Genomic DNA, 144,179 nt, shown 5'->3' with positions numbered 1-144,179 from the left:
TCTTCCCCAAATCATAGGTAAATGAATCTTAACTCTTTTTCTTCAATCTATTTCATCTTTTTACATGATTTCACTTCAAAATCTAGGGGTTTTCATGGAAAATTTAGTGTTCTTGGGTAGAAACTAGGATTTTCAAATTTTGGGGATTTGGACCTCAATTTGAGGTAAGATTTCAAAATCAATTGTGTATTTGAGTTCGTGGGTGAATGGGTAATCGGGTTTTAGTTCGAACTTCGACTTTTGAGTAAGCGGGTCTGAGGTTAATTTTTGACTTTTTGGGGAAAACATTGAGAAATCTATATCCATACATTAGAATTGGTTTATTTAGCATTTACTGATGTTACTAAGTAAATTATGACTAGATTCAAGCAGATTGGAAGTGGAACCGAGAGGTAAAATGGTAATTGAGGCTTGATTTTGTCCGTAGAATTGAGGTAAGTGTGTGGTCTAACCTTAGCTTGAGGGAATAGGTGTTGTGATCTTATTTGCTACGTGTTAGTGTTTAGTACGACGTATAGGTATGGTGATGAGTATCTATATGTTAGTGTCGAGCATGCCCGTGAGTCTTATACTGTGATTGTTGTGACTCTTACTGTGTACCGTTCATGCCTAAATTGATGATTTTCAATGTTAAATTGAACAAGACTTATGATAATTTCTTGGTAATTGACCATTGTTGTGTATTGGATCAAGTTGAGATTTATTTTGTGAAGTAACTGTTGGAACAAGATTGGTTATAGCTGAATCCCTTGCCAGGAATCGGGATGTATTTGTTTCTATTGTTGATTCCCTTGCCGGGATGTATTGTTTCTATTGTTAGGGTGAGGAAGAGTGTAAAGCACGAATGGTGATGTTGTGCATGATATTGCGAGTGAGTGTTAATGCACGAAGGGTGATGTCATGCTTATATTGTGAGTGGTAATGTACGAAGGGTTATGACGTGCCTTCATTTGAGAGTTAATGCACGAAGGGTGATGTCGTGCCACGATTATGAGAGTTAATGCACGGAGGGTGATGCCATGCCATTTCTGTTGTTTCTTATGGTGAGAACGAGAGTAAAAGCATGAAGGGTGATGTCGTGCACGTGTTACTGTTTCATTATTCTTGTTGACACAAATACAATGTTCATTATGCTTCTCTACTGAATTACTATTAGAATTTGATATTCCCCACAACATGTTCCTCTTCTCACCTTTATCTGTTATTTTATGTTATTATTGTTATGTTTGTATATGATTTAAATGCACAGGTTTATATGGTTGTCGTGTCCTAGCCTCGTCACTACTTTGCCGAGGTTAGGCTCGACATTTACCAGTACATGGGGTCGGTTGTACTGATACTGCACTCTGCATTTTATGTGCAGATTTTAGTGCAGGACCTTGTGAATAGCTTGAGGTTGCTGCCTTCAGTCCAAGGAGACCTGGGTAGATCTGTTGGCGTTCGCAGAGCCTGAAGTTTCCTTCCCCGCTTTAGTTTCTTCTGTCTCTTCTATTTCGAGAACAGTTGTACTTCTTTCAGACTTATATTTGTAGTGAATCTTAGTTGTTCGTGGATTGTGACACCAGATCTATGGGGTAGTTATGTACTTGAGTTGTGACACTATTATATCATTTCCGCATTTCATAATTATCTTGTTTTACTTAATACCTGTTCCTTTTTGAAGTAATAGTAATGATTGTAAAACTGTAACTATCGGCTAGCCTAGCTTTCAAGGGTAAGCGCCATCATGATTCCTGAAGGTGGGAAATCCGGGTCGTGACATGCATAGTAGTTGTGTCTGTGGAAGGGTGTAGAAAGATATCAGTTTGAGGCTAAGCATGTGGGTTATCTCCTGCGGGGTGTCCTGAGGTTGTGTGATCCCTGTGTTGTTTTTGTAGAGAGTTCACCTTTACCTGCAAATTGTATGTGTCACAATTTGAGTTTGGATCATTTATGAGAATTGGCTTGACTGTTATAAGGGTGAATGCATGATTTGCAGATGATTTGAGATATTAGATGGTTTGTGTTACATGAGCTTATGAAGGATTTAGTTGAATTTCATTGCAGGATTTTGGCAGCAACAGAATATGGGTATTGTAATTTATCAGATGCTTTATTCCTTGGCTTTACGCCAACTGGGGGAGTCTGCTATTGCTAAGTTGATTGCACGGCTAGGTGTTGTATTGGTTTCGGTTTGAGCTATACTTGTGAATCAATTATGGCTTACAGAGGTTAAGATTGAGGATGACTCGAGTGAAGGAATTTCTGGATTTGGGTTGTATTACACTTTATGGGTATATGGAAATCATGGAATGATTGATTGGTTATTCACGAAGGATATAGTGTGCATGGAGTAGGAATTTGTTTGATTGCGTTAAAGTGGGTCACTTCCTTGGGTGTTGGTGTGCTACTGGGGCACAGGCCGTTCGGTCAGTTTGGTCGGTATAATTGAGATTTGAGTAGGGTGGAAGACTCTTGAGAATGGTCCTAATGGATCCAAGATTTAAATGTAACAATTGGAAATTTTTGGGATCTGTATATGGCTAGGGTCGGGGATTCTTCATTGGATGGTGCCAAGACTGGTGGCATTTCTGTATCATTATGGATTCTACATATCAGTATCAGGAAGGTGAAGGTAATGGCTTTCGATTCGCAAGAAGTCTCTTCAGAGTAAGTATTTTGGTTGTGGTAATTTTGGGATACTTAAGAGGAAATTTAGTGACTTATGAGACTTAGGGTGGTGTGGTTCTATGCTAAAGTCCGTGGGGCAAGTTTTGGTTAAAGTTAGTAGTGTTCTAGCCAGAAAAAGTATCAATTTGAGGGAAATTCGGAAGGAACTCGGAGGATTAGGACAAGTTGGTAGTAGGTTGGACCTGCACATTAATGGATATGATCAGTTCTTTAGGTGATTTGATGAGGCTAGTCTCTATAGGTGTCTCGTGGTGATGCTCTTGGGTTTTTGGTGACCTGCGTGGCTTGGTTGAGTTAGAGAGAATTAGATCCGATGGCTTGATTATGTGCAAATGAGTTTAAGATATTTCTCAATGGTTTTACCACGGTTTGAGAGGTATATTCCCTACTGGCGTGAGGAGCACGTGATGTATAGAAATTTTCTCCTGGGTGAAATCAAATGGAAGGCCCTTGGCTAATTGAGCATGTAGTTGCTTGTGATTCAGAGTGGATTATGAAGTTCTCGTATTTTTCATATGATGGCATGGTATATGTGGTGTATTGTGTGGGATGGAGATTTGCATGAGCAAGGTCACAATTCAGTTTTGAAGGGAAGATCATAAAATTCTTAGGCATGCATGGACGGTTTCAGATGATTAGGTAAATGATACTACTGTTTGGTATGGTTTGATGATAGTGCACATTTCAAAAAGGGCAATGTGTTTTGATTTATGGATACTCTATTGGTACTGTGGCACTCTCCTAGTTAATCGACTATTGATATTTAATTTTGCCATGTGGCCGGAAGAACTATAAAAGTATTCCGCATGGGATGATCGCGTGTATGAGATGTATTAAACATTCAGGCAGTGGGGTTGAGATCAGATATGGTTATTCGTATGTTCTATGGATTTGGAGACTGGGAGTTTTCATAAACAAGTTATTTTGTGGCTGTGGACTATGAAAATGTGGTCAAAGCTAGCCAGATGATAGTATGTGTTATGATTCAGTTATTGTGAACTTTCGAAGGGTTATTCATCTATCTGTGGGTGACTAGAGCTGATTTGGGGGTCTATTAGTAGGCCCAATTTGGATGTGTATTCTACACCGAGCTGGGTTGGTTGGCTCCATATTGCTATTGTTGAGGGATGTACCACTCGGTTAGAGTTAATTTTATTCGTATCGGATATGTTCTATGTGTTACTCTTCCATGCTATGAGGGGAGTTGTGATTCGTTGATTATATGCACACACGAGATGGTTCTAATTGGGTTTTATAGCGGAATTTGAGCGAGATGAGTATTTGGGTATTGCATGATTGATTGCGCATTGGTTATGTTCTTTCGGTCTTGTGTGATATTGCGTCATTTTCTTCTCCGTGGTTATGGTGATTCACTTTGGGAACTTGATGTCGAATCGCGCGTGGTTGTTGATTTTGAGCAAGGTGGATTTTGATGCATATGCCCTGGACCAGTGTCTGGAGGGGGTCACGCATTGTAGCGGAGTTATATTGAGGTATGATCCTTTCTGTTAGATTCGTGTATTTTGGTTTTGCAGCGTGTGATGGGTTCTTAGAATTGCTTTGTGGTGGTACCCGTTGAGCTTGTGGGATGATTCTCTTGTTTGAGTCATTTTCCAGGTTTGAGTACATTTGGAATGTTGCTTATTGGTGCACGGATTGCACGGGTGTGGCTTTAGATTGTATTGATGTGTCATGTCACTAGAGTGGTCATGTTGGATGAGATGAGGTCATTGGACCTTGATAACCAAGGGTTTTGACGTGTTTCATGCTCCTTCTTGCTTACGCTTTGATTATAAATTCTTACAAAATAGTCCCAAAAGGCTCATACGTTGTGCTTGATTGCAGGTTTGATCAACAAAGTGACGAGACATCAAAGATCGGCTCAAAAGGAGTGAAACCTGCACAAGTACCAAAGACAAAACAACTCAGGACAAATAGGCCTAGTGCGGCCGCACTACACTTTGTACGATCTGCACTAGGGAGATTCAGAGAGTTGGATTTGAAAGCATCAAAGCAGTGTGGCCGCAGTACATATTGTGCGATCCGCACTGAAGACACCGCGATCGCACTACTATTTTATGCGGTCCGCGGAAGCAAACTTCAGAGAGATGTCAAGTGCCAAGGTTCAAGCCTATGCGGTCCGCGGTTGTGTTTGTGCGGACTGCGCTAAACTCCTTCACGGCCGCATTCCATTCTGTGCGGTTCGCGGAGCCTGGGTTCAGAGAGTTGATTTTTCAAAGTCAAGAGTCTAGTGCGGCCGCACACCATTTTGTGCGGTCCGCATTGACCCCGCAGGGGCATTTTTGTCCAGTTTTTTTAGCTTAGTATAAATAGAACCTTTTTCCATTTTTAGGGCATCAGATATTATCAGACGTTAGTTGCGCTCGTGAGAAGACTTTTCTTAGCCATTTTGGGCATTTTTACTTAGTTTTTATCATTAAATCTTTGTATTTACCTTAACAATTAATTAATATATCTTTATCTTCATCTATTTCTCTGTTTTTCTCATCAAGCATGAGTAGCTAGACCCATTAGCTAGGGTTGTGGCTCAATCCTAGTGTGGGTAATTGATGGGTATTGTGATTTAGGGCTAGATTGACTATGACTGTTTGTTATTTGGGTCAATTTTATGGTTTAATTTATGAATTGGTGGTTGCAAACACTGGTTTATGCTAAGTTGACTTGGGCTCTTCTTGAGAAAGAGAGCCTAGGTCTCCGAAATGGACCCAACAAGGAATTGGGATGGACTCAAGAGAATTGATAGTCCCAATTAAAGGGTTAAACCTCGAGAGAGTAATACCCGACTTGAACCCCAGTTGCTTGAGCAAATTTGCCTACCCTATTGGTCTTGAGAAAGTCAATTGGGCAAAATCACTCTCTCTACCGAGAGGTGTGAGAGTGGGTAAAATTGTGCAACGGTTATAGCATATTCCCCAATCATGTCAATCGTGCCTTAGGTTCAATTACCCGTCAATTGGCCACCTAGGAGGATGCCACTACCCTAGTGCCTTTTTATTCATTAGATACAACTTGTAGCAATTCTCGCTTAGCATAATCTAGTTGCAATTATAATTAGTAGTTGATAATAGTAGATTATTAAAGAAAAACACAAAAATGATTGTAAGTGATATTTGGAACAATTACACAATCCCAATCTAAATAGATACTCGACTCCATTCCTAGCTCCCTGTGGAAATCGATCCCGACCCACAAATCAGGTAAAAGCTATTGCGACCCTCTCTTCCTACTTTTTAGCAGTGCGGAGTAGGATCTGATCAGACGTAGAATAGATACTATCAAATTTGATTACCGCATGATTGGAAGAATAATGTCGAATGTCGACTTAGGAATCAACTATAGTTCTTGACGAGAGAGAGGGAGCTCTATGACTTATTGATCTGATGAATGGTTATAAGTTTCTGCGTGTTTCTTTCATCATTAGTAGTATATGAATGTGTTGGAATGAGGCTTTGTTTGATAAAAGGTTTATTACCGGCATTGAGTTGTTTTGAGCAACTACTGTGACTGGAAATTATCGCTATGAGTATTTGAGTTTTGCGGTATATCATGTGATTACATCTTGGGTTATGGATATGGCTTGATATAGCTTGTTCAGACTTATACAGCGTGTAGATGCAAGATTCTGACCTTATAAAAAATTTTGGATGTTGGAAATTTAATTCTAAGGTTTATGGGCTAGGTTGGAATATGAAAGTTCAGTTATGTTGTGTTATCAGACCTATATGGGATAGGGTAATGTGGAATCACCCCCGGGTATGTGCATGGTGAGGTTACATTGCGGTTTTATGGCTTTGAGAACAACTCTAGGCATGTTCGAGGATGAATGTATGTTTAAGTGAGGGAGGATGTAACGACCTGATCGGTTGTTTTGAGCATTATCACTTTGCTCGGTTTTTTAAGGGTATGATTAGATTCGTATGATGTATTATGACTTATGTGAATCGTCATTTTTTGTTTTCAGGCTATTCGAAATTTGATTTGGAAGAATGATTCTTAGTTAGAAGCTTTATATTTGAAAGGTTTGACCAAGTTTGACTTTTTAGTATTTGATATCGAATTTGATTTTTGATGGTTTTGTTAGCTCCGTTGGGTGATTTTATACTTAGGAGCGCGTCCGGATTGCGATTTGGAGGTCCGTAGTAGAACTTGGCTTGAAATGGCGAGTGGAATTTTGGAAAAGTTTGACCGGAAGTGGACTTTTTGATATCGGGGTCGGATTTTGATTCCGAAAGTTGGAGCAAGTCCATAATATCAAATGTGACTTGTGTGCAAAATTTGAGGTCAATCGGATGTGATTTGATAGGTTTCAGCATCGATTGTGGAAGTTTGAAGTTTTAAAGTTCATTGATTTCGAATAGAGGTGTGATTCATCTTTTTGATGTTGTTACGTGTGTTTGGAGGCCTCGAGTAGGTCCATGTGATTTTATGGGAGTTGTTGGTATGTTTAGGCGGGGTCCCAAGGGACTCGGGCGTGTTTCGAATTGATTTCGGGCTATTTTCCTTCATTTTTTGCATTGCTGGTTCTGCAGAATTTTTAGCTTCTAGTTTGCTTAATTGCGATCGCAGAGTATAATCAAGATCATGCAGGATTGTTGGATGGCAGAGTCGGATTTTTCCATCGCGTTCGCGAGTCTAGAGCTATGTTCACGAAGGTTGAGGCATTGGTTCAGTGCGTTCGCGTAGTAGGAAGGAAGGCCTGAGGATGTAAGATGTTTGTTCTTCGCGATCGTGAAATGTGGTGTGCGATCGCTTAGCTCCAGGGGTTTTGTTCATCGTGTTCGCGTCTGTGGTGCTGCGTTCGCGTAAGAGGAATTTCAGCAGGTGAGCATTTGTTCTATGCGAACGCGTGGAATTGTCCGCGTTTGCAAAGTGTAATAGCTGGGCAGATTCTATTAAATCTCAATTCGAGGGTTTCGGCCATTTTATCATTTTTGGAGATATGGAGCTCGGATTGAGGCGATTCTTGAAGCAATTTTCACCATATGAATTGGGGTAAGTGTTCTCTACTCGGTTTTGGTTATATTTCGTGAATCTATCTTCGATTTTAGCAATTGGTTGATGAATTTAAAGAGGGGCCTAAAGTTTCATAATATGAATTTTTGAATTTTGAACACCGATTTGGAGTCAGATTTGAGTGAAACTAGTATGGTTGGACTCGTAATTGAATGAGTTGTCGGATTTTATGAGTTTTATCGGGTTCCGAGGTGCGAGATCGGGTGTGATTTTTGGCCGGATTTGGGATTTAATTTAGGATTCGGTCTTTATCATTTGTAATTGTTTCCTTGGGCTTTATCTGATGTATTTGAGTTGTTATTAACTAGTTTTGAGTCGTTCGGAGGTCGCTACGCATGAGATGGAATTCTTAGAGCATCAATGGGCATGCTCGACGTCTGGAATTTGCTTGTTTGAGATAAGTAACTCTTCTAAACTTAATGATGAGGGTATAAAACCCCGAATTACGTGTTATGTGATAGGTATTAAGGTGACACACATGCTAAGTGACGGACGTGTGGGCGTTCATCCTGTGAATTGTGACTCTGTTGTTCCATGGCACTGTTTAATGGTCCTATTTTGTTGATATCTGTGCTTCCACCATGTGATTAAGCAACTGAGTTGTCAAATCGTGCTAGATATCCTGTATAGGCTTTATGATGATATTGTTAGGACCCATAGAGGTCGTTTCTTGCTATCATCTCACTAATTTGATTGATATTTTGTACTCAATCATATTCATGCATTCATATCATATCTCAGTCTAAGTTGTTGTTTATTGATACATCATATCATTGTTGTCGGGCTAGTTTCATGACATTATGAGCCCGTGAGTGATATTGGAGAAATTGATGACTGGGTGAGGCCGAGGGCCTGATTGTGAGATATTGAGACTATGGCACGTGAATTATCCGTGCAGACTCTGATCTTGATACTATAGCACGTGAGTTGTCCATATAACACGTGAGTTGTCCGTGCATCACGTGAGTTATCCGTGCGGATCTAGATATTGATACTATAGCACGTGAGTTGTCCGTGCAGCACGTGAGTTGTCCGTGCGGATTATAGCGCTTGGGCTATAGGAGCCCCTCCGAAGTCTGTACACACCCCCAGTGAGCACAATCAACTATGTACATGTTTATGGATTGGGTTGCACACTGCAACGAGTACTGTTCAGTGCTGAGTGATTGAGTGTGCTGAGTATTGAGCACGGTAAGAGATAATTCTAGACAAGGAGGTTGAGCACCCTGAGAGTGTGAGTACCTGAGTTTATCGCTGAGAGGCATTGCGTTTGACATACGTACTTGGGATACATACATAGAGATGCATTTTCCTTTTGTTGCCCGGTTTTGGTAACATTCATGATTTTTATGTGTATATTGACATGTAGGCATAAAGATGTACTTTCCTCATTGCAATCTGAAAATGAAACATTTACCTAATGAAAAGTGTAGGGAAAAAGTTACAGTTTTCAAACTTACTCATATTTTTGACGATTTCGGTAAAGAATTTGAATTTTTCACTGATATACGTAAAAAGCGGAACTGTTTTCGGAAAACCGTGAAAAGGCTGAACATTTTATCTCTGAGCTTCTTCTTTATTTACTTGCTTACATTGTTATGAATTGCTATTGATTATTGGTGTTGGACCCGACTTATGTTCCAGCTCATCACTATTTTCAATCTAAGTTTAGGTTTGTTACTTATTGAGTACATGGGATCAGTTGTACTCATACTACACTTCTGCATATTGCATGCAGATTTCGGATGCCGACGTTGCTGTGTTCGATGGGAGTTGAATTGGAAGATGTACCTGTGTCCCTGTTGTAGCTGCCTCTTGTTCATGGTAGCCTTAGAATTATAAAACTCTGATTATGTACTTTTCAAACAGATGATGTATTTACTTCATATCATCTTTGTAATCTCTATTCTTAGAAACTCATGATTTGTACTACCAGTTATTGGGAAATGTATAAGATTCAGATAATTCCTTTGTTTAATTGTCTTATTAATATTATTGAAATTGGATAGTTATTAGTTGGCTTACCTAGCTGGTTGGATTAGGTGCCATCACGACTAGTGGATTTTGGGTCGTGACAGAAGATTAGTACTTTATTTATTCCCCTTCCCTTTGTTCCCCTTTTGTTGGAGCTATTACTCCTTTAGTGACTTGAACCCACAACCCTAGGGTGGGGGTGCCGACCATCGGAATAACCCCCACTTGTAAATAGGTAGTTGTAAGTTTCTCCTTTTCATACCAGTAGATTTAGTAGCACTCTTGTATCTTCATATTCTTAAATCTATGTTACGTCATGTTGTTGGGTTCGCTTCAGTTATCGTCTTTCCCTATTGTCACTATTTGGTACTTATTCTTTTCTTTTCATTCGTTTTCTTTCTCCTCCTCCTCCTCCTCCTCCTCCTCCTCCTTCTTCTTCTTCTTCTTCTCACCTTTTCTGAGTCGATGGTTTGTTGGAAATAGTCTCTCTACCTTTACTAGGTAGGGATATGGCACAGGTATGCATTACCCTCTCCACACCCCACTTGTAAAAATATATTAGGTTTATTGTTGTTGTTGTATTGATCAAAAAATTTCCTCTACCAAAAAAGAAAATCAAAATTAGGCTCGCCTGTATGGCCTTTAAAGAATATCCTCGATTTTGATTTTTTTGTTAAAATAGTCCCAACTTATTTATTAGGCGAGTCAAATGACATAAATGCCTTCCGAATATAAACTTATGGCATCGATCAGTAAAGGGTGGAAAGATCAGATCTTGGGTTTGGGGAAGTAAGAATCTTGATTTGTTTTGAGATTTATAAAGGCATTGCAAACGGAAAGCTCATTTCCTGCTTTCTGTCCAAAGAGCAATCGTTGTGCTCTGCTTCTTTGCTTACCAGTGGTAGCGGTGATAGCTCCTTCTGGTTTTTGGGTCGTGGTATTTTCTGTATTTTTCAGGAATTCTCGGAGTATTGGAGACAAGTTGGGCGCACGAGCACTGACAAAGGAGAGCAACCTGGGCGAGTGTCAGCAAGGGTGGTAGGAAGTGGGCGGGAGCGTACAAATACATCGAGCACAGCAAATCAGCCACAAGTTTTGTTATCGGGAGTTGGTACCTCCTGTTTTACTGTTTCCCTTTTGGTGTTAGCTAAATTACTGTTACTTTACTTCGCAATAGTTAAACCTTTAAACTGGGATACTAGTACCACGTGTTTCCTTCTAGTTTGATTTGTGTACGTTGTGCACTAGCGAGTCTTCTCTAGATTGTTGTAGGTGTAGTGGCTACAGTCTGGGATGATAGAATAAGGGCATGTCCTCGGGTGGGGCAGAAGTGTGGGGTGGGGTTCAGGGGGTGGGTCGGGTTGCAGGGGAGGTAGAGGGGGAAAGGGAGCCTATAGGTTGAGAATCGGGTCATGGAACATAGGTTCACTAACGAGTAAATCCATAGAGTTGGTGAAAATCCTGCAGAAGAGGAAGATTAATATAGCGTGTGTCCAGGAGATTAGGTGGGTCGGATCGAGGGCGAAAAACGTGGATGGGTATAAGTTGTGGTACTCTGGTGTCCTGAGAGGTAAGAATGGAGTGGGTATCCTGGTAGATAGCCATCTTAGGGAGTCCGTGGTAGAGGTCAGGCGGGTGAATGATAGGCTAATGACTATTAAGTTGGTGGTGGGTGAGGGTACTTTAAATGTCATTAGCGCGTACGCACCACAAGCAGGCTTAGATGAGGATATTAAAAGGAAATTTTGGGAGGGGTTGGATGAGATTATTCGTAGTATACCGCCTTCTGAGAGGGTATTCATAGGAGGAGATTTCAATGGTCATATTGGGTTATCTGCAGGTGGGTACACTGAGGTGCATGGCGGATTTGGTTTCGGAGAGCGGAACGTAGGGGGCATTGCGCTGTTGGACTTTGCCAAGGCTTTCGATCTAGTCATTGCAAACTCGAGCTTTACGAAGCGGGATGAACATTTGGTTACTTACCAAAGTTCGGTGGCGAAGACTCAGATTGACTATCTACTCCTCAGGAGATGTGACAGAAGGTTGTGCGAGGACTGCAAGGTTATCCCAGGTGAGACCCTCTCAACGCAGCATAGGCTTTTGGTGATGGACATTTGTATTAGGATAAGGAGGAAGAAGAGGTCAGTACAAGGACGCCCCAGGATTAGGTGGGGCGCCTTAACTAAGGATAAAACTAAAGAGTTGGAAGGAAGGTTATCGGCAATGGGAGCTTGGAGAAGTAGTGGGGACGCAAACACAATGTGGTCTACGACGGCGGACTGTATAAGAAAGGCGGCGAGAGAGGTGTTAGGGATATCTACGGGCCACTATGGTGGACACAAAGGAGATTGGTGGTGGAATGCAGTTGTCCAAGGTAAAGTGGAAGCAAAGAAGGCGGCTTACCTAAGGTTTGTAGGGAGCACTGACGAGGAGGAGAAGAGAGTGAACAGTCAAAGGTATAAGGTAGCTAGGAAGGAGGCGAAGATGGCAGTGACGGAGGCTAAGACGACAGCTTTTGCTCGTCTGTATGAGGAGCTAAGGAACAAAGGTGGGGAGAGGAAGTTATTCCGACTCGCTAAGGCGAGAGAGAGGACAACTCGGGATCTGGACCAAGTGAGGTGCATAAAAGATGATGACGGCAAAGTTTTGATGGGAGATGACCAGATTAAGAGGAGGTGGAAGACCTACTTTCATAAACTTCTAAGTGAAGAAGGGGATCAGGATATTATACTTGGGGAATCGAGGAATGCCGACAGTCACCATGAAGTAAGTAATTGTAGGGACATTGAGATCGATGAAGTCATGAAGGCAATGCGTAAGATGAAAAGGGGTAGAGCTACCGGGCCAGACGAAATTCTGGTTGAACTGTGGAGGTGTGTGGGTAGAGCAGGCTTGGAATGGCTTACTGCATTGTTCAGTGTTATATTCAAGACTAATAGAATGCCTGAAGAGTGGAGGTGGAGTACAATGGTCCCGTTGTATAAAAACCAAGGTGATGTCCAGAGCTGTAACAACTATAGGGGTATCAAATTACTAAGTCATACCATGAAAGTTTGGGAGAGAGTGGTAGAAATGAGAGTGCGAAGGACGGTGTCTATTTCAGACAACCAGTTCGGGTTCATGCCGGGACGATCTACCACAGAAGCTATCCACCTTATTAGGAGGATGGTGGAACAGTACAGAGATAAGAAGAAGGATCTCCACATGGTGTTTATTGATCTGGAGAAAGCGTACGATAAGGTTCCTAGGAAGGTCTTATGGAGCTGCTTAGAGGATAAAGGGGTACCGAGTAACTATATTAGGGTGATTAAAGACATGTATGATGGAGCTAAGACTCGGGTTAGGACAGTAGGAGGCGACTCTGAAAAATTTCCAGTTATTACGGGGTTGCACCAAGGGTCTGCGCTCAGCCCATTCCTATTTGCCCTGGTGATGGATGCACTGACTCATCATATTCAAGGGGAGGTTCCATGGTGCATGCTATTTGCTGATGACATTATTCTAATTGACGAGACAAGAGGCGGCATCAACGAGAGGCTAGAGATTTGGAGACATGCTCTTGAGTCTAAAGGTTTCAAGTTGAGTAGGACGAAGACGGAATACCTCGAGTGCAAATTTGGAGTTGAGCCGACGGAAGCGGGAGTTGAAGTGAGGCTTGACTCTCAAGTCATTCCCAAGAAAGGTAGTTTCAAGTACCTTGGATCGGTTATTCAGGGGATCGGGGAGATTGACGAGGATGTCACACACCATATAGGGGTGGGGTGGATGAAGTGGAGGTTAGCGTCGGGAGTCTTGTGTGACAAGAAAGTGCCACCGTTACTAAAAGGAAAGTTTTATAGAGCAGTGGTTAGGCCTGCCATGTTGTATGGAACTGAATGTTGGCCGGTAAAGAACTCACACACCCAGAAGATGAAAGTAGCAGAGATGAGGATGTTGAGGTGGATGTGCGGGCATACAAGGATGGATAAGATTAGGAATGAAGATATTCGAGAGAAGGTGGGTGTGGCCCCCATGGAGGACAAGATGCGGGAAGTGAGACTCAGATGGTTCGGGCACATTCAGAGGAGGAGCACTGATGCACCGGTGAGGAGGTGTGAGCGACTGGCTGTAGTGGGCACGCGGAGAGGTAGAGGGAGACCTAAGAAGTATTGGGGAGAGGTGATCAGACATGACATGGCACGACTTAGGATTACTGAGGACATGGCCCTTGATAGGGATTTATGGAGGTCGAGCATTAGGGTTGTAGGTTAGGGGAGAGTGTGAATATTTCTACAGCACAATAGAGGGAGACTATCCAGTTAGGAGTTAGACTAGGAATGTCATTAGGCGTCTATTGATGCAGGACTTATATATTGATGCAGGGCTTTACCTTCTAGTTGTACTATACCAGCCATCTATTTCGTATTTTCGTTGTCGTATCCTGTATTTCATATTTCATATCTCTTATATATTGTTGCTGTTTTATTACGCATTTTTACGGTACTAATGTATCATCTCCTATTGCTTCTTTTGAGCCGAGGGTCTCCTGGAAACAGCCTCTCTACCCTTCGGAGTAGGGGTAAGGTCTGCGTACATATTACCCTACCCAGACCTCACTTGTGGGATTATACTGGGTCGTTGTTGTTGTTGTTGTTGTTGTTGCATCGATTAATTAATGTAAATAAGTTGATTATGTGAAAACTATATTATGTCTATATGGTAGGATTCACAAGCAATTTAAATATATTCTACCATATTCATATACTTTAAAGTCTATTGCATTGTCATAGTTTGTGTAAAGTTGAATAAATAAATAGATTGAGCTAAGCTCTGCCAACCTCGTAAAATTCTCTACTAAATGAACTATAGTGAGATGATCAATATAGCTAAAAGTTTTACCTTTTGACAGTTGTAAACAACTAAAAAAAATTATGACAATCATGTAGAGTACGAGGAAGGTGTTAAAGAGGTGCCATTAGTGAAATATAAAAATCAATATCATCTTATTGAATTTGTAAGATAATCTGGTAGATTAAATAAAATAGGTTTATGGGGTACCATTAGTAAAAATAAACAATATGGCAGGGTGTGTAAGACATTCCGGTAGAGTAAATGAAATTAGTTTAATGAGGTAATATAAGTGAAAGCTATAATATGACAACCCAGTAGAATTTGTAGTATTCAACAAGATAGTTAGGTTGAATAACCATGAAACCAATAATAGAAACCTATTTACTATCTTTATTTAAGTTTCTTGTTAATTACTTTATATACCTATACTTACTAGTTTTATACAAAATCATAAAAAAGAGAAAATACAATATACCTTAAATATAGCGTATCAGTTACACATAACCCCCCTACATTTTAAATTTTTTTTCCTTTTTCAAAAGGATTACAAAATATCTTCTAATTTTGTACATCCCCCCCCCCCCTCGTAAGAATTCTCCCTTACCCACTGATGCCCAAAATTTTTATAACCCAAAAATCTCGCTTACTCACTCCTCTTTCAAAGCTTTTGATATCCAATTTCTCTCTTTCAATCATCCACCGTTATCCCCCCAAAATTACATATTCTTTCTTCTTCCAAAGCTTTTGATATTATATTTGTCTCTTTCAATCGTCCAAAATCTCAAGAAGAAATTCGAAATTTTGCTCTACAATCAAGTTGTGGGTAAGTTGTGGATACAATACTAGTACAATTATATTAAATTTTTAGTGTAGAGTTGTGATTGAAACTTGAGGAAAATAAAGATCATAATTGTATCACAATTTTTCATAAATGTATCACGATTGTATTATAATTGTATATGTATCATAATTTTTGCAGGAATAGTATTACAAATGTATGATAATTGTATATTCATTGTATATTGTTACGAGCAATTGTGAATCTGTGACGAATTTCACAATTTGTATCACAAATATGATAATTGTATATTAATTTATTAGTACTGTATTAGGTATTACTTTGGGTATTAATGTACCAGATACAAGTTAGATACAATTGTGATACAAGTATGATACATTTGTTTTAGGCATTGATGTATCTGATACAATTCAACTACAATTATGATACAGTTATCATACAATTTTTGAATTTTTTAATAATATAAAGATGCAGGCAATAGTGAAGAGAGAAGATGGAGATTCTGGACATAGATTTAGGAATTTTGATTTTTAAAAAAGGAGAGAGAAGAGGAGAAGGAAAAAAAAAAGGAAAGGATATAATTTAATCCCTCAATTGAAGGCACTAATAATGGGGTGAGAGCCTTTTAAGAAGCAATGAATACTAGTTATAAGAAAAACCTAGATACTTATTAAAAACTGTAAAACATAAAGAACATAGGTAAATAAGTTTCTAATATAGTATAACTAGGTAAAAATCCGTAACCTATGTACTATCCTTCTAACATGTACTAGTTGCAGGAGGCCCATGCTAAGCCCGGGCCCAAACTCAAGATATTTTTCTTAGAATTAATAATTTTATTTAAATTAAATAAGTTTAATTCGTATCACATTTTCTTACTGCATAAATAATTTAATATAGTGACGCGTCAATCAACTCTTCTTGATAAGTATTCATAATTATTAAAGTTCCTTAGTCATATAATTGAAAATTTTTGTTAAAGAAAGAAATTAATTATGAGGAAGAAAGTTTGGCTGGAGAATTAGCAAATACCAAAGGGACGTACGTGATTCAATATTCTATAAACTTAATATGATTTAAAGTATTCAAAATAATTACAACTCGGTCAAGATCTTAAATTGAAAAATATTTGCATTTTTATGGATTTGTGAGCATATAATTTCTTTAGTTATAGATTTCTTTTTGTATTTTATTACTTGTTCACTCATAATTTCACGTGGCACAGGTTATGTAGTTAAATGTGGGGATTTAAGCTTAGTTTTAGACGAAATCCGAAAAAAAACCTAAATATATCAAAGTGAACCTTAAGGATCAATTTAGTTCTATACTTTACGCTTAAAAAATCAATTCTAAGTTACCAACTAAGAAATTTTAAGGAGATTTGATTTTGGCTGATAACGCTACCTTCATTTTAAATGGTATAACGTGACACTGTCAATAATTTATACTTTTAATATTTGTAATGCATCATAGATATTTCAAAGGTGATGGATATAATTGTTCACAAAACGATTCAATTCAATGAGCTGAGAAAAAAAAATGAGAATCGTACTTGGTTCAACAGGAATAATATATCACCTCTTAAGATCAACAAAAATTAGGATAGTTTACATTTTAACTCCTTCTCCTTTTCCTATTCTTCATCCCCAATGTAATTGACAAATTTAAAAAACAATATAAAGGTTATTACTTTTTTTCTTTCATAAATGCTAATATATTAATTCTTGAAAATGTATTTTATGCACTCTAGGTTAAAAACAGTAAGAAAGGTTATAAAAATGACTTGCGAATGCAAATGAAGAAAGTTCAACCAAAATCAGAATTAACATAAGCTTTTGAAGACAATTCTTATTCATTAAAAGATCTTAAGTGATTTTCAAATGTTTTATACCAATTATATTTCAATTAAACCCATAAAATAGTAGGTTTTGATTTTCTTTGAAGTAAAAAAAAAGGTGCATCGAGAAATTAGTAGTAGATGAGATAAATAATTAAAAGACACGTAAAATGACAATCTCAAATAGTAACTAAAATTTTAAATAAGTATATTTCCAATATAGAAAAGCAAAATTTGTTTTAGTGCTTTAAAATATTAACTTTCAATGTTCATGAAATTATTTACTTCAAACTCAATTTATGCTTATTATGAACTCATTAAGAATTTTAATAATATATTTTAATTCAACCGTACTAACGAAGACCCGTGTTTTTATCTTTTAGAATCCTCTAAATAACACCAGTGAACTTTCTTTAGTTTAGAATCTTTACATAAATTGACCTAATATTAATAATATTAATAAAATCTTATAAGTATATTAATAAAAAATAATTCAAGTACATTAATAAATAAAAGATTTAGAACTACCCAAAATAATTCTGACATGTCTTTATTAGTATATATATGAGCTCTAGAGAGAGAAAAATATGGTTAGGAATATATGACGCGGGACATATTTAAATGTATAGGAAGACCTAACAAATTGTCCGCTTGGAGAAAACAATTGGCATACTTTGCCTAAATTTACTGAAATGTATAAGGTCAAATAATGTAAAAAGTAGCCTAAGGGCAAAAAAAGATCCATAGAAAGTTACATTTAGCAATTTCAAAGGCCCGTGTGGGAGCAGTCTTAAGAAAAAAGCAATTTATGCAAAATATCCATTGAGCTTAAACTAATACCCTCTTTTATCCATTTGAAAATTATTTATAATATATACAACCTAAATGAAACTAATTATCCATACCTACCCACACCCATCCCAACTTTTTTTTACCCATGTGACTTAGCTTAGCTTGATTTCGCTTGGCTTTGTTTGACTTGGTTTGAATTGGTTTGACTTGAATTAACTTGATTAGGTTTAGCTTGGCTTGACTTGGTTTGAATTGGATTGGCTTGAATTAGCTTGGTTCATAGCAGCTTGAACTGACTTCATTTGGCTGGGTATTAAAAAAATGGGGAAGGGGCAAAGTAATGGATAAGAACGGATAAATATTTTTTGCCCCATGGGTATTTGCTAAACTTTTCGAAAATGAGTGATTGACAAAAATGAGATATGCAGGGAAAAGACAACTACATCAGCCACATGTAGCAGTTTCACATCATTAAAAATAAAAAAAATAAGGTATGACAGCTTTTAAGAAGTAAACCATAAAACAAAAAGTAAATGTGACTTTAAAAAATAAGATCATGAACTAAAAGTAATTAATTGAAAAGTTCACATTTTATTGAAAACTTTTATGCGGACTACAAAAGTCCTTGATTCTCCCCTATTATATATAGTAATTTTTCATCTTTTTTGTTTGGAGTTTTAAAATTATAATGACATGGTGGAGTTTGTGTGTCATGCAACAGGATAGCGAATACAATATGAAGTCTTACTAATTTATTATAGCTTGCATGTCACCCTGCTGAAATGTATTTTTTTCCTCTTCTTTATCCGTACCTTTAAAATTGAGACAACCTGGTAGAGTTTGTATGTTATACAACATGATAGCTATGTTGAATACAACATGAAGTCCCATCAATTTGTCATAATTTATGCATGGCATAATTCATCGATTTTAGTTGATTTTGGTGCTCAACCTTAGGGTATTTTAGTTCGAATTTATTGGGGCCATTTCTGTGATGCTATCAATTCCGGAACCAACATTTCAAGACCAATCCCAAATTTATGTTAATCTTTCGAATTATTCTGATGTGATAGAGCCAATTTTTTAAAAGGCATTTTCGGGGCAAGCCCTAAGGCGGGGCGCACAAAAAATACCCCGAGGCGATGGTGGGAGTGAAAGTCTCAAGAGGCGAACGCACATCAATTCGGGGCATGCGCCCTGGGCGTTGAGACACGTTTTTGTAGTGAGGCGTAAGCTAAAGAAAAAATTTCAAATAAAAATAGAATTTACTGAATAAATCCTTAACAGAATACCTAAATTCTCAAAATTCAACTTTTAATTACTCAAAAGTTTTTTTTTAAAAAAATCAAACATTAAATTCAAAAGTCAATGCCCTTTTTTATTGCTAGAACCCCTAATTTAGCATCTTTTTCAATATTTTATCTTGTCCGCTAGTCTGCTCCTATCTCCCAAAAGTAATGAATAATCTTTTTTTGGCAAATACAAAGAAAACTTCATTCTCCTCCATAAAAGCAAGCTCAAAGTTCAAATTGCAGGTTAGTAACCACCTAAAAGATGTCAGAGTCCTACATCTAAGGTTTTGGAGCATGGTCCTCAAGGTCTCACTATTATCTGACCATCTTCCCGAAAAATATTTTATAATATTAATAACTAATAAATAGATATCGTTTTGGACATTCTGTCCATTTTCTACTTTGATAGCTTGTAGAACAGTAGCTCTTGATCTTGAGTTAGATAACTGTCCCACCATACCTTTAATTGACCAATGAATCCTGCTATTATCATATCTGTAACAGCCTTATCGTTATTGTTATTAGCCTTAGCGATTGTACTGTATATTAGTATCCTATGAACTAATGTGTAAATGTGTCTATCAGTAAACCCATCTATGTTCCATTCATAGATTTCTTCGCCATTATAACTATGCGAATAAAAATTTTCTTGCTCCTCTTGTAGTAAATCTTGAGGAGTAGGTCTAGGATAGTAGTACATCCTTTGGACCGGGTTTCAAGCTTATTTCTCTGAGATTCCATTAATCTCATCCAAAAATTTCATTTTTCGATCATCATCATCAAATAAATGATATAAGTTCAAAGGACTAGCATTAAATCCTTTAAACTTTTCATCTAGTAACCTCGCAAGATCTCCAAGACTTTTTAATTTAAAGTCTTTTATCTCAGGAGGATGTTGAATACTTGGGGTATTTATCTGTTCCTTACCCTTGGCTCTGATACCACTTCGTGGCTTCTCCGAAGAGGTAGTTAATCTCGATGATATTGAAAATATGCTGAAAAAATTCAAGGACCGTGTAGAAAAATCTTCTACGCAACAACACGACAAAGGAAAAAATATCATGAAACAATTCAGTGAAGAATAAGGTATTAAAGTGGTCCCAAAGCTTTCAATAATTTAAAGACACATATAATATAACTAAAGGGCCCCTCAATAATAGAGGGAATCAACTTTTTAAAAGTTGTTTGTTTTATTACTTTTATTTGTAGGCCATATGTTATCAATTATATAAAACTTGTCGGCCATTTTACTGTTAAGTTTTTGTTTGTTTTAAGAAGGGATCCTATCACAACTCCGGTTCGCCCTCCATGAACCATCGTGACGGCACCTAGTCTCTACGACTAGGTAAGCCTAATTTGCGGAAGAAAAACCAAATTTGCGGAAGTAAACAATTTAATACAGAAATAAAGTAGTAACAGTGTTTAAATATGCCGCTCGGCTTACACCATGTTTAACTCTCAATACTAATACATAAATTCAAGACCCTAAAACCCACAAATTACAAGCTAAGATTAATACTACATAGCTCTAACTCCGGAATGTCTAATAAGAACAGGAAAGTACAGAATGGCTAAATACTAAAAGCAGGAATAGAAAGGGACTTCTCGATCTGCGGACGCGGCAGATGTACCTCGAAATATCTAGAGCAGTCGCCTCCTCAAGAATGATAGGCCTGAGTAGCGTTACCTGGATCTGCACATGAAAAACATGCGCAAAAGGGGCATGAGTACACCACAGCGGTACTCAGTAAGTGCCAAGTCTAACCTCGGTTGGGTAGTGACGAGGAAGGTCAGGTCCCTACTGAGGTTAAATAAAATATAAAGATGACAGGATAAGATAGCAGTGCAATTGAGAATCTACAGTAAGAATCTATACAGGATAAGAAGAGTACAATACGGAAACGGAGATGAAGGAAAACCACAAGGAAGTACCACTAATAACAAGGATGATAACCGGAGATCTCTTGGTATCCCGAGGATCTCTTGGTATCCTCAATACATGCAATAGATCTCTTGGTATCCCGAGGATCTCTTGGTATCCTCAATATATGCTAGGGATCTCTTAGTATCCTCAATATATTCTAGGGATCTCTCGGTATCCGGAGGATCTCTTGGTATCCTCAATATATGCTAGGGATCTCTTGGTATCCCGAGGATCTCTTGGTATCCTCAATATACGTGCCAGGTATCTCTTGGTATCCCGCACCTCAGTTCATATCATAAATACGTACAGGGGATCTCCCGGGATGCCATCCCGTAGTCCCAAATTAAAAACACAATGAAGCAACACAATAATACTCAACTAAATGCTAATTTCGTACCAAGTAAACAGTTAATTCTAGCCTAACATGCTTCACGTAATGCAATTAAAGCAGTTTAAGCAAATAGGTAATTAAGCCAACTAAACATGTTTTTCTAAACTACAACAGGCTAAATTCTCAAGTAGAATAAAGCAGGAAAAAGGAACTCAATTGAAATACTTAAAGTAAAACCGGATTTTCAACAATTAGCTCAAGTACGCACTCGTCACCTCACGTACAAGGCATTTCAATTATCAAATATATCATATCCTAAGGGGAAGGTCCCCCACACAAGGTTAGACAAGCCACTTACCTCGAACCGGCTCAAAATCAACCTGATACCACGTTTTTGCCACGAGTACTCGACTCCAAATGGCCTAAATCTATTCAATTCAATTGCATAATGTAAATAATACTTCAAGTAACTGATTCTACAATTAAATTCTAAGCTAATACGTAAAATTACGTAAAATGACAAAAATGCCCCTCGGGCCCATGCCACGAAGGCGGGTAAAATTTATATTTTCAGAATCCTCACACTCTCACGAGTTCATGCATACCAAAATTACCAAAATCGGACCTCAAATGGTCCCTCAAATCATTACTCAAAGGTCTCTAATACTAAGCCCTAGTTTCCCCAAATTTTCACCCTTAATTTCCATGATTTCTAGCTCTAATCCGTGAAATAATAGCATAGGAACGAGTTTTAAGTCCAAATTCCTTACCTCAATGAAGTTCCCTTGAAATCCCTCTTTCAAATCTTCCCAAAAGCTCCCAAGTCGTGATAAAAATGGTAAAATAAACCCCAAAGTCGCGGAACCCCTTTTAAAATAATCTGCCCAGTAGTTTACGCATCTGCGGCCTATGGGACTGCTTTTGCGGTCCCGCATCTGCGAAAATCACTAACGTCCCAAGAATCCGCTCCTGCGATACATTTTCTGCACCTGCGATGCCTTCTCGCACCTGCGGCTCCTGCTGGACTTCCCCAATTCTGCTTCTGCGGTTGAAATGTTGCTTCTGCGGCTCCGCACCTGCGGGACCCAAACCACAGGTGCGGTTATGATAGATACCAGCAATGTAAAAATCTTCGTAAGTCCAAATTTAACTTCTGTTAAGCACCCAAAACTCACCCGAGGCCCCCGGGACCTCAACCAAATATGTCAACCAATCCTAAAACATCATTCAAACTTGTTCCAAATTTTGGAACGCTCAAAACAACACCAAAACACCAATTTAACCTCGGATTCAAGCCTAAGAACTCCAAAACTCTAGAAATACGCTTTCGATCAAAAAGTCTATCAAACCTCGTCCGAATGACCTGAAATTTTGCACACACGTCACATTTAATACTACGGAGCTACTCTAACTTTCGGAATTTCATTCCGACCCTCGGATCAAAATCTCACTATCGGACCAGAAACTCTAAAAATTCAACTTTCGGCATTTCAAGCCTAAATTAGCTACGGACCTCCAAAACACAATCCGATCACGCCCCTAAGCCCGAAATCACCTAATGGAGCTAACGGAACCATCAGATTTCCATTCTGAGGTCGTCTTCACATTGTTCCGACTACGGCCAACTTTCCAACACTTAAACTCTCATTTAGGGACTAAGTGTCCTAAAACTCTCCGAAACTCAAAACCGAACATCCCGCCAAAGCAAAATAGCAGAAATAAACTCGGGAAAATAGTTAATAGGGGATCGGGGCATTAATTCTTAAGACGACCAGCCAGGTCATCACATCCTCCTACACTTAAACATTCGTTCGTCCTCGAACGAGCATAGAGACATACCTGAAGTAGTGAAAAGATGAGGGTAATGGTTGCGCATATCCTACTCGGCCTCCCAAGTCACCTCCTCGGCCGTATGACCCCGCCACTGAACCTTTACGGATACAATAATCTTTGACCTCGGCTTTTTAACCTGCCTGTCCAATATTGCCAATGGCTCCTCAACATAGGATAGATCCTTGTCCAACTGGACTGAACTGAAATCCAACACGTGCGACGGATCACCGTGATACCTTTGGAGCATCGAAACATGGAATACCAAATGAAATTCGGCCAAGCTGGGAGGTAAGGCAAGCTCATACGCAACCTCCCCAACACGCCTCAATATCTCAAAAGGGCCAATAAACCTCGGACTAAACTTCCCTTTCTTCTCGAATCTCATAACGCCCTTCATAGGTGAAAACCGAAGTCGAACCAGCTCTCTAACCATATAGGAAACATCACAAACCTTCCGGTCCGCGTAACTCTTTTGTCTGGACTGGGCTGTGCGAAGTCTATCCTGAATTACCTTAACCTTCTCCAAAGCATCCTGAACTAAATCTGTGCCGAATAATCTGGCCTCACCCGGCTCAAACCAACCCACTGGGGATCTACACCGTCTGCCATATAAAGCCTCATACGGTGCCATCTGAATGCTGGACTGATAGTTGTTGTTATAAGCAAACTCCGCCAATGGCAAGAACTGATCCCAAGACCCTCCAAACTCAATCACGCACGCACGGAGCATATCCTCAAGAATCTAAATACTGTGCTCGGACTGTCCATCCATCTGAGAGTGAAATGTTGTACTCAACTCTACTCGAGTACATAACTCATGCTGAACGGCCCTCCAGAACCGTGATGTGAACTGAGTACCTCTATCTAAAATGATGGAAACCTGAATACCATACAAACGAACAATCTCCCAAATATAAATCTCCGCCAACCACTCCGAAGAATACGTAGTACACACAGGAATGAAATGAGCGGACTTGGTCAGCCGATCCACAATCACCCAAATAGCATCAAACTTCTTCAGAGTCCATGGGAACCCAACTACAAAGTCCATGGTGATTCGCTCCCACTTCCACTCCGGAATCTCTATCTGTTGAAGCAACCCACCCGGTCTCTGGTGTTCATACTTCACCTATTGACAGTTGAGGCACCGAGCCACGAATCCAACTATATCTTTCTTTATTTGCCTCCACCAATAGTGCTGTCTCAAATCCTGATACATCTTCGCGGCACCCAGATGAATGGAATACCGCGAGCTATGGGCCTCCTCCAGAATCAACTCCTGAAGCCCATCAACATTGGGTACACAAATCTGACCTTGCATCCTTAATACCCTATCATCACCAGTAGTCACATCTATGGCATCACCGTGTTGAACCTTGTCCTTGAGGACAAGCAAATGAGGGTCATCATATTGTCAGTCCCTGATGCGATCAAATAAGAAAGACCGAGAAACCACGCAAGCTAGAACCCGACTGGGCTCCAAAATATCCAATCTCACAAACTGGCTGGCTAAGGCCTGAACATCCATCGCCATAGGCCTCTCCGATGCTGGTAAATAAGCCAAACTCCCCAAACTCTCTGCCCATCGACTCAAAGCATCGGCTACCATATTGGCCTTGCCCGGGTGATACAGAATAGTGATATCATAGTCCTTTAGCAACTCTAACCACCTCATCTGGCGCAAATTTAGATCATTTTGCTTGAACAGGTGCTGCAAGCTCCGATGGTCGGTATAAATCTCACAGAAAACCCCGTATAAATAATGGCGCCAAAACTTCAGGGCGTGAATAATGGCAGCTAACTCAAAGTCGTGAACAGGGTAGTTATTCTCATGTATCCTCAACTGTCTAGACGCGTAGGCAATCACCCTACCGTCCTGCATCAACACCGCTCCGAGGCCAACCCTCGAGGCATCACAATAGATCGTATAAGACCCTGAACCTGTAGGCAGTATCAAAATTGGGGTTGTGGTCAAATCTATCTTGAGCTTCTGAAAGCTCGCCTCACACTCCTCCATCCACTGGAACGGAGCAGCCTTCTGGGTCAATCTGGTCATAGGGGCTGCAATCGATGAAAATCCCTCCACAAAACGACGGTAGTAGCTCGCCAAACCAAGGAAATTGCGGACCTCAATAGCTGAGGATGGTCTAGGCCAACTCTGCACGGCCTCTATCTTCTTCAGATCCACCTAAATACCCTCACTTGATACCATGTGGCCTAAGAATGCCACTAAATCTAACCAAAACTCACATTTCGAGAACTTAGCATATAACTTCTTCTCTCTCAGAGTCTGAAGCACAGTCTTCAGGTGCTGTTCATGATCTTCCCAACTCCAAAAATACACCAGAATATCATCAATAAAGACAATGATGAACGAGTCAAGATACGGCCGGAACACACTGTGCATCAAATGCATAAAGGCTGCTGGGGCATTGGTTAGCCTAAATAACATAACAAGGAACTTGTAATTACCATACCGAGTCCTGAAAGCAGTCTTCAGGATATCTGGCTCCCGAATCTTCAACTGATGTTAACCTGAGCGCAAATCAATCTTGGAAAACATCTGTGCGCCCTGAAACTGGTCAAACAGATCATCAATACAAGGCAAAGGATAACGGTTCTTAACTGTCACTTTGTTCAACTGGCAATAATAAATACACATACGCATAGAACCATCTTTTTTCTTTACAAACAAGATAGGAGCACCCCCAAGGTGATACACTGTGCTGAATAAACCCTTATCAAGCAATTCCTGTAACGGATCCTTCAACTCAGGAGGAGCCATACGATACGGAGGAATAGAAATAGGTTGAGTGCCCGGTAACAGATCAATGCCACAATCAATATCTCTATCAGGCGGCATGCCCGGAAGGTCAGCTAGAAACACATCGGGAAAATCCAGTACTACTGGGACTGAATTAATTGAAGGGATATCAATACTGACATTTCTCACATAAGTTAAATACGTGTCATACCCCTTCTCAACCATACGCTGAGCTTTAAGAAAAGAAATGACTCTACTGGGAGTGTGATCTAAAGTACCCCTCCACTCAATACGCGGTACACCTGGCATAGCCAGCATCACGGTTTTGGTATCTGACGGCTGCAGTAAGGGGCGCGGGTGCCTGATCATCTCGGGTAGCACGTGTCCTCACCATCTGTGAGAGAATAGAAGATAAAAATTTAGAATTGTGATGTCAAAATATCGCACAACAAGGAAATCAAATAAAGTGGAATTTTCCTAACAGTTACATAGCCTCTCGTAGATAAGTACAGACGTCTCCATACCGATCAGCGAGACTCTAATAAACCGGCTTATGATCCATAACTCCTATGAACCTAGAGCTCTGATACCAACTTGTCACGACCCCGATTCGCCCTCCGTGAACCATCGTGACGGCACCTAGTCTCTACGACTAGGTAAGCCTAATTTGTGGAAGAAAAACCAAAATTTGCAAAAGTAAACAATTTAAAATAGAAATAAAGTAGTAATAGTGTTTAAATGTGCCGCTCGGCTTACACCATGTTTAACTCTCAATACCAATACATAAATACAAGATCCGAAAACCCACGAATCATAAGCTAAAATCAATACTACATAGCTCTAACTCCGGAATGTCTAATAAGAACAGGAAAGTACATAAGGGCTAAATACTAAAAGCAGGAATATAAAGGGATTTCTTGATCTGCGGACATGGCAGATGTACCTTAAAGTCTCTAGAGCAGTCGCCTCCTCAAGAATGATAGGCCTGGGTAGCGGTACCTGGATCTGCACATGAAAAGCAAGCGCAGATGGGCATGAGTACACCACAACGGTACTCAGTAAGTGCCAAGCCTAACCCCGGTTGGGTAGTGACGAGGAAGGTCAGGGCCCTACTGAGGTTAAATAAAATATAAAGATGACAAGATAAGATAGCAGTGCAATTGAGAATCTACAGTAAGAATCTATATAGGATAATAAGAGTACAATACGAAAACAGAGATGAAGGTCAACCACAAGGAAGTACCACTAATAACAAGGATGATAACCGGGGATCTCTTGGTATCACGAGGATCTCTTGGTATCCTCAATACATGCTAGGGATCTCTTGGTATCCCGAGGATCTCTTGGCATCCTCAATATATGTTAGGGATCTCTTGGTATCCTCAATATACGTGTCAGGGATCTCTTGGTATCTTGCACCTCAGTTTAGATCAAAAATACGTACATGGAATCTCCCGGGATGCCATCCCGTAGTCCCAAATTAAAAATACACAGAAGCAACACAAGAATACTCAACTAAATGCTAATTTCATACCAAGTAAACAGTTAATTCTAGCCTAACATGCTTCACATAATGCAATTAAAGCAGTTTAAGCAAATAGGCAATTAAGTTAACTAAACATGTTTTTCTAAACTACAACATGCTAAATTCGCAAGTAGAATAAAGCAGGAAAAAGGAACTCAATTGAAATACTTAAAGTAAAATCGGATTTCCAACAATTAGCTTAAGTACGCACTCGTCACCTCACGTACAAGGCATGTCAATTATCAAATATATCATATCCTAAGGGGAAGGTCCCCTACACAAGGTTAGACAAGCCATTTACCTCAAATTGGCTCAAAATCAACCCGATACCACGTTTTTACTACGAGTACTCAACTCCAAATGGCCCAAATCTATTCAATTCAATTGCATAATGTAAATAACACTTCAAATAACTGATTCTACAATTAAATTCTAAGCTAATACGCGAAATTATGTAAAATTACCAAAACACCCCTTAAGCTCACGCCTCGGAAGCGGTAAAATTTATATTTTCAAAATTCTCACACTCTCATGAGTTCATGCATACCAAAATTACCAAAATTGGACCTCAAATGGTCACTCAAATCATTACTCAAAGGTCTCCAATACTAAGCCCTAGTTTCCCCAAATTTTCACCTTTAATTTCCATGATTTCTAGCTCTAATCAGTGAAATAATAGCATAAAAATGAGTATTAGGTCCAAATTCTTACCTCAATGAAGTTCCCTTGAAATCCCTCTTTCAAATCGTCCCAAAAGCTCCCAAGCCGTGATAAAAATGGTGAAATAAACCCCAAAGTCGTGGAACCCCTTTTAAAATAATTTGCCCGGCAGTTTACGCATCTGCGGCCTTGGGAACGCTTCTGCGGCCTTGAGACCGCTTCTGCGGTCCCGCTTCTACGAAGAATCGACCGTATCTGCGAAAATCACTAAAGTCCCAAGAATCCTCTCCTGTGATACATTTTTTGCACCTGCGGCATCGCAGGTGCGGTATCCTTCTCGCACCTGCGGATCCTGCTGGACTTCTCCAATTCTGCTTCTGCGGTTGAAATGCCGCTTTTACGGCTCCGCACCTGCGAGACCCAAACCGCAGGTGCGGTTATGACAGATACCAGCAATGCAAAAATCTTCCTAAGTCCAAATTTAACTTCTATTAAGCAAACCAAACACCAAAACATGCCAACAAATCCTAAAACATCATCAAACTTGTTCCAACCTTAGCAATGCTCAAAACAACACCAAAACACCAATTTAACCTCGGATTCAAGCCTAAGAACTCCAAAACTCTAGAAATATGCTTTCGATCAAAACGTCTATCAAACCTCATCCGTATGACTTGAATTTGCACACACGTCAAATTCAAACTACGGAGATACTCCAACTTTTGGAATTTCATTCCGATCTCGGATCAAAATCTCACTATCGGACCGGAAACTTCAAAATTCAACTTTCGACATTTCAAGCCTAAATTAGCTATGGACCTCCAAAATACAATCCATCACGCCCCTAAGCCTGAAATCACCCAACGGAGCTAAGTAACCGTCGGATTTCCATTCCGAGGCCATCTTCACACTGTTCTGACTACGGCTAACTTTCCAACACTTAAGCTCTCATTTAGGGAGTAAGTGTCCCAAAACTCTCCGAAACTCAAAAACGAACATCCCGACAAATCTAAATAGCATAAATAAATTCGGGGAAAATAGTTAATAGGGGATCGAGGCGTTAATTCTTAAGACAATCGGCCGGGTCGTCACAGATCCATTATATAAGTGTCACGCCTCTTTTTTTACCCGAAATGGGAATATAAGGGAGTTTTCCCAATTAAAGTGATAATAATCGAAACGGGATTACTTATTTATTCAGAGTTGCCACTTGGGATAATTTATGGTGTCCCAAGTCACCTGTTTATTTTTAATCCCAAGTCGAGGAAATTTGACTTCATTTAAAGTCTGCGAAACCAGAAAAACTAGGTAAGGAATTCTGTTAACCCGGGAGAAGGTGTTAGGCACTCTTGCTGTGGTTTTAGCACGGTCTCTTAGCAATTTATACTTGGGTTAATCAATTGCTTAATTACATGTTTTAGAACCTATGTGCATTTTACCTTTTACCGCTTTTATTTGAAACAAATCATGCGTACGTGTATTTATTCTATTTGGCGTGTCAAGAATCATGTCACGCATATGTGTACATAATTTATTAGATTTTGTTAATTAAGAAAGTTTGGTCAAAGTTGCACGAACGCATACCTCAGTTTTAATATTGGAAATCACAATTATGTCACGCGAACGTATATATAATCGTGATATTAGATTAAAAGTGCACCTAAAAGTCTTTTCCTTACTCTGATTTACCTTTGGTTTCAAGTAGAGAATGTTCATCAAATAGTTTGGTAGAGAATTTAATATTTAGTATGCTTGAAATTTATAAGAGTAATTTGAACTAAACCTGTAACGACCCGGCCGGTCGTTTTAAGAATTTACGTCGCAATCCCATATTAAGTGTTTTTCCCGTGTTTGTTTCTGCTATTTTGATTCGCCAAGATATTTGGTTTTGAGTTTCGGAGTGTTTTGGGACACTTAGTCCCTAAATGAGAGCTTAAGCTTTAGAATTTGGACCGTAGTCGAAGTAGTGTGAAGACAGTATCGAAATGGAATTCTGTCAGTTCTGTTAGCTCTAATGGGTGATTTAGGGCTTGGGGGCATGTTCGGATTGTGTTTTGGAAGTCCGTAGCTTATTTAGGCTTGAAATGCCGAAAGTTGAATTTTTGAAGTTTCCGGCTCGATAGTGAGATTTTGATATCGGGGTTGGAATGAAATTCCGGAAGTTGGAGTAGCTCCGTAGTGTTGAATGTGACTTGCTTGCAAAATTTCAGGTCATTCGGATGGGGTTTGATAGACTTTTTGATCGAAAGCGTAATTTGAGAGTTTTGGAGTTCTTAGGCTTGAATCTGATGTTAAATTGGTGTTTTGATATTGTTTTGAGCGTTCCGAAGATTGGAAATAGTTTGAATGATGTTTTAGGATTGGTTGGCATGTTTGGTTGAGGTCCCGGGGGCCTCGGGTGTGTTTCGGATGCTCAACGGGTCATTTTTGAACTTAGAGAAATTGTAGAAAATTGCAGCAGCCCAGTTCTGGTTTCCTTATTCGCGTTCGCGAGTGGGGTCTCACATTCGCAAAGAGGAGCTGGGGCTGGGTAGTTTAATGCTTCACGTTCGCGAAGGTTCTCCCGCGTTCACGAAGCTGGGAGGTCTTATACCTATGCATTCGCAATGATGGTCCCGCGTTCACGTAGGAAGAAGAGATTGGCCATCGCGTCCGTGACCAGGGCAGCGCGTTCACGATGAAGGGAAGCTGGACCCAAGCGGAATTGTACTTCGCGAATGCGAGGGCCCTCTCGCGTTCACGAACAAGGAAATAGCTGGGCAAAATATAAAATTTCAAAATCGAGGGTTTAGCCATTTTTGAGAAAGCTAGGGCTTGGGAGCTCGGATTTGAGCAAGGTTTTGAGGGATCTTCAGAGATATCGATTGGGTAACGATTCTTAATTCCTTTTTTCTTGTAACCCATTAATCTAAATATGAATTCATCATTTAATTTTAGAATTTTGGATGAAAATTGGGGGAAAGTTCTTAGATCTAAAATTCGAGTTTTGATTGGGGATTTGACATTGGATTTGTATAATTTTGGTATGGGTAGACTCGTGAGAGTATGAGGATCCTAAAAATATAAATTTTACTCAATTCCGAGATGTGGGCTCGGAGGGCATTTTGGTCATTTTTCCTATTTTCGCGTATTAGCTTAGAATTAATTAGTGGAATCAGTTACTTGAAGTGTTATTTACATTATGTAATTGATTGAATGGATTTGGGCCATTTGGAGTCGAGTACTCGTGGCAAGAACGTGGTTTCGGGTTGATTTTGAGCTGGTTCGAGGTAAGTGGCTTGTCTAACCTTGTGTGGGGGAACTCCCCTTAGGATTTGGTATTATTGATATTTGAAATGTCTTATACGTGAGGTAAAAAGTGCGTACTTATGCTAATTGTTGAAAATTCCGGTTTTCTTTAAGTAATTATAATTGTGTTTCTTTTCCTGTTTATACTACTTGCAATTTAAGCTTATTGTTTGCTTAGGGAAGCATATTTAATTGACTTAATTGCTTTACTTGCTCAAACTGTCTTATTTGGATTATGTGCAGCATGCTAGACTAGAAATACCTATTTTACCTTGGTATGGAATTTGAATTGAATTGTGTATTCTTCTTGTTGTTGTGTGTTTACTTTGGGAGTACATGGCGGTATCTCGGGAGCTCCCCCTGTATGTTTACTTTGGGACTACGGATGTGTATTCCGAGAGATCCCCCCTGCACTTTTATATTGGAACTACGAGACTGCACCATGTAGATTTCCCTAGTACTGGGTATTTACATTTGGAACTACGGATCGGGATTCCGATAGATCCCCATGCACTATGAGTTGGACTACGAGACGGTATCCCGGGAGATCCACTGGATATGTATATTGGGACTACAGATGGTATCTTGAGAGATCCCCGTTTGTTATCTCTAAGTTGAGTTGTACTCTTTTTCGTGATTATCTTGTTTTTGTTATAGTTGTTGTTGTTCCTTCTATTATGTGTTATTTCTTACTGTTGCACTTAGTTATAATGTCTCATTCTATACTGTTATACCTTATATTTCATTTAATCTCAGTAGGACCCTGACATTCTTTGTCATTACCCAACCGAGGTTAGGCTTGGCACGCACTGAGTACCATTGTGGTGTATCCATGCCCTTTCTGTGCATGCTTTTCATGTGCATATCCAGGTACTTCGACTCGGTCCTATCACCCTTGAGGCAAGGTGACTTTCCCAGAGACTTCGAGGTATATCTGCCGCGTCTGCAGACCGAGGAGTCCCTTTTCATTCCATCCTATAGTGATAGCCCTTCTGTATTTTCTTTTGTTAGACATTCTAGAGTTAGATACTTGTAGACATTCAAAAGCTTTGTTTCATGAGATTCCGGGCTTTAGGAAATGTTGTTAAGTTTTGAGAGTTTGTATTGTATATGCCGAGCGATGTCACGACCCCAAACCGGACCCGGTCGTGATGACACCTCTCGTGAAGACAAGGCCAGCCGACACAATTCCCAAATTCAGTTTTAACAGTTAAATAAATCAATTTAAGTCATTTATAAGGATAAATCCCCAACAAGTATAGACTTAGCAAAATAAAACAAGTGCGGAAATAAATACAGCCCGACATCGTGGTGTCACAAGTCACGAGCATCTACTAGGGTCTAAAATACAACTAAGTTCTGGAAAATATGCTAAATATGGTTTAAGGACATCAAGAGGGAGAAAAGCAGTGTTGCGGACGTCGGGCAACTACCTCGCTAAACTCGAATGACTCTGCCTGTGCTCAACCAATACCCGTTACCGGGTTCAGAAATACCTGAATCTGCACACAAGGTGCAGGAAGTAAAATGAGTACTCCAACTCAGTGAGTAATAAAAATAAATGAAGATTGAGCGATAAGAAATCACGTAAAACATATCAACATGTTGTATAGAAGCAGTACAAAAACATTTAAGAAAGCAATGAAGCTGCGAGATCTCTTAAAACATCTTAACTCAGTTTAAACTTCGTTAAAATCCTTTTTTAACAGCTAAGCAATTAAATGCAAGCAACTAGAACAGGTAAACATAGAAAGTCCGCCCCTCGGGCACAAATACACAATTAAACAGGTAAATGACACGCAAATAAGAAAGATAAACACATAAAGGTTCGCCCCTCGGGCACAATGTCAACAAATCCGCCCCTCGGGCAATGTCTTAGAACAATACTAGCCCCTTGGGCTATATCTCACATCACAATAGGTACCAGCGCTCACTGGGTGTGTGTAGGCTTCTGGAGGGGCCCCTTACGGCCCAAGCGCAATATCAAGCCATCTTGTGGCATCATCTCTAGGCTCTCGGCCTCATATCAACAAGCCACCTCATGGCGTACATATCTCAGGCCCTCGGCCTCATAATCAAAATCGGTGTATCACCACTGCGACGTGCAGCCCAACCCAAAAGTATCCTCACAATACAGGCCCTCGGCCTTACTTAGTCAAAAATCACATAAGCCACTCAGGCAATAGTAAAACATGATGCTCAGCCCAAAATATTATTTAAAATATCATTTCAAGTGACAAAGCAGAGTAAACATAGCTGAGTTTTGAAAAATGGTAGAATATAGCATGACCGAGTACAAGTTTCAAGTCAAAACAGTGAGGAAATATAAATAAAACCCCCGGAGGGTTCAAATAGTTGGCACGAGGCTCAAATATGGCATTCAGCCCAAAACCCCCAGAGGGATGGACTAAGTCACAATCCCCAACAGTGCACGACCCCACGCTCGTCATCTAGCATGTGCGTCACCTCAATATAGCATAACGATGAGCAATCCGGGATTTCATACCCTCAGAATATCATTTACAATCATTACTCACCTCGATCCGGTCCAAACTCTAGCCTGCGATGCCTCTGCCCTCATGAACTGACCTTCGGATGCTCCAAATCTAGCCACAATCAGTACATAACCATTAAAATATGCTAAGGGAACGAAGTCCACTCAAAAATATCCAATTTACATAAAAAAATCCCGAAATTGGTCAAACCCGACCCCCGGGCCCATGTCTCGAAATTCGACAAAATTTGCAAAACTAGAATCCTTATACTCTCATGAGTCTAACCATACCAAAATTATCCAATTTCGATACCATTTGGTCATTCAAATCATCATTTTACATTTTTGAAAGATTCCACAAATATTTCTTCCCAAATTTCATCCCAAATCATGAATCAAATGATGAATTCAATCATAGATTCATGTACTCTAGCCAAATCCGAGTTAGAATCTCTTACCCTGATGAATTTCTTGAAAAACCTTCGAAAAATCGCCAAAATCCGAGCTCTTTAGGTTAAAATATGAAATAAAACCCTAAACCTCATTTTTATAGAGCACCTCCCGGATTTCCACCATTGCTGACCGCACAAAAACCGTTGTTGTCCGCGGTGGATTTGACTGCACAGGCTTTGGTATTTTGGTCATAACTTTCGCTACAGATATCCAAATGCCTATTATAATATGTTTCGGAAAACTAGATTCAAAGATCTACAACTTTCGTTTTTGATTCATCCCAAAATTCCTTGTAGATAAAAAGTTATAAGCTTCCGAAATCAGACTAGTGAAACCTTCCTCACCGCGGACCGCACAAAATCGAGTGCGGCCTCAAAGCCCCCACCGCGGCCGCACAAAATCCTTTGCGGACCGTACCGGAGTCTGCAACCTCTCTAAACCTGCAACAGCTATGTTTTTTAGGCCTAAAACATCCCGGAACCTACCCGAAACTCACCCGAGCCCCCGAGACTTCAAACCATATGTACCAACACATCCCATGACATCATTGAAACTTGTTCAAATCTTCGGAACGTTCACAACAACATCAAAATGCCAATTTAACATAGGATTCAAGCTTAAGAACTCTAAAATCTCTTAAATTATGCTTTCGATCAAAAAGTCTATCAAACCTCGTCCGAATGACCTAAAATTTTGCAAGCACGTCACATTCAACGCTACGAAGCTACTCCAACTTTCGGAATTCCATTCCGACCCTTAGATCAAAATCTCACTATCGAACCGGAAACTTCAAAAATTCAACTTTCGGCATTTCAAGCCTAAATAAACTACGGACCTCTAAAACAAAATCTGAACACGCTCCTAAGTCCCAAATCACCTAACGGTGCTAACCAAATCATAAAAATTCTGATCCGGGTTCATATACAGACAAGTCAAATCTTGGTTAAACCTTTCAAATTTCAAGCTTCAAACTGAGAACTGTTCTTCTAAATTCATTCTAATTACCCTGAAAACCAAAACCAACGATTTACATAAGTCATAATACATCACGCGGGGCAAGTCATACCCGAGAACTGGCAAGCGAAGTGCAAAAGCTCAAAACGACTGGTCGGGTCGTTACAATCGGCATCTTAAACATTGTTCCATTTTGTTATTTTGGTTTTTAATTAGTTCTTCCGCAAATTTGTTTATTCCCGTATTTGTTAGGCTTACCTAGTCGTAGAGACTAGGTGCCTTCACGATAGTTCACGGATGGCAAACTGGGATCATGACAAGTTGGTATCATAGCTTTAGGTTCATAGGAGTCATGAATCGCAAGCCGTTTATTAGAGTCTCGCGGATCGGTATGGAGACATCTGTACTTATCTGCGAGAGGCTATGTAACTGTTAGGAAAATTCCACTTCATTTGATTTCCTTGTCGTGCGAGATTTTGATATCACTTCTCTAAACTTCTGTCTTCTATTCTCTTATAGATGGTGAGGACACGTGCTACCCGAGATGATCAGGCACCTGCACCCCCTACTGTAGCCGTCAGAGGTCGGGGCCAGGGTAGAGGCCGAGGACGCACACGCGGTGCTGCCAGTGCACCCGCACGAGCTGCCGCCGAGGAGCCACCAGCAGTTCCAGCAAGAGCCCAGGCACTTGATACACCTACTACTACTACTACTACTCCAACACTTCAGGAGACTCTAGCACAATTCATGAGCATGTACACCACTTTGGCTCAGGCAGGGTTGCTTCCCCTTGCTGCAGCTACATCCCAGGCCGGGGGAGGAGCATAGACTCCCGTCGTCCGCACTCCTGAGCAGCGAGTGCATGTTGATCAGGTTCCAGAGATTATTCTTGTACAGCCTGTAGTCCCAGATCAGCCTGAGGACAAGGCAGCGGTTTTTGAGGATGAGCAGCTGAGGCTTGAGAGGTTCAAGAAGTACAAGCCTCCTGTATTTAGTGGACTCGCATCAGATGATGCTCTGGTATTTCTAGATGAGTGCTATCGTATTCTCCGTACCATGGGTATATCAGGATCGAGCTGGGTTTCCTTCACTGCTTTCCAGCTTCGAGGAGCCGCCTATGAGTGGTGGAGCACCTACGAGTTAGACAGTCCGGACGAGGCTGATTCCCTGACTTGGACTCAGTTTTCAGATATGTTCTTGAGAGAGTATGTCCCTTAGAGCCTCAGGGACGCATGGCGCGCGGAGTTTGAACATTTTTGCCAGGGTACTATGACTGTCTCAGAGTATGCTGTCTGTTACACTAGCTTGACTAGACATGCCCCAGCCTTGGTTTCTACTGTTCGCGAGAGGGTTTGCCGGTTTATTGAGGGGCTTATTCCCAGCATTAGGTCTAGCATGGCTCGTGAGTTGGAGATGGATATTTCTTATTAGCAGGTGGTGAGCATTGCTAGGAGGATTGAGGGTATGCATGCTAGGGATAGAGAGAAGAAGGAGGCCAAGAGGTCTCGAGAGTTGGGCCATTATTTTGGTGCCCGTGCCCCAGCTGCAGGTCGTCATGGTAGGGGTTATATGAGTTGCCCTGTTCATTCAGCTCTTCCAGCAGCCAGTGGTATTCCACCTCCTCCTGGGCCTTAGGAGCTTTATGATGCACCTCTAGTATCTAGTGTGCCTCCTGCGCGGGGTGCTTTCAATGGTCAGTCCAGCAGACCTGGCCCAAGCCAATCACAGCTGCCACGTCCTCTTAGAGCTTGTTTCGAGTGTGGTGATACACGCCATATGGTGAGGGATTGCCCCAGACTTAGGAGGGGTGCACCTCCACAGACTTTTCAGCCACAGCGTGCCCCGCAGAGTTCTCAGGCTATGGTTACAACTCCAGTTGCTACCCCACCTGCTCAGCCAGCTAGAGGTAGAGGTCGGGGAGGTAGAGGTCGCCCTAGAGGCGGAGGCCAGGCCAGATACTATGCCCTTCCTGCCCGTACCGAGGTTGTTGCCTCTAATTCTGTCATCACAGGTATTGTCCTGGTTTGTCACAGAGATGTATCAGTTCTATTCGATTTAGGCTCCACTTATTCTTATGTGTCTTCTTATTTTGCTCTGCATTTGGGTGTACCTCGAGATTCTTTGAGTTCCCATGTTTATGTTTCTACTCCTGTGGAAGATTCTCTTGTTGTGGACCGCGTTTATCGGTCGTGTTTGGTTGCTCTTAGTGGTTTTGAGACTAGAGCTGATTTATTGTTGCTCGGTATGGTAGATTTTGATATTATCTTGGGCATGGACTGGTTGTCGCCCAATTATGCTATTCTTGATTGTCACGCCAAAACCCTGACACTGGCTATGCTAGGTGTATCGCGTATTGAGTGGAGGGGTGCTTTAGATCACACTCCCAGTAGAGTTATTTCTTTCCTTAAGGCTCAGCAAATGGTTGAGAAGGGGTGTGACGCGTATCTAGATTATGTGAGAGATGTCAGTATTGATACCCCTTCAATTGATTCAGTCCCAGTAGTACGGGATTTTTCTGATGTGTTTCCAGCTGACCTTCTAGGCATTCCACCCGACAGAGATATTGATTTTGGCATTGATCTATTGTCGGGCACTCAGCCCTTTTCTATTCCTCCATATCGTATGGCTCCTCCTGAGTTGAAGGAGTTGAAGGATCAGTTACAGGAATTACTTGATAAGGGTTTTATTAGGCCCAGGTATCACTTTGGGGGGCTCCTGTCTTGTTTGTGAAGAAGAAGGATGGTTCTATGCGTATGTGCATTGATTATCGCCAGTTAAACAAAGTTATAGTAAAGAACCGTTATCCTTTGCCTCGTATTGATAATTTGTTTGACCAGCTTCAGAGTGCACGAGTGTTTTCTAAGATTGACTTGTGCTCAGGTTACCATCAGTTGAAGATTCGGGAGCTAGATATCCCAAAGACTGCTCTCAGGACTCGGTATGGTCATTACCAGTTCCTTGTTATGTCTTTTGGGTAGACCAACGCCCCAGCAGCCTTTATGCATTTGATGCACAGTATGTTCTGATCATATCTTGTCTCGTTCATCATTGTCTTTACTGATGATATTCTGGTGTATTCCCGATGTTGGGAAGATCATGAGCAGCACCTGAGGACATTGCTCCAGACTTTGAGAGAGAATAAGTTATATGCTAAGTTCTTGAAATGTGAGTTTTGGTTGGATTCCGTGGCATTCTTAGGCCACGTGGTTTCTAGTGAGGGGATAAAGGTAGATCCAAAGAAAGTAGAGGCAGTACAGAGTTGGCCCAAACCATCCTCAGCTACAGAGATCCGTAATTTTCTTGGCTTGGCGGGTTACTACCGTCGTTTTGTTGAGGGGTTTTCATCGATTGCAGCCCCTATGACCAGGTTGGCCCAGAAGGGTGCTCCGTTCCAGTGGACAGAAGAGTGTGAGGCAAGCTTTTAGAAGCTCAAGACAGCTTTGACTACAGTCTCAATTTTGATATTGCCAACAGGTTTGGGGTCTTATACTGTCTATTGTGATGCTTCGAGGATTGGCCTTGGAGCGGTATTGATGCAGGATGGTAGGGTGATTGCCTACGCATCCAGACAGTTGAAGGTACATGAAAAGAATTATCTTATCCATGATATCGAGTAAGCTGCAATTGTTCACACCTTGTAGATCTGGTGTCATTATTTGTACGGTGTGCCTTGTGAGATTTATACTGATCACCGGAGCTTGCAGCATTTGTTTAAGTAGAAGGATCTTAATTTGTGCCAGAGGAGGTGGTTAAATCTACTGAAGGACTATGATATCACTATTTTGTATCACCCAGGCAAGGCCAATGTGGTGGCCGATGCTTTGAGTCGTCGGGCAGAGAGTTTGGGGAGTTTGGCTTATCTACCAGCAGCGGAGAGGCCCATGGCGATGGATGTTCAGGCCTTAGCCAGCCAGTTTGTGAGATTGGATCTTTTGGAGCCCAGTCGGGTCTAGCTTGTGTGGTTTCTCAGTCTTTCTTATTTGATCGTATCAGGGAGCGTCAGTTTGATGACCCTCATTTGCTTGTCCTCAAGGACAAGTTTCAGCACGGTGATGTCAGAGATGTAACTATTGGTGATGATGGGGTATTGATGATGCAGGGTCGGATATGTGTACCCAATGTTGATGGGCTTCGGGAGTTGATTCTAGAGGAGGCTCATAGTTCGCGGTATTTCATTCATCCGGGTGCCGTGAAGATGTACCAGGATTTGAGGCAGCACCATTGGTGGAGGCGGATGAAGAAAGATATAGTTGGGTTTGTAGCTCGGTGCCTCAATTGTCAGCAGGTGAAGTGTGAGCACCAGAGATCGGGTGGGTTGCTTCAGCAGATAGAGATTTCGGAGTGAAAGTGGGAGCAGATCACTATGTACTTCGTAGTTGGACTCCCACAGACATTGAGGAAGTTCGATGCCATTTAGGTGATTGTGGATCGACTGACCAAGTCCGAACACTTCATTCCTATGTGTACTACCTATTCTTCAGAGCGGCTGGCGGAGATTTATATCCGGGAGATTGTTCGTCTGCATGGTATTCCAGTTTCCATCATTTCAGATAGAGGCACTCAGTTCACATCACGATTCTAGAGGGCCGTACACCATGAGTTGGGTACTCGGGTGGAGTTGAGTACAACATTTTACCCTCAGACGGACGGATAGTCCAAGCGCACTATTCGGATTCTTGAGGGTATGCTCCGTGCGTGTGTGATTGAGTTTGGAGGGTCTTGGGATCAGTTCTTGTCATTGGAAGAGTTTGCCTACAACAACAGCTATCAGTCCAGCATTTAGATGGCACCGTATGAGGCTTTATATGGTAGGCGGTGTAGATCCCCGGTGGGTTGGTTTGAGCCGGGTGAGGCTAGATTATTGGGTAAAGACATGGTTCAAGATGCTTTGGAGAAGGTTAAGGTAATTCAGGATAGACTCCATACAGCCCAGTCCAGACAGTGAGTTACGCAGACCGGAAGGTTCGTGATGTTTCCTATATGGTTGGAGAGCGGGTTCTACTTCAAGTTTCGTCTATGAAGGGTGTTATGAGATTTGGGAAGAAAGGGAAGTTGAGTCCGAGGTTTATTGGCCCTTTTGAGATATTGAGGTGTGTTGGGGAGGTTGTTTATGAGCTTGCCTTACCCCCTATCTTGGCAGGAGTTCATTCGATATTTCATGTTTTGATGCTTCAGAGGTATCACGGTGATTCGTCGCACGTGTTGGATTGCAGTTCAGTTCAGTTGGACAAGGATCTATCTTATGTTGAGGAGCCAGTGGCAATATTGGATAGGCAGGTTCGAAAGCTAAGGTCAAAGAACATTGCATCAATGAAGGTTCAGTGGCGGGGTCAGCCGGTCGAGGAGGCGACCTGGGAGACCGAGCAGGATATGCACAGCCGTTACCCTCATCTTTTCACTACTTCAGGTATGTCTCTATGCTCGTTCGAGGACGAATGATTGTTTAGGTGTAGGAGGATGCAACGACCCGGATGGTCGTTTTAAGAACTTAAGCCCTGATCCCCTATTAACTGCATTTCCCATGTTTGTTTGTGCTATTTTGATTCGCCGGGATGTTTGGTTTTGAGTTTCGAAGTGTTTTGGGACACTTAGTCCCTAAATGAGATCTTAAGCTTTAGAATTTGGATCGTAGTCAGAGCAGTGTAAAGATAACCTCGGAATGGAATTTCGTTAGCTCTGTTGGGTGATTTCGGGCTTATGGGCGTGTTCGAATTGTGTTTTGGAGGTCCGTAGCTTATTTAGGCTTGAAATGCCGAAAGTTAAATTTTTGAAGTTTCCGGCTCGATAGTGAGATTTTGATATCGGGGTCGGAATAAAATTCCGGAAGTTGGAGTAGCTCCGTAGTGTTGAATGTGACGTGCTTGCAAAATTTCAGGTCATTCGGACGAGGTTTGATAGACTTTTTGATCAAAAGCGTAATTTGAGAGTTTTGGAGTTCTTAGGCTTGAATCCGATGTTAAATTGATGTTTTGATGTTGTTTTGAGCGTTCCTGTAACGACCCGGCCAGTCGTTTTAAGAATTTACGCCCCGATCTCTTATTAACTGCTTTCCCCGAGTTTATTTTTGCTATTTTGATTTGCCGGATTGTTCGGTTTTGAGTTTCAGAGAGTTTTGGGATACTTAGTCCCTAAATGAGAGATTAAGTATTGGAAAGTTGGTCGTAGTCAGAACAGTGTGAAGACGCTCTCGGAATGGAAATCTGATGGTTCCGTTAGCTCCGTTGGGTGATTTCGAGCTTAGGGGCGTGTTCGGATTGTGTTTTGGAGGTCCGTAGCTAATTTAGGCTTGAAATACCGAAAGTTTAGTTTTTGAAGTTTCCGGTTCGATAGTGAGATTTTGATCTGAGGGCCGGAATGGAATTCCGGACGAGGTTTGATAGACTTTTTTATCGAAAGCGTGTTTTTAGAGATTTTGGAATTCTTAGGCTTGAATCCGATGAAAATATGTGTTTTGATGTTGTTTTTAGCGTTCCGAAAGTTGGAACAAGTTTGAATGATGTTTTAGGATTGGTTGGCAGGTTTGGTTGAGGTCCCGGGGGCCTCGGGTGTTTTTCGGATGCTCAACGGACCATTTTTGAAGTTGGAAAAATTGTAGATTTTCTATTGTTGTGTTGCAGAGAAAACATTCATCGCGTTCGCGTAGAGCATCTGGGTGAAGCAGCTGAAATGTGCTTCGCGTTCGCGAAGGTAAGGACCCGTTGGTCTTCGCGTTTGCGACATGGTCCTCGCATTCAGTAGGGTCTGCCAGTGTAAGCTACGCGTTCGCGAGTGGACCTCGCATTCGCGAAAGAGGAAATTGGCTAGCATGACTTTTGTGCGTCGCGTTCGCGATAGTAGTTTCGCGTTCGCGAAGAAGAATGCGCCTGGGCAAATATAAGATTTCAAAATCAAGGGTTTAGCCATTTTTATCAATACTTAAGCTTGGGAGTTCAGATTTGAGCGAGAATTTGAGGGATTTTCAGAGATATCGGTTGGATAACGATTCTTAACTCTTTTTTGTTTGTAACCCATTAATCTAAACATGAATTCATCCTTAAATTTCGGAATTGGTATGAAAATTGGCGAAAAGTTCTTAGACCAAGAAATTAAGTTTGATTGGGAATTTGATATTAGATTAGGATAATTTTGATATGGTTAGACTCGTGAGAGTGTGAGAATTCTGAAAATGTAAATTTTACCTAATTCCGAGACGTGGTCCCGAGGGGCATTTTGGGTATTTTACCTAATTTTGCGTATTAGCTTAGAATATAATTGTAGAATCAGTTACTTGAAGTGTTATTTATATTATGCAATTGAATTGAATAGATTTGGGTCATTTGGAGTCGAGTACTCGTGGCAAGAGCGTGATTTCGGGTTGATTTGAGCTGGCTCGAGGTAAGTGGCTTGCCTAACCTTGTGTGGGGGACCTTCCCCTTAGGATATGATATATTTGATAATTGAAATACCTTGTGTGTGAGGTGACGAGTGCGTACTTGAGATAATTGTTGAAAATCCGATTTTTCTTTAAGTATTTCAATTGAGTTCCTTTTTCTTGTTTTATCCTACTTGCGAATTTAGCCTATTGTTAGTTTAGAAAAGCATGTTTAGTTGACTTAATTGCCTATTTGCTTAAGGTGCCTTAATTGCATTTCGTGAAGCATGTTAGGCTAGAATTAACTGTTTACTTAGTATGAAATTTAGCATTTATTGGGTATTCTTGTGTTGCTACTGTGTGTTTTTACTTTGGGACTATGGAGCGGCATCCCGGGAGATCCCCTATACGTATTTATGATCTAAACTGAGGTGCGGGATACCAAGAGATCCCTGGAACGTATATTGAGGATACCAAGAGATCCTCAGGATACCAAGAGATCCCTAACATATATTGAGGATACCAAGAGATACCTTGTATACATAGAGGATACCAAGAGATCCCCGGTTATCATCCTTATTATGAGTGGTACTTCCTTGTGTTTTGTCTTTATCTCTATTTTCGTTATTGTACTCCTTATTATCTTGTATAGATTCTTACTGTAGATTCTCAATTGTATTGTTTATCTTATCCTGTCATCTTTATATTTATTTAATCTCACTAGGGCCCTGACCTTCCTCGTCACTACCCGATCGAGGTTAAGCTTGGCACTTACTGAGTACTGTTGTGGTGTACTCATGCCCTTTCTGCGCATGTTTTTCATGTGCAGATCCAGGTACCTCTACTAAGACCTACCATCCTTGAGGAGAGGTGATCTTCTGGAGACTTCGAGGTATATATGCCGCGTCCGCAGATCGAGGAGTCTCTCTCTATTCTGTTATGTAGTTACAGCCCTTCTGTATTTCTGTTGTTTAGACTATTCTGGAGTTAGAGCACTATGTAGTTACAACCCTTCTTCATTTTGTTTTAATTGTTTTATTTCTGCAATTTGGTTTATCTTCCGCAATTTAGGCTTACCTAGTCATAGGGACTAGGTGCCGTCACGATGGCTCATGGAGGAAGAACCGGGGTCATGACAAGTTGCTATCAGAGCTCTAGGTTCATAGAAGTCATGGATCACAAGCCGATTTATTAGAGTCTCGTTGATCGATACGGAGACGTTTGTACTTATCTACGAGAGACTATGTAACTATTAGGAAAATTTCCACTTCATTGGATTTCCTTGTCGTGCGATATTTTGACATCACAATTCTAAACTTCTGTCTTCAATTCTCTCACAGATGGTGAGGACATGTGCTACCTGAGATGATCAGGCACCCGCGCCGCCTACTGTAGCCGTCAAAGGCCGGGGCCGGAGTAGAGGTCGTGGAAGCGCACGTGGTGCAGCCAGATCAACTGCGCGAGCTGCCGCCAAGGTACCACCAGCAGTTCCAGCCGGAGTCCAGGCACCTGACACGCCTACTGCTACTACTACTCCAGCACTTCAGGAGACTCTGGCGCAGTTCATGAGCATGTACACCACTTTGGCTCAGGCAGGGTTGCTTCCCCTTGCTGCAGCCACATCCCAAGCTGGGGGAAGAGCACAAACTTCGGCAACCCGCACTCTTGAGCAGCGAGTGTATGTTGATCAGGTCCTAGATATTATTCCTGTACCGCCTGCAATACCAGTTCAGCCCAAGGATAGGGCAACGGCTTCAGAGGATGAGCAGCGGAGACTTGAGAGGTTCAAGAAATATGATCCTCCAATATTCAGTATATTAGCATCGGATGATGCCTTGGGGTTTCTGGAGGAGTGCTACCGTTTTCTCCATACCATGGGTATATATCAGGATCGAGCGGGGTTTCCCTCACTACTTTCCAGCTTCAAAGAGCCACATATGAGTGGTGGCGCACCTATGAGTTAGACAGTTCGGATGAGGCTGTTTCACTGACTTGGACCCAGTTTTCAGATATGTTCCTAAGAGAGTTTGTTCCTTGAAGCCTCAGGGACGCATGGCGCGCAGAGTTTGAGCATTTGCGCTAGGGTGCTATGATTGTCTCAGAGTATACTGTTTGTTACACTAGCTTGGCTAGACATGCCCCAGCCTTGGCTTCTACTGTTCGCGAGAGGGTTCGCCAGTTTATTGAGGGCCTTATTCCCAGCATCAGATCTAGCATGGCTCGTGAGTTGGAGATGGATATTTCTTATCATCAGGTGGTGAGCATTGCTAGGAGGATTGAGGGTATGCATGCTAGGGAGAGAGAGGAGAGGGAGGCCAAGAGGTTTCGAGAGTCGGGCCATTTCTCTGGTGCCCGTGCCCCAGCTGCAGGTCGTCATGGTAGGGGTTATACGAGTCGCCCTGTTCATTCAGCTCTTCCAGCAGCCAGCGGTATTCCAGCTCCACCTAGGCCTCAGGAGCCTAATTATGCACCTCTAGTTTCTAGCGCGCCTCCTGTGCGGGGTGCTTTCAGAGGTCAGTTCAACAAACCTGGTCCGAGCCAGTCACAGCTGCCACGTCCTCCCAGAGCTTGTTTTGAGTGTGGTGACACACGCCATGTGGTGAGGGATTGCCCTAGACTTGGGAGCACCCCCACAGACTTCTCAGTCATAGCGTGCCCCGTAGAGTTCTTAGGTTATGGTTACAGCTCCAGTTGCTACCCCACCTGCTCAGCCAGCTAGAGGTGGAGCTCAGGGAGGTAGAGGTCAACGTAGAGGGGGAGGCCAGGCCAGATACTATGCCCTTCCTGCCCGTACCGAGGTTGTTGCCTCCGATTCTGTCATCACTGGTATTATATTGGTTTGCCACAGAGATGCATCGGTTCTATTCGATCCAAGCTCTACTTATTCTTATGTGTCTTCTTATTTTGCTCCGCATTTGGGTGTACCTTGGGATTCTTTGAGTTCCCCCGTTTATGTTTCTACTTATGTGGGAGATTCTCTTGTTGTGGACCGCGTTTATCGGTCGTTTTTGGTAGCTCTTAGTGATTTTGAGACCAGAGCCAATTTATTGTTACTCAGCATGGTTGATTTTGATATTATCTTGGGCGTGGACTGGTTGTCGCCCCATTATGCTATTCTTGATTGTCACGCCAAAATCGTGATGTTGGCTATGTTAGGTGTACCGCGTGTTGAGTGGAGGGGTACTTTAGATCACACTCCCTGTAGAGTTATTTCTTTTCTTAAAGCGCAGTGTATGGTTGAGAAGGGGTGTGATGCGTATTTAGCTTATGTGAGAGATGTCAGTATTGATACCCCTTCAGTTGATTTAGTCCCAGCAGTACGGGATTTTCCCGATGTATTTCCAGCTGACCTTCCGGGCATGCTGCCTGATAGAGATATTGATTTTGGCATTGATCTGTTGGCGGGCACTCAGCCCATTTCTATTCCTTCGTATCGTATGGCTCCTCCTGAGTTGAAGGATCAGTTACAGGAATTGCTTGATAAGGGTTTTATTCGGCCCAGTGTATCACCGTGGGGTGCTCCTGTCTTGTTTGGGAATAAAAAGGATGGTTCTATGCGTATGTGTATTGATTATCGCCAGTTGAACAAGGTTACAGTGAAGAACAATTATCTTTTGCCTCACATTGATGATCTGTTTGACCAGCTTCAGGGTGCATGGGTGTTTTCTAAGATCGATTTGTGCTCAAGTTACAATCAGTTGAAGATTCGGGAGCCAGATATCCCGAAGACTGCTTTCAAGACTCGGTATGGTCATTACGAGTTCCTTGTTATGTCATTTGGGCTGACCAATGCCCCAGCAGCCTTTATGCATTTGATGCACAGTGTGTTCTAGCCGTATCTTGACTTGTTCGTCATTGTCTTTATTGATGATATTTTAGTGTATTCCCGGAGTTGGCAAGATCATGAGCAGCACCTGAGGACTGTGTTTCAAACTCTGTGAGAGAAGAAGTTATATGCTAAGTTCTCGAAATGTGAGTTTTGGTTGGATTCACTGGCATTCTTAGGCCACATGGTATCGAGTGAGGGTATTCAGGTGGATCCGAAGAAGATAGAGGTCGTGCAAAGTTGGCCCAAACCATCCTCAGCTACCGAGATCCACAGTTTCCTTGGCTTGGCGGGCTACTACCGTCGTTTTGTGGAGGGGTTTTCATCGATTGCAGCCCCTATGACAAGGTTGACCCAGAAGGGTGCTCCGTTCCAGTGAAAGGAGGAGTGTGAGGCGAGCTTTCATAAGCTCAAGACAGCTTTGACTACAGCCCCAGTTTTGATATTGCCTTCAGGTTCGGTGTCTTATACGGTCTATTGTGATGCCTCGAGGATTGGCTTTGGAGCGGTGTTGATGCAGGACAGTAGGGTGATTGCCTACGCATCCAGACAGTTGAAGATACATGAGAAGAATTACCCTGTTCACGACCTTGAGTTAGCTTCCATTGTTCACGCCCTGAAGATTTGGCGCCATTACTTGTATGGGGTTCCCTGTGAGATTTATACTGACCATCGGAGCTTGCAGTACTTGTTCAAGCAAAAGGATCTAAATTTGCGCTAGAGGAGGTGGTTAGAGTTACTGAAGGACTATGATATCACTATTTAGTATCACCTAGGCAAGGCCAATGTGGTGGCCGATGTCTTGAGTCGTCGGGCGGAGAGTTTGGGGAGTTTGGCATATTTACCAGCATTAGAGAGGCCTATGGCGATGGATGTTCAGGCCTTAGACAGCCAGTTTGTGAGATTGGATCTTTCAGAGTCCAGTCGGGTTCTAGCTTGCGTGGTTTCTCGGTCTTTTTTATTTGATCGTATCAGGGAGCGACAGTATGATGACCCTCATTTGCTTGTCCTCAAGGACAAGTTTCAGCACGGTGATGTCAGAGATGTAACTATTGGTGATGATGGGGTATTGAGGATGCAGGGTCGGATTTGTGTACCCAATGTTGATGGGTTGCGAGAGTTGATTCTAGAGAAGGCCCATAGTTTGTGGTATTCCATCCACCCGGGTGCCGCAAAGATGTATCAATATTTGAGGCAGCACTACTGGTGGAGGTAGATGAAGAAAGATATAGTTGAATTTGTAGCTTGGTGCTTCAACTGTCAGCAGGTGAAGTATGAGCACCAGAGACCGGGTGGGTTGCTTCAGTAGATAGAGATTCCGGAGTGGAAGTGGGAGCGGATCACCATGGACTTTGTTGTTGGGCTCCCACAGACCTTGAGGAAGTTCGATGCTATTTGGGTGATTGTGGATCGGCTGACCAAGTCTACTTATTTCATTCCTGTGTGTACTACTTATTCTTTGGAGCGGTTGGCAGAGATTTATATCTGGGAGATTGTTCGTCTGCATGGTATTCCAGTGTCTACCATTTCATATAGAGGTACTCAGTTCACATCATGGTTCTGGAGGGCCGTTCAGCATGAGTTGGGTACTCGGGTGGAGTTGAGTACAACATTTCACCCTCAGACGGACGGACAGTCTGAGTGCACTATTAAGATTCTTGAGGATATGCTTCGTGCGTGTGTGATTGAGTTTGGAGAATCTTGGGATTAGTTCTTGCTATTGGCAGAGTTTGCTTACAACAACAACTATCAGTCCATCATTTAGATGGCACCGTATGAGGCTTTATATGGTAGGCGGTATAGATCCCCGGTGGGCTGGTTTGAGCCGGGCGAAGCTAGATTATTGGGCACAGACTTAGTTCAGGATGCTTTGGAGAAGGTTAAGGTGATTTAGGATAGACTCCGTACAGCCCAGTCCAGACAGAAAAGTTATGCGGACCAGAAGGTTCGTGATGTTTTTTATATGGTTGGAGAGCGGGTTTTGCTTCGGGTTTTGCCTATGAAGGGCTTTATGAGATTTGGGAAGAAAGGGAAGTTGAGTCCGAGGTTTATTGGCCCTTTTGAGATGAGGCATGTTGGGGAGGTTGCTTATGAGCTTGCCTTACTTCCCTGCTTGGCAGGAGTTCATCCGGTATTTCATGTTTCGATGCTCTGGAGGTATTACGGTGATCCGTCGCACGTGTTGGATTTCAGTTCAATTCAGTTGGAAAAGGATCTATCTTATGTTGAGGAGCCATTGGCAATATTGGACAGGCAGGTTAGAAAGCTGAGGTCAAAGAACATTGTGTTAGTAAAGGTTCAGTGGTGGGTTCAGCCGGTCGAGGAGGTGACCTGGGAGACCGAGTAGGAAATGCGCAGCCGTTACCCTCATCTTTTCACTACTTCAGGTATGTCTCTATGCTCGTTCGAGGACGAATGAATGTTTAAGTGTGGGAGGATGTAACGACCTGGCCGGTCGTTTTAAGAATTTATGCCCCGATCCCCTATTAACTACTTTCCCCGAGTTTATTTCTGCCATTTTCATTTGCCGGGATGTTCGGTTTTGAGTTTCGGAGAGTTGGACGTATTCGGAACTGTGTCAAGATGACCTCGAAATGGAAATTCGATGGTTCCGTTAGCTCCGTTGGGTGATTTCGGGCTTAGGGGAGTGTTCGGATTGTGTTTTAAAGGTCCGTAGCTAATTTAGGTTTGAAATGCCGAAAGTTTAGTTTTTGAAGTTTCCAGTTCGATAGTGACATTTTGATCCGAGGGTAGGAATGGAATTTCGAAAGTTAGAGTAGCTCTGTAGTGTTAAATGTGACGTGTGTGCAAAATTTCAGGTCATTCGAACGAGGTTTGATAGACTTTTTGATCGAAAGCATGTTTTTAGAGTTTTTGGAATTTTTAGGCTTGAATCCGATGAAAAATAGGTGTTTTGATGTTGTTTTGAGCGTTCTGAAGGTTGGAACAAGTTTGAATGATGTTTTAGGATTGGTTGGCAGGTTTGGTTGAGGTCCCGGGGGCCTCGGGTGCGTTTCGGATGCTCAACAGACCATTTTTGGAGTTGGAAAAATTACAGATTTTCTGTTGTTGTGTTGCAGAGAAAACATTCATCGCGTTTGCGAGAGGGTCTCGCGTTCGCGTAAAGCATCTGGGTGAAGCAGCTGAAATGTTCTTCGCGTTCGCGAAGGTAAGGACCCATTGGTCTTTGCGTTCGCGACATGGTCCTTGCGTTTGCGTAGGGTCTGCTAGTGTAAGCTACACATTCGCGAGTGGACCTCGCGTTCGCGAAGAGGAAATTGGCCAGGAGGACTTTTGTGCATCGCGTTCGTGATAGTAGCCTCGCATTCGCGAAGACGAACGCGCATGGGCAGATATAAGATTTCAAAATCGAGGGTTTAGCCATTTTTATCAAAACTTAAGCTTGGGAGCTCGAATTTGAGCGCGATTTTGAGGAATTTTCACAGATATCGATTGGGTAACGATTCTTAATTCCTTTTTGCTTGTAACCCATTAATCTAAACATGAATTCATTCTTTAATTTCGCAATTGGTATTAAAATTGGGGAAAAGTTCTTAGGCCAAGAAATTGAGTTTTGATTGGGGATTTGACATTGGATTGGGATAATTTTGATATGGTTAGACTCGTGAGAGTGTAAGGATTCTGGAAATGTAAATTTTACCTGATTCCGAGATGTGGGCCCAAGGGGCATTTTGGTCATTTTAGCTAATTTCGCGTATTAGCTTAGAATTTAATTGTAGAATCACTTACTTGAAGTGTTATTTACATTATGCAATTGAATTGAATAGATTTGGGTCATTTTAGTCGAGTACTTGTGGCAAGAGCGTGGTTTCGGGTTGATTTGAGCTGGTTCGAGGCAAGTGGCTTGCCTAACCTTGTATGGGAGACTTTCCCCATAGGATATGATATATTTGATAATTGAAATGCCTTGTACGTGAGGTGACGAGTACGTACTTGAGCTAATTGTTGAAAATCCGGTTTTTCTTTAAGTATTTCAATTGAGTTCTTTTTTCCTATTTTATCCTACTTGCGAATTTAGCCTGTTGTTAGTTTAGAAAAGCATGTTTAGTTGACTTAATTGCATATTTGCTTAAACTACCTTAATCTCATTTCGTGAAGCATGTTAGGCTAGAAGTAACTGTTTACTTAGTACGAAATTTAGCATTTATTGGGTATTCTTGTGTTGTTGCTGTGTGTTTTTACTTTAGGACTACGGGACGGTATCCCGGAAGATCCCCTGTACGTATTTATGATCTGAACTGAGGTGCGGGATACCAAGAGATCCCTGGCACGTATATTGAGGATACCAAGAGATCGTCGGGATACCAAGAGATCCCTAGCATATATTGAGGATACCAAGAGATTCTCGAGACACCAAGAGATCCCTTGTATACATAGAGGATACCAAAAGATCCTCGGGATGCCAAGAGATCCCCGGTTATCATCCTTGTTATGAGTGATACTTCCCTGTGTTTTCTATTTATCTCTGTTTTGGTTATTGTACTCCTTATTATCCCGTATAGATTATTACTGTAGATTCTCAATTGTACTGCTTATCTTATTCTATCATCTTTACATTTATTTAATCTCAGTAGGGCCCTTACCTTCCTCGTCACTACCCGACCGAGGTTAGGCTTGGCACTTACTGAGTACCGTTGTGGTGTACTCATGCCCTTTCTGCGCATGTTTTTCATGTGCAGATCCAGGTACCTCTACTCAGACCTACCATCCTTGAGGCGAGGCGATCTTCCGAAGACTTCAAGGTATATCTGCCACGTCCGCAGACCGAGGAGTCTCTCTCTATTCTCTTATGTAGTTACAGCCCTTCTGTATTTCTATTGTTTTAGACTATTCTGGAGTTAGAGCACTATGTAGTGATCCTTAGCTTGTGATTCATGGGTTTTCGGGTCTTGGAAGTATGTATTGGTTTGAGAGTTAAATATTTTGTATGCCGAGCGGCATTTTTGAACACTGTTTTGTTATTCTTCATTTTGTTTTAATTGTTTTATTTCCGCAATTTAGGCTTACCTAGTCGTAGGGACTAGGTGTCGTCACGATGTTTCATGGAGGGCGAACCGGGTTCGTGACAGTTCTGAAGATTGGAACAAGTTTGAATGATGTTTTAGGATTGGTTGGCATGTTTGGTTGAGGTCCCGGAGGCCTCGGGTGTGTTTCGGATGCTCAACAGATCATTTTTAGACTTAGAGAAATTACAGAAAATTGCAGCAGCCCAGTTCTGGTTTCCTTCTTCGCGTTCGCGAGTGGGGTCTCGCGTTCGCGAAGAAGAGCTGGGGCTGGGGGAGGTTTAGTGCTTCGCATTCGCGAAGGTTCTCCCGCGTTCGCGAAGATGGGAGGTCTTATACCTACGCGTTGGCGATGATGGAATGACACAAAAGGAAAAACTCTATTTTATTGAGTAAACAACAAGACAAACAACCTAAAATTCGAGTTACATCCCTAAAACAACTCGGTGAATAAAAATAGCAACAAAACATGCAGACAAGACTCACACGAACAGAATAGAGGGATAGAAGGGTTTAACTCAATAAAACAAATAAAATGGATCACAACCCTGAAATAACCTAGATAATATAAAAAACATAAAAACAAACTACCAAGATTCCTTCCTAGTGATGAGAGAAAGATTTTTTAATTGCTAAGCTTGACATTTAACCACAAATTTGCTCATCAGAATCACCATGACCTCCAATTTCAGTCGGCAAGTTCCCGAGAGGATTCTCATACTCCATGTCACTAGGCATCATCCCCACAAAGTGTACATCATCATGTGCAAGTAAAGGATTCTACGTGATATTCTGGGTGTCAATATCTTGGATCACGATCAGTTTTTTCTGGATCATCCTTTTTATTTCTCTTTTCAAATCCCGACAACTTTCAACATTGTGCCCCTGGGCATTGGAATGGTATTCACACCTTTTATAAGGGCCAAAGCTTCTTGCACGTGGGTCCACATGATTTGGAGGAATGGGTGCAATCATGTCATAATGCTTTAACTTCTCAAATAAGCTTGCATAGGACTCTCCTATTGGTGTAAAGTTATCTTTCAACCTTTGTGCCCCTCTATACCCCTGGCTTGAATGTGGGTAATAGGGCACTTGAAAATTTTGTAGAGGCTGGTGGAGATTTTGCGATGCTGGTGCTCGCTTTCTGGGGTGTCTTTGTGGCTGAACAACATACTAAGGTGGAGCAACAAAGTATTGTGGGTTCTGAGGTGGATAGTAGTGCTCAGGGGAATTATCGAAAAATAGACAAGGTTGGTCATACTTTCGAGATGTTCTCTTAGGACCTCTTCTCGACCCTAATGTTATCATGATTTCTTCATCCATCTCATTCGTGTCACTAAAATTACCAGATTCAATTTGGACAGCCTGAGTTGCGAATTTGAGAACTGCTTGACTTATAATTCTGCGTGTCTTAAGACCATTCTCAACCATTTCCCCCATTTTGATCGCTTCCGAGAAGGATTTATCCACTACGGACATCATGTTTTGAAAATAATCCGGCTCTTGAGCCTGAAGAAAGAAAGTGATTAGCTTGTGGTCGTCCATGGGTGGCTTAACTCTAGCTGCTTGCTCTCTCCATTTAATGTCATATTCCCTGAAACCTTCAGTTGGTTTTTTCTTCATGTTTGAAAGGGAATTGAGGTCTGGAGCAATGTCGATGTTGTATTGGAACTGTTTGACAAAGGCATGTGCCATGTCATCCCAAACATACCAGCGAGATGTCTCTTGATCCATAAACCATTCAGAGGCTACACCCGTAAGGGTTTCCCCAAAATAAGCTATTAGCAATCTTCATTTCTTCCCGCACCTCTTGGTTGATTGCAATACCTTTTCAGGTGGGCTATGGGATCTTCATGTCCATCATACTTTTCAAATTTGGGAGTCATGAAACCAGGCGGCAAGTGGACATCGGGGAACATACATAGATCCTTGAAGGCAGTACTCTTCTGACCTGCCAACCCTTGTATGTTTTTCAACCGTTGTTCTAAGCTTTTCACTCTTTGGGTCATTTTTTCCTGTGCCATCTTTCGGGCAGGATTCTCAATGTTTGCAAGAAGATCAAACAAATACAAGTGGTACTCAGGAGAGTGGTATTGCTCTTGTTGGGTAGCAAATTGTGACTCACGACAAGGCTGTCCTTGGCCATTGGCTCATGCTTGACACATTTTGGTCAATTGTTGTTTCAGTATTCTATTTTCCTCAACCACAGTACACTCTTATTGAACCCTCTGACCCTAAGTATCTTGAGCACTTGTAACAATTTCAATGTCAGTTGTCATTTTTTTCTTTGGATTTTGTGTTGGCAACTTACCACAAACCGACCACCTCAAACTTTCTTCACAATTCAAAACAAAAGACATGTTAGAATAGACTTGTTGATACCCAATTTTTCTCTGTATATTTTTCATATATACAAAATACTTTCAAAATAACATATGTACGCATATATAAGCATGCCCAAGTGTTTTAGTATTTTTCCCAATTTTTAAAAGATTTTTAAAACCAATTTATTGTCCATTTTAGCAGTACAAAATCAATAATTACTCCCAAAATCATCAATTTTGGTGAATAATTTATTTTATTCCCATATTTATACCAAAATATAGTTAAGGTAATTTTTATATATTTTTACAAATTATTTGGTATTTTTAAAGCTAAATTGCATATAATTGCAATTCTAGCCTACTTTAAGATTTAATAGCATTTTTATAATCATAAAATTGGTTCCAGTATTTTAACTTAATATTTATATATTATTTACTGATTCGGTACTTTTAATTTGTTTTCAAAATCATTTTTACTATTTTTGTAAAAATAAAAAGAAAAAACTGGCTATGTAAATTTTAGCCTCATTTCGTTTCAATTGTAGCCCCATTACATTTCAATTCTAGCCCCCAATTGACCCAATCTTAACCCCCAATTGGACCAGTCCAATTTCAATTTCAACCCAACCCCTTAACCCATTTATCCAACCCACCCGGTCTTCCTTTTAATCCAGGCCGTTGATCGTTTTGATCAACGGCCACGATCACCCCTTACCATTTTTAATCCACCGACCCTACCCTAATCCCCTCATTTCCATCTCTCAGCTGCCTTTGAATACTCTCATCTCTCAAACTCTCTCGAAGGTTCCCTAGAACCCTAGCCTCTCTCATCCTCTCTGACCATAACCTCACTGGAATCCATGTCTTCTCAGGCCATGGATGGCCTGTACTCACCTCCCTCCACTCTCAAACGTCTGGGGTTCGAAGCTTTGAGGCCTGACCTCAGTGGTGTCCGTTTAGATCCTCTCAGATCCATGGTTTTGAAGCCTCTCCGGCCTTGCTCCGGCATATCTAAAGCATTTCGAGCTTGGTTCTAACTCATCCGACTCGAGATCGGACTTTTCTTCCAAGTCTTTCTCATTTCTACGGTTTCTCTGAAACCCTAGCCATTCGAGGTTTTTATCTAGTTGTTTTCTTAAATCTATGCTATATCTGTGCTCTACTGGAGTTTTAAAATGTTTTCTCCAATTTTTTCTTTCAAAATTTGTTTCTCTTCGATTTAGGGTTTCTGAATTTTTTTTGAAATGTTTCTCTTTCTCTTCTTTTCTTTGTGTGTCTATGCTATGTTTGTATGTTTTCTTTTTCTACCTAGCATGTTCTTCTCCTGTATCTTTATGTTTGCCTTATTTTGCATGTTCTTCTATTGTGCTTTGTTCTTTCTTCTACTGGTTTCTATATCATGCTTTCACATGTTTATCTTATGTGTTCGTTTACCCTTATGTTCCTTTACTATATTTTCTACTAAGCTTTTAGGTCTTTAGTTGCCTTCTTCTGGACATTGTTTGAGTTCTTTGTTAAACATGTTTCCTCTATTGTTCTCTTAAGTGCTATACTATCTCATTTCTCTTCTGAAACTTGTTTAAATTCCAAGCTTTCTTAAAACGTGTTCTTTATGCTTCAAATCAACTTTCTCACTTTGTTGTTTCAAATTTGCTATTACATCTTTTTTTTCTCATAAGTCTCTGAAAGACCTCTGAGCCTGTTTCCGTTATTTGTCTTCTTTTCTCTGTATCTGACTCGAGTTGAAAACCCTAGGGTTTGGGGTTTTTAGTGAGTTTCGATCTTGTGTTTGAGACTACGGTTCTATTTTGGAACTCTAGGTTTCTCAGACTCGTTTTGAGTCTTTGTACTGAACCCGAACTTCTTTGACTATGAACTTTTCTATGCTAGGCTTTTCTAATTAGCATGACAACGCTTTCTTGATTCACATGTCTGTGCACTTTATATATGATAAATTCTTCCTTCAAAAAAGGTTTTGCCAATTTGTGATTGATTCAGAATTCCTTTTAATAAGGATCGATTGATTGTTACTGATTTTTCTTTAATTAAACCTTTCTTCACCTTTTCTAGCTGGATTCATTCATACCAAAACGTAATTTCTGATTTTTTTTACTGGTTGTTGATTGATTGTTTTTCCTTATTTGCACAAACCGTGTTGCTATCAAACTCTTTCCTTAAATAACTTATGTGTATTTACCCTTCTTGTACTTCTTGTGCCTAACACCTTCCCCTCGAGATAATTTCTAACCCTTACCCAAACTCTAGTTTTTCTAAACAAATTCTTCCTAGTGTCCTAATGCACTTAATCATTAGGTGGCGACTCTTCAAATAAAAAAAAACAATTCCCAAAAGGAAACGAGTTGTCCTCTCAAAATGTCATAAACCCGATTTCGCGAGAAAAAAGGGGCGCGACTGGACTCAGTCGATCCTTATTATTATCATCATTTTTTCATTTTTTTTATGGTGATCGAACCTGATGTGGGTTACCTACGTATCATGTTAGAATATGAATCAGATCTTGCATAGTTCGGGAAGATCGGGAATAAAGTAAATAAAATATCTCCCTTTTTTTTTGGATTTTGATTTTTTTTTTTAATTTCTAAAGAAAGACTTATAAAGAAAAAAGAAATATTTTTTGATTTCAATTTTTTTGGGGGGAATTTAAAAAGAAAAACTTCTAAAGAAGAAAGAAAATATTTTTGAATTTATGGACTTCTATGTTAAAATTATGAAAGAAAAACTTCCAAAGAAGAATGAAAATATTTTTGGATTTTTAGAAGAAATTAAAAGAAATTTTTGAATTTTTAAAAATTGGGGTCTCAACGAAAGGGTTTTCTAAAGAATGAAGTAAAGGAAAATATTTTTTTTGGATTTTTGAAAATTATGGGCCGGAACCGATGAGGTTTGCCTATGCATCTCATATCCAGGGAGAATCAGACCCGCGTAGTTCAGCTAGTTTTGACATAATTGGAAAAATATGATATTGACTCACTTTCATTTTTTGAAATATATTTTCCTTTCTTTTTTTCAAAAATTTTGGCAGAGTTTCGAGGCATTTTCAAATACCGAATTTTTTAGAACCGGGTGAATTCTCTATCCTACCTCACTCTTGGTTTTTCTGTTGTTTTAATTTCCTTAACCGGTCAACATACAAGCTGAAGCAAATAAATATACAAATAACACGTAAGATGCATCATGATGGTCTTTTATTTCGGGTACACCTGTCCTAGACGAACCCAACCCTTGTGTTGAGTATCCAAAGTCAAATGCACGTGATGCAAACAAACGTTCTTACTAGGTATCCAGTATGAGGCTATGTTATTCTAGATTTAAACCTGGGGATGTGTTCTAGACCTGGTTTACCCAAGCGGACAGCTCGAGCCGAGGTGGGGGCAATGTACCGGGAGCACGAAAGTCTACCCGGCCTTATTGCTGAATCAAACCTCGTTCTATTTGTTATGACTTCTAACAGGAAAGTGGGTCACGCGTACGTGTGCACCATTTTTTAGAAGACTCAGAAGAGAGGCGTAAGAAGACAATTTAATACAGTTCAAATAATATCAAAGTGGTAAATAAGCAACAATTAGCACATTAGGCCCACAAAATACAGTAATATCAACAGTTAATACAGCCAAGTAAAAATCACATTAGCAAGCTCGAATTCTTGAACCCTCAACCAGAGATTCTGGGTTCTTATCCCCAGCAGAGTAGCTAGAGTTGTCACACCTCCTTTTTTTACCCGAAAGAGAGTAGCTAGAGTTGTCACACCTCCTTTTTTTACCCGAAAGAGGAATCTAAGGGAGTTTTCCCAATTAAAGTGACAATAATCAAAACGAAATTATTTATTTATTCAGAGTCGACACTTGGGATAATTTATGGTGTCCCAAGTCACCGGTTTATTTTTAACCCAAGTCGAGGAAATTTGACTTCGTTTAAAGTCTGCGAAGCCAGAAAAACTAGGTAAGGAATTCTGTTAACCTGGGAAAAGGTGTTAGACATTCCCGGGTTATGTGGTTTTAGCACAGTCGCTTAGCAATTTATACTTGGCTTAATCAATTGTTTAATTACGTGTTTTAGAACCTATGTGCATTTTACCTTTTACCGCTTTTATTTGAAACAAATCACGCGTACGTGTATTCATTTTGTTTGGCGCGTCAAGAATCATGTCACGCGTATGTGTACATAATTTATCAGCTTTTGTTAATTAAGAAAGTTTGGCCGGAATAGCGCGAACGCATACCTCGGTTTTAATATTGGAAATCACAATTATGTCACGCGAACGTATATATAATCGCGATATTAGATTAAAAGTGCGCCTAAAAGTCTTTTCCCTACTCTGATTTACCTTTGGTTTCAAGTAGAGAATGTTCATCAAATAGTTTGGTAGAGAATTCAGTATTGAGTATGCTTGAAATTTATGAGAGTAATTTGAACTAAACCTTGTAAAATAAGAACTGAAGGATTTAGGATTGACTTCAGCAATGATTATAGTCGTCGACCATCTAATTCTCAGTTGCTTTGGCAATTTTGTTTGTATGTAGTTGTCAAATTTCATTCTTGCTTCTTCAGGTGGCTATTGCAGCGTATGGCACTAATCATGTCCCAGCACTTGATATTTTAAGAAGATTAAAGTCCAGAGATGAACTAGTGATTGGCATCATTTGAAGCTTTTCAGCTTTGAAGGACGAAGGCGTTATGAGATTATCTTGACACAGATCACATATACGTGAATCCATTTTATTTAGTGTGCTAAGAATCATGTCATGCGTACATGTACATAATTAATAGTACTAAATTAATATCAAGATTGTTTCGCCCAAAGTTGCGCGAAAGCATATTTTTGTTTTAATTTTTAAAATCGTAATTATATTACGTGAACGTGTACATATATAATCACGATAGTTGGTTGAATTAACAACGTGCCTAAAGTATTCTAACGCTTTCACGATTTATTCATGTGAATGTGCGAAGTTATGGAATAATTGAGAAAAATGGGTCAGCTTAGTATTCAAAAATCAGACCAACACATCCTTTATTACCTACGGCCCATTTCAATTAAAATCAAACCAAAAACCAATCTCGTTCAGTTCTACAATTATCACAAATGCCAATCTCATATTAACAACCAATAAAGAATATTCATTTGCCTTTATAATTATTCAACTCATGTTACATCACTAAAATAAAGAGTTGATAATTCTAGGTTTATTTGAGCACAAATAAATTATCAAAACATTCAAGTATGGTTACCAACTTAAGATCAAGAGGCATGGCAGAACAATCCCAAAATAATTTGAAAGAAACACATGAATATGAAGCATCATAACTTAACGAGAAATGAATGAGAAATCGAACCTCGAAGCAATAGCTCTTTCAAGTTAAACAACGACGGTACATACACAAACCAAAATTGGAACTCTCGACGCCGGCGACGGGAACTCGACAGAAGCTCAAACGGACCTTGTTCGACATGGTTTTTGCGATGTTTACCAGCTGACTTTTAGAGGTGTTTTAGCTGGTTTTGGAGTGTCCTTCAGCTGGTTTTGGTTAGAGGTTTAGGAACGATTTTCACGGCTTTTCAGGGGTGAGTTCTGGGCTGTTTCGGAGTCGTTTTCGGACTGAAAAGAGGGCTGGTTTGGGGGTGGATTTCCAGCTCGTTTTTGGGGTTTTGTGGCTAGAAGTGAACAACTTTTATGGGTTAAAAGCTGGTGAGTTTGAGCAGATTTTGTGGCTGTTTTGGGTCAGTTTCAGAGTGTATTAGAGCTGGATTTTGGGGTCGTTTATGGGATCGATTCCAGCTGGGTTTGGGGGTGGCATTTTGCTGGTTTGGAGTTGCGCCTCCATGGTGTTTGGCAGCAGAATTCAGCTGGGTTCTTGAGCTGCAAAAGTGATGTTTTCGAGGTGAAGTTTGTTAGAAAATAATAAACAAAATTGGCTTTGAGGCGTGAAAATCGACTGTCCTTAAAGAGTTATCGCATGTATACTAATTTAGGGAAAATACAAAACGATTCTTTTCATGATACAACAAAGTCTACAATAACACTTGTGATTTTCTATGTCCAATTCGTTGGAATTCTTGTGTATTTATAGGCAACCATCAGACCCTTTCAGAAAAGATGTCTTGTTTCACAAACAGACACGACTATTTATTCGAATTTTGAATTTAAAATTCAAATAAATTTGATTTTTTCTGTTAAAAATAATTAACTCTAGGATCTCGTGCCTGTTGAGTCAATCTCGTGCCTGTTGAGTCAGTCTCGTGCCTGTTGAGACAATCTCGTGCCTGTTGAGACAATCTCGTGCCTGTTAAGACAATCTCGTGTCTGTTATGTGCTATTTCATAATGATCAGTTCCGAGGCTAACAGGCACGGTACGAGTAAGGTCGGTCCCGGGAGTGTTTCACATGACAGGCACGGAACTTCTTTCTTCCGTTGTGGGAAGAATCCCACTTCCAACTTGTCAATAACAAACTATCTTACAATCCCCCACTAGTTTGTTATTTCACTTCATAACACTTGCGAATAATTGAAAGTATCTTTACAGATTTGAACTTTCCTTTAGTGTAAGTATATTAAAGTTTTGACGAAGTTAATGGTATCTTAAGATTTGAACCACAAATCCTTGTGCCAAAATCGAAAATACCACACACACTGCGTTATCTAGTAGCTTAGAAAATCCAGTATTCGCTTTAGCACGTTTACGGCCATGTGCTCATCCTGAATTCATGAATATTTACAAGATCAACCCTTTAAATCTTGCTAGAAGCGGCACCACTTCAATATTCATATAGGTGGAATTAGTTACTATGTCTCTGTTACTCCAGACATTAATAATTCCATTAAGATTAATCAACCTCTTTATGTAACAGTATGCACTTTGGAGTTTGTCTTTATGCCCCTGTTATAACAAGCATTTAACAACTCCTTAACTCCTCATATAACAGTAAGTAGTACAATAAAATTAGGGTTCCTAAAGAGGAGATCAGTGCTTAAACAATACAAGTAACTTGTTATTACCCATTGAACTTATATTGTTAGAGTGTATACTAACTCAAAGTGGGGTTCATATTCCTTGTATTTAATTTAAGGGTCTCAGCTCCATCCCTCCACAAGTTTGTTGTACTACATCTCTACCTAATGGCTTCGTAAGTGGATCAGCCAAATTCTTATTTGATCTCACATATATTATAGTTATAGCTCCATTTGTAATTAATTCTCTTATATAAGCATGTCTCAAACTTATATGTCTCGATTTCCCATTATATATTTTATTGTGAGCAACACACATTGTAGTCTCACTATCACATAATATGGAAATGGCTGGCATAGGTTGTGGCCACAACTTTATATCAAGTAACATATTCCTCAGCAATTCTACTTCTTTTCCAGCAGCTGTTAATGCAATAAATTCAGATTCCATAGTAGAATGGGAAATACATGTTTGTTTCTTGGATGGCCAACTAATGGCTCCACCGCCTAGAGTAAATATCCATCCTGATGTGGATTTATTATCATTAACACTTGTAATCCAACTTGCATCAGAATATCCCTCTAATACATTAGGAAAACCATTATAGCAAATGCCTAAGTGCTTTGTATATTTTAAATATCCAAGTACTCTACTTATTGCTTTCCAATGATCATTACCTGGATTACTGGTAAACCTTGAAAGTTTACAAACAACAAATACAATGTCGGGTCTAGTGCAATGCATTGCATACATCATACTACCTATCGCACTTGCATACTCCAACTGTGTTACTGCTCTTCCAGTATTTGCAGTTACCTTAACACTAGAATCATAAGGAGTATTATACCCCTTTATTCCTAAATGACTGAATTTAATAAGGATTTTATCTATATAATATGCTTGTGACAAAGTCACTTGCTTGTTATCTCTTTTGACCTTGATTCCCAAAATAGTATCAACTTCATTTAAATCCTTCATTTTAAAAACTTAGGTTAGATACTTCTTGGTCTCGGTAATTCCTTGTAGATTCGTACCAAAAATCAGCATGTCATCGACATATAAACAAATTATTACTCCATATTTTTTTGTAAATTTAGAGTAAATGCACTTGTCTGCATTATTATGTACGAATCCAGTTGATAGTATTACACTATCAAATCTTTCATGCCACTGTTTAGGCGCTTGTTTAAGACCATAAAGAAACTTTATCAATTTACAAACTTTCTTCTCGTTTCCCGAAAGAACAAATCCTTCAAGTTGTTGCATATATATTTCTTCACTAAGGTTCCCATTTAAAAAGACTGTTTTAACATCCATTTGATGTACGTAAAGATCATAGATAGAGGCCAAGGATAAAAGGACTTTAATGGATGTTATTCTTGCAACAGGAGCATATGTATCAAAATAGTCTATGCCTTCCTTTTGAGTGAAACCTTTTGCAACTAATCTTGCTTTGAAGGTTTGGACAGAACCATCTGTATTGTACTTTCTCCTAAAGACCCACTTACAACCTATAGGTTTTGATCCAAGAGGAAGATCAACCAAAATCCAAGTGTTGTTGGATATAATTGAGTCCATTTCATCATTAATGGCCTCTTTCCAAAAGGCAGCGTCTCTAGAAGACATTGCTTCTTGAAACGTCTTTAGGTCTTCTTCAACATTTAATACAATAGGAATTTGATTACAAACATTTGTCATATCTCATTCAACAAGAAATACTATAGATTGTGAAGAAATAAAATCAGAACCAAGATGTTTTTCTTTTCTTATTCTTTGACTTTTCCTTGGTTCTATCTGCATATCATCACTTCTTTCCTTAGTTTTAATAATTTCAGAAAGCGACAATTTATTAGCATCGATACGTTTTCCATTTATTTCAGTCATTTCATCAACATTGTCATTTATAAATCTATTTTCAATAAATTTAACATGTATAGATTCTATAATGACATTAGATTCTAGATCTAGCAGTCTATAAGCTTTGGAGTGTTGTGCATATCCTACAAAAACACTTTTAATTCCTCTAGGACTCAATTTTGTTCTTTGATGGTCAGGTACTCTATAATAGGATATACACCCCCACACTTTAAAATAATTTAAATTTGGTTTTCTACTATTCCAAAGCTCATAAGGCGAAATAAGCATACTCTTTGAAGGCACTCTATTTAAAATATAACATGCAGTTAGTAGTGCTTCACCCCATAAATTATGCGGTAAATGTGCATTAAGTAACATAGCATTTACCATATCCGCCAAAGTTCTATTTTTTCTTTCCGCTAACCCATTTTGTTGAGGAGTATAAGGGGCACTCATTTGATGTATTAAGCCATGCTCTTCACAGAACTTATTAAATTCGTTAGGAAAATATTCTCCGCCTCTATCACTTCGAATAATTTTAATTTTCCTACTCCTTTGATTTTCCACAACAGACTTGTATTCTTTAAACTTTTGAAAAGCTTCGTCCTTAGTTCTAAGTAGGTAAACATATGTAAATCTAGAGAATTCGTCTATAAAAGTAATAAAATATCTTTTGCCTCCTTTTGTTAATTCTCCATTTAATTCACACAAGTCTGAATGTATTAAATCTAATAGTTTTGTGGATCTTTCAACTTTACGAAATGGTTTCTTAGTCATCTTTACTTGTATGCAAATTTCACATTTTATATGTTGAGTTTTACATGAGATATAACCATTTTTGGACATATAATTCAAGGAGCCAAAATTTAAATGTCCTAGTCTAGCATGTCATAAACAAGAATCAGACTCAACGATGTAAGCACAAACATAATTTATTTCATTAATACTCAATTTGAACATTGAGACTCAATAACTATTACATGATCAGACTCAATAACTATCTTGAAGCCTTTCTTTGACAGCAAAGCAGCGGACATTAAGTTTTTCTTCATATCAGGAACATGATACACATTCAGTAATGTCAACTTCTGGCTAGATGTGAAGTTAATCTCAATACTTCCTTTTCCAGCAACATCTGCCGCAACATGGTTTCCCATCAAGACTTGTTCATAATCCTGCACTTCTGCATATGTCTTGAACATCTTCTTGTCATAACAGCCATGAATAGTAGCACCCGAATCTAGCCACCAGTCTTGAGTATTTGTAGCAGCGGTAGCCACATTCAACTCTGTGACCATACCAATTTGCATTGCGGAAACCATGGCAACCAGTCCTTGGGCAGAATTTTCCATTACGTTTGCCTTTTCAGAATATCCAGATTTTTTAATCTTTCCAGACTTTTCGGTTTTGCCTGCATTGAAATTTATTCCTGCCTTTCTATATCTGCAGTCCCGAATCATATGGCCTTTCTTTCCACAATGATGACAACTAAAGTTCTTTCTCTTTTTAAAAGAAGACTTTTTGGAAACTTTCAGATGTTTGTTCCCACTTCCTGAATCATTCTGACTGACAAAATTGACTGCGGAACTCGAAGGCTGACTAATAGCATCACGAGCACGAGTCTCACTTTCAATTTGAATGTGAGTACGAAATTGTTCCACAGTCATTTTATCCATAGAATGTAGGATTTTCTTTCTATAGTCATTCCACGAGGAAGGCAATTTCGAAAGAATAACACCTATTTGAAGTGCATCAGGAATTTTAACTTCAAGATCACTTAGTTTTGATACTAAGATTTGCAGTTCATGAATCTGATCCATTATAGGCCTAGTATCAAATATTTTAAATTCAAAGTACTACAGAGCCAGGAATTTGTCAATACCTCGTTTTACATTCTGGTATGCAGTTTGTAGAGCAGTCCAAATCTCTCTTGGCTACTTCAGATTGCAGTAAAGATCATAGAGTCGATCTGTCAAAGTATTCAGAATATGGTCGCGACACAACAGTTCATCATGTTCTCGTTTCTTCCTTTCTTCCTTGACTACGTCAGAATCTTCTGCTGTGGACTCAGGCATCGGAGGCAAGGCATAATCAAGAACATAGTAGATATTGAGAGCGGACAACAAGAATATCATCTTGTCTCTCCAACGGGTAAAGTTCGTTCCATCAAAGCGATCAAGTTTGATGAACTCCTTCGGATTCTCAACAACAGACATCAATTTCTCCATAGCAGAATAACTCTTTAAGATTGTTAGAAAATAATAAACAAAATTGGCTTTGAGGCGTGAAAATCGACTGTCCTTAAAGAGTTATCGCCTGTATACTAATTTAGGGAAAATACAAAACGATTCTCTTCAGGATACAACAAAACCTGCAATAACACTTGTGATTTTCTATGTCCACTTCGTTGGAATTCTTGTGTATTTATAGGCAACCATCAGACCCTTTCAGAAAAGATGTCTTGTTTCACAAACAGACACGACTATTTATTCGAATTTTGAATTTAAAATTCAAATAAATTTGATTTTTTCTGTTAAAAATAATTAACTCTAGGATCTTTTGCCTGTTGAGTCGGTCTCGTGCCTGTTGAGACAATCTCGTGCCTGTTAAAACAATCTCGTGCCTGTTATGTGCTATTTCATAATGATCAGTTCCGAGGCTAACATGCACGGTACGAGTAAGGTCGGTCCCGGGAATATTTCACATGACATGCACGGAACTTCTTTCTTCCGTTGTGGGAAGAATCCCACTTCCAACTTGTCAATAACAAACTATCTTACAAAGTTGGGGTGGTTTACGAGCTGAAATTTTGTGGAGATTTCACTCATTTATGGATGAAGAAGGAGTGGGATTTCATGGTGAATCTGATCGATTGAGGAAGAGGAAACAGACCAACGAAAATGATGAATTTCCTAGAAACTAATTCTCACGACCTCACCCCTTGTTCTTTCTCTATTCTGTTTTCTTTTGCTCTCCGTTTTTTTGTGCAAATCTGCTCCATATTATAATCTGTGTGCGTGTTTTTCTGTGTGTTAGCTGCCTTTTTTTTGTGGAATTAGGAATTCTTTTATAGGAGTAGGAATTAGCTTAGGTCAAATGGGGAATAGATATGGCTCAATGTTTTGGGCTATCCGAAATTGGGCATTCCCAACCCAAAATCTTAATTCTTTTCTACAGTTAATGTAAAATCTATACTGTAAAATACATAACTAACTCTAATTAATTAAAATAGATAATATTATATTGTGAAACTATTTTTGGTATTTTTCAAGATTATATAAATATAAAAATAAGTGAAAATAGTATTACTACATTAAGTACTAATAATCTTAAATTAAATAGACTTGAAACTATTTTTGTATTTTTGATTTTTTTAAAATACTAAATAACAATAAAATTTGCATATTAAAATCCTAGAAAAATTCAATTAACTCAAATAAATGTAAAAAATATGCGGAACTGCTAATATTGCTTGAAGACGTGGCAGGTCAAAAATTACATATCTACAATAAGGATCTCATTTTTTTTGACTGGGAAGGCTTTAGAATCCCCTCTCTCTCTTACTCTGTAAACTCCTTTCTCTCTTACCTTGATATAGTTTTAGTGAATAAAATCAGAAAAGGTCAAGCATTGGCCACAATCTCGGCGAGTGAGGTATTTCTTGCATCTTGATTTATACATCTTATATGGATATTCGTTTAGCCTAAATGATAGGCTAAATAATGTTGTGTTGAGTTTAAGCACACTAAGCTACTACTAACATGTTTTGTTATTATTGAGTACTATATTATCCGATATTTTTAAGGTTGAGACTATAGAGCCCACGCAGTATAGTAGTTAGGCAGTATATATATATATATATATATATATATATATATATATATATATACACTTACAAACTGTTTGAACCTTTAATGCAATTTTACCTATTTAAAAATATTTATTATAATTATATTATTTTATGAAATATTAAAAATTAAATACCCATGAACTTGCACCCAGTGTCTCGCGTTACGCGCACGCCTGTTAAAACAGCGGAGCCAACTATGAGGAAAAATACAGCGTTTAAAAATGAAGCAGACTCGAACACTCGCCCAATACTTACAGAAAGCCTTGAAAAGAGTGAGCTCAACCAGTGCACCCGTCACTAGGCTACCAAGTCTACAACAGTTGTACAGTACAAGTGTACAACACCCAGGTGCCACTTGAAAGCTGCGGGTGCTCTAACCCTGAACGCGGGTCCGCCTCATAAACCTGTTAGTAATACCATTTCCTTCCCGCGCAATTTATATTTGAAGGTGCAGGCTTTTACCAAGCAAAAGTTGAAGGAGAAAATCGCGGAAGTTAACTCTTTTAATTTAGAAGAAAAAGAAGAAGCATGGCGATCGAATGTTTAGTTTTGGGTAAGCAAAAAGCCTAGCTGCATTATTCTTTTGATCTACTACAGTGTCTGCTACTTGTTTGATGAAATGCTTAAACGAAAAAAAATTGAATTACAGGGGCAGGACAGGAGGTAGGAAAGAGCTGTGTTGTGGTGACAATAAATGGCAAGAAGATAATGTTTGATTGTGGGATGCATATGGGGTACCTCGACCATCGCAGATACCCGGATTTCTCTCTAATTTCTAAGTCTGGAGACTTCAACAACGCTCTCTCATGCATCATCATCACCCATTTGTATGATACTCTGTCACTACTTATTGTTGTATGTTGTGTATATATCATAAGTGGCAGAGCCAGGAATTTTAACAAGGCGATTCAAAAATTTAACTTGTGACCTCAAACAATTAACTATCTTTGCCACTACAAGGGATTCAAAAGTTAATATATATGGAAAAAATATTTTTGCCCTACTTGCGTAACACGATTTCTGCTGATTGAACCCCTTCCCGACTGTGGCTCAGCCAATGGATATCATAGAACTTTTCTTTTAACTCTTTGGACTAATTTAATGAGTTTCAATGAACCCCTTTAGAGACAGGGGAAAGATTTCCTGCAGCTTGGAGAATCACATCCCCTGTTTGTGTGACATCATTGTAACCTTTTGCTCTTTGGTCTTGTTTTATGATTTTTGGTGGAATTCTTTAAAGATGGGGGAGAATTATGCCTCAGCGCGGCGTTGTATCCCGTATTATGTGTATATTTCATAAAACCTTTTACTCTTTGTTTAATTAGATGAAATCCATGAACCCCTTCAGAGACGGGGGGAAAGATATGCCCCAGCTTGGTGAATCGAATTGCATCCCCTATTATGTATATATTTCATAGTAACCTTGTACACTTTTGAATAATTAAATGAAATTCATGAAACCCTCTAGAGACGGGGGAAAGATTTGCCCCAGCTTGGTAAATCACATTCTCTATTTTATGTATGTGTTATAGTATATTATAACTTTTTAACTCTACTGGTCTAATTTAATGAATTTTGGTTGCAGCCACTTAGACCATATTGGAGCTCTTCCATATTTTACTGAAGTGTGTGGGTATAATGGCCCCATATACATGACGGTATTTCCTTTGTACCCCTTTATAATACTTATCACTTCAATAGAGTAAAGGAATACAGAAGCAAAATGGGGATGTAAATGATGAGATGCTTCACTTGATTTTGTTTTTCGTTGTTGTGTGTCTCTTACTGAAGTGCATTCCTTTTCCAATATTTCCTTACCTTCTGTCAAAAAAAGAAGAAGCTGTAAATAGCTAACTGAAGCAGGTTAGGGAATTTACTTTCACTAGTAATCTTACTGGCAAAATCTCATACAACAGCTTTGAACAATAAATGCAAAGTCATTGTATATACAAAAAAAAAAAAAAAAAACTTCGAAAGCTTTGAACTGTAATCACATACTTTATTTTGTTAGAAACAACATATATCTCCCTAAGTTTGATAATTGACATTATCTGTTTCAACATGTTATTGTCATAACTTTTTGAAACATAAGCCTTGACTTGCCAGCAATGCATATTCAACCACCTAATCAGTAGCGGCATTAAAGTTTTGGTTGTCCCAGTAGATGTTGCATTTTATCTTCCATAGTAACAAATTCGGAGTTCTGCTATTATTGGGGAGAACTATATTTCGTGATCTCAGGAGTTATTCTGATTAAAAAGCCAATCTTATATTTAGACGTAAAAAACCGAAGTTACCTAAGAATTAGGAATGCTTTCTTTTAACAAAAGGAAATATGAATCGGAAAAAAAAAAAGAATGTCATGGCACCTTGTAATTTGTTTTTTTGCCCCTTATAAAAAAAGAAGAATGTCGTGGTGATTGCTCTAAAAATTGTTATGGTTTGCTATTTTTTTTCCTGATAAGTAAAGATTTTAATAAACTGGTACCAAGATGGTACAAAGGAAATATAATGACTCGATATTTACATCAACTTTAGACAACATATGAAAATAAAATGTGAAGCGATAGCAAGAAACGAGATATGTTTAGACATATGTCTCGAAACTTTCTTAAAACACATAAATATTAGAAATTTTCAAGGGATTAGGTAGAGATTCTGTTACAAGTTAACAAATGTACGACCAATTGGAAGTTGTTTGCCTCCGGAAAATCCTGATGTGTTGGGAGCTTTTAAAACATTCTTCCAATTTTTGTACATTATTCTGTGCAAGATTTTCAATTCCTTCCAATTCCTCTTTTATTTGCACCAGAGATGTACTTATAAGTCCATTTAACATATGCTTTTAGTATCCAGAGTTTTTTTTGCTAGAATACCTGAGCAAGAATATTTGCACTTCGATTTTTATGATCTGCTCTCTATGATCTATTTTAATCACTGATCCTTCAGTATCCAACAAAAGCGTTGGCTCCATTGATGCTGGAAGATTATCGCAAAGTGATGGTTGATAGAAGAGGAGAGGCGGAGCAATTTAGTTCTGAGCATATTACAGAATGCATGAAGAAAGGTATCCTTTCTCCTACTAGTCACTCCCTTGACCTTTTTATAGTGTGATTCAATTTTCTGGTAAATGGTTAGAATTTTCTTCAGTTTTGCAGTATATGTTCATATTATTTCCTTTAAAAAGTTGTCAACTAGGCAAGTTCACTTCTTAGTGGTTAAACCAACTTCCTAGGGGTCGAGGCAAAGCGAAGTTAGGTTAAGCATATTAATGATCTCTCAAGTTGAAACAATATAGTACTCTGTGCATCAATGACATAACCTCTTACAACTGTAATATCCAATCAGTTCTCTGAAGATCATGTGCATATTGCTGGATCTATTTGTAATTGTTGCATATATAGGGGTGAATAAAGCCAACCTGCCAATGATTGGATTTTCCACTCCTTCACATGGTTGCATGAGTGCATTGTCTGCCTAATGGACAAATCATTTCTGTTTCTTTTGATCAAATCTGCTGGCTCAGCCAAGCTGCAAGCTTTGACTAATGCACAACCTTTTCTGATTGCCTTAGCCAAGCTGCCAGCTCTTGATACCACTAGTGTGGTTCCAATGGTTTTAATGGTCACTTTTTCTGACTCATAGGTTAACTTCACGAGCTTCTTTTGCAGTCCACTAGTTATCAGTTTAACATGATAAGAGATTGCTGATTGAACTCCTACAACGAGCAATATTAATTTAATGCAAACACAAGATTGAATTGACGAGTGAAGTGAATTCCGAGGATCTAACAAGATGTGGTGTCTGAATCCGTTGTACATAAGTTAGCAGACATGCTCACCTAATAATAGTTTCTGCATCTTTATCCTCTTATTCATCGCCAAATTAAAATGAGTTATTTTAACTTTGCATTTGGTGTGCAGTTACTGCGGTGGATCTGAAGCAGACTGTGCTGGTTGACAGGGACTTTCTGATTCGAGCATACTATGCTGGACATGTATGGTTTAAACTTTTCACTTTATTTGCACAAACATTCCCTTTTGAACTCAAGTTTAAAATGGCATTTTTCTGGTGCTTATATCATATTCCATCTTTTTGGAATTAGTAATTCCCTTTTCAACTCGACATACATTTCTGAAGCAGATGCAGATTGTTAATCATTGCTGACTCTTGTAATGCTGAGTAAAAATTTCAGTCCAGTTTCCCTCTCTCTCACACTCGTGTTAGTGCTAGTAGCTAACCCATGCGGCAGCTGTGCGAAGATCACTATAGTTTCTGTCTTCATTCTTCACCTTGGAAGCCACAAGCAGCTATATATACTCCATTTCCATATGGGAAGCTGTGTATGTCTTTTTTTCCTGGACTCTGTTCTAACACCAGGTAGAGAACAATTTTTTTTCATTTTGAAGTTACTCAATAAAAGCAGCAACACGGCGATTTCACAAAACAAAAAGAAAAAGAGCAGCCTAGAAGATCAGATGGTTTAAACAATGAGAACGGATATAGAAAAAAGCACTTGTATCATAATTTGCCTACGACATTGACTTGAAATTCTACCTATGAAAGTGATATTGCGAAATATACTGCCAGCAGAACCCAATGTAAAATGATATAGGAGCCACTTTACATTGGTTTACTGGCTTCTGGAAAAAGAAAACATTTAAAATAACCTAATTGCTGAAGCTAGCTGCAAGTTCATTCTTGGAACCAAAGTCATGCAATCCAAGTGTAGTAATAAAATATGAGCTTAAAGTAGAATCAAAATATCGTCTTTCGTCTCTACATTGCACGCTTGCAGCTGTCTACCTTCATTTGTTTCCTAGTAAATATGGCATATGCGATGGGTGCTCTCATGTGGAAGACATTTGATCAACCAGCAAATGTAGATGAAAAATGTGCAGGAGTAAATGTTGGATTAATGATCAAAAGAAAAATAAATTTGTCTGATATCCCTCCCAAGTTCATGTTGTTCTAAACTAGCTCTCTCATCAAAATTTTGTAAATATCTTCAATTGAAATCCTCGTATATATCAGAACGAATATTCTTTCTTGTGAATGTGCAACTCAATTTCCTTCTACATATGATGCACAAAAGGAATAGACCAGAATTTTGTCATCCCGCTGTAAATGATGCATGAATGGTAAATCAACATTGATGCTGTGATATGGAACTATATGTATAGGTTCTTGGTGCTGCAATGTTTTATGCTAAAGTGGGTGATGCTGCTATAGTATACACTGGAGATTATAATATGACACCCGATAGACATCTTGGAGCTGCTCAAATCGATCGGCTGCAGCTGGACCTTGTCATAACAGAGTAAGTAGCAGATACTATCTTGAAAATGACCTGCATGAGTACATGTCATGGAAAACAATCTTGGTCAATTTTTTTTGGTCTAAATCAAACATTGATGATTTTTTTCCAGTTTCATTTTTATTTTGCGATTTTATGCAGCTCAAGTGTATTGATGACCATGACCAGGTTTCTAATCTCAATACTCTTTGGGCTAGGGGCTTGGCTCTAAAAATAGTTTGCACCTGTAAAGGAAAAGTATGATTCAAGATCTGAAGAAATCTGTTGGATATTGAGAATCAGTATATAGTTTTTGTGTATGCTAACAGTGTTAGACGACTAGCACCAAATTCACATGTTAGTTCTTGCAAAAATTTATGTCTCCTGCTAATTGGAATGACTGAAACATCTTAGTGTCAAATGGTGTGAAATTGATGTAAAATCCTCCTTTTCCGTGTTATTCCAAGTTGGAGGTGTGATATTGGTGGTCCTCCCTTCTTACAGTGCCTCTTTTAAACAAATTGTAATCATCACTCTTGTGATTCAAAAGTTGAAGATTTCCTGAGAAATAAATCTAATAACATTGTCCTAACCTTGGAAAATGAAAATTTTAGCTGCAAGAGATTTCTTCTACTCAAATTTTTGTCCTTGCAGGTCAACTTATGCAACCACCTTCCGTGATTCCAAATATGCCCGGGAGCGGGAGTTTCTCGAAGCAGTATGGAACTTTTGGCTACTACACAGACTTGATTCTTTTTGCCTCTTTAATTGTCATTTATGTTGTGCATATGTTTTTCTTTTACACGTTGCTGTGACAGAATACGCTTGCAAAGAGTGAGTGTTTATAAGAGTCTTGCTTGGAGTTTTGTCCTTGTCCTATGCTTTATATCCTGATGTCAATGGCTGTTTTAAGTATACTAAGTAGTTTGGTGGTGTGCTTACAGTGGCTTCAAGGTAGCGTGTACCATCTAGTGCTGTATACTCCAAACCTAAAATGATATTTTGCTTGTGAATCCACTTCTCAGTATAGTCCAAGCCTTGATTCCCTCTTAAAAAGTGGCAGGAAAGAGACTGCATTGCGTTTTCTTTATCCATCATCCCTTGATTGATTGCTAATGCTGAACAAATCTGTACCAAGGGAAATTGCTTTTTGTTTTAAGACTTAATCAAATCAAAAGGATGTGTGCATGCACATGTTTGTTTTCTTTGTTTCCTGCTCTTCATCGTTTCCGGCAGTTTAGCATAATTTCTTTTTACCGTATAATTTTTTCTGCTTACGTTATTCTATATTGAAGTGGAGGGTTCTTGTCTAAAACATTGCATTTATTGCAATTCTCTATCAGTAAGAGTCCTTTATCTTTAAAATATTAGTGATTCTTTTGTTAGTGTTACCCATTTTGCTTTAGTCAATTTCAAGTTGAATTCACTTTTTATTTACTAACGCTATAATACCAAAAACTGATTATTCCAGGTTCACAAATGTGTTGCTAGTGGAGGAAAGGTGCTCATCCCTACATTTGCTCTGGGAAGAGCTCAGGTTTTTATTTCTTCAATTATTTTGGTTAAAGTATTAATTAGTCTAGCTTTCTTAATGCCTAGATTTAAGACATGCTTTAGCTTTAGATCTTCTGTAACGACAAGTAACTGAAGGTATGAGGGGACACATTAACAGAATTTTACTGAAGAATTAATCAACAGTGCGAAACTCCTGATCAGTATTTTGTCTCAAGACATCCCATGAGGGATGTGTTTAACTTGTCAAAACTCGAGTATTATGCATGTAATTCTCTGAGCTGTCAATTTGTTTTCAAATATTTGATTATGAAAAACTAAGACATCATTGCTGCAAGAGTTGTCAACAGGCTTGTATATAAAGTCCAACAAGAGTACCCCCGTCTGATAGTGCCAAGGTATAAGTAACGATGTCTACATTTCAATCAATCAACTTTTACCTCAATCCCAAAATAGTTGGGGTGAGCTATATAGATCCTCTGTATCCTTTCCACTCTATCCGGTGGGATTTCACTCTAATTGGAAAAAACGGTATGAAAATTAGGAAATCTAAGTCTAGATGTTCTTTATATCTCACATTTATTGCTACTAATGGTTTATGTATGTAGATTATTAAATTTGGGATTTCCTCACTCCTTTTTTTGTTGATGTTTTTCCTTTATGTTCTTTCTGCTTTGTACATTTTGGTTTCCTTCTCAATGTAATATATTAATGCAAGTATTCAACTTTACTGGTGGACTATACTTCACCAAATAGGAACTCTGTATGCTATTGGATGACTATTGGGAGCGAATGAATCTTAAAGCTCCTATTTATTTTGCCGCAGGTTCTCCCTTAATTTCCTTGCATGTTCCTTTCTTAAGTTATTCAGCTATGTGATATTTCTTTCTTGAAATCTGTCTGTCCTTGATCAGATTAAAAGAACTAGAATTCTTTATGTGCAGTTATACAACAACAACATATCCAGTGTAAATCTTACAAAGTGGGCTCTGGGGAGGGTAGGATGTACGCAAACCTCACGCCTACCTTTGTGAAGGTAGAGAGTCTATTTCCGATAGATCCCCGGCTCAAAGAAAAATAAAAAGAGACAAAAACAACAAGTAGTAACAATAACAAGATAAGGAGATAAGGTGATAAGGTTGTTAGATATGTACATAATGTAGTCTTGTCTCACATTAGAATAGGAGTAGTATGTCCTTGTATAGTATAGCTATAACTAAGGACCTCTTGTATTGTATTGAACACACAATATCAATATATCGTATTTTCTCCTGTGCCTTCTCACATGGTATCAGAGCTATCGTGAGAGATTTATCGCTGTGCATAAATTCCAGCGATTCCGGGAAGTGAATCAGTCACTGGAACCCTTTTTTTCCGGCAACTTTTCAAAGTTGGTTTGCGTCTGCTTTGTCTCGGTTAGTGTTGTGCAAAATCCAACACTACCACAAGAGTAGACACTGTCCGGCGACCAAACCCCAGTGAAAATCTCCGGCGGTAGTGTAGCGGTCGGAAGAAAATTTTCCGGCGAAGTTCTGACGTCGTGTGGGCCACCTTGTGGCCATTTTTTGGCGACGATTCTTCAAGACAGATTGTTCCCCTTGCAATTTCGAGCCTACCCATCCAGGTTACACCAAATTCCGACCACTTTTATATTTTTCCGGCGTGAACAGTGATTTCAGAAGTGGACTTCCGGCCATTTTTTGAAAAAGTTTCTTCAGAACAGTTGGGTCATCTGGTAATTCCATCCTATCCCTACTGTTTTTATTTCATTCCGACCACTTTGAATTTTTCCGGCTGCAACAATAATATTCCGAGAGCTACAGTAATCTTCAGTTTTCCCAACGGAGTTACTAATTTTCACTATTTCAAGTTAACCCTACTACTATTAATTGTAGCGACATGAGAACCGATACTTCGAATAGTCGGATGGTTTCTTTAGTGGATTTTCTTCAATACAAAGCAGGTAAGCAGACATCTTCTGAGATAGCTTCTGTTGTTCAAACAGATAATAGCGTGACTTGTGTCTCTCAATCTTCATCCTCTGAGTCTTGGGCCATTGATTCAGGTGCATCAGATCATATTTTTGGTAACAAATCTCTTTTCACTACTATTTCGTATTCGCAATCTCTTCCAAGAGTCACAATGGCCAATGAGTCTCAAACCATGGCGACTGCAATAGGTCAAGCAAGCCCAATTCCTTCCTTACCTTTAGATTCAGTTCTTTATGTCCCTAATAGTCCTTTTAATCTCATAGCTGTTAGTCGCCTAGCCAAATCACTTAAATGTGTCGTTTTATTTCTTGATGACCATGTTTTTATATAGGAACGCAGTACAGGGCGGATCATTGGTACCGGGCGTGAATCGAATGGACTTTATTACCTTATCCTTGCTAAATCACATGGACTTACATCTTGTCTTCCTTCAACGACTTGTCCTGTTACTGATTCACCAGATTTATCACATAAACGGTTGGGACATCCTAGTTTGTCAAAACTTAAGAAAATGGTACCTGGTTTATCTCACTTGTCAGCGAGTGTGAGTCTTGTCAGCTCGGTAAGCATACTTGCTCTCATTTTCCTCGACGTATTGATAATCGAGCAGAGTCACCGTTTACTTTAGTCCATTCAGATGTTTAGGGTCCTAGTCGGGTCAGTTCTACCTTAGGATTCCGCTACTTTGTTAGTTTCATTGATGACTATTTTAGGTGCACCTGGATATTTTTGATAAAAAATCGATCTGAGTTGTTTTCTATTTTTCAGACCTTTTACGCTGAAATTCAAAATCAATTTGGGGTTTCTATTCGCACATTTCGTAGTGATAATGCCCGAGAGTATTTGTCTTTCCCATTTCAGCAGTTTATGAAATCTCATGGGATTATTCATCAAACATGTTGTCCGTACACATCTCAACAAAATGGGGTAGCTGAAAGAAAGAATAGACATCTTATTGAAATTGCTCGTACCCTACTCATACAATCTCATGTTCCGTTGCGTTTTTGGGGGGATGCAGTTCTTACATCTTGCTATCTTATTAATCGTATGCCATCTTCAGCTATCCAGAACCAAGTTCCATTCTCAGTTATGTTTCCCCACTTACCTTTGTTCTCTCTTCCACCCCGTATCTTTGGAAGCACTTGTTTTGTCCATAACCTTACTCCAGGAACAGATAAGTTAGCTCTCCGTGCTCTTAAGTGCGTATTTCTTGGTTTCTCGAGAACGCAAAAGGGGTATCGATGCTATTCTCCTGACCTCCAGCGGTACCTTATGTCCGCTGATGTTACCTTCTTTGAAACCCAATCATACTTCACAGGTCCAGGTAATCACTTAGATATTTCTGAGGTACTACCAGTCTCTTCTTTTGGAGATTCAGTCACTATCTCCCATCCATTTTCCTCTACATCTCCAGCTTCACCATTTATAGCTCCCGTTCCACCATCTATAGCTCCAGTTCCATCACCTATAGGTCCAATTCCTCCCCATAATCCAGTTCAACCTTCTGCAGCTCCGCCACTCTTGGCTTATCATCGCCGTCCACATCCAGCATCAGGCCCAGGTGATTCACGTCCTGCATCAGATTCTGCACCTACTGCGGACTTGTCTCCTCTTAGTCAACCAATTGCACTCCGCAAAGATGTACGGTTCACACTTAATCCTAATCCCCACTATGTTGGTCTAAGTATCATTGTCTGTCGTCACCTCATTATGCTTTTATATCTTCTTTGTCCACTGTTTCTATTCCTAAGTCTACGGGTGAGGCACTATCTCATCCTGGATGGCGACATGCTATGATTGACGAGATGTCTGCTTTACATGCGAGTGACACTTGGGAGCTTGTTCCTCTTCCTGCAGGTAAGTCTACTGTTGGTTATCGTTGGGTTTATGCAGTCAAAGTCGGCCCGGATGGCCAGGTTGATCGGCTTAAGGATATACTCAGATTTTTGGGCTTGATTATAGTGATACTTTTTCTCCTGTGGCTAAAGTAGCATCTGTTCGTCTTTTTTTGTCCATGGCTGCTGTACGTCATTGGCCTCTTTATCAGTTAGACATTAAGAATGCTTTTCTCCACGGTGATCTTGACGAGGAAGTTTATATGGAACATCCATCTGGTTTTGTTGCTCAGGGGGAGTTTAGTGGTTGTGTGCAGATTGTGCAGGTCACTATATGGTTTGAAACAGTCCCCTCGAGCCTGGTTTGGTAAGTTCAGCACAATTATTCAGGAGTTCAGCATGACTCGTAGTAAGGCTGATCACTCTGTGTTTTATCAGCATTCTGCTCCGAATTTGTGTATTTATCTGGTGGTTTATGTTGATGATATTGTTATTACTGGCAACGATCAAGATGGTATTACTAATCTGAAGCAACATCTCTTTCAGCACTTTCAAACTAAGGATCTGGGCAGACTGCAGTATTTTCTAATTATTGAGGTCGCTCAGACTATCTCAGGTATTGTTATTTCACCGCGGAAGTATGCCTTAGACATTCTTGAAGAGACTGGAATGATGGTTTGCAGACCTATTGACTCTCCTATGGATCCGAATGCTAAGCTTCTGCTTGGACAGGGGAGCCTCTTAGAGACCCTACGAGATATAGGAGGTTGGTTGGAAAATTGAATTACCTCACAGTGACCAGACCTGATATTTCTTTTCCGGTGGGTGTTGTAAGTCAGTTTATGGATTCTCCCTGTGATAGTCACTGGGATGCAGTTCGTATTCTTCGGTATATAAAGTCAGCTCCAAGCAAAGGATTACTATTCGAGGATCGAGGCCACGAGCAGATTGTTGGGTACACAGATGCTGATTGGGCAGGATCACCTTCTGATAGACGATGTACATCTGGATATTGTGTTCTAATAGGAGTTAATTTGGTCTCGTGGAAGAGCAAGAAACAAAATGTAGTTGCTCGATCTAGCGCCAAAGCGGAATATCGGGCCATGGCTATGGCAACGTGTGAGTTAGTTTGGGTCAAGCAGTTGCTCAAGGAGTTAAAGTTCGGAGAAATCAGCAGGATGGAACTATTGTGTGATAACCAAGCTGCTCTTCATATTGCGTCAAATTCGGTGTTCCGTGAGAGGACTAAACACATTGAGATCGACTGTCATTTTGTCAGAGAAAAAAACTTTCAGGAGATATTGTTACAAAGTTTGTAAAGTAGAATGATCAACTAGCAGATATTTTCACTAAGTCTCTTACTGGTTCTCGTATTAGTTACATGTGTAACAAGCTCGGTACATATGATGTTTATGCACCGGCTTGAGGGGGAGTGTAGATATTTACATAATGTAGTCTTGTCCCACATTGGAATAGGAGTAGTATGTCCTTGTATAGTATAGCTATAAATAAGGACCTCTTGTATTGTATTGAACACACAATATCAATATATCATATTTTCTCCCGTGCCTTCTTACAAAGGTGATAGAATAACCAAAGTTAAAGAAACTGCGAATATGAAGCTGTGAAAATACGAGACTAATATTAATGCTACCGACATGAAGAGGAGACACGCACGCCTATCTTCTGTAACAAGCCAGCCCACTAGTAATACTATCCGCTTTGGGCTTATGCTTGCACGACTTTAAATCGCATCACTAGAGTGTAAGGCATGTCTACTTATATACCCGACATCTCTCCCGTGTTTTGTCGATGTGAGATTTGCCTAGGGTGTCACATATACCCCTTAGGGACTCAGCGTCCTCGCTGAGGTTTGCCCCACCACCGTTCAAGGTTGCACGTGGAGTGCCTCTAATACCATATGTAACAGCTCAAACCACTAGTAATATTATCCGCTTTGAGCCTAGGCCCGCACGGCTTTAAAACGCGTCACTAGAGTCTAAGGCATATCTACTTATATACCCAACATCTCTCCCGTATTTTGTCGACGTGGGATTCGCCTAGGGTGTCACATCTGCTAACCTTCTACCCTAATTCCCAACCTCCACATCCGCCTATCAAGGGTAATGTCCTCAGTATGTTGGAGCAGCGCCATGTTATGACTAATCACCTCTCCCCAATACTTCTTAGGCCCATCTCGACCTCTCCTCAGACCCACTATGGTCAACCTCTCACACCTCCTCACCGGGGCATTTATGTGCACTTATATCTCTGTAATTTATGTATGCTTTATTAAGTGTTGTTGAAGCTATGAAGCTATCTGCACATAATGCTGTTGGCATGCCAATCAATTTTATTTGATATGTAAGCGAAAACATAAGCATCCCAGTGTACATCATGAAGTCTGATCTGTTGTCGAAAGACAGTTATGACTTGGTAGAAAGTGAGTCTTCTAGGATGTTGTAGTTAGATTTACTGGAGGTAACTAACATAGTATCATATACCATGTAACCATCTCTGATTAACAAACATTTTCTCCACCAAATATTTGATGTGCATGTCAGTACTAATAACTTTTAGTTCCGGTAACTTCTAATACGGCTTTGACTGGCATTGAATTTCAGCTTCTTCTCTCTCCTCTAAGACTGTCTGCAATAGTTAGAAGCAGTTGCCAGTTAGTTGAGCTTTGTTTGTCAAAGAAATTAGTCCCCAATGACAAGTAGTAGCTTAACAAGCATTTCTCATCATCAAAATCTCTAGTTATCTGATTTTATGGGGTTATCATAGCCGATATACTGGAATTTCCTGTTAAATGTGTATTATAGTGGTATTCCTCGTTTATTTAGTGCTCGGGGTTGAACAATATGAATTATTGCTTACGAAATGAGCCAATGCTATAATTTAGCTTCGATGTCGACATCACCATTTTGTTTCTCTGAAAGCAATAGCCAATGTTGTTGATACTAAAGTGATGAATAAGATCTGGCGTTTTGTCACTTTTCCTTCTCACTAGCTCATCTTACCACCTGTCAAGTTGCGGGACTTCATAACTTTGCCGCATCTAAAGGAGAGACTGGTGGGATATTGATGAATAGTCATAGTCAATCCATTACCCGGAGGATCTGTTTTCTTTGTTTATCTATAAAAAATGGTTTCTGTTTTTTAAATTCTACTTCAGTCAACCTTGTGTGATGCATGGTTTATTTGTTCTTTATACTTCTTGATGTTTTGCCTCAAACTTAACAACAGCAAATAACTTAGTTTACCAATAATTTACTGTTATGTCAATAATAGTATCATTCAGAAAACTGAAATTGATGCATATCTCAATAATTAGCTGGATGGACAATTGGACCTTTTTTTTCTTAGAAAGTTCCCTATTACATCCTTTTCTGAATCCATGACAGTAACCACAGCAAAAGAATGGTGTATTCTGAGGAATTTTCACTGCTCTTTTTCCTGCTTGGCTCTGTCACCGAGCTCTGGTCAGACAAGGTTCCTAGTAAAGAGTAATATTACAGAACCGTGAACTTCGTAACAGATCATCGTGGCTCAGCAATATAATTTTCTTAATCCTTAACAAATATTTTATTGTTTATACTAGGTTCTTATGAGTTCTCTTTACTAATAATTTTGGTGGTATGATAATCCTGCAAACATTTTGGATATATATTATGTCTTTTTTTGTAATTTTGATACCTTATTCTTAGTCGTGAGCTACTAATCTTTCAGGTTTGACTATTCAAGCTAATTTGTACTACAAAGTTCTCATAAACTGGACCAGCCAAAAGGTGAAAAGTACTGCCGCAACACGAAATGCATTTGACTTCAAAAATGGTGCTTCCTCAATCACTCATTGCAAGCTTCAGGAAATTGTAGATTAGCTATGTTAAACAGGATCAGGGTTATGAAGCTTTGTTGTGCTACAATATTCCCCTTCGGTTTTCTTTAGTAGCTCAAGTGAAAGATTAAGATCAACGTATTGGTTTGCTCATCTTACATTATCTTCTGATTTTACTTTGTAGTCCACAGTTTCGATCGTTCCATGATAAATGCTCCTGGACCTTGTGTTTTATTTGCTACTCCGGGCATGATAAGTGGGGGATTTTCACTTGAAGTTTTCAAGCAATGGGCTCCGTGCGGACAGAACCTCATAACACTCCCAGGGTACCATCTGCAATTCACTTTATTTAATATCCCATAATGAGACAGAATAGAAATGCATTTTCAAATTTAAATTTAGCATTTGTCCTGCCTTTGCCATATATCCAAAACTGCCTGGGTTGAGTGAGCAAAGTTGGATTGTCAATATGAACTGGTCACATTTTGCTCTTTCAAAACATTTGTCCAGTATTTACATTTTTTTTTTTTGCTTCAGGGTTTGACTTCTCGCAATTCCTCAGGAAATTAGAAAAATTAAAACTCATATATATGGATGAAAATATGTCATTCATAATGATCATTTCGTCTTTTATGGATTTTAATTTTTCTATTTCCCATTAAAAAGATTTCTTTCCTTTTTTTTTCATTTCCTTTTCTTTTTCCCCATATAGGAGTTTTAAGTTCATCTAGATTCCATTTTAAATACCTCGTATTCGAATTTCCAATTGAGTTATTTACTCTTTACTGTAAAACTCAGTTGAGCACATCGAAAAGAATTGTGGTGTGTAAACTTCATTAATTAACTAGCTTCTTTGGTCATTGCATAGAAAAAGAAGTTAATAGCTCTCTCATTTTTACTTTATGCACATTAATTATGGGATAAACTATTTTCTTTAATACGATTTGAACTATCTGGCTTGCTATTCATTGAATTGCAAGACTAGTTAGAAGCCTATGAGATAAGCTATGGACTTCCTCCATTTTCATTGTCACCATTTTACAAACTTATGTTCTACTATCCTCCTTTGGATCCTATTTTTCAGATATTGCGTAGCTGGGACAGTAGGACACAGGTTGATGTCTGCTAAAACTCCCGCCAAAATAAATGTTGATGAAAATACCCAGATTGATGTGCGCTGCCAGGTATTTCTATTCTTGTGTCATCTTTAATTTGTTTAATTTCATCATATAGCAGCTCTTTTGTATATCTGTCTACGCTCCAGTACAATGATCACATTTAAACTCCATTGACTCGTCAAATAACTATCATTATCAACCATCTGGTAATGATCAAGCTGAGAAGGTAAAATTGAGCATTCCTGTCATTTCTTCATCTGCTCAAAATTGTGTTTATTTCTCTGTTTTAGATTACTACTTTGGATATCACAACTTGAAATTAAGAATGAAATATGGAAGTGTTATGTTATTTAGCCCTGATCTTTTCGAACTATATAACTTTTATTTACTTCTTGGATTTTGCCAGATCCATCAGCTGTCTTTTAGTCCACATACTGATGCCAAGGGAATCATGGATTTGGTCAAATTTCTATCACCCAAACATGTAATACTTGTGCATGGCGAAAAGCCCAAGATGGCATTGCTAAAAAAGGGAATTGAATCAGACTTGGGGATCCCGTGCTATTATCCTGCAAATAACGAGACTGTGTGCATTCCCTCAACTCTCTATGTTAAAGCTGATGCATCCAGAGAATTTCTTAAAAGTTCTTTGAGCCCAAATTTCAAGTTTCTAAACACAAGTTCAAGAGCAGACATTGATTTGATTCTGAATGCGAGAACCGAGTCTTTTGTGCAAGTATGTGATGACAGAGTAGCTGAAGGGGTGCTAACCATGCAGAAAAACCAGCATCCCAAAATTGTGCACCAGAATGAGCTAATGGTCATGGTAGGAGGAGAAAATCATGAAGTTCAGTTTGCTTACTGTTGTCCAGTGCGTGTCTCTGATGACTGTAAAGATGTAGCTCTGTCACCAGGAGAAAACACGCCTCCTGTGCTTGATAAATGCCCGTGGCTGCACTTACTATACACAAAACTCTCAAATGATTTTCAAGATGTAACCTATCAGAATGATGGAGACCGTCTCCAGATAGAGTCAGTTACTGTTTCTTTGTGTCTGAAGGAGAAGTGTCCTCATAGAATACATGTTAGTCCTGATAGCACATCTGAAACAGTAAACTTCTGTTGCGTGTGGTCAATGGTAGATGAGAAACTTGCTTGGAGGGTCATTTCAATCATGAAGAATTTGGAGTTGAAGACTCGTTAAGTTTTACTGCTTGCAACTTGGTCGTGGCATTGGTGTCTAATGTACGACCTTGCTTACCAACATTCTTTTGGTCAAGGCAATCATGAACATGCAACTTCAGTTTGTCGATCTTCTTGCTTTTCTACATCACCAAAGTAAGCTTCCATGTTGCGCAGTCTCTTGAGATAAGGGGGATCTCTCCTACGCTCATGAAAGAGCCCAGGGTGAATCTCATGCTTCTCATTTTGGTTATTCTAAAACGAGTTGATCATCATGTTAACTCGCATTTCACATCCTCTGAGGATTAAGGAAGCTGATTGCGAGAGCCTAAGTCGAATTTCATTCTCTTTTCCTTTGCTATGCTATCAGAACACGAGATGATGGTCTGAAATTGGAGACTAGTCATTGCTAGAGAGCGGGTTATAAAGCAGAAACTTGTGTAAGGTTTACTTTCGTGTAACAGTTTTTTTTGCTGCAAAACATACAATGCCCTATGCTTGAAAAGGGCTAGTTTGGTTGATGAGACCTAGGTCAATTGGGGAGGCTGAGCCGCTGAGGTAACAAAAACCTTGAGGTCGTTCACTTCAATTCAAATTATCTAGCAGTAGAGTTGTAAACCAACGTTTCTGTAGTATAAAACACACACACACACTCATTGATGTAAATAAATTTCCTTGCTTTAGGACATTTTATACTATGCTTGAAGCATTGTGAATGCTGGCCGTGCCACAACATTACCTTAAACTAGAAAAAATTACAGATTGTTAAAAGATTGCCTATACTCTCCCTTGTCTAATCAAATTTTGAGGAGCTAGAAACTTTGCTTTTGTATTTCATGATAAATACAAATGGATGTCCAAGATATTGACAGAAAGACAGATAAGATGGTACTATTTGCTTAAAATTTACATGTGTCTCTCAACTTCTATTCCACATTGTTATCTCAATCTGTCCACATCCTAATAATTGAAGGCTTTTCCATAATCACATCTTCTTTAACAACATGACAATAGCAGCAACCTTGAATATTTTCTTAATTAACAAAGAATTTAATAAATACTATTCCATTCGTTACTTCATTAGTTTCAATTGATGTGACATAATTTGATTTTACACGAAACTGAAAAAAAAATAAAGATATTTTAAATTTATGATTTTAAAGATGTCATAATATTTAGGTCGATATAAAAGTCTCTCATAAAGAACAAAATAGAAAATTTATAGTTAAATTATTTTTAAATATAAAATATTTTTTTTTTTTGGTAAATAGACTGGTAATCAAAAGATTTTTGACCTTGTGCTAAATCTCCCTTATCCTGTTTGCCTGTCTTTTGACAGTAAAAGTTTATGAAAGATTCAGGTTCAGAATCGGTAGTTACCAGAAACAGACCTGGACCAGCTAACTCCCCCCTCCCCCTTCACCCATTTTGATCATCCCAAACTACCCTTCCAACTTTTAGGCACAAAAATCAAGAATCTGACACAAACCCAAATTCATCAAACTATCAGAAAAAATATTACATCACTTTATTATGAATTCTATGTTTCTGACAAACCGCACTTCTTCTCTCTAAAAGATAAACAATTATCCACTTTCAGCTTTAAAATCATGGCAACTGAGCCACCAAATATGATATCTTCAGACCCCACAAGGGTCCCACTTCTCAGCCGACGAGAGGACACCGGCGGCGGGGCCCGTCAGTCATCGTTGGCTGTACTTCTTGGTCGGCTCACCGGCGGAAGGGGTGGCGGTGCGTCGACGCTAGTGAGGGAGACGGCGGCGCGTGAGCTGGACGAGCGACGCGCCGACTGGGGTTACTCAAAGCCAGTGGTGGCACTGGACATGATGTGGAACTTGGGTTTTGTTATTGTCTCGGTTGTGATTTTGTCCTGCACGTTTGATGAGTCGCCCAATGTTCCGATTAGGATTTGGGTTTGTGGGTATGCTTTGCAGTGCGTGGTGCATGTGGTGCTGGTTTGGTTGGAATATAGAAGGAGAAATTCTCAAGGAGAAAATGATAATGAGGAGAATGGTGAAGAGGGAAATGGCGTTTTGGGTATTGGTAATCAATCAAGGTTAGCTCATTTATTCAGCTTATTCAGTATTTTCCGACCTTTTGTCACAATTAAATAGATACTTGTTGTATGATGAATTCATCTTTGTATTCAGGGGTGAGACCATAATTTGAAGTTTATGGGTTCTGAATTTGCCGGAGAACCCATAGTTCGTCTTAGTTATTGGGTTTGCAGTTAAATATTTATACATATTTAATAAATTTCCTAATATAAATACAACGTTTAAGCAAAAATGACTGGATTCGGCCGAACCCGCATACTATTGGCTAGCTCCGCCTCTGTTTGTAGTGTTAGGGTGGTGGTTTTACTTATAGTTTTATTTCTAATGCACTATTGCATTACATTCAAGCTCGTGAGGCGGTTTGGTTATAGGCTACATGAACTTCCAAGGGACTACAACCTCTTAGAATCCATGCGAACTTAGCTAGGAACTGAACACAATTAATGGAAACAAATTGATTAGTATAGAAGATATAACTGAATGTTGGTATAACTCATTACTTATCAAAAAAGGAAAAGGAAATATTGGTATATTCATAAAGAATGTGGTGGATTTCCGTTTTCTTCTTTCTTTTTGAGTGATAGTGTTAGGATAAAAGAAATATTTTTCTTGCTTGAAGAGTACATTCTTGAGACCTTGCTATAAATCTTTGATCTGAGAAAGTTAGCAAAATGCTCATCATCTCCTTAAAGAATACTACTTTACAGAATTTGATCGCCACTGCAAGATCTAGACTAGTGCCTACATGTGAATGCAACACAACATCTCTTACTTAATTAGGCTCCAGCAGCCATTGAAATTTTCAAATTTCTCTTCTATGAACTGGTTTAATCTTTTCCTTCTCTTTGTCAAACTCTTTGAACTATAATTGACATGAAAAACCTAATTCCAGTGCATTCCATCAGAGGCTACTTTGTTGGCATATTCTTTCCCTTTTTTCTCTCCACGCAATATTCCGTAATCCATTTGAAGCCTTGCATTTTTACTACTGAAGTCGAACCAGATGAAACATTTGGATTGATCAATGAAGGACGGTAAATATTGATTGTATTTCAGAAGCTGGAATTTTGTTAATTGCTTTATACTTTTAATATAGAAACTCTATTTCTTAACAGAATGATTAGGCATAATATTTCGAAGCTTGTACATTTCACATTGATTTAAAGGCAAGTGACTTGCTTTGGATTTTGTATGAGAGGGCTTTGGGGTTATATTGTTAGGTTACAAAGATTTTTTATATGATCCATGTGATCATTGCCAGCACCCTGTGTCAGGGAAGGATAATATTATTTTAAAAAAGAAGGAGCTGCAGGAGAGATCCCAAACTTATGAGAAAGTGTTATAAATTTCTTTTACAAGGTTAAGGGAATGAAAAATGTAAGGAGAATGATGTATATTTGCTCTGTTATGCTGAGAGTTTGTGATAGTATCATGTTAGTGATTCTTACTTTTTGATTTTACCTCGATGGCTTTTGACCCATCTTTCATATCATGATTGACCTGCTATCTCTAGTAGATTTTCATGAGTTAAATTTGATATTTGTTACACTGCAAGCTGAAACGACAACTTAAAGAAGCATGTCAATTACATGCCATTCAACTTGGCTATGTTATCACCACCTTTTGATCTTCTACTTAGACATATAGAAGCATTTATTCTCGTCATTTGAAATTATGAAGAAAAAATGTATTACCATCATTTGACCGATTATCTTAAGTGTCTTTTAAGCATGGAAAAAGAGATATATACTCCTTTTCTTGGTTAACGCTGCTATAGAAGTAGAAGTGGCAAATTTAATTTATTGACTCCTTCCCATTCTGGACATTGCAGTGTTGCTAAACGATGTGAAACTGTGAATACAATGGCGTCACTTCTTTGGTGGATAGTTGGATTTTATTGGATAGTCTCTGGTGGTGATATTCTTTTACAGAATGCTCCAAGTCTATACTGGTATGTCACTATCTACTATCACTTCAAGCCTTTATTTCTAGGGAGAAATCCTAAAACAAGAAAAACTTCTTAAAGTTATAATATGTGTGAAATTAGTCTCTTATATTGTAAAACTTTTATGTTTAGTTGATGGTTGTCTGTGGGACTTGTATTTTTTTGTCTTTACTATTTTCAAATTGTGATTTTAATAATTCCAATCCCTGTCTGGAATTCTCCCCTATTCAAGATGTAAAGTAGGCCATAGCAATGAGATCGGGTATAACCTGTTACATGTAGGCTCTAATTGAGTTTTTCTTAATTTTAATTCCTTTAGACGTACTAGTAATACTTGCACAGCTCAAATAGACAGGGGTTTCAAATCTTTGGGATATATTTGACCGAACGCGACCTTGATCTTTTCACATTTTGGGTAATGGTAGTTGCGGTAAAGATGTTATTAATTAGTTCATGCACTATGTGAATTGGCATTTTTCATCATTGTTGTTAATGACAACATAGAAGAACCACAGACTGTTAAAGGGAAGGGGAATTCAATTTTTTCCAAGTTTGCCTAGAATTTCTAGTTGTTCCCTATAAGATGTAATTCCTAATTCTATCTGGTTCAGCTGCCTGATTCATTGTTCGGTCACGGACCAGCTGAATTATATGCTTAGATCTATCATTGCATTACAGCATATGTGTTGTCATCTCAAAAGAAGCCGTGGATGATTATTCTCTCTCTTTCTCTCTCTCTCTCTCAAATATGTCTGCTTGATGAATTGTAGATGTTGTTTTCTTTTCCTTTTTTTAAATTTTTGTGACAACCACCTTCAGAAAGAGTCCTGTTTGATTACTGATCCAAAGTGCTGCAGGTTGGCAGTTGCATTTTTGGCATTCGATGTATTCTTTGCCGTCTTTTGTGTTGCTTTGGCATGTCTGATAGGAGTTGCTCTTTGTTGCTGCTTGCCTTGCATAATTGCAGTACTCTATGCAGTGGGCCAGGTAAGAAGACAGCAAACCATAGAACAAGCTTAATTTATATGTTTCTGGTAACGATCTTTCACCTATAATACACAGGAAGGTGCATCAGAAGCAGACCTCAAAGTTCTCCCCAAGTATAGATTCCATATCTGCAAGGATGAGGAGAAACCAAGTGTAGGAGCTGGTAAGATGGTACCAATTGAGACGAGCAGTGGATACTTGGCCAATGAGCGTATTCTTTTACCTGAGGATGCAGTAAGTTAATTACGTATCTTAGAAATGCTTAAAGCCAGTTCCTCGTTGTGGCACGGAAAGCTCAACCAGTTAACATTTTCTTTCTCCTTTATTCTGTTCCTACTGTTCTGACTATATCGGAAATAGAGCTGTTTCGCCGTATGCATATTCTACAACTTTACTTTGAGATTTTAGTATGGATTTCTTGTTTCAGTTTTGATCCTCATTGTGAGATTGCATCCTTGAATGTGAATAGACAGTAGAATTTCTGTTTATTATTTGTGATAAAATAGTTACCAATACCTCAAATTTTTTCTTGTTTGCTAGGAATGTTGTATATGTCTTAGCTTGTACGAGGATGAGACGGAACTCCATGCTCTCCCCTGTAATCATCATTTCCACTCCACCTGCATAGTTAAATGGCTTAAGATGAACGCGACATGTCCACTGTGCAAGTACAACATCCTGAAGGGGAACGAACAAGTTTAGAGCAGAGGAGAATGAAAACAAAGAATCATTGATTTTGGTTATTAAAACCACCATTTTGCTACTGGCCAAGATTATGGAGCTGGAAATACTGATTGCCAGTCTGAATCAGATCATAGCTCTGCTTTGCAACTAGTTGAGCTTCCTCTCATGTTCGCCTCACATATTAGAGATCTTTTCTGTAGTGAAATGTCATCAGTTATAGAAATAATGTAGCAAACCTCCACTTGTAAATAATTTTGATTCTATTGTTTTCCAGTAGATATGATCTCAAACTCTTGTAAAGTACGTGCTATTGTCTTGGTTTATGTTATTCTACCCGTTGAATGGTTTCATCTTCCAGAAATTCCCTTGTATTTTAGGTTAGCATTTTCCTCTGAAAATAGAAAAGTGAGTAATAAGTTAACTTATGGATAGTTTGGTCAAGTTTTACTAGTATTAGGTGTTACTTTATCATACGAATGATTGTGCAAGTGACAGAAAAATTAACTTACTGTTATGGTGCAGCGAAGGTCCGAAGGTAGTTCATAGGAAGATTACAAATTCCAGAACCAAACAAATTCTCCAGCACTGCCTACTATATCTTTATTGAACTATGGCCGACAATCATATTAGCAAATGAACATATTCCTGAGCATTAAAAACAATAATGGACATAATCATATTAATCAATCAAATTCGATTCAAATTTATACTAAAAGTAGGAAGTTCCTATCTTCAAAGTTAATTTACAATAATCTCCTTTAAAATTTTGTCACATTAGAAGTGAACCGAGTGAATTAGAATTGAAGTAGCAGTAGGTAAATACTTTTTTCATAACATTTTACAGTAGTAAATAACATTCATGCACAGGAGTCCCTCCGTTTCCTTATTAATTATGTCTCTTGCACTATTTTTTACATGAATATACAAAGAACAATGTACATGAAGAGTTGTATTCTTGAAACTTGTGATAACTCTTTGCATTCTCAGCCAAATCATGGTATATTAATATTTTCACAAATTCTTCATAAAACAAACTGATGCTTTACGTTGACAAAATTAAGCATTTTGGTTGGCTTGGAAGAAAAAAGAGAGACTACAGTAAATTTAAGTTGCCAACTTTTCCCGTGATAGAGTTGAAAAGCACATCAAGCTGTAGATTTTTTGTACTTAATTGCATGTTTCTATGCACAGGGTTGTTCTAGAATATTTTGTATTCATCAATATTTTTATGGTCAAATAAAAGGTTTCTTTACTGATTATTAAAACAACTAGTCTCTGAATATCTCATACTAATATGTACAAATATTTTTAAACGGTATAGATAGTACTAAAACAGGAGTATGATGAGTGACATGAATATTGAAGGGGAAAATAAAAACTTCAACTGATGAAAGGATATACTTCATTTTCCGGTGATGAAGTTGAAATATGGAAGAAAAAACATTTCATTAGTTGTTATCTTCTACTTCGGTCCCGATTATAGTTTGTATTTAGGTATTGAAGAATGTGGCTAATGTATGGCCTTCTAAACGATATACATTCATTCAAAATGTTGTTAAATTGCCTCAATTCCAAAAGTTTACCAAATAACTTCTGGATAACATACATCGATTGTGATTACTAAAGAAAAATAAAATGAAAAGACACTGTTTCATACCAAAATAGTATAGAGAGTTTTACTTAACCAAAACTTGTATAAACAATACAATTGTTGAATACTCATCTGAAAGTAAAAAAGGAAAAAAATAACTTACATGTTAAAACTGTAACTTCAATGTTATTCATCCACTACTTTTTCTGAAAAGTTCCGATATAACATTTACCATTATTTCTTCCACTGACTTTGTATTTCGATTATGAGATAATCTGAAATTGGTAAAAGTAAAAGTTTAAAGTGACTTCAACGGTTTTACTCTTGAGCTTTGACACATTTTTCTAGAGAAACCCAAAGTCCTTATTAATGCATTGTTAAAACCTAGTCATTTGAACAGATTTTATATTTATGGCCATTTGAATGGCTCTCACATTTCTCTTTCTCTAATTTTACGTTTCTTTTTTGTTATCTTCGTTAATTTTTTTTTTTTTTTTGTATTCTTTAATTTGTAGAATGTAAATTTATATCTTTGCACCCAAATGTTCTTGAAATAATGCTTGCTTAAAGGGCAAAATGGTCATATAAGATTATATGGTTATTTTAGTCTTTTAACTTCTAACTTTGATCATCCCACTTATAATATAGTATATATTATAATGTTCTTGGGATGGATGCATGGTTTAACATCACTTTGTTAACACTACTTATTTATTGTAATCCAAATTTTATATATTGAAATGTATGCATATTTTGTGTGCGTATTATTGTTTCAGATTTCTAACATTTGATAACACATACAGTATTTTCAACAAAGAAATTGGCAATAGTTCTAGATATATTTGATCATTGGTAATATATTAGAGGGAATTCAAAACTCTGGAGCAAGGCTTAATTAATGCACAGCTATGTATGGTAAAGTTTACCCTGCGGCATGGCTTGTTCATTTATTTTGAAGTTCAAACGTTCGACTTGCTCCCGATGGCGGCTCAAATACATGTGTGACCTAAATCTAAAGTTTAATGTGAGATCTAAACTTTTAGAAGGTATGATATATATATAAAATCTTTATCTATTTCGAAATGCAAAGTTATTAATAATTTTTTTATAATTGATTTCTTCTAATAACTCCTTTTCAATTGATAATAGCTAACACATCTAATCTATCTTGAGACGTTTATCTCAGGTAAAATTTTATCAATTATAATCTTGAAAAACTTCTTTTTTTTATGCTACTATTATTAAAAATTCTACTTTTGTATGAAAAATATAAAATATTACTTTTTAAAATACCTATAAACTGATTATTTCTATAAAAAAAAATGGGGCCCCAAAATTTGGAGGCTAAGGCAAAACCCTTACTTGGAAAAACGTTAGAGCCGGCCTGCTTGCCCCCTTGTCAAATTTAAGATTAGTATTCTACTGTTTCTTTTTTTCTTCTTGAAAGTTTTATTTTTAGACTTTCAATCCTTTCATGGTGATATATGTACTAATTTTCATCACTCCATATTTTGCTAATCCTAAATGTGCTGCCGGTATGTAATTTGCAGCTATTATTGCATATTCTTTAACTAATTTGAGTTGGTTTGTTAGTTGAAAAAGAAATTCAATTTAAGTTTGACAGGTTTGTGCATGGTGAGGGTTGAATAACTCACTTTCTTCTAATAAAAAATCCCACAAGTATATAATTTTTTTAATTCCAAAATTTTATGTTCGTAATATTATCTAATTTAAAATAACTATTCCATATGTCATGGTTTATCAAATAGAACATAGCAATTAATATTATTTGAAGAGTTGATAACTTGAATTTTGTGTGTGTATATATATACAAATTCTTTTTTTTTTCCATTATGCTTCACGCCTTTGATACATTGCTTGATGATCTGTGATATTAGGATCTTAGTTGCAGAGATTTGGAAGAATTGTTGAATTTCCATCTCAATGGCACCCCATGGTCGAGAAGAGTCCATACTAGAGCAATAGAGCTGGAAAATTGAAGAGATTGAGCCAAGAAACCAAAGCACAAGAAAAGAAGAAATTCTCTCATCACCCTGCATATTCTAATTAATACTACTACTAATTAGATGCTAGGTCTCCTTACCATTATTATATTTTTAACTCAACATCAAATTCTAAAAGTATTTATTAAAAGAACACTTAACAATTGTATGTCAAAATGTCAAACTAAGGCATTGAGAACTTGTGTAGAGCCGGATTTCGCCCTTTATTAGCTAGCTAAATAGAATCAACAAATATCATTTTTAGTAATTTGTATTTTTAAAATTTTTATTTTATAACTTAAATATATTTAATCATAATATTTATTTGATTTATTTATAATAATTGTGTATTCATTGATATGGGTACACGCGCAAAGCGCATACCCAGTGTAAGCACGTGATTTTTGCTTTGCGAGCAATCGCTCCAAAAGAAAATAAAAATAGTGACAAATGGTTTCGCTGTACAATTGTTCGAGTTTTCGTGACATGTGTTGTTAGTCATTTGTGGATCTGTCCATTTTCGCATTTAATCATTAACAAACAAAATACAAAATATGTATGTTAGGATGATTAAACCATAATTCGGTCAGTAAAAGAAAATTCAAAAATATATATATGTGTGCATCGTTCGTTCTAGGCTTTTAGTTAACTTACTTAAATATTTTTGTGATAATTGTGTTAAAATGTTGCATTGTTGTTTAGTTTTAATTTCGTTATTTTATTATTTGTTATTTTTATTTTTGTTTTAAAAGAAAAAATGAAATTAGAAAACAAAGAGTGAAGGAAATCGGTTTGGGCCAAAAAAAAATGAAACAAAAACAGGCCCAACCAGCACTCAGACCCAGTCCAAATCCGGCTGCCCAAGCACCAGTTCAAACGACGCCGTATAAAGGCGTTCGATCTGAGCCATTCGTCCAGGCCAATCCAACGGTCCAGGATCACTATCAGTAACCCGTGTTCAAACCCGACCCAATAACCAGTCTGACCCAACCCCTCACTTAAACCAAACGACCCCGTTTAACTACCAAACGACCCCGTCTCATTTCTCAGCATCAGATCTAAGCCGTTGAGATCATCTGATCTAACGGCTCAGGTCCAATCAGCCTCCCCATATATAAACTCAACCCTTCACCCCACGCACCCCCTATCCGAACCCCACCCCTCACTCGTCTCCTTCCCCAACCTGAAACCCCCAAACCCTAGCAAGCCGCCCTAGTTTCCCTTCCACCAAAACCCAGCGGCATGAACGCCGGTGGCTACCTCCCGAACACCCTAAGACCCCCTCACTCCCCTGAACACGAATCCACTAACCATGAACCTCGAATCACCTCCTGTCGTCTCGAATCTGGATTTGAAGATTCGAGACAAAACTCGATCTATACCAAACCTCACCATCTTTGTATCAGACACTCCCCTGACCTTCCTCGTGACCAAACCAAGCTTGGTTTGGTCCGAATCTACCCACAACTCCTAAAAATCCAGATCTGAAAATCCAGACCTTAGAACACATGCACCTGGGGAATCTGGCCGGTCTTGACAAGGGTTTGAGGTCTAATAGACCTTAATCAAGGTGTTCTCATGTGAGAACACCCTGATTAAAGTTTGTTCGGCCTCAAGAGGTCGAAGTTGAGTCTGATTCGGGTCCGTTTTGATTTCAAACTTTTTCGGTAAGTTTCCTTTTCTCTTTGTTTGGTTCTAATTAAGTTGTCAGCATGTTTCGTTATGTTTGTTTGTTATTTTGTTATTTTCATTCGGATTTCTTCCATCTCTGTCAAAGGCCTCTTATTTGGTCAGTTGTTTTCTGTTTGTGTTCTAAATATACTCTGTGATATACATGTGCGTCAATTAGATTAGTCGTCAAATGGGTTAATTCATATAGGCCCCCCAGTAATTGAACAAAAGTTGTCTGATGCCCTTTAGGTCCCTGAACGTATTGTTTATATGAGCGACTGATTATTACCTGTTATAATTAGTGTAGTCGACCTGATAAATGTCGTCGATTAGTCTCCTACGACTGAATGTTCAAATATTCTGAATGGGCCTGTATTGTGATCTGAATGTTGGGCATTACCTATGAATGTTAGTTTGTAACTACATTGTAAACAATTAAAAAGCCAGGCTGGGGCAGTTCTGAAATCGAATGATCAAAGCCCAAAGTGCCCTGATGCTGCAATAGGCAGGGCAGTAATAATCAAGGTTAAACAGGGGTAATCTGGGGTTTGAAAAGGGCAGAAAAGGTTAGTTTAAATGAAGCTGACAAGTAGGGTACTAATTAAGATTAAACTAATACTAATGGGGAACAAGACACAAGGGTATGGGGCTTAAAATGAATAATAAAATGAGCCCATCACTCTTGATTAAACAAAACCAGGCGTGGGGAACCAATGGCTGGCATCAAGAGATGCTCAAGCATGGGTTTAACAGAGTATGGGCAGGCTGCAAGTTGCAGCACGCAGGCAGCTGAACTGCCCTGGTTCATTTGGCTTATAAATAGGCCATTTGAGAACTTAAAAGAGGCTGGACTTTGGAGTCTTCAGAAAAGAAAAAACAAAACAAAAGGCTGAAAGAAAAAAAAAACTTTAGTCTGAAAAGAGGTCTAGTGAGTCCCAAATCACAACAGTATAAACACAAGGTAGTTTCCAATAGACATTGTAACCAAACACTGCCTGAAAGTTGTATAAGAGTGCATATTGGTCAAGCTGTCTTGGCCAAGTTCTGTTGCTTGCATTGACTGAGTTGTTTGTGGCTGTTGAACTGTTGGTTTTACTGCATTTGAACCCTCAGTTACTGCTGTTATTTCCTTACTCTTTCCTGGGATTACTGGCTTGGTACTCGACTATCTGCTAGTCCTTGTATTCTGGGAGACATTGTTGTTTGTCTGTGGCTGTGGAAAACACTTGGTTTAGTTGGTTGTTGCTGTGTTGTTGCTGTGTGTCTGCTGCTGCTGTATTCGTTGCATACTACTCAACTGATCACTCTCCTTCTTCCTTTCCTTTCCTTACCAGGTACACAATTGATACCACCAATGTAACTGAGAGTTTGAGCATGAATGCAAAAGAGAGGACCTGCAGATTGTTTTTATATATACATGGACTGTTGTATTAAATGTCAGGCAGTATGTAATAGTTACATTTTCGTTTGGATAACAGAAGTAGCCTACATGCTTAGTATATCAATGTAGGTAAGTGAATGCTAGTCATATACGTATGCTGTTAAGTGAAAATATTTCCATTGCAATAAGTTGTATTTAAACTTAGTCTGATGATGTAGTATATTCTCTAACGTAGGTCAAATAGGAAAACTATCCACTTTAATTAAGGTACTTTCCTCTTTTGTCAGATTGTCACATATAAATTGATAAACTCATTTATAGAACAAAGAACCCGTTCAGGGCCTCAACCTCATGAAGGTCGAGCCCAAATCGAAGCAAACCAAGTAGGCCTGCATCGAACAAGCAGTGGCCCAGGTCTGGCCTATCACGCATGGGTTGGATTTGGGCCCATGATTATTTGTTCGGCCGACTGTGCACGCAGCTTCGGTCCTGATATTTTTTAGCATTTCCGAATTCCGTTACAAACAACTTGCAAGCAAGTAATTAATAAGGACTATCTACTGTTTTCAATTGATAGAGACAAACACGACAAGAAACGTAGTTGTTATAGGACATCCTTTTAAAATAAGAACGAGACGAGCCTCGATGAAAATAAACAAAACGCGCAGATGCGGGGCCCTTGTTAAATGTATATTATTGAAGCATTTAGTTTCCAGGACGGGTTGTTTAGCAAATCTCACAACCCTCCAAAAATAACAACACGTTAGCCTCTTTAGGATACGCTTTAATAAACCTTACCTGCTTAAACTCGGGTGCACATTTATGTGACCCAAATCCAAATCTCGACGGATTCGAAATGTATTTCTAATCACGGGTACATTGATTGTGACGTGGTTCGAGAGGCATGTCCATGACGTCGCGAATTCCTTTTAAAAGTAGAACGAGACGAGCCTCGTCAAACAAAAATATACACAGCCTCGGGGCCCTCTAACTGTATATATATTAAAACACTTAGAATTCGGGACAGGCCGTTTAGCGAATTTTTCGGCCTTACCCAAAACAACAATACGCTAGTTGCTTTAGGCACGTCTTAATAATTTATTCTCCTTAATTCGGGTGCACATTCATGTGACCCAAATCCAAATCTCAACCGAGTCGAAATATGTCAACAACCACGGGTGCATTGATGTAACGTGGTTCGAGATATGTTTTCACGACGTTGCAATTCTTGATAAAATAACAGTAAAAGACAAAAGCGGTTTAAAAGTTAAAATTTGCACATGGTTCATAATTGTATAAAAAATCAGATAAATAAGCCGAATATAACAGTTGAGCGACCGTGCTAGAACCACGGAACTCGGGAATGCCTAACACCTTCTCCCGGGTTAATAGAATTCCTTATCCAGATTTCTGGTACGCAGACTGTAATATAGAGTCATTATTTTCCTCGATTCGGTATTAAAATTGGTGACTTGGGACACCCTAAATCTCCCAAGTGGCGACTCTGAAATAAATAGACCAATCCCGTTTCGATTGTCCGTTAATTGGAAAAACTCCCCTGCCCCCTCTCGGGTGCGGAAAAAGGAGGTGTGACACCCAGAACTAGTAATTAATTATATCCTAACAATAATGTACTCGTGTATTCTCATAAGTGGAGTTTGAGGAGGATGGTATGTACGTAGATCTTGTCGTACCTTGTAAAAGGTAGAGAGGCTATTTCCGATGGATTCTCGGCTCAAGGAAAGCATAATCACAACAATAATGACAAAGAATTACAGAAAGAGAAGCAGTAACAGTAGCCAGAAAAATAATAGAACCAAAGTAAATGAAACAACAGGTAAGAAAGAAAAATACAGGTTTGAAAGAGAAAAACACTCGACTACTCACAAACCTACTATCCTAATCCTCGACCTCGACACCTTCCTATCAAGGGTTATGTCCTTGGAGATTTGAAGATATGTCATGTCCTGCCTTATCACGTCTCTCCAATACCTCTTCGGCCTACCTCTACCTCTTCTTGGACTCGCCATAATCAACCTCTCACACCTTCTCATCACTTGGGTATCCGTGTATCTCCTCTTCCCATGTTCGAACCTTATCAACCTCGCTTCCCTCGTCTTGTCCACCACACATGCTACTCCACCTGGTCCCGAATATACTCATTCCTAATCCTACCTCTCCTAGTATGCCCACGCATCCATCTCAACATCCTCATGATCTGCTATTTTCATCTTCTAAATATAAGAAGTCTTGACTAACCAACACTCCGCCAGATAAAACATAATTGCTCTAACAATTAATTTTCGCTATCCCTTTTTCTTTCTCCATTCCAATTACCCAATAAGACCCTGGGGGATAGGACTTGGAGGGTGACATATCATCAAGCTTAAGTTTTATTAAGATAAAGAGAGTTTCTTTGCTCTTCATTTTTATGTAGCTACCAGTAGGGGTGGGCATCGGTCGGTTCGGTTCGATTTTGAACATTATTGGTTTTGCCTATCGGTTATCGATTTACAAATATCATAACCCGATAACCAAACCGATAAGATATTGGTTATCGGTTATCGGTTAATCGGTTATATATCATTATCGGTTCAGTTATCGGTTTACCCGATAACATAAAACAACTAAAAAAATTTGCAATATATAAAACAAAGAAATCAAACTGCCAGAACGTGTAAACTGCCAACTTTTGTTGTTTCTTAACAAAAGCACGCTCCCACTTTTGTGCAGTATCTACTGATGTCTAGCGGAGAACTGGTGGTGAGTCTCGCGTCTTGACTCTTGGGGGCTGCGACGGAAACAAGAATGAGAACTGAGAGACAAACGACTGAAGACTGAAGAGGAAAGAGGGAATTAGGAAAATAAAAAACCCTAGTATATACTTAAGGGTAAATTAGTAAATTACATCATTCTTATTGGGTTATCGGTTTTTACCCAATAACAAAAATGTAAACCGAGCCCGAACCGATAATTCAATAAAAAAAATTAACCCGTTACCGAACCGTTAACCCAATAACCCAATACCGATAACTCAATAAAGAATTAACGGTTCGGGTTATCGGTTTTACCTGATATATGCCCACCCCTAGCTACCAGTACCCGACTGCTATGTGATCCAAACATTCCCTCTAAAAATGATTTTTTTTGGGGGGGGGGGGCAGGGGGGTTTAAGTGCACAACCATGCATCTAGTCCTAGGCAAAAAATAATTATTCCTAATAACTAAACATAAAAACTTACTCTGCTCGTCGTATATGATATGATGCTTTTTATATAATATATTAGCAATAAAAAAAAAATATTAAAACAATTGCACAAAGTAAAATCAACGTTTTTTTTTTGTAATTTCGAAATTGACAAAGTATTACATAAATTTGAAATTAGAAGTATAAACAAATAAGGATAGTCCGTTATTGAGAAATGTATATTTTTAACCTTTTCTAAAAATAATAGTTGATAAAATATATATCTTTTGTATATATGTGTATTGAAGGGGAGCATTAGCGTAATTGGTAAAGTTGTTGCCATGTGACCAGGAGGTCACAGGTTCGAGCCGTGGAAACAACCTCTTGCAGAAATGTAGGGTAAGGGTGCGTACAATAGACCCTTGCGATCCGGCCCTTCTCCGAACCCCGCGCATAACAGGAGCTTAGTGCACCTGGCTGCGCTTTTTGTATATATGTGTATTATATTTGTTTACTCTTAAAATGGATAACAATTGAATTTATACGCAGTTTTAAAGATAAGTGGATTGATTCAACACTTAAGAACGTTAAATAAATGAGTTAAATGTACTATGAATAGTAAAACCAGTCGTAACATTATGGCCCGGCTTGAACCTGGATTGGGCAATAGTTTCTGTCCTCGGTTGAGTCTTGGGTTCGAAGCCAATCGAGAATAAAGAACAAGAATAAAATAGAGACTTTTCAATAGCTAGAAAGCAGAGAAATAATTTTGTATTGCCTTGGTATGTGTTACAATGTACATTAAATGAAAAAGCTTCCCTTTTATATTGTAGGAGAATTTCATCCCTAGTACAACCCTAAAAAGGTAAAAAATATCCTCATTTATCGTAAATTACTGATATACGACCGACATCAAGCGAGATTCGCATTGTGATATCTGATTGGGTGCGGATATCACGGCCTTCTGTTAGTCCTGCGCAACCGCTTGTAGTGCTTTCTAAGGTTTTAAAGCTCGTTATGGGTTCGAGGAGTGTTATCTTATCAGGCCCGGTGGCGAACACTTCGTTCGGGCCTTAGTACGAGCAGTCCCCGACTTCGATTCCGATCCCATGCAGCCATGCCTTCACTTCATTTGACCCACCGGGAAATCGGGGTATATGTTACCCCTGGTTTCACCCGCATACAGATAGTCCCCTCGTTTCCTAGAGAATAGGTTTGCAGAAATAATGGGAGACGATAGATGAACCCCGATTCCTTCCTTTGCACGTTACAACCGAGAAGGCAGATAAGCCTAAATGTCCCATCAGTCGCGTCATTCTGACTTCGAACGCATGTCGTTCATCGGCTGGTTGCCTTCGAATGCGAAACGTCGCGTATTTCCCCCTATAAAAGCTTCACCCCCTTCACTTCCTTCACTTTCTGATCCTAGCTTTTACCTTCGAACTCTACAAAGGCTTTCGACTTTCTCAAATCTTCATACCTCGTTTTTTGGACCTTCATATCTTCATCTTCAACCTCCAACCCTTCATACATTTTCTTGTATTTTCAACCCAGAACCTCATATCTTCACTTCTAAACTTCAAATCTTCATAAACCTTCTCCAAATCTTCATACATTTCCCAGATTGACAATGGCTAAGACTTTCAAATCAATTCCTCAGCAGGATGCCTCTTCATCTTGCCATCCAGCCAAAGGTACCGAGGTGGCTGTTCCCGAGGTAGTTTCTCTCGAGATGGCTGCTCCCAATGTGGCCACTACTGAAGCGGCCCCATATCCCCCCATGAAAAGCTTTATTCATGGGGGTTGTTCAATTGCAGATGACTTCAAAGTCGAGAAGGCCTCTTCCAAACAGGACTAGGGTGAAGGAGCATGAAGATATATATGCTCTATTACTGTAGATGTCCTTCCTATAGTCTGAGAGGACTGTAAATGGGAAGGCAAGGATGTGGTAGTCCTCGGGCCTAAGGAAGATATCACTACCAACGTGGAGGGGAATTGAAGTGTTTACACTTAACCCTTCACGCTGGGCCCGGTAGACCTGGTGATTCTGGCCTTTTGTAAGAGGCACGAGGTGGGTCTCGGGCAAATCCACCCATCCCTTTAGAGGATTGTGATCCTCCTACATCATTTCGTGAACAACACTAAGCCTCCTTGGTTCACCCTCGACTATTTACTCCATCTGTACAGTCCCCAAATTTACCGAGGGTGATTAATCAAGCTTACTCGCCGACCAGCAAGGCTCCCTTTTCGAGCATTGATGAAGATCGGGACCGAGGTTGGAAGGGGCATATTGTTCGAGTAAAAACTGAAGATCTGGTCCCTCTCGAGTTCCCGCCATTCCCCGAGAAATGTAATGCATCTCGTAAGTGTAGCTTTTCCTTAAGTGTCAATTTCCTTTAGTTTCTTTCTCATCATCAGTATTTGTAGTCATGCAACTGTTGCCTGGTTTCCTAATGCGGTCCCCCATCTCAAGAAGTGGATCGAAGGCATCTGCAAGCAGATGTCATACTTCGAGCACACGTGGCGCAAAATTTCGAAGGGCAGATGGGAGGCCCGTTCTCATGGTAAGGTTCTCCTCTGAATAGTTATCACTATGCCCCAAACTCACATAATGCTGACCTTTCCTCTTTCCTTCGCAAGTTTGCCTAAGACCACCAAACTTAGGCCGCTGGAAGGGGAGAGGGATACGTCCTTATCCGTTGATCCCTCCATTACGGGACAACCCCGGGTTGCTACAGAGGAGAAGAAGAGAAAAAGGAAATCTTCGGGCTTAGAGTGGCCTAAAGTAAAGATAAAAAGAGACCAGACACCCAGGATCGCAAGCCCAAAAAGAACCTGAGTCTCGAGTACCGGACTTTGACTTGTTTTATCGGCTCAGGGATGAGCTTGAAGAATATGACATTTTTGTCGCTCATAGATCGACCCCTGCCGGGGAACAGACGGCGATCGAGGGAAGGGGCTACGAGTTGATATCCTTCCGACGCGAGAGGTCGAGATAGAGATGGGGGTCGCTGCCTCTCGAAAAGACTTTCTTATTATGATGGAGGCGACTAGTGTGATAGAAATTGTCAAGACGCCCTACAATACTGAGTCCATGCTAGAAGAGGTCCAAGCAGGCAAGGAAAAGTCAAGCAAAGGGGTTCACAACGCGAATGATCCTCTCCACTCCTTCTTTGATGGCTTGGAATTGTCCACTTAGGAAGATTTTTTCAGGTTGGGTGACCTGGAGATCCCAAAGAAGGACGTATCCTCGGAAGCTGGAGGGCTGAATTCAAGCCCAAAACTGGTGAAGCAATTTCTCGCACTGAGCGTGGACCCCAGCCGCAAAAGAACAGTCATTCTTACGATCCCCGAGGATGCTCAGGTTCTATCCGCTCTGGTAGGAATAGCCAGCTACATCCGATGCTTGGTGACCGAGGAGGATCAAGCAAAGATGAACGAGGTACGTGCTTCAAGTCTCTTTAACGAGGCGCAGCAGGCACTGAACCGAGTAAGATACCAACACTTTTACACTCTCTCGTGCATTCTATTTAAGTTTTGATGTCTCTTAATGTTTTTGTTATTTTACAGGCCCCGGTGCTCCACTATGAGAGCTTCCTCCAGTACTACTTTAAAATTAGCTAGCTCGAGTTAGAGCTCAAGGAGCAGGCCCGGATAGAGGACATGTACAAGCTCCTCAGTGAGCAACAGGACAAGGCTGTAAAGGACCTTCAGGCTAAGCTGGATAGGGCTCAGAAGGAAGCTTTGACCCTGAAGTGGGAACATGTCGCCTGGTTGAAAAGGTAAAGGTCTTTGAAGCTAAAAATGAGGAGCTAGCTGTGGTGGCCAACAACACAACCTTAAATGTCCAACAGAAGATCGATCTGATCGACCAACTCCGAGCTAAGATAAACGAGGTTTAGGCCATGGTCGATGGGTTTAAAATCAAAATAAACCTGCTATCTTTAGAGAAGGAAACTACTAAGGCGAAGCTGGCATCAGTGAAGAAGCAACTCAGGGTGGCGAAAGACAAAGCTAACAAGTTGTCTCAACTGAATGATGATCTTCGAGTACAACTGAGCTCGGCCGTCACAGAACGGGATGCCCTCGGTAGAGAATATGAGGTTGTGAAGTTCAAATTGGACATAAACTTTGTCGATGCCGAAATAATGATGGCCCAGTATAAGACCGATGTGGAGGCAGCCGAGACTCGCTTGAAGGAAAAGACCGAATATATAAAGCAGATGTCCTAAAGAGATACCCTCGAAGAGATTCACGCTTGAGGTTTTGACCTGTCGGCTGAGATCGAGGAAGACAAAGAGATCGAGGCCGAGGCGAAGAAGCTTTATGATCCTGAGGGTGCCGAAGGCTTCGAGGCTCCGAAGACTTCGACGGTTCCGGCGATGAGTCGGACCATGGTAAAGGTTAGGCGTATATGCCTTAGTACTTTTTTAGTTTTTGTCTCATGTATATATTTTTTCTTTTGTTTATTTTGAGGTTGTTTCTATGGGGATTTTGCAAGTATATTCCGGAATATATATAAAAAAAATTTCCTTTCTAGCAATTTCGTGTCTTTACTATTCGAACATCTTTTCACAATTTAGGTTCTTGTAATGTTCCTAATGCCTTAGCATGGGAAATGTAATTATAAGGCATTTATTGTTCAGAGGTTGGAACAGAGCCTGACTTTGTTACAACTTTGTTTGCTCGAGGCTTTGAAAATTCGATGTGAGCAGAAGTTTTTTCAAGATGCTTAAATGATTTTAGACGATGCTTTTGCTGAGGTTAACCTTTTAGCAGGTTTCGAGTTCTTATAAAGGCCTTACTTTCTTATTACGAGCTTCAGACGTCTCCGAGATGTTTTTAGGGTTGTCGTATCCTTTTGTATTTAGGCACCGCCTAATAGGTTTGGTGCCTCCAGGATTTAGTAGCCCGAGTTGCCCATACTTTTTTCGGATAACAGTCCCCGAGTGGGATAGCTCTTGGGCTCGATAGTCCCCGAATAAGGGTAGCCTTTGGGCTCGATGATCCTCGAATAAGGGTAGCGTTGCGCCTCGCGAAAGCGGGTTTTGACATGTGATAACTCTTTTAAATGGGTATTAAAAGAGAAGAGTCGTCACCTAACGATTTTTAAGGTGCGTTAGGGCACCTATTTTTAGATACGTCTGTTTGATTAGTCTACATCACCACAAATCAGGTAAGCAAAGAAAGATGTAAAAGTTGAAAACTCTATTATAACATAAGAATTAACTATATGACTAATTGATACAAGTCTTAAAAAATCACAAGGAGTACAATTGTGTTGATCTATGACTAACTGTGAACAACAAGTATATAAAGGATAGGGAGTCCTAAGTTTTTTAACCTATAGGATCACCCCGTGCAATATAAATAATACTTCACAACTCCCTTAAGGTAGGGGTTGCTCATATTATTTAGCGGGCACAGACTATCATCTCCTGCTACCCAATTGCTATGTTGAAGTTATTATGTAAGGCGTTCTAATTCAATTCTAAACCATATTCTATGTGTGCACTACCTGTCCCACGCTTATGGTCCAGGAGGCTTTGGACTTACTATTAGGTGATTCTAGACTTTACTCAGGTTGCTCAAAATTATAAAACTACGCGACATTCAAAATAAATAAGGGCTCAAGTTGACCTCTACATATAAGCACAAAAGCACGTGATCAGATTTTCTGGCTAGGCAATAGACATAATTAAGACTTAGAGTCATTAAGTCCTATAGGCATGACTTCTAGGTGATTCTGAATTCCAGTATCGTACAAGAAGCGTTGTTGTTTCAAACTAACGAATTCGCATGTTATAGGCATGACAAACCCTATAGGCATGATCTCGAAATTATTTGTGCAATGAGGCAGTAAAACTGTTTGAAAGCTCAGAACTAATAGCGCTTAATTTATAGACAGGTTTTCTAGGCGTATAATCGTATCACATAGGCAGGATTTCTAACAATTGACAATTAGACCTGATTTTATAACACTTTACCCATGTAGGCATGCTATCTAAGTGAGGCAGTTGACCTTATAGTAATGGTATCGATATTAATGAAAGTATTGTTGTATCCTATAGCCATGCTATCTAAAAGTGTTGAGTAGTAGACAAGGAAACAAGTATAACAATTACTTGAGCCAACATATTTTGACAAGTAAGTGAAGTGTGTGTGTGATACCTATAGGCATGGTTCCTATTAGTGTGCAACAATTAGAGCATGAGATGTAATAGCAAATAGAACACATAGACCCTATAGGCATGCTTTCTACCCTTTCATTCAAGTATTAGAATACCCGAGCCCCTTTTACTAATCTCCTTATTATTCACTATTACAAATTATTACATACCAAATAAATAATGTAAACAGAATAAACCAATCATAATCCAAATAGGACAGCTATAAGCCCAACACAAAGGAATCCTCTGGCTTTCTGGGCCTCAATAGTCTTGCTCTCCGGACTACCAACAGGCCCAAATCCCAAGCTCACAAGGATAAGTAGCATGCACCTGAATCCAGTACCCAAGTCCAACAACACATATGTCCCATCAAACCAAGCCCAAATGCGAAGAAAATTGTCTTGCTTACTCAGTAACCAATAACAAATGCCACAAGTAACAACCCACGCAAATTAATTACTCAAACAACTTCAGACATAGACATACACATGGGGGAATACTTAGGTGTTGTAGATAATGAAGAAACTAGACTTGTTAAACATGATATCCCAGAGGTAAATAAGTAGATGAATAATAATAGAACAAAACTCTCAAAGAGATTTCAATAGACAGGGGTTTAAGACAAACATGGTACATAACTAATTCAATAGGAGTTCACATATATGGGGTTTACCAGGAGGATTTAAAGTAAGACATGCTTGAAACTAGTCCTACAAAACAATCATATAGACACAGTTCCATTGGGTGACAGAGTAACTAGTTGGTATTCATTTAATTCTAAAGAAACCAGATATTTTACAAGTTGATTGTGTATAACAAGTTCAATTATGCATCCAAGATTACCCAAAGGTATTAGACTCACGTAAATTTAACACTAGCGTGGTAGAATTTTATCATGATAACAGAATTACAGTAACATAGAACAATTAAAACTTTGTTGGGGTTCACTAAAGGTATAAACATAAATCATGCTTAGTCTGAAAGCTTAAAAAGTATTGGTATGCAAGAGCTCATACGATCATGGATTAATTCTAAGGAGAGTTATCAGCTCGTATATGATTTCACCAAATATGAAATATAAAGAAGGCATGGTTACAGGTAATTGGTAATCAAACAAGACTTCTTAAAAGCAGCCAGACTAGTAGGAATACTCCAAATCAACTTACGAACACCCACTTAGTTCAAATATAAGAGACTTAACATATTCGAATTCTAGGCAGATATCAATTATCTCAAGAAGGTTTAAGAAATCTAAGGTTATACAAGGACTCATGGTAGATGAAACTATGCAAAACTCAAGGTTAATATGAAAGTCAAGTAACACTTAAGAGGGCCAGAACTTTATTGCACCTAGAAAAGAAAATGCTACCCATCTAGAAGCTTTGGACTTAAGTAATATCATAACACACAAAATTGTAGAAGAAACATCATCAAAACTAATAGTTAGTAGAACATGTGATAATCATACAACACTAGAAATTCCTAAACAGCAGGGAAACTGAGTCAAACAATAATGGCACACACAATTCACATATATCCCATCATATATGAGGGAAGTAATTTGAATTGTAAAGGTAGAGAACACTAAACAGTTGTAAAGATAAACGAGCAAAAAAGTGAGGAACTTAGAATATCAGTAGTGATTCAGTAGCAGCAATTGAAAGAAAATAATGAAACCCCAGATCCCTAGTGCTTCAGAGTTCACAAGAGCCTCGAGCAGTGCTTGCACCGGAGGAGGTCGTTTAATAGTATTATGGCCTTGGCATTCAGCCGGCCAAGAATTCAACAGTTTCAGAAATTATTCGAGTGTGACAAAGTAAGTGAATGAGTAAAAGAGGAGAAAAGTGAGAGTAATAGAGTAATGAGGTCTCCCTAAGGGGAACTAGGGGAGGGGTTTATATATTAGTAACAACAAGTAAACAAAAATAGAAAGAAGACCAATCACGCTGAATAAGGAAAGGAAATCAGTCACACAAAATAAGGAAAATACCATATGCAAGTCGATTTTAAATCGAATTTAAGGTAACAAATAAGGCAATCCCTAACTAAGTCGGACTTGGTGGAAATGTGCCTAATCAGAGAGATACTCCGTATCCTTTGATGTACCTAGCCGGAATCCTGCAAGATCTTCAAGATCTATCCTATTTGGACTCGATTTATATGAAATACACCTTCCATATTGTCACACCTCCCTTTTTACCTACACCCCGCAAAGGACGTAAAGGAGTTTTCCCAATTAAAGGACAATCAGAACGGGATTTAATAATTAATTATTCAGAGTCGCCACTTGAGAGATTAATGGTGTCCTAAGTCACCGATTGAATCCCGAACCGAGGAAATTTATGACTCTGTTAACAGTCCGCGAACCAGAAATCCGGGTAAGGAATTCTGTTAACCCGGGAGAAGGTGTTAGGCATTCCCGGGCTCCGTGGTTCTAGCACGGTCGCTTAACTGTTGTATTTGATTTTATCTGACTTTAATACATGCTAGCTTATGTGCTTTTTAATTCGTAAACCACTTTTTATCATTATTTATTCTAAAAAGAATTGCGACGTCGTGAAAACACGTTTCAAACCACGTCGCCATCAATGCACCCATGATTGTCAACACATTTCGACTTCGCCGAGATTTGGATTTGAGTCGCATCAATGCGCACCCAAGTTTAAAGAAGTAATTTAATTAAATCGTGCCTAAAGGTTTTAACGTAATATTATTTTGGGGAAGGCCGTGAAGTTCGCTAAACGGCCCTCCCAAGTTCCAATCACTTTTAACAACCATTTATTGAGGGCCCCATATTTATTTATTTTTTGTTCGGTGAGGCTCGTCTCAATTTGTGAACCTCTTTTCTATCATTATTTATTTTATAAGAATTACGATGTCGTGAAAATGCGTTTCGAACCCCGTCGCAATCAATGCGCCCGTGATTGTCAACACATTTCGATTTCATCGAGATTTGGATTTGGGTCACATCAATGCGCACCCGAGTTTAGGAAGGTAATTTTTAAGAGTGCGTCTAAAGCAACTACGCGTTTTCACTTTGCGAGGGCCGTGGAATTTGCTAAACGGCATGCCTCAAATTTTAAGGATCAATTCCTTCTTAAAATGAGGGCCACGCAATTTGTCATTTTTGTTTGGCATGGCGCACCTCGAATTAATTTTAAAGGAAAAGAAATGTGTTTAGCTAAGGCAAACTTTATTATTCCTATTTATGTATCAAAAAAAAACTAAGCATCACAATCTCGTCACGGGAACCATACCCGTAATTGTAATAGTCCTATTGTGCGCCTACAGGTCCTCCCATCTATGAAATACCAACAATTTAGACTAAGCTTGCATCCAGTAGTCTTATAAGAATCCATATGGCCCAATTCCAAAAGAATGGGCCAATTGATCATAGTAGTCCATTCCTTCATAAGTCAAAATCAGAAACACACACTGAACTCACTTGCCTAGCGTCGAACTTGATAGCCCCCAAAATGTTACCAAATCAATATTTAACATGAAGTAAAGAGGAAAAAAATGAAAAATCAGCAAAAGAAAATCTACCCAGGCTCGAAACAGCATATGCATACGAGCGATCGTAATCTCATGTGGGAATTTCTTTCTCAAATGAATCAGCGAGGCAATATTAATCTAAGGAATATTGTACACTCCAACAGAATAGCAACAGACCAAGTTAGAAAGCAGATGAAAATTGACAGAGACATAGAAATAAGGGAATGAAACGTTAGCAATGATAGAGGGAGGCAATCGTATAAAGAAAAATCAAGCAGTAAGAACTCGACGAAATTCAGTTTACGAACGCCCCGAAGTCAGCTGGAAACTACGGCTGAAACTGACCCAGAACCAATCCGACAATAGCCTCCAATATTTGACAGTATTTTGCCTAGAAAATTACTTTAACAAAACAGATTTTGGATCGTTTTTGAACCATATGAATCGAGCTTGAAGCTAACAAATCAACAACAACCAATCGAGCACTTAACTCTGCCTTGACAAACGTCACTTCTAAACCTATTCTGACCTCTTTAAACCATTGAAACACATGATACATAAAGGATCCTACCAACATGATGAATCGATAAAATGAACTTGTTCAGGAGTAGTTTATGCATAACTTATATACGAGAAAACTTGAACAAAACAGAAATCCCTATTGGAAGCCATGCTGGACGACAGTAGGTATGTATGCAAACTGAATTTGTGACATGCCATTAAAGCATTTGGACGATTTCAACTTAAAACTCCAGCTTTGAACTCATGACAAAAATCAACATCATTTAGGCTCGCATGTACAGTTCCTCCAGAATCACAATGCTAAGTCGAAGCAACTGCCATATATAGAACTAAACTCATGGACTAATCAAGCACGCATACGGAAGCTTAATCAGACAGAGATGATAACTACAATTACCCTATCGTTTCATACAAATCAACCCACAATCACTGACAATATGCAAGTTGAAGCACTTTTCACCCTTAGCCATTTCAAACAGTCAACCAAAAGAAAACAAGGCATGTGCGACTTCAACTTCTCAACACATACTCAATCTTGATTATAATAGTTTTGTGATTTCACAGAATACTTTAACAATCTAAATCTTAAGACAACATTCCTGAATCTTAAAAGTGATGATTGTTTCTATTGACCATAGAGCCTAGAATTTACACCACGCAAGCCAACAAATACTACATATAGTCCCATTACAACTTTACTATAAGACCCCAGAATAACCTGAGAAAGCAACATGTTGGAATAAGGCTCGAAGAAACAAACTAAGAAAAAGAAGAGTCAGTGTCTAACAACTGTCGCATTAACAAAAAAACAAAAAAAAAACAAAAAAAAACTAGGATTCAGTTACATCAACTGCTAAACTTCAACCCCAGAACACCCTATTTTCCTTTCAAGTATGATAAACCATAAGGGTACACAGTATCAAAGATAACTTTGGCAATTTCAAACTAACAGAATGTGCAAAATGGTCGTGAAATCAGGGAACATGGCACCTTACTGATTCATGACTCGAACATGCTAAGATAAAACAATTGAAACTGGTCCGTATTATGAAACTGGAACCAATGAACACAGTCATTTAGACTTAAAATCAATCGATTTCAACTAAAAGCGGTAAAACACCTTCAAGAGTTCATACCATCTCAAAGCTGAAAGCAAACGTTCATTTGAAAACGACGAAATATGACTCAAGCGAAAACTCGATGCCATAATAACAGTCAGATCATATAAGCATAGAGGTCAACCCCACAAAATCGACTCTCGTTAGCTGAACATAGTTTAATGCATCACACATGGAGAGGAGATTTATCAGCAAGACATCAGATTACAGAACAAAACCATTCCGAACAAAATCTCACAGCTCAAGACGCTTTGAAACAGAGATGCAGAAGAGAAAAGAAATTGAACCTGAGATTTCAAATTTCCTTTAATAATAATAGGCTCGACAAAACACTTTTCGACTCCAAATCCTAGCGAGGTTCAGCAAACAACTCAGCAAGACGACCGTGAAACCCAGTTTGAACTTCAATTTTATCTCCTTATAATTCCAATCCGGATTCAGAAAAATCAGAAGAAGAAATTGTATGTATGTTTCTCTTAAGCTTAATGACTTCGTCAAAGAAAATAGCCTCCGAAAAACCATTTGTTCACCAGAAAACCTTTCAATTTTTCTCTGAATTTTATTCCACCCCTCTAAAATCCCAAAATTCCTCTAGTTATTAGGCAGGCACCTGATGAATGAAGGGCTGGGATTTATCGGAATCCATCCCACGCTCTCCATTCATCCAGCATATGCCTTTTAAAGGCTTCCAATCACGTGAGAAGGGAATGGGGATGAGAGAATCTTCAGAGGTCGTTATAAAGATGGTGACGAGAAGGGAGGGGGAACGCGTGAGGTGGGATGAGAGCTCACTCGTGCGGATTTTGGGCTGGAAAAGGGTTGGGTTTGGGCGTGTTGGAGAAGAAGAACAGTAAGCATATCTGATTTAGGGATTTTGGTTTTGGCTCTTTGTATCATGCGTGTAGTAGAGACGGATTGGGTTTGGAGGGTATCTGGGCCGGATGGGGCGGGTTCTGGGTGAAATTCGTTTGGGATGGGGAGAGTAAATTGGATTTGGCCCAAAATGAGTCTCTTATTAAGAGGACCAGGATTCTTCTTAATTTCTTTTCAAATAAAAAACCTAAATTAACTCTTAAAAACTAAATTGACTTATCAAATTATATTAAGCTCTAATTAATAATCGACACAATCAATTAAATACCAAATTAGAAGAAAATTAACGAAACTCAAAGCTAAGAACTAAGCGATGCACAAATAATTTTTTTTGACTTTTCTAATTTGTAAAAACCCTAATTATTAAGTAATCTAAAAATATGTGAAACTAAGTCCTAACTGCGGATGCAATGTATATTTTGGTATTTTCATTAGTTAAAAGAAAAATGCAAAGACAAAAATGCAGACAATTAATGGAAAACGTCACAAAAATTCGCAAAATTGCAAACACTGAAAGAAGTTATTTTGTTTTGAATTTCTGGGAGTAATTCATATAGGGCAAAAATTATGTGCTCACACATATATGTAATGATACTTAGTATTACCATATCAGAGTGGTAAGCATTCAGTAAAGGGAAGAAGATCTCTGGTTCAAGGGAAAAGTGTAGAGGAAAAAGTGTGCAAAGATTTCGATCGCTAGGGTTTAGGTTTGAGAGACGAAAGGGAGTGATGAGAGGATGCAGGGACAACTGGGTGAGGGAAATGATCTATAGGGTTTGGGGTGATGGATATAAGGAGAGTGAGGGTTCTATTTTAGGATGTTGGTCATTTGAGATCAACGACCAAGACTAAAAGAAGGTGGAGCGGGTCTAAAAAATGGGTAGCCCGTGGGCTTTTAGGTTCTGAGATTGAAGAAACAAGAAAATACGTAATAGCAAGGCGGAACTTTCTTTCATTTCAGTGTGTAAAGTACATGATCGAAAGCGTGTAAAATCTTGTATCAAGGCTAAAACAGACTTTGTGCGCACGGTTCATACGGCCGTTTGACCCTTACAATCAATCCTAACCACTGAGCCTTAGCTTCTAACATACAAGGTTTTCTTTTTTCCTTGTTAAATTTTCCTTTGCTAAAAACCTTAATTCGAGGGTAATGGCCCCCAATATTCGAGGTCGAGCTTGAGAGGGCTCAGATACTGTTGATGCAAAGTGAACGCCTGTTGACCGACCTTTGAAAGTAAGTTAGCACGTTTTACTGTTGCCTCGTTAAAAACCTTGCCAAAAAACTGGACCAGGGCGGCCTCCTGCCTTTCATCCAATAGTTCCAGGCTTGTGATCATGGCCTCACCATTTGATTCTTCGGTCGCATATCGAAACTTGAGGCTCGGTTCTCCCACTTCAACTTGTATTAAGGCTTCATCCCCGTTGACTAATAAAAAAGGGGTAGCCATGGTACTAGACTTTGAGGTTGTACGGTATGCCCATAGGACTTCGGGCAGAATTTCCTTCCATTTTCCTTTGGCATCGGCCAATTTCTTTTTCAAGTTTTGAAATATGGTCTTGTTCGTTAATTCTGCCTATCCGTTCCCACTAGGGTGGTAAGGTGTTGATAGTATCTTCTTAATCTTGTGATCTTCGAAGAACTTACTTACCTTACTGCCGATGAATGGTCTCCCATTATCGCAAATGACTTCGGTCGGTATCCCGAATTGACAAACTATTCCCAAATGAAAACAATGACTTCTTTTTTCCCGGATCTTTTCGAATGCTTGAGCTTTGACCCATTTGGAAAAATAATTGGTCATGAAAAGTATGAATTGATCCTTATCGGGTGCCCATGGTAGGGGCCAACGATATCCATCCCCTACTTTATAAATGGCCACGGGGACAAGACCGAGTGGAGTAGCTCTCCCGGTTGATGGATCATGGGTTGTCTCTGGTAGTTGTCGCATTTTCGTACGAAAGTCCTTTGTATCCTTTTCCATTTTGGTCCAGTAATAGTCGGCCCTAATTAATTTCCGAACCAAAGATACTGCACCCAAATGGTTCCCGCAAGTAAATTCGTGAACTTCTCTCAAGGTATATTCTGTATCCCCGACCCCCAAGCATACGACCAGCGGGCCGTCGAATGTTCTTCTGAATAAAGTCCCTTCGACCAAGCTAAATCTGGTAGCCTTTGTGCGCAGGGCCATCAATTCTTTGGGATCCGAAGGAAATTTCCCAGTCTTCAAGTAATCTATGTACTTGTTCCTCCAATCCCAAGTTAAACTCGTTGAGTTTACTTCGGCGTGGCCTTCTTCTATCACCAATTTCATGATCTGTATTACTGTTCCCGAGCTGAATTCATCGATGTCGACCGACAACTGTAAATTAGCTGGAGCATCGGCCTTACTGTTTTGATCTCAGGGTACGTGCTTCAGGGTCCATTCCCTGAATTGATGCAATATTACCTAGAATTTGTCTGAGTACCTTCACATCCGTCCTCTTTCACTTCGAACGTTCCATTAACTTGATTTACCATGAGGAAGGTGTCTCATTTGGCTTTAATTACCTCGGACCCAAGACTTTTAGCTAATTTGAGACTTGCAATCATGCCCTTGTACTAGGTCTCATTGTTAGTCAATTTCACAATTTTAATAGATTGCCTAATTACACTCCTCGTAGGTGGTTTCAACACAATTCCGAGTCCGAACCCCCTTGCGTTCGAGGCTCCATCTGTAAAAAGGGTCCAGATACCCGAGGTAGTCCCCGAGGCTAACAATAATTTCCTTTCAATTTCGGGTATTAAGGCCGGCGTAAAGTCAGCCACGAAGTCTGCCAAAATTTGAGACTTGATGGCGGTTCGGGGTCGATACTCAATATCGTACCCGCTGATTTCAATGGTCCATTTGGACAAACGGCCTGAGAGCTCGGATATATGCATGATGTTCCTTAATGGGGTAAGATGTTACGACACATATGAGGTGACATTGTAAGTACAGTTTTAACTTTCTAGAGGCGCTTAGCAAAACGAGCGCCAATTTTTTCAGGTGAGGATACCTTGTTTCGGTCTCGCCTAGTCTACTGACATAGTAAATCGGAAATTGCGTATATTCCTCTTCTCGGACTAAGAATCCACTTACCGCCACCTTGGAAATCGCCAAGTAAAGGTACAGTTGTTCATCTGCCTTCGGGGTGTGGAGTAAGGGCAGATTTGAAAGGTGCCATTTGAGTTCTTCCAAAGCTTGTTGACCTTACAGAGTCCAGGAGAAGTTATTCTTTTTCTTCAACAGTGAGAAAAACTGATGGCTTTTATCCGAGGATCTCGATATGAATTGGCCTAGAGAGGCTATGTGCCCGGTCAGCCTCTGAACGACCTTAACATTGTCCACCACGGTGATGTCTTCTATGGTTTTGATTTGTCGGGATTGATCTCGATTCCCCAATTGGATATCATAAACCCAAGGAATTTTCCCAATCTGACCCCCGAATGCGCACTTCTCTTGGTTTAGCTTCATATTGTATTTCTTTAATATGTTGAAGGTTTCCTACAAATGTTTCAAATGGTCCTCTGCTCACAGGGACTTGACTAACATATCGTCAATATAAACTTTAATTAACCTTCCTATATGTTCTTCGAACATTTAGTTTACTAGGAGTTGATAGGAGACACTAGCGTTCTTTAATCTAGCATTACATTATAACAATAGGTGCCAAATTTAGTGATAAAAGAAGTTTTTTCCTGATCGTCCAGGTCCATTTGAATTTGGTTGTACCCGGAATAGGAATTGAGAAAGCTTAGTATCTCGTGCCCGACCGTTGCATCTATCATGCGATCGATATTAAGCAAAGGAAAAGAGTCCTTAGGACATGCCTTGTTCAAGTCCTTGTAATCGACACATATTTTTAGCTTATTTCCTCTTTTTAGGAAGTACTACTACGTTATCTAACCAATCTGGGTACTTTATTTCCCGAATGGACCCTATTTTAAAGAGTTTAGATACCTCATCCTTGATGAATGCATACTTAACCTTGGACTGAGGTCTTCTCTTCTATTTAACCGGGTAAAACATCGGGTCCAAACTCCGCTTATGAGTTGTTACCTCCGGTGGGATCCCTGTCATGTCAAGATGGGACCAAGAGAAACAATCTATGTTAGATTTAAGAAAATTAATGAGTTTTCTCCTGAGCTCGGGGGCTAACCCCATGCCAACGTATACCTTTCGATCCAGCAGGTGCTCGATCAATGTGATTTTCTCCAACTTTTTGACCTTCGATTTGGTAGCGTCGATATCATCAGAAGCTATGAATGATCTTGGAACTCTGTAATCATCCTCCTTATCGCCTTCTCGTTCCCACGATTCGACCTAGACTGACATTGGTGATTGTTATTTGACTTCGGCTTTTCTAGTCGACTCTGTGCTCTTTAATGTCGAAACGGTGGGTACCAAGAGTACTTCATCGACTGCAAATTTCTCTTTTGCAGCCGGTTGTTCTCCGTATACCAATTTGATTCCTCCTGGTATAGGGAACTTCAACGCCTGGTGCAAGGTCGAAGGAACCGCCCTTATGTTGTGAACCCATTGTCTTCTGAATAGAGCGTTATATCTCATATCCCCTTCGATCACATAGAACCCTTTTTTCCTGGATGGTCTCGGCGTGTTCATCGGTAGGGTTATCTCCCCTTTAGTGGTTTCACATGCCATGTTAAATCCGTTCAACACCCAGACTACTGGCACTATTTGGTCTTGTAGTCTGAACTACTCTACCACCCTTGATCTGATAATGTTGGTCGGGCTACCTGTATCAATACGTACTCGAGATTTATTGATAAGTACGGATATTACCAATGCATCATTACGAGATTGTGCGATTCCATCGGCATCCTCGTCGCTGAATGAAATGCTTCCCTCCGAAACATAATCTCAAGTGCATTTTCCCCGTCGTGATAAACACTTTAATGCATTTTATCATCGGCCCTTGAGGGACATCGACCTCTCCGATGATCATGTTGATGATATGTTGAGGTTCCTCTTGTTCAGTCTATTTGTTGGCGTCCCTGCTTCTGAGGTGGTTTTTGGCTCGATCACTTAGAAATTCTCGTAGGTGTCCGTTATTAAACAACCGGGCAACTTTTTCTCTCAATTGCCGACAATCTTCGGTCTTGTGCCCATGAGTGTCATGATACTTACACATCAAGTTAGGATCTCTCTAAGTAGGGTTAGACTGCAATAGCTGAGGCCACTTGGTGTCCTTGATGTGCCTGATAGATGACATGATGCTGGCAGCATCGACGTTGAAGTTATATTTTAACAATCTTGGTGTCTCCCTTGCCCCGAGCGGCCTGTCAAAACCATTTCTGCTCATCAGACCTCAACTATTAGGCCCTCGATCATTTCTCTTTTCGTTCCCCGTAGGGTGACACCCGAACCCGTTTCCCCTATGATCTCCGCTATATGGTTTATAGCGGTCTCGAATCGATCTTGATTCATGATTGGTGACTCTCTTTGATCTGTCTTCGGTTCTAACGATATAAACGGACCTAGAAAGGGCTCTGAGTTAGTCGTCCTCGACTCTGATTTTCGACTGGTACCTATTGTGGACGTCGTCCCAGGTCAACGCCGGGTATTTAACTAAATTTTGTTTTAGTTGTTGCAAAGTCAAGGAACTTCAGGGTTGAGTCCTTGAGTGAATGCCTGACTGACCCAATCATCCGTGATTGGAGGCAGATCCATCCATTTCATTTAAAACCTTGACACAAACTCCCTGAGCGTATCTTTGTCTCTTTACTTCACCTTGAAAAGACCCAATTTCCTGGTCTCGACCTTGACGGGCCCCGAATGTGCCTTCATAGAAGCATCTGCAAGCATATCAAATGAATCAATATAATTTGGGGGTAAGTTGTGATACTATATCATTGCTCCCTTCGACAGGGTTTCCCCGAACTTGTTTAGCAAAACCGACTCGATTTCTTCATCTTTCAAGTCGTTTCCTTTGATGGCGCATGTGTATAATAGGTTACATGCTCATTGGATTTATGGTTCTATTGTACTTTGGAATATCGGGCATACGAAATCTCTTTGGGATCGGCTTCGGTGTAGCGCTCGGAGGGAAAAGCTTTTGGATCAACTTTTTAGAATCCGATCCTTTTAATATCGGGGGTGCTACCGAGATTTGATCAACCCCGTAGTGATATGTTTCCACCTTTTTGTCGTTGGCCTTAATTTTCTTCTCGTCTGATTCCACCCGCTTCATCAGTGCTTCAAGCATTTTTATTATCTCGGGGCCAGTCCCAGGCTCAGCTTCACCCGACCTCTCGGTGGTTTGCTCATTTCTTTGGTTGTTCTCCCGGGATCGTTCGGGCTCGACTCTACCAGGGGGTGGCCTTGATTCTGTAGTTGTGCTATTGCCGCCTGTTGAGTCTCCAACATCTCGAATATTTGCCGTATGCTTATCTCATCATCTTCGCATTCGGGCATTTCTCGAACTATTGGTCGAGGGCCTCCATGAGAGCTATTTTCGGGGTCAGTAGGCAGGTGGGCGTCTATAGCAATATGTGAATTGGCGTCGATTAGATCGACAACTGGGACTCTATTGGGATCAGCAGGGGGCACCTCATTGCTAGACACCTGGTTGTTGTTTTCTCCATGATGGCCAGATTTAACCTCAATGTTCAAGTGAGCAGACTGCGAATTTGACATCTTTAAGCTGACCTGAAATTGAAACCTTAAAGAATAAGCGTAAACAGAGTGCGTTATGAAAATTTGTATCAAATTACCACTATTATCCTTAGCCTCAAGGTGAACGCCAAACTGTTTACCCTTAAATTGGATAACAATTGAATTTATACACGGTTTTAAAAATATGTGAATTGATTCAATACAAATAATCAAAAACGTTAAACAAATGAGTTAAAGGTACTATGAATAGTCAAAGTAGTCGTAACATTATGGCCCAGCTTGAACCTGAATTGGGCGATAGTTTCTGCCCTCGGTTGAGTCTTGGGTTCGAGGCCAATCAAGAATAACGAACAAGAATAAAGTAGAGACTTTACAATAGCTAGGAAGCAGAGAAATAATTTTGTATTACTTTGGTATGTGTGTTACAATGTAAATTGAATGAAAAAGTTTCCCCTTTATATAGTAGGAGAATGTCATTCCTAGTACAACTCTAAAAAGGCAAAAAAATCACTCTTTCTCGTCAATTACTGATATACTACTAACGTCAGGTGAGATTCACACCATGATATCCATTGGGTGCGGATATCACAACCTTCTGTTAGTCGTGTGCAACCATTTGTAGTGCTTTCCGACGTTTTGGAGTTCGTTCTGGGTTCAGGGAGTGTTGTCTTATCAGGCCCGGTGGCAAACACTTTGTTCGGGCCTTAGTACGAGAAGTCCCTGGCTTCGATTCTGATCCATACAGTCTTGTCTTCGCTTCGTTTGACCCACCAGGAAATAAAGGTATATGTTACTCCGGTTTCACCCATATACAATATTCATATTATATGATATTTTATATACTTTCTGATTAGTAAATGCAATAAGTTTCGTCCGACGACCACTTTTGTATTTTGCCCAAACTAGTTAGAGTCGCTTCTTTAGCTGCCCATGCATTAAATTCGCTCAATTGGACTAATTTCATTCCAAAACTCAATAATTTGAGATTCTCTAACAGTATACGCATGTTAGATATTTTTTATCTGCTTTGTGACATATAAACTATAAAGCAAAGAAATTAAGAAGACATAACAAACAGACACAATATAAACACCCCAAAATGGCAAAGCTTTAGGTTATTATCTATATGGGTTTTTGCTTATATTGTGTTCTACTAATTGTTAAGTTAACATGCAAATTTTTTCGATAGCTTCCCAAACGATTTTAGATCTACCACATCCTTCCTAATGCCATTAATCTTTTCGAGATCTATTCTTGGGAATTTTATAGAGATTAGTCGATACTTATTTTGTCCGAAATTTTACACTTAAAATTTTAATTTCAAAAAAATTTCGTACATTTTTATCTTGAAAAATTGAACTGAAAAACTGAATTTAGAACGCACCAGCTAATTCCTTAGCAATCCTTTTAATATGCTGAGACTTAGACCCAACATTTACTCGCATATATTGTTGTTTTACAATCATTCCATAAAATATACTTTTCACTTTGTAGATATCTTTATGTTGCATAACACTCTCGTAGCGACAATCTATATGTAATATCTTAGTTCAATTTTATATGTTGTATCTTCAAGTATTTACCATTTACCTAGAATATCGAGTCTAAATATCTTAGTCCTTTACGTTTAAGTAAAACGGTTCAGTTTGATCTCACCTCAACATAATTTATTTTTTGCTGAATAAGAAAAATAATAAATAGCAAAACATAAAACATACAACATTCATCATTGAGTTTAACATATTAACATTTGACAATATTTAATCTTAGAGATTTATAAATATTTATAAAATAGTTTAAAAGTTAATTTGATAAAAAAAACAAGCATCTAATTCAAATTAAGATATTATAATGAATCATTTTTAAAAAAATAGTCAAAGTCGTACAAATTTGAGGATAAACGTTGGTATTCATTTTTCTTGGTCAAAACTCAAAACTAACCATATTATATTTGTCAAAATTATTTATCTGTGGAGTATGAATAAGTTTAATTTAAAATAGAAAAAGAGAAAAAGGATATTCTAGTCTATTACAATTTTCAAAAGAAGACTTTTTTCCCTATAATCTTTCCCCGTAGATTTTCAAAAACCTTTCTTCAATCTTTCCCCTTGTCTCAATTTTGGATTTCATCAATCTTTCCCTCTTTTTTAAGATCTATTTTACTCACAACTTATCAGTCACCACAGTCATATACCTGTGTTTTTTTTTCCTCTTGAATTCTTGAAATGACTATCGCAGAAGCGTTATCTGTGATTCCAGCAGCTGTTTTGCGTAATCTGTCGGATAAGCTGTACGAGAAGCGCAAGAATGCTGCTTTAGAGGTATTTTTATCTGGGGTTTCTTGAATTTCTGCTTTCTTTTTTGTTTTTGTAATTTGGGTATTGTTCTATTCAATGTTTGGATTTTCCCCCCTTGATTTTTGGGATTTGGGTTTTTACTATTAAGAATTATTTACACAATCAGGTCACTTAAAAAGTAATAGCAGTTAACTGTATTAACACATTGATTTGTGACATAGAATAAATGATAACTAACCTTGTATTACAGTGATGTGTAAAAGTTCATTTCAATGTCATATAACTTAAATCCTTGTTTCCTTAGTTCAGGATTTTTCTGATATATTGATGTTTATTGGGTTTTTGTGTAGTTGGAAGGGATTATTAAGCAATTGACAGGTGCAGGTGATCATGACAAGATCACTTCTGTGATCAATTTGTTGACTCAGGAGTATACTTACTCACCTCAGGCTCATAACCGGAAAGTGCGTTTGAATTCTACTCTTACAGCTTGTTTTGTATCGTTTTGTACTGTATTCTATTGTAATAAATGTAGTGTGTTTGGTGTGACAGAAATTGTTATCCTTGATGAAATTTATTTTGTAAGTGTGGTTGCTTTTGTTTTTTGTGTAAAATGCTTTCTCCAAGAAAAATAATTTGCACCTAGAGGGAGGAGATGACTTCGTGTCCGCTGTAGCCTGTAGGAGTGGAAGCAGTGGTGGGAAACCAGAAATTTATATAAAGGGATTCAGAAAATATTAGAATATCATAATTGAGATTTTGAACTTGTGACTTTTAAACAACTATTTGAACCCCTTTACCACTACACTAAAATCTTTTCCTATGCGGGGATCCAACAATGTATAACCAAAACACGTCATTTTTATCCTATTTTCACATTATAATTTTTGACGACGGGGATCCAATTGAACCCCTTTCCCTCCTACTAGCTACACCTCTAGGCGGAAGTAATATTTCTTTACAAATATCACTATTTTTACTTATATCACTTGATCTAGTGACAGTTGTAAACATCCTCTTTACCTTCACAAGGTAGCAGTAAGGCTGCATACACACTACCCTCCCCAGATCCCACTTGTGGGATTACACCGGGTCTGTTATTGTCGTTGTTATTTAGTGACGGTTTTGTCAACCTTTAATAATACAAAACTTCACCAAACACTATTCACATACTCTATTTTCCATTATTTGATTATCATATGGTACCTACTTTATACCCAACCAAACACCGGGAAAAAAGTTTTCTTTGTAATATGAATTGACTATATTTTCTTTGTAATATGAATTGGTTATTTACTTTTTTTTGTTCAAATTATGTTCAGGGAGGATTGATAGGACTGGCTGCAGTAACTGTTGGTTTGACTTCAGAAGCAGCGCAGCACCTTGAGGTAGGGCGTTTACCTTGTGATCAACTTTGAAAGTTCCTATCAGTTTTCAGTTGTGGAAATGTGAGAATGTGCTCGAAACTTTTGGTATAGCAATGAGAAATGGTGAGGTTATTCCCCAAGGCTTTGGTCTAGTGAGAAGAGTGCAACGCGTGATGTGTGGATTAGACACACGTCGCGGATTCAAACCCTAAAGTAGACAAAAACCCGGTATTTAAGTGGAGAAGGTTAGATGGGCGGAGAGCTACCGAGTTCTGAACCGTGCGCCATTGTATCTCTGGAATTTCTCGACCCCACACAAAAAAAAAAAAATTAAGAGAGGATGTACTGAGGTTATTGGTGCCTAAGTCTGAATTATAGGTTGGTATTTTTAGAGAAAGTCATCTGCTATAAAACTGAGTATGTTGATGTTATGTCGTATTAAGGTGAATTTAAGGTCATGTATTTTAGTCCAACATCATCAAATGGTATTCCCTCGTCATCAACCACCCCCTCCCCGCAGCCAAAAAGAAAAAAGAGGATAATAGAGACAAATTAAAACGCAGAAGAAAGGAAAAAGAAAAGTATAAAGTTAGAAGATAAGATAAGGAAAAAGATGGCTGAAAGGATACCACTAATCATGACTGTGCTTTTTGACAAGATGAAGAATTGTTGATTTTGCATTTTCATTCAAATTAGGTGTAGGTGCTTTAACCGTCATTATTTTGTGCTCTAAAATGTCTGAAACTACTAGACCTGTAAAAGCTAGAATAACAGATGGTAAAAGAATGTTGCATCCGTTCATATAGTTTTTAGGAGAACATTGTCTCAAGAGTCCGTATCAGCCTTATATGATTGTCTTCATAAAAAAAAAGATTTACATGATTGTTTGTGAGCTCAAAAGCTTTGAGCTGAGTCAAAGCTCAAAGCTAATATATCAGCTACTATTATTGTTTAGTGCAACCCTCTTCTCAATTAACCCATGGGCGATGAGCCTTATTGCCATGTTGGCCTAATACTGAAATGTGACCTATTCCTACTTATGTTGCACCTAGTTTGAAATGTGACCTATTCCTACTTATGTTGCACCTAGTTTGAATGCTTAAGCTCGCTTCAACCGAGCCTTTAAAAATGCTGCTTAGATGCATAAATGTTATGAATTTGATGCCTTTGAGTTTGTCATCCATATCTTATTTATTATATGGAACTCTTATTGCCTTTTCTTATTTTCGATGGCCCTAGCTAATTCTTCCAAAGTTAATGTCAAAAGAGAGGAGAAAAAAATATAACAACATGCAAAAGGGCTCCTTATAAGAGTTTTTATACACGAAATAAAGAATGATATAACCATCAGGAATATATTTTTTATGATTCTCTTGGTTTTCAATGACGACATAATTATTAAGAATAACACAATCTTCTTTACACAATGTTCTTGCCACTAATGAGGTTTCTTGAAAAAACACCCAACACGGGTGTGTTAGTCATGAACTTGATTAAAGAACAAGTTTAAAACACACCCGCTATGTGTGCATTGGACATTAGATCAAAGCACACATGATGATTAACTCACAAGAATACTACATAAGAATATCGTGTAAAATATTCTCGATGATTTTCTTGACTTTTTGTTATTTGCCTTGGTGACGGATGCTTTGACATACCATATTCAAGGGGAGGTGCCATGATGTATGTTATTTGCTGATGACATAGTTCTAATTGACGAGACGAGGGCCGATGTTAACGAGAGATTGGAAGTTTGGAGACAGACTCTCGAGTCTAAGGGTTTCAAATTGAGCAGGTCTAAGACAGAGTACCTGGAGTGCAAGTTTAGCGCTGAGTCGAGGGAAGTAGACGGGGACGTGAGGCTTGGGTCACAAGTCATCCCCAAGAGAGATAGCTTCAAGTACCTTGGGTCGATGATTCAGGGGGACGGAGAGATCGACGAGGACGTCACTCACCGCATAGGGGCGGGCTGGATGAAATGGAGGCTTGCATCTGGAGTCTTGTGTGACAAGAAAGTACCACCGATACTCAAAGGTAAGTTTTATAGAGTTGTGGTTAGACCGACCATGTTGTATGGGGCAGAGTGTTGGCCGGTTAAGAACTCCCATATCCAGAGGATGAAAGTAGCAGAGATGCGGATGTTGAGGTGGATGTGCGGGCACACTAGGACAGACAAGATTAGGAATGAAGATATTCGGAAGAAGGTGGGCGTCGCCCCTGTGGATGACAAGATGCGGGAAGCGAGACTCAGATGGTTCGGGCACGTGCAGAGGAGAAGCCTTGATGCACCGGTGAGGAGGTGTGAGCGGTTGGCCGTGGTGGGTACGAGAAGAGGTAGAGGGAGACCTAAGAAGTATTTGGGAGAGGTGATCAGGCAGGACATGGTACGACTGCAGATTTCCGAGGACATGACCCTTGATAGGAAGGCCTGGAGGTCAAGCATTAGGGTTGTAGAATAGGGGTAGTTGAGCTCTCCTTACTTCATATCGGGGGTGAAGCGGGGTTGGATTAGGGTTGATCTTAGATGGCTTGCAGTTTATGTTGAACACACTATTCTTGTTGTTTATCTTAGCCCCGGGCCTTAGACTCTGGTTACTGTTATTGCATGTCATTCATCTTTTGGTTTTTATGCTTCTGTTACTATTATTGTTTCTACTGGAGTTACTAATGAATTCTCTTTTCTTGTTTTTTATTTTCGTCTTTGTGAGCCGAGGGTCTATCGGAAACAGCCTCTCTGCCCTATCGGGGCAGGGCTAAGGGTCTGCGTACACATTACCCTTCCCAGACCCCACTATGTGGGATTTACTGGGTAGTTGTTGTTGTTGTTGATTTTCTTGACTTTTTGCTCGTAAAATACTTAAAATACCTGTTATGACTTATGAGAACATTAAAGGGTTAATTCTTAGCAGCTTGGAACTTTTCTGGATGTGCGATATGCACCGTCTTTCCAATTTATTGTGCATCAAAAAGTAGCTTCTGTGGCACCAATAGAAGTTTCTTCATTACGTTTTTTCTTGCTGCTTTTCTGATTTTGTAACTTCTACAAAAATTTGTCCTGCTTCTTTGAAATTCTTTTGTAAATTACTTCTGGATTAAAGTAAATTTACATACCAACTGTAATACAGCTGAATTAGGTTTCCCAAAATGTGCAGTCATTGGATGTCTATTAAAGGCAAGAATTGATGCAGGAATAAGATAACAAGACGTAGCTGCTTATGCCTATTGACAAGCCCTCTTTTACTCTTGTCGAAGTGTGTGACCCTCATCTAAAAGTTTAAGTTGTTAGAGAGAACACACTTTTACTTACTTATATATGTCTTCAACACGCCCCCTCTTGTGCGGGCTTGGTTCTTTTTGATGAGCCAAGCACGTGAAAATTCTTTTTGATACTGGGTGGCGGTGAGACTCGAACCCAGGACTTCTGCCTGCTTTGATACCATGATAAATGGACTTAGAACCAAACTCAACCCCAAAAGTTAGCTCGTGAGGATTGCCAATGACCATATAAGGAGCCCAGGAACTCCACATCCCACTGATGTGGAACTCAACAACTCTTGCATTCTTTTGAAGTGGAATCCTTTTTCCAAAAATGGAGAAGCTCCTTTACACTTACATTTTCCTTCATATGAAAGACAAATTAATGCCCTATACCAAACTTTAGGTGCTAAAGTTCAACTACCTTTTAATGTTTGGTGGAAAGTTGATTTTGGAAGATATTCAGCCTCTAGGGGGATAGGTAAAGTTCCTAGGATATACTTTGGTGAGAAGTAGTGTTTCTGTTTCAAGCATAGATTGTTGAAATTCTTGAAAGAAGAGCTTCCCTTGGTCTGTTACTATAGCTGAACACAGATAATCGTGGTCACAGTTATAAAACAAAGAAGTTTCACAGGTTCCGGCTTTTGAAGTTTAGCTTCAATCATTTTCCCTTGATCTAAGTCAAAGTTTTGAGTAGGCCGCAGTTGGGAGAAGGATTTAGATGTGAGCTAGTGTGTATTACTCAGTTTGTCAATATGGGTAAACGACTGAATATCAATGGTTGCATTATCGTAGACTTTCTCCTCGAAGAAAAAGTAATGTGCATAAAGATGTGGGTTTGTCCACTATCTTGTTATTCATGTCTTTCTTTCCACAGGAGTAATCCTGTTTATTTGTTTTGTTCCAGAACTCCTTATCTCTTTGCAATTGTGATGCGTCTATGCTGTGACTAGAAAACTAAAATTGCGTGCCTTCTATTGTTCTGTATGCGACTTCAGTGCCTGGAATTGGAAAGGCTTTCAGTTCAGGTCTTTTAAGGATAATAAAGTTCCAGCTGGGCTCCCGAAAAAATGATGAAGAGAATAGAAACTTGTAAACTGTATTCATTTTACTTTTTGTTTCTCATATCTTCTTCCTTAACATCATATGTAGCTTTTACCTTTCTACTTATTCAGAGAACAAGTTATTTTATATATGGTTGCCCTGAAAAGGTTACTGATGTTGTCTCTGGGGCTGATATTATTTCGGGATGTTGCATTGCGGATTGTGCTATTTCCTTCTTTTTTTGTGTAACTTACCTCTCCTCTGAATTTGATGTCCAGCAAATTGTCCCACCAGTCTTGCACTCTTTTTCGCACCAAGACAGCAGAGTTCGTTATTATGCATGTGAAGCTTTGTACAACATAGCGAAGGTGAGAAAGATAAAGGAACCTGTACTACGCATGTTCTTTTGGGTCTTGCTGTTTGGACTTCATTTTTGCTATTTTTACAGGTTGTAAGGGGAGATTTTATCATATTCTTCAACCAGATCTTTGATGCTTTGTGTAAGCTTTCGGCTGACTCAGATCCCAATGTGCAAAGTGCTGCTCATCTTCTAGATAGACTTGTGAAGGTAATGCATCACTTCATTTGAATATTGTTAGAGAGGGAGGAGTATGTAAACGTCTAGAAACAAATGTGATTTTTAGATGATAAGGAAATCCAGTTGTTCGATATATCACAACAAGGAGGAGGATAGAAGGTGTTGCAGAGGGAAGGAGAGTCTAAAGATGATGATTGAGCGTTTGTTAGTTTCATAGGGAAGTTTAAATGGTGTAAATTTACTAATTTATGGTAGAAAAGGTGGGTGTCCTTCTCTTTCATTTCCTTATTCCCGATTCTTTTTACTTCCAGTACTTTATGGGAGAGCGAACGAGTTGCTTTAATCAAAAGATATGCACAGTTTTTGTATTTTGACTTATCAATTTTGAGTGATAACATTGTGCTACAACTTTTGTGGGGATGCAGGATATTGTCACAGAGAGTGAGCAATTCAGGTGAGTTTGGGTTGTTGGAACAAGTATCTTCATACTGGAATCAAATTTTAATTCTTTCTTGTTGCTGAGGTATTATTTGACAGCTTTGAATTGTGCATTTTATTTCTTATACAGCATTGAAGAATTTATTCCATTGTTGAGAGAACGAATGAATGTCCTCAATCCTCATGTCCGCCAATTTCTTGTTGGGTGGATCACAGTCTTAGACAGTGTTCCGGATATTGATATGCTCGGTTTTCTTCCTGATTTTCTTGATGGTAATTGCTTGTATTTCAATGTCAAACATTCTAGCTGTGCAACTCAATGTTATAAAATTGTAAACTCATGTGGTCTCTCTTGACTTGATGAAGTGCAGGATTATTTAATATGCTGAGTGATTCTAGCCATGAAATACGGCAACAGGCTGATTCTGCACTTTCAGAGTTTTTAGAAGAAATTAAGAATTCTCCAGTAAGATCTCTGTCATGTGTGTCATGTTAAACTTTATAATGACCTTGTGCTGAGCTCCCGTAGGAAAAAGTATTGTAAAACTTGTGCAACCCTTGCCTGCCTACTGGTATTGATGAGACGTCAGATAAAAGATATCTGAAAATATGTTTGTCTCTCAACTTGCTACTTGAATTTACCAATTTTTATTTAGTAACCGTGTTTAGCTTTCCATCTGTATAGAAGATGGTTGTCTTTAGCTCTGTTTTTGTATTTGCATCCTTTTGGAATAATAAGAATTCCTTATTGACAAAAATCTGGGAAAAAAAAATCTCAAAAGCTGATTTTGTTTGTCCTTTGTAAATTTTCTAACTCGAGGAATGCCACTCTTTAAGTCTGTAGATTATGGCCGCATGGCTGAAATACTAGTGCAAAGGGCAGGCTCGCAGGATGAATTTACTAGGCTGACTGCTATCACTTGGGTAAGTATGTTGATATGTATGTTGCTCGTGAACTATGTTATCCTGGTGTAAAGAATATGCTAGTATTTAACCTGTCAAATCTGTTTGAATAGACTATTTTGTGTTGTGCAGATAAATGAGTTTGTGAAACTTGGTGGAGATCAACTTGTCCCTTATTATGCTGACATTCTGGGAGCAATATTGCCTTGTATATCTGATAAAGAAGAAAAAATAAGAGTTGTAAGTGGAAATATTCCCATTTTTTTATTGTGCTCGTGTTTCTTTTCCTTGTTGTGCTGCCTTTTTCTTCACTGTTCTTACTTCTTTGTGTTCCTTCTTTGTCCATCGTTCTTACTTTTCTATTCTTCTGTGTTTAGGTTTCTCGTGAAACAAATGAAGAACTTCGTGGAAATGAGGCTGATCCAGCTGAAGGATTTGATGTAGGAGCAATCCTCTCCGTTGCTAGGAGGTATGATGTTACTTATTGAGGGATATTTTGCTGTTGAAGATTTTAAGAAGTTGCACTGTCTTGATACTACATTAAGGTCCCATCTCATTTGGATTCTGTAGCAACCGTAGACTTTTAGAAATGGTCATTAGGGTTTGGATGCTGGAGCCTCCAACTTCCAGCAATGCCTTGTAAAATGATTTATGGAACTAATGCTCCTTATGAGGGTGCTCATTTTTCTGGGTGTAGCTCATGATGCATGAATCTGCAAAAAGCAAATGCACTGCTTTAAAAAAAGAAGCAAATGCACTGCAGCAGATGTTTTTTGTTTGAATTTTTTTGCTTTGTACTGTAATTGGATAATTTGGGACCTGCTTTCAAATAAATTTGCGGTGTGACTGGTGATGCCAAAGACTATGAAAGAACTCTTGTGCTGCAGGATGAGTTACAATTGTAGAAACCCCGCTTGTGTGTGCTGGGTGATTCTGAAGGAGAGGAAGCTGAGATACTTGAGGGAATATACAGTTGTATATGTTTTGAAATATATATGCCTAACTCTATTAGCTCTGTGATGTAATTTTCACAATGAATATGAGGAAAATGGTATAATTCATTAGTTATATACAACAGTGAATGCTTCATAAATGGTTACTATCCTTCTTTACTGTCCAGACTATCTTGCTTATATTAATAAATTTTTTAATATATACAAATAAGCTTTTTCCCACTATAAAACTAATTTAATTAAAAATGAGATTGAATTATTTAAGAAAACCAAAACCTAACAGAGTTCGTGATAAGAATAATTATATTCAAGTTGCTATGTGTTACATGTAATTTGATTCTAGTTAACTTTGTGTCTCAATTTGTTTATCAGGCAGTTGTCTAGTGAATGGGAAGCAACACGTATTGAAGCATTACATTGGATGTGGACCCTGCTGAATAGACATCGGTCAGAGGTGAAGACCTAAAATTTAATGATGGCCACCTTCTTTATTCTTTTGCACAATGAGAATGCTCTCTCATTAGTTCATATGAGTAGATATCTAAAAACTACACTGGTTTACCAGTGGGGATAGGATACAGTAGTTTTATCTATTAATGTTGTGTGATGGAGCCAGAGTTGCTAAAAGTACTAGCTCATGTGTTGGTGGGATGCTTCCTCAATAACAAGGACATAAGGTATTGAAAAATGTTTTCTACAAGAGAGGTCACTAGTCATTTGAAACGTACAACTCTTTTATTTTTCACAATTTTGTATTTTTCACTTAGAAAGTAATTGAATCTGCATAGAATGAGTCATGAGCTTTACAATGAGAGAAGTATCGATTCCTTGCTCTTTGTGGTTGTCCCTTCACTCTCTCTCTCTCTCTCTCTCTCTCTCTCTCTGGGATGAGACAGAGGAGCTTTGCTTTATCAATTAAGTGTATACATTGCAAATTTGATTCAACTTCTAGAAGTAATTTTTTTATATTTGGTTTAGGAATAAGTTCATCGATAACACTCAGATTATGCAACATATCTTATTATCAGTCAATCAATATATGTTTTGTTGTTAACATTCTTATGGTTTCAGAACTATGATCTGATAAGTGAATGTTTATCTTTCTAATATTTTGAAACAGGTCTTGGTTTTTCTGAATGATGTCTTTGACACTCTCCTAAGGGCGCTGTCAGATTCCTCCGACGAGGTATCTCTTACTGTGTCACTTCTTTTTCATTGAGTTTGTCATGCTGGTTTGCTTTGATAGTTCTAGTAATTGTTCTAGCTTCTAGTCAACAAAGGTATATTCCAGAATATTTTATCTTGACGGAAAAATGTTGATGGGCAAGTGGTAATAGCCCATGTGTTTTTGTGGTAACATTGCGGTTGTGTTTTCCGGGCATTTGCTGACTTTCAAAGTTTCACTTAGATTTGTGTATGAGCTGCGGCCTTTGTGCGGTTCCCCCAGTGTTGTTTCTTGTCGAACTTTGGCTGTACTTCTTTCCTCTCCTGCCCTTTTCCCACCCTTTATGCCCTGCGATTTTCTTTCTCACCCTTTTCTGGAAACTTTCACAACTGTACATGACTCCCTCATTCTAATTTCTGGATCGTTCTTAACTTAAAGTTTAGTACTGTTGTAATGCTGGTAAATATTTGCTGCTTGCATGATACCTAAAAGTTGTCTAAACTGCATTTGTGCTATTTGGTGTTTGCTGATTCATTGCCACGAATATTCTCTTGTTTTGGAGGATGAGTGGTACGTGCAACTTATGCTTGACCCATAATAATCTGTCTTGAAATGGAAATGAACTTAAAGGTGGTATAAGATAATGGAGTAGAATTTTGATAGACACATTGTATCTCAGATTTCTTCTTGGCCCAAATTTTGTTTGAAATTGCTAAAATTATCTTTCTACCTTCAAGTTTAACTACTTGTCTCAACACATTCATTAATTGGGAAGGTGATCTTAGAGGGTGCTTCCTGTTATTTGTTTGTTCAGAGAGTCTTCTTTAAATTCTCTTCCAGGTAGTGCTCTTGGTGCTTGAGGTGCACGCATGCATAGCCGAAGATCCGCAACACTTCCGCCAGCTAGTTGTTTTCCTAGTTCACAGCTTTCAGCATGATCACTCACTTCTGGAGAAGTAAATGTTATGCTATATTCTTTTTTGGTTCTTGGGGGCAATTTATGGTGTCCTTTTGTTGTTTGATTTATTGAATAATTGGTATCTCAGTTTTCCAAATCCCTTTCAGACGTGGAGCTCTGATAATTCGACGGCTATGTGTCCTCCTAAATGCTGAAAGAGTTTACCGTGAACTGTCCACAATACTTGAAGGGGAATCAGATTTGGACTTTGCATCTGTGATGGTTCAGGTTGTACTTCTTGCCCATTTATCAGGAGAATATCCCTGTTTCCAATATATAGAATGAAAGTGGAACGACACAGAGCTCACACTTTGTTTTATTCGATTATATTGTATTGATATCACAGAACTGTCAACTGCGGCTCATGTTTAAAGTACGGTGCTTAATGTTGTCATTGCTGTAAGCTGAGTGTGCTGGTGTCTGTTTCAGGCCTTAAACTTGATTTTGCTTACTTCAACTGAGTTGTCCGACCTTCGGGATCATCTTAAAGGATCACTTATCAATGATGCCGGGAGAGACTTGTTTCTTTCTTTGTACGCATCGTGGTGCCATTCGCCAATGGCAATGATAAGTCTCTGCCTATTAGCTCAGGTAAGCTTGTATAGCCTGCAAGTTTTCCGGCATTTACTCATAGCTCTATCAAGCATTTTGTTCCCTTTGTTTCACAGTGAATATGAATAATCAGCTCTTTCTCTGTTACAGGCATATCAGCATGCAAGTTCTGTTATTCAGTCTTTGGTTGAAGAAGACATCAATGTGAAGTTCTTAGTGCAGCTACACAAGTTGATCCACCTTCTGGAGACTCCAACCTTTGCTTACCTTAGGCTGCAGGTGTTTTGAATTTCTCCTTTGTTGAAGTTTCAAACCTAGAATTTTGAATTCCTTTATCATTTGTGGTTCTTTATGATCTAGATATAAATAATATGTATGTTTTAATTCCTTTTGGCCGGGGGTTGTCCTGGAAGATGAAATCTAGCACCAGAGGATATATGCTTATCTCTTAAGCTGCAGATTGAAGGAAAAGGAAATACATTTTCTTTTCTTTTCATAGTACATCGTTCTAACATTTTGGCTCGTATAAAGCTCTTCTTTTTGTGTAACCGACCCCAACTTATTTGGAATTGGGATTGAAGTGTAGTTGTTTATTTGTAAAAGTGCTCTTCTTTGCATTTAGCGTATTCTTTGGAGTGCGCAACAAAGTCTTGCGAAAAGGCCAATCTCCATCTCGCATACATCTTAAGAAGGGAAACCAGATTGGAATTGATAAGCATTGTGTTATTGCCAAACTACCTAGATTATTCTGCTCGCTGCATCAATAGGAATCCTGTACTATATTCTGACATTGGTTTTAACAGACTTCAAATTAATTACCTCTCAATGGAGGGAAATAAAAATTGGAACAGAGGACGTGGGGGTGGGTGGGTGGGTGGGGGGTAGTGTTAGCTGAAACTTATATTTCATGATTTTATCCATACTTCCATAGTTGGACTTTTTCATTGTGCCTTTGTAAATTTCCAGCTTTTCCATGTCTTTTGGAGAGGCTGCAAACTTCTCATTGCTTGTTCTGAATACCCAATACTGATCTCTTTCAGTTAAAGTACGTTAAGTCCCTTTACTCTAGTGGTTTGTTGGTGCTCGAATCAAACCTTGTTATGAACTGCAAATACTAGGGTGCCATATTTGAAGGTTAACTCTTTCTCTAATATCTATTTCTGTTCTTGTGTTTCTACATGGAAGTAACCTTTGATTTCTTCAACTACTTGAAAAAAAAAGCAATTTATCGTCTTCCACTTTACCTTTTTTATGAAGTCCGTGGTATTTATATCCGTCCAAGACTGAATACGCCTATACGTTATAAGAGATTTAATGTAATTTAACTCCTAAAATTGGAATGTACTGCTAGCTATTTTACTTTCATTCAACAACTCCAAAATCTGAATATCTCCTAGGTGGCAGTATGAATCTTGTGTTGGTTTTCTAATAGTTCTTTTGTTCTCAATGTGATGTACAAGCAAGTTTATTGGGATTTTCTCTTTTTCACAAATAAGTTTCGTTAGGAGTATCTTAGTTGCTCTTCTTCTTGCAGCTTCTTGAACCTGGAAGATACATATGGTTGTTAAAAGCATTATATGGTCTACTGATGCTGTTACCGCAGGTATCTTATGAATTATTTTCTCCATTAATAAGCTGAGTTAAAGATTATTGCGACTGTTGTTATTGCGTCAACGGTCAACCACATCTCATTTGTGATGCATGCCTGGATAAGTTTGCAGTTGTTGGATTTGCTTCTGCAAGTTGAGTTTCTGTTGAATCATATGTTTAAGACTGTGGCAGAAGTCAATCACTGGGTCATGTTAGTAGTTCAATCCACTTATTAGTCTATTACTATATTCTGAAAGATAGTATGTCATGGCTATTTTCCAGCTTATACTTGAAATAATCACTCATGAGTTGTTTTTTAAATTTATCTTGAAAATAACGGTGGTGTTGGGGCACCTCGATTATTCCACCGGATATCTGCTAGCTCCTACCAACTTATGTACCACGTAACTCTTCCTTCCAAGATTTAGTGGAAGGGAAAATATCACCTAGTGTTTTTTGTGTTCTCTGGAATTTGTTCATAAGCTGGTTTTTATGTTAGTAATACAGTGAACTCTTTACAAAAGTTTATCCATTTGAGTTTTCCTGATTGTCACTCTTATATTAAGCTGCACATAAAGTTGTTTGCTAATATGGATATTCGTTATCAATTGATGTAGCAAAGTGCAGCCTTTAAGATTCTCCGTACTCGGTTGAAAACTGTTCCTTCGTACTCCTTCAAGGAAGAGCGACCTGTACGAACATCATCTGGGATTTCTTTTTTCAATGGGGGAGGTGGATCACAAATTTCAGAGGATGGCAACCCGAATGAGAATTCACATGATATGCATAATGGAATAAACTTTGGTTCGAGGCTGAAGCATTTTAAGCAAATTCAGCAGCAGCATCGTTTGCATTCAAAGTCAGAGACTCACTCACGTTTTAATTCTGCTTCCTCAATGAAGGTTCGTGTGCTACTTATTGTCTACTTATTTTTCTGATAATATTTTGGTTGCATATTAAACTCTGATGCTTGTTCAAAAGTTAACAAAAATACCTGAGGCTAGGCATGTCCTAGATGTAAAGGTATTTAGTTATTTTCGCCGCAATGCACTGCTTATCTGTCTATCTGGGTTGAGTATGGAGAAAAGAGTTCTTAGATATTTTGGGTACCAAATGCGGCAATGACGAAAGATGGGCATATTTGGCGTGGGTTGTGTAACTTGCGACAAACAAATGCTTTTAGTGGGGGTTGTATGTGCTTCATTTTTGTGAAGTTCCATATCTCAAATATATGTGTGTATATCTATTTTGATATTCGAGAAATGCCCGGCTAGCTTCTAGCCCAAGTCCAGTTGGCGCACAAGTTCAAAACTCTGGGGAGTATGGGTCAGCCCCTCTACCCTCCCTTCAACTTAAATTCCAGGCTGTCCATGGCAGGGTTCAAACCTGTGACATGCGTCTAACTCATACATCACATGCTCGTGATCCTCACCATTGAACCAAAGCCCTTGGATCCATATACCCTATTATATTGAATAGACCTTTATTTCTTTTCTAAAATCTGCTCTTTTTTCGCATTGGAATCTTAGCTTGAACCTATCTTAATTCAGGAGGTATAAAGACCAGAAGAATCAAAGCAATCTTGACGATCATCGCGTAGAGATGCAGAGCATGCGCAACTATGATTGTTTTCCCTGGCTCCTAAGAGAGGTTTCTTATACAGCAATCTTGATTTGCTTGCTTTTGATTTTTTGGAAGCACATCCAAGCTTTGTTAAGTTGTAAATTGTTATATACTTTTAGTTTGTTTTGTCAAAATTCACAAGGGTTGGGATGTACAAGGGGGGGGGGTATATTTTTAGCTTGGATATTTCCGAGCTACTTTATATTTAAATCTTTTAGAGAATACTTAAAGGTAAAATTTGTCCATGTGGTTATGTTATTTTTGTTGAATACCATATGGGCAATGAGGTAGATATGTAGGATATAAAAAGGTTCATAATTCTTCTGTAACAAATAAAGATTCATTTTGTGTGTTATGCTTTACTCTATTGAGGGCTGTATTCCTTGGACATGAATAATTCTCAAAGCTTGAGATTTGTGATATTTCCCATGTTTTCGTTGAAGTAGTAATAAATTAGCGTGGATATGTTGATCCTAAAGAGTGTCTTATTTGTACCTCAAGAATTCTTTTCTTGCAAGGAAATAAATTCTGATATTATCTCCAAAAAGAAATTTAAAACAAGGGAAATTGGCTCGTGGAAAGCGTTTCCGACGAGCCAATTCCGATGGTACGTTCATCAGAAATTCAATGTAAGTATTTATATATATATATATAAAGGAGGGAATGGAGGAGTGATGTGGCACCTCTCATCAGCTAGCAATGCTATTTATCTTTTTTGTCCTTTTTTTGCTTTTTTTCTTATTTAAAAAATCCAACAGTCTCTTAATAAACAATAAGATATGCATTGATTTTTTACAGCGGTTTCTAAACAGACACTAACCGTTCCTTTCTATTACAAGTCTAATTATTCAAATATTTCCTCTTCTCCTATTTATTATTATACACCCTATTTAATTTAAAGTCTTTATTGTAAGTGATCCTGTAGAAGTTTTAATTTAATTTAGGGTCACAACCGGTTAAGCTATAAAATGGCAAAGTCCCTATCTGTATCCACAATAATCTATTCCAGAAGTCCCTAACGCAACACTTTGTTTTTCTTCTGCAAATTTTACTGTTCCTTTTTATCGGCAACACTCTTGGTTTAACAGGTTACAATATTTGCAGCCTGGTTCTTAGATACGCAATACGCATGCATAACTTGATTTACAACTCTTGAGAATTAAGAACATAACCAGATTGAGGAGTCAAATCTGATGCCAATATTGGTAAATCAACCTTCTTATAATTATGTTATTTCTATTGCTTTAATCTTACAAATGGGAGCCTCTGTAGACTCCTATATTTTTCTTAATTTATCATATATTATAGACAATTCATATTATGATAAAGCCACATATACTTTATATCATATTAATTATTTTATGCACTTTCTTGGCTAAATATGCCCATAGCAGTTGTCTTTAAACTGAAAAATACTACTTATCATAATTTGTGAAACTTTTAACATGAAAAAGAGTATCCAAAACTGCACTTATGTATCACAACAATTACAAAGAAATATATCGCTAAATTGACATTATTTGGTCATCGATCGGACACTGTGGGCTGTGGCAATTGACCTAAACCTGTTATGGATTTTTGTTGAACAAATATGAAGTTACTTCACATGTTTGCGATGTCATGAATGCAGGTATTACCTTTGGAAATTTTATTGTCAACTCCAATACTGAAATCAAGATTACAGGAGCTCTCAAATCGGTCATAGTATGCTCATTCAAGACTTTGGAGTATTATTTCGTTCAATTGAATTGTTAAATTGTTGTAACATCATTTTGTTGGTATTATATAATAGCAAATAGCACATCAAGGGTACATTAATAATTTGTTCTTCTTTAGTTGTTCATTTATACTTCTTTTATCTTAATTGATTATCTAATTCAGACCTCATTTCGACTAATGAAGTTCTTGAGAACAAGTATACTGTAGTTGGAAGGTCTAAATTGTTCATCGACAGAAAAATAAAATAAAAGATGCTCAAATACCCAAAAGAACGGAAGTCAACCTTGAGAAGGTAATTATATTAGTGACCAATTGATAGCGTTATTACTAGAAGATAGATAGATAGAGTATTAATCAAACACTACTACTACTTCTGCTATAATTCATGCAAGGGCACATATTTTCTATATTCTATTTTATGCTACGTTCTGGTCATTTCAATTCTTTAGTGTTTGGATTATTAATATCTTAATTTATTTTGCAAAAAGCCTAATTTTTGTAGATGTTTAAATAAGTTTTGAGCTCTAAATTTGATAAGATCTTTAAGATCGGGCGAAGCGCGAATAAATTAACTAGTTAGTGTATATAATTTAAACTCGTGGTAAAATATTGTCTATGGCCAAACGGGCTTCCGAAAATGGATGTGAGAAAGTGAAGTGAACAAGCTAACATACCCTTTGAACATAGGATGATGGCATCAAATATGGAAGAACAGTAAGATATTCAATCATCTGCTTCCTAATTGAAAAATAGTCATCGTTTGCGAAGTTATTGAAAAATAGCCACTATTTTGCTAAAATACGGAAAGTTCCAGCATAATATACTGGATTGTGGAGCTTCTGCGTATAAATTTCTAGCATATTATGTTGGAACTTCAGCACACGGAAAGTTCCTCATGCGTATAAACGTCCGGAAAATACTTACCCACACCGGGTATTTACACCAAACTATATTAACTCATCATGGTTAGTTAATTTAATTAGATGAGAATGTATATAACTTACCATGGTTAAATAATTGAAGTCCATATACAAAACAAATGCCATGTATTTATTGGTTTGGTGTACACACCCGGTGCGGGTAAGTTTTTACCCGTCCGACATATTATGTTGGAACTTCAACACATTATGAACTTCTAGCACATTATGCTGGAATCTCATATCTAAAAAAAATTCGAACTCCGGCATATTCTGCTGGAATTTTTCCTAATTTTTAAGTGTGTTTTTGTTCAGATTTTATCTTTACATGAAAAAGTGACTAAATTTCGATTACTTTTGAAACTGTAAAAATTTTTAATTACCAATTATAAATCTGGTTATTTCTAATTTCTCCTTTTTTTTAGTCAAAATACTACTGAAAGATAATTTTTTATTAATTCATCAAAGTTTTGTCATAGAGTAGAAAGGAAATTAGCAAGTCCATTAGCAGTAGCAAAGACTATAATTGCAATATACTTTGCTCTGATATTGTTATGAGTTATGACTTTGCTTGTGTATTTCTTGGATCTATTCCTGAAGAAAACATTAACGAAATTGTAAATCCCACGTATTATAGAACTCGCCATTTTTTCATAAAAATTATAGACTTTTAGGGGGTAAAGATTAGCAATTATATTAATTTTCATAAATTTACTCCAATCTATTTGCGTGGGAACTTTTTCTTAAGTTAGAAAGTTTCCACTGATATCTCGCGTTTGGCTAGTTAGTAAAAGATAATTGAAGGGAGGTAACATGAATCTGGTTCCCAGGGAAGGTGTCTGATTTGTAGGGGGAACATGCTCGGAATCTGGGGGCGAATATCAATTTTGAGTTTGTCATCGTCAAAAAAGGGGATTGATAAGTTATGCATAATGATTTTGATGATTTGTCAAACTTTATTGAGGAACCAGATAGAAACTTGATACAATCGGTTCCTTTGCGCCTGCTGTGATATGCTTCCTTGTCTGGCCAAATGTCCTCGAGCAACCAGATAGGGAAATAGATAAGGGAACAGATAGGTCTAGTTCCCCAACTGTCGTACAATCAACTCTACGGTTATAAAAGTTGTTTCACTGTACCAATTGGCAGCAGTGCAAAGGCCAAACCAAAAGGTGTAATGTCCCTATCTCTTCACACATTCTCATTTATAAACAACATATACAAAGGTTGGCCTAACACTAGATAATCTAAAAAACCTATCATCTCAAGTGCCAACCACCGCTATTTCCTCCTCCAGGTGCCCTCAAGAATAAAGATGCTACAAACCAAGGACCAGATTCCAACACTGAAGATGTCTTAAGTCCTCAAATTTGTTGTGTCTTTGTCTTTTGTTCTTTACTTGTATTTCTACACGGCTTTCTAGAAGTATTTTGTAGGACATCATTTAACCATTATTGTTTTGGTTGTTTGCCTAGAGTTAGTCAAGAGTGTTGCTTTGTAATAGAGTTATTACAAGGGCTTGCAATAGAGTTATTGTAAATCACTGTCAAATTACTTACCAGATCCTTTTCAATGAGATATCTCAGAGTGGATATAGCTAAATTCTGTAGTGTTGGCTATTGTCAATGAAATTCAGATGCTTCAGTACTTGCAAGATTATGCAAGAAAAGAGTCACTCCGTCCCCTAACCACCACCCTCTATTTCATGGGAGGATAGTAACATCTTGTGGTGCAAAAAGAGTTGGTCATTCAGACATTCCTTTAAATTAACAAGAAAAATAAAATAAAATCCAAACACTTAAAGATATTCAACATGAATATTACAAAGCTAGAAGAAGCAGGCATAAGTTAAGTGGTGTGCATGCTTTGAAAGCATCTTATCAGATTAGTATTTTCCATCTCCTGAATTGCTATTTCAAATTCAAATAATTCATTACAGAGTTGACCGACCACATGACTTCAATTTTTAAAAAAGGAAACTTCAATTTATTCACGATGCTGATAGTACACACAAACAAATACTTTTTGAAGTATGGAAGGTAGTTGAACATTTTTTGCTCCTCCATGGCATATCCAAGTAGTAGCACACTTCACTATGATCCAGTTGTGCCATATGCCCTCTTCTAATGTCAATAATCTCAACATCTGCACTCGTATAAGCCCAATACATTGGAGCCACTGTGCTATTGATAAAGCTGCCAAAAAAACGAACAAAAATTATAAATTAAAAACAATAAAAAATACAGCCAAAAATAGCAAGGAAAAAGTAAAACATCTTATGTTCAACCAAATTCCTCCGATGGTGACTAGACGTAAAAATTTCAGAATAAATAAAGCAATCAATAAAAAGTTGAAATTATGTATTCGATTCCATTCTCTAAATTGATATTCTTTAGTTTTGGTGTAGTCGCGCAACTTTACAGTACAGTTGCACTGACGCTAAAATTCTTTGTTATTTTGCAGCGCACAACTACATTAATATTTCAACAGAAATTAACTTACATCATGTTTTATTATACACACTCTTCAACAATTAGTTACTAACAAAGAGGTTAGGGAAGGAAAGGCTTAAGTGCCAAGAAACGATCAACATAGCATATTTAACCAAAACGCAATCACGCTAATCAACAAGTTGTACACAATGTATTCGCAATACTCCTAAGTTAAATATTTAGAATTTATTTATATTGCTACCATTATTTTAAGTTAACAAAATATTAGTTATGTGTTTGCAATAAATTAATTTGGATCTTGTAATTAAATTTTTTATTTATTAATAAAAAGATTTGAATAGTTTAATTCAAAGTCCTAAAATATTCGACAAAGTTCTACTAATAACCTAGGATACGAGTTTCACACATTACTTTATATTCTTTATCTTAACGAAAAATTAGTACTAGTAGTTATTTAATAATCATGTCAATAAGGATAAAATAAAAAGACTAAGATAAAATAATTTTCAAAAATGTGCTATCCGTCGTTTTGACATAAATCAAAAGAAAATGGCACAAAAAATGGAACAGCTGTGGATGCTATTTTTTTTGTGTATGAAGAAGAGATACTCAATTTATAGAAGTTTAAATTTTTTTCTCCAAAAAAGGATCTGCTAAATATGGAAGAAATTTATATTTTCCTTTTCGAAAAAGTAAAATTATGGTAAACTATTTTTTTTCTTCATAAAAGTAAAATTCAAATATGAAAAGAAAATCAAGATAAAATCTTAACAAATGCAACAAGTTTGTCTCCTAACTTCTTCTACATGTATTTCGAATAGTAATAAAATCTACCACCCAGTGTTCCAAATTGGATAGGTGGGCTAGATATGATAAGTTTGGAGGCAAATTTAGAAATTATTTAATGATATTGATTTCTTTCATTTTTATAATTCTAAACTATGAAAACTTCCCCAATTGTCTTCAGGTTATTGGATATACAGATGTTTTTTTTTCTAAAAAAATCATAAATGAAACCAAGGCATAAATGGTTAAGGATTTAAGGGTATGGTTCAGAAAGTAAAACTACAAAAAGGTTAATTTGTCAAAATATTGAAATAAGTGAAACAGATCTCATCCTTTCTCTTGTTTTTTTCTTTCTAGAAATAGATCTCATCCTCTAATCCGTATTTTAAGGAATCAGTTAAAATAATATTCATGTATCTTTACAGATAAATTTTTAACAAAACATTATCAATTTGATTTACCATAATGAATTTAAACGTTATAAAAGCTCAATCAAAATTACTTCTTTAAACAATATATTAAAGTCTAGACAAATAAATCGCTATAAAATCATTGGGTAACAAATAAGAAATAAAAAATTAATATTTCCTTTAAATAGTTGAAAAAAATGGGATTATGTTCCACTTGTAGCCTTTAAATTACAGTCAATCCATATTTTTTGTCCGCATTGTACGGACAACGTAGTCCTTGTCGTGCATGCACGTAACATTCCTAATATACCAAAAACATTCACCAAAATCTCAACTTCTAATTCTAAAAGGTCTCTAAAACAAACATAAATTTGAAATATTCTTTTAAGATCCCTAATTATCTCTCTCTCTCTCAATTCTCTATCTAATCTTCTTGAAAAAAAACATTCCCACAAACTCATTCTTCCTCATTCTCATCGTACCCTTTTCTTGTTTCATTCATTCAATTCATTGATTTGTTCAAATTCAATCTTGATATGGAATTGAAATCTCTGTTCAAAATCAAGAAAAAGCGCGTAGCGAAGGCGAATAACAACGATCCAACGCCAGTGATTTCTAGGTCATCGTCGATTAATGCACGTGCTAGAATCGAAGAGGAATTAGAACAGGTGTTCAAGAAATTCGACGTGAATGGCGACGGGAAAATCTGCTCGTCGGAGTTAGGGTCGATAATGGCCAGCCTCGGCAACGCCGCGACGGAGGAGGAGCTGCTCAACATGATCCGTGAAGTTGACGCCGACGGCGATGGATTCATCGATTTGCAGGAATTCATTGAGCTTAATACAAAGGATGTCGATTCCGATGAGGTACCCCGATTCATTGATTTGTTTGGCATTTTTTTGTACGTTACAAAAAAAAAAAAAAAAGACACATTTTTATAATTTGGAACTATTTGATCTTTATATATTTTTAATTTGTTCTTGTTACGATCTTCACCTGATAAACAGAGTACTGTATTTAATTTTACGTGGCATTCTTAACTTGTTAAGAAAATAAGATACATTCCGAAAACTTTTAACTTTAAAGTCTTATTTTATAATTAACGACATGTTCTTTTTGCCACATAAAACAAGTTTAAGACTAAAAAAATACTAAGAAGCTCTTAGTATAATGCAAAAATCTTTTTTTTATATCTTGAATTCCGTGCATAATCGAACACCACCATATAAAATAAAATAGAGAATTCATATAATTGACTAGTCGCACAACCAGGTTCTATTCCACTCCTTCTAAGTAATGGCGATGTAAAAGGCTTATCATGTAAATAAAAAAAAATTCTTATGTATCTACACTAAGAGCGAGAACTCGAGGCTAGTGGCGGAGCTTTTAATGTATATATATTATTCGTTGATTCTCTTAATTTTCTTTGTGGCTTTATTTTATTATATATTTTGATCCCTTTAGTAAAAATTCTGTCTCCACCCTCGCTCAAGGAGGCGAAAAAGGTGTTATGTTATTTAACATATCTGTCAAAATGTCTTTAAATTTTAAGTACCGGGCATCAACATAACTTCACTAAGAGACAAACAAGAATCCTCTAATTGCAAATATACAACAAAAAAATTCAACTTAATCCCATAAGTGGAGTCTGAAAAGGATAATGTGTATGCAAATCTTACCCCTACTTTATGAAAATAGAGAGGTTGTTTCCGATAATTACAAATATACAAATATACGAAATAGAAAATTAGTCTAAATGAAAAAATATTGTAATAACTCTCACTGTTCTTTGTTTTTAAGGTACTGGAAAACCTTAAGGACGCATTCTCGGTGTTTGACATGGACAAGAACGGTTCCATCTCGGCCGAGGAGCTGCAAACCGTCCTCCGCAGCCTCGGGGAGGATTGCTCGTTGGCGGAATGCCGGAAAATGATTAGCGGCGTGGATTGCGACGGCGATGGAATGATTAACTTCGAGGAGTTTAAGGTTATGATGATTAAAGGTTCTCGCTTTGACGTAACGGATGCCAGGATTATGTAAATTTAGGTTCTTTTCTGAATGTTCTAATTTCATTTCTTTAATTCAAGAAATAGGGTTTCAAACTCTATTTAGAACCCAAAAAAAAGGATGATTTTAGGTGTTTTTTTACCCTTTATTTTTAATATCTTTTGGATAAATCTTTTTATAATTTCAAGTAATGAATTATGATCAAATGGATCAGCGGATTTAGAGGATTCTTAGCATATTAATGAAATTCCATTTTATGAATATTATTGTGTTTGTTGAGAATTGGAAAGGTAATTATTTGTATTTGTATTGTTAGTTAATTCTTAGCATATTGGCATATATGTTAAGATTTCTTAGCATATTCGAATTGGATTTAGAGAATTCTTAGCGTATTGAATTGGAGTTAGAGAATTCCTAGCATATTTGAATTGGATTTAGAGAATTCTTAGCATATTGGAATTGGATTTAGAGAATTCTTAGCGTATCGAATTATTAGCAAATCAGTGAAATTCTTACATGCACTTTTTGTAACTTTTGGTATGTATTTCGACCGTGAGGTTTGCATATGATGATCATGAACAACAACAATCCAGTATAATTTTACGTGTGGGGTCTAGGGAGGGTAGTGTATATGCAGACCTTACCCATACTCTGGAGGATAGAGAAGCTATTTCCGAAAGACCCTCGACACAAGGAGAAGAAAAAGAGGCAATGAAACAGTAACAACAACATACGCCAGAAAGACAATGCCAACAACCTAAGAATCAAAAAATAAATGGAAAAGGCAATATGAATAATCAGAACAACGGAAAGGTATTAGGCAACCAGAGCACATAAAAAATACGAACACAATAAGTACCACTATCAAACTAAAGCAAAACACAAACAACTATCCTAACACCCTCAACGGGGAAGAAAAGCGCTCCACTACTTACTAACCTACGACCTTAATACTCGCCCTCCAAACCTTCCTATCTAAGGTCATGTCCTCGGTGAGCTGGAGTCGCGCAATGTCCTACCTGATCACCTCTCCCCAATATTTCTTATGCTTCCCTTTACCTCTTCTCATACCTGGCAAGACCAACCGCTCGGACCTCCTAGCCGGGGCGTCAAGGCTTCTCCTCCGCATATGCCCGAACCAACTAAGCCGCAGTTCCCGCATTTTGTCATCCATGGGCGCCACCCCCACCTTTGCCCAAATATCTTCATTCCTAATCTTATCCAACCTACGTATGTCCGCACATCCACCTCAACATCATCATTTCTGCTACTTTCATCTTTAGGATATGAGAATTCTTGACTGGCCAACACTCTGCCCAATACAATATGGCCGGTCTAACCACCGCTCTATAAACTTATATTTAAGTTCCGGTGGTACCTTTTTGTCACACAAGACGCCAAATGCTAAC

At 38.7% G+C, this 144,179-nt stretch overlaps 3 protein-coding genes and 1 long non-coding RNA gene across 5 annotated transcripts; 3 read left to right on the top strand and 1 right to left on the bottom strand.

Moving 5' to 3' along the window:
• Positions 1-32,749: 32,749 nt before the first annotated feature.
• LOC142170584 (uncharacterized) lies at positions 32,750-60,074 on the bottom strand. The gene is made up of 2 exons (XR_012699848.1): positions 59,335-60,074; positions 32,750-33,055 (listed from the first exon to the last, which is right to left on the bottom strand). It is a non-coding gene; the product is annotated as an uncharacterized LOC142170584 (long non-coding RNA).
• A 6,790-nt stretch (positions 60,075-66,864) lies between these two features.
• On the top strand, positions 66,865-89,486 carry LOC107769852 (cleavage and polyadenylation specificity factor subunit 3-II-like). The gene is made up of 18 exons (XM_016589108.2): positions 66,865-67,209; positions 67,306-67,483; positions 68,242-68,314; positions 69,606-69,723; positions 70,580-70,653; positions 71,840-71,976; positions 72,607-72,670; positions 73,424-73,489; positions 74,221-74,290; positions 81,023-81,127; positions 81,316-81,457; positions 82,216-82,315; positions 82,656-83,147; positions 84,907-85,508; positions 87,341-87,460; positions 88,312-88,441; positions 88,517-88,675; positions 88,982-89,486. The coding sequence occupies exons 1-18, from the start codon at positions 67,185-67,187 to the stop codon at positions 89,141-89,143; spliced, it is 2,817 nt and encodes a 938-aa protein (XP_016444594.2). The 5' UTR covers positions 66,865-67,184; the 3' UTR covers positions 89,144-89,486.
• A 30,300-nt stretch (positions 89,487-119,786) lies between these two features.
• Positions 119,787-134,898, top strand: LOC107823476 (protein VAC14 homolog). 2 transcript variants are annotated; one of them, XM_075233383.1, is made up of 20 exons: positions 119,787-120,113; positions 120,440-120,553; positions 121,412-121,477; positions 126,037-126,126; positions 126,207-126,326; positions 126,722-126,750; positions 126,865-127,007; positions 127,106-127,200; positions 127,572-127,658; positions 127,770-127,877; positions 128,015-128,106; positions 128,963-129,044; positions 129,711-129,776; positions 130,596-130,711; positions 130,821-130,941; positions 131,143-131,304; positions 131,416-131,544; positions 132,800-132,868; positions 133,473-133,757; positions 134,406-134,898. In XM_075233383.1, exons 1-20 carry the CDS (start codon positions 120,018-120,020, stop codon positions 134,412-134,414), a joined length of 2,079 nt encoding a protein of 692 aa, XP_075089484.1. In that variant the 5' UTR covers positions 119,787-120,017; the 3' UTR covers positions 134,415-134,898. The 2 variants fall into 2 exon arrangements, with proteins under 2 accessions (XP_075089484.1, XP_075089485.1); XM_075233384.1 differs by lacking the exons at positions 126,037-126,126; positions 126,207-126,326.
• Positions 134,899-141,087: 6,189 nt separating this feature from the next.
• Positions 141,088-143,031, top strand: LOC107823477 (putative calcium-binding protein CML25). The gene is made up of 2 exons (XM_016650118.2): positions 141,088-141,629; positions 142,564-143,031. The coding sequence occupies exons 1-2, from the start codon at positions 141,300-141,302 to the stop codon at positions 142,801-142,803; spliced, it is 570 nt and encodes a 189-aa protein (XP_016505604.1). The 5' UTR covers positions 141,088-141,299; the 3' UTR covers positions 142,804-143,031.
• The last annotated feature ends 1,148 nt before the right edge of the window (positions 143,032-144,179 follow it).

The sequence above is a fragment of the Nicotiana tabacum genome, chromosome 16, assembly GCF_000715075.1.
Source record: "Nicotiana tabacum cultivar K326 chromosome 16, ASM71507v2, whole genome shotgun sequence".
Classification (NCBI taxonomy): Eukaryota; Viridiplantae; Streptophyta; class Magnoliopsida; order Solanales; family Solanaceae; genus Nicotiana; species Nicotiana tabacum.
The sequence above is the reverse complement of the archived record's forward strand: the minus strand, read 5'-3'. Positions and strand labels throughout refer to the sequence as shown.

What these genes read in the sequence shown, in the direction of transcription:
- LOC107769852 (XM_016589108.2), top strand. Translation starts at nt 67,185, where the DNA reads ATGGCGATCGAATGTTTAGTTTTGG. An exon ending in TACTCTATGCAGTGGGCCAG is followed by an intron (nt 88,442 to 88,516) that starts GTAAGAAGACAG and finishes TATAATACACAG; the next exon opens with GAAGGTGCATCAGAAGCAGA. An exon ending in TTCTTTTACCTGAGGATGCA is followed by an intron (nt 88,676 to 88,981) that starts GTAAGTTAATTA and finishes CTTGTTTGCTAG; the next exon opens with GAATGTTGTATATGTCTTAG.
- LOC107823476 (XM_075233383.1), top strand. Translation starts at nt 120,018, where the DNA reads ATGACTATCGCAGAAGCGTTATCTGTGATTCCAGCAGCTGTTTTGCGT. An exon ending in GCAAGAATGCTGCTTTAGAG is followed by an intron (nt 120,114 to 120,439) that starts GTATTTTTATCT and finishes GTTTTTGTGTAG; the next exon opens with TTGGAAGGGATTATTAAGCA. An exon ending in TGAATAGACATCGGTCAGAG is followed by an intron (nt 129,045 to 129,710) that starts GTGAAGACCTAA and finishes ATTTTGAAACAG; the next exon opens with GTCTTGGTTTTTCTGAATGA.
- LOC107823477 (XM_016650118.2), top strand. Translation starts at nt 141,300, where the DNA reads ATGGAATTGAAATCTCTGTTCAAAATCAAGAAAAAGCGCGTAGCGAAG. An exon ending in AGGATGTCGATTCCGATGAG is followed by an intron (nt 141,630 to 142,563) that starts GTACCCCGATTC and finishes TTTGTTTTTAAG; the next exon opens with GTACTGGAAAACCTTAAGGA.